Raw genomic sequence first — 140,134 nt, forward strand, 5'->3', positions numbered from 1 at the left:
AAGCGAAAAAGTTTTTTGGTGCTATAATATGAGATCAAAGTGTATGGAATTTATATATTTACAATAAATAAAATATTCTACTAATTTATATATTTACTGTAAATAAAATTGTATATTGCTTACCTAATTATCTTAAAATTGCCAAGAACATGTTCTATTCTAGAATACTCATTTCAAAAATAATCTAATTGTCATAGCATCGCTTTGCATTCAGAGGTCTCCCTGAAAATAAGAAAGGGCACTAATCTTGGTAATTATATCTAGTTAGATTAGTGCCCTTCAAATCATTTAAAAATACACAAATAAATAGGAGAAATAATATATTAACTAAGTCAAAAATATTTTGCAGTATGGCAATCTCAAATTTCTGGTTTCTGCTACTGCAATTGCTTTTCTTAAAATAAAAAAAGAGCATTTTTTCTACTGAATAAAAAGGAGACAACATTTTTACAAAAATAGTGTATTTACCTCGATGAAAGGGGAAGACATTCTTTTAAAATCACTTTGAGAACGCTGTTACATCACATGTTAAGAGATTATTTAATAAATATATGCTAACAGTGGTGTTCGTTTGATCCCCGTAACTCTGAATGTGTATTTTAATGGTTGCCTTGTTTAATATTATCCAAGCATTAATATGAAAGATAAAAAAAATTTCGTTGATTTGCGATCTTCTTTTTTTAAAATATAAGAATGATGCTTCTTCAAATTCACCGTTTCTGAGGTTTCGTCTTTTCTGAAATGTTTTTGAACTCATTGCATAGGTTACACAGTAAATTCATCTCCATATTAAATAATTAGAATTTTTTTTTCTCTTTTGCATTCTGCTTGGTTTTTTTTCACTTCAGTTTAATTTACCTTAAGAACTTAATATTAAAAGTTATTTTTTCTCTTTTTTTTCTTCTTTTGTTTGGCACAGTATAATCACATTTGATACTTATGAAACTCTAAATTCAATCCATCAAGTTCCAAATCTGTCGAATCATTTAATAAAATATGTTATAATACAACGCTCATGTTCTAGAGCGGAGCAGAGTTGGCCGTTGATTACAGTAATCGAATACAACTGTAATTGATTACAGATAATTACAGCTATGTAATCAATTACTTGTAATCACGATTACAAGTAATCAATTACTTGTAATCGTGATTACAACTTTCAAAAAATTTTGATTACAGCTGTAATCATGATACAATTTTGATTACAGTAATCAATCACTTGTAATCACGATTACAAGTAATCAATTACTTGTAATCGTGATTACAACTTTCAAAACATTTTGATTACAGCTGTAATCATGATTACAATTTTGATTACAGTAATCAATTACTTGTAATCATGATTCCAAGTAATTGCGATTACAAGTAATCACAACAAAAGCGATTACGAGTAATTATGATTACAAGTAATCAAAATATATTATTACATGTAATCATGATTACATGTAATTTGATTACTTGTAATCAAACTATACGATTACAAGTTATTACGATTGTATACTATAGTCAAATTTTTTATGTAAGTATTCATGTGTTTACATATTTTTATCTACATAGAATGTACGCACGCATGAACGTACAATTTACGATTCCTACACATACAATGTATGCACAAACGTTGTTTGGACGTACAATATTCATAATTATATTGTAATATACTTAATGCAATGCGCATATGCTTAGTACATATAATTATGCATTTATGACACATGTACGCATGTATGTTAGTTTGTACAAAAAGGCAATGTTTTGTATCTTTGTATACATAGACGTTGTATGTATGAACGTATATGAAAATAATGTTTATGCGTTTGCATGCTTTTATGTACTTAAGTACACATATTGTATACATTTACGATAATAGCGAGTATATACAATGTACGTATGTATATAAAATTATACGTATTTACGTACAATATGTAAGAATGTTATTTAAAGGTGCAATATATGCACATAATTGCGTAAATAAAATGCGTACATGTATACATGCATATTTATATGTACATCGATATATGTGCACGCAAAATATGTACAACTTACGTATGTACTTGTATAACTACATACTTTGTTAATACTTATGCGCATGTAATGCATGGAAGTACAAAAAAATAGTTATATGCACAATGTACGCATGTACATACAACGTATACATGTACATAATTACAAGTAATGTGCAAATACATGCGTACATTTAAATATATGTAATTACCAGAGCCCGGAAGTTCAGGCAAAATGCCATAAATGCCCTTTTCTGCCTTTTTTAAATGTTTTCTACTGAAAATGCCTTTTTCTTTCCTTTTGTTCATAAATGCCTATTTCTGTCAAATTTAAAATTTTTCTGCAAAGCTTTTTGTGCTTTTGACCGAACATAAACGCAAAATGAAGAAATTTTGAAGTACAGAAATGGTTGACTGTCATCCGACGTATCGTAATGCATTTATAGAGATTAGGACTTATTCCTTTGGTCTTATTAATATTTCCTCTCCGTCTCTTCGTGGCGTCACCTTCGTCGTGGCGTCAGAAAACGTGGCGTCACCTTCGCCTGATGCGCTTTGCAAGGAGAGAGAGAAAGGGAGTGAAAAGATTGGAGTTATTTTTACTTACAGTCAATAGGAGTTATTTTTACTTACAACCAATAGAATTTATTCTTACTTACGGCCCATATAGCCTACACCATCGAATAACTCGTATGCTCTCTTATCTACAAAACGAATTCACCAAGCTAGTTGAGCACATTGTAACAGGAGCACGAAAAAGTTTTCTAGTACTAGTTATTTCAAAAATGCCTAAAGTAAAAGCCTGCAAAGAAAAAAACTGGACAGTTTTGTGAAAGAGTTTGGGTCGGATGTGTTTTCTACTGATGGGAGCATTCTATTTTGTAAGGCATGCTAGAAGTCAGTAAATTTTGAGAAGTATTTTATATCTCGGCACTTGGAGACATCTCAGCATAAAACAGCAAAAGATAAAAAAGCTGAGAAAACACCGACTCTGATTCCCACCTGTTTTCAATTATCTTCTCGCAAATCGGAATTTGCAATGTATTTATGCAGATCATTTGTAGATGCCGGCATTCCGCTGTGGAAACTTGAAAATAAAAGCACACGAGCTTTTTTGCAAAAATATACGAATCAAAGTGTGCCCTGTGAATCAACTTTAAGGAAAACTTATTTAGATGACTGTTACACCGAAATTCTTAAAACTATTCAAAATGAAATCGGAACGAAAAACATATGGCTATCTATAGATGAAACGACAGATGTAACTGGACGATATGTTGCGAATGTTATTGTTGGTGTTATGGAGCAATTTGAAAAACATAAAATCTTTTTGTTGACATCTGAACAGTTGCAAAAGACTGACAGTACTACAATTGCACAGTTGTTCACTAATGCACTGGCTTTACTTTGGCCAAATGGTACTGAGCATGAAAGAGTGCTATTATTTCTTACAGATGCAGCCTCCTACATGAAAAAAGCTGGAAATGCCTTAAAATTTGTTTTTCCTAATATGATCCATCTAACGTGCCTTGCTCATGCATTGCACACGATAGCAGAGGAAGTAAGAGGTCTCTATCCTGAGGTAGACTCACTTGTTTCTAGTGTGAAAAAAGTATTTATGAAAGCCCCTTCAAGAGTTAAAGTGCTCAAAGAAATTGCACCAGACATTCAATTACCTCCTAAACCGATCCTTACGAGATGGGGAACATGGATTTCAGCAGTCTCATACTACTGCACAAATTTTGAGGAAGTTACTCGAGTCCTTACCAGCTTTTCGGATGAAGAGGCAATATCCATAAGAAAAAGTAAAAATCTGCTTAGCAGTTCTAAAATAAAAAATGAACTGACTTTTATTTCAACTTATTTTGGGAAGCTCCCTGAAGCTATTGAACACATGGAAAAAAGAAATATCTCTTTGTCCGAGTCACTTCAAAATTTTCGACAATACTATCGAAGAACTAATGTCTGTGCCTGGACCAGCTGGTGACAGAATAAGGAAGAAATGTGAAAACGTCATCTCAGCAAATACAGACTTTGAATGCATCAAGGACATTGCAAAAGTACTTTCTGGTGATACTACAGTTGAACTTACCATATCTCCTACCATGGCAAGTTGTTTTAGGTACGCACCCATAACCTCTGTCGAAGTAGAAGGATCCTTCTCTTTGTTTAAAACTATATTGACTGACAGGAGACAAAATTTCCCTTTTGAAAATTTGAAAAAGCATCTAGTTGTGATGTGCAACAACAACCAATCATCAGAATAAATCTGCATACAATATCAGGGGCTTACGCAAGGGGGGGGGTTAGGGGTTTAAACCCCCCCCCCCCTTGAGCTCAGACAAAGTGAATTTACAAAATAATACAGTCAAAAATAAAAGTTTTAGTAGAAATTATGCGGGTTATTATTTTTTAAGACTATATATTTTTATTTGCCTTATGCCTACTTTTTTTTTCTCACGGTATTTCTCAGAATACTGATAAAACATTTACTATAATAGGGTTGTATTTTTGAAACCAAATTCACGTGATACTGTTACGGGCGAGCCCCGATCACTGGTGCTTTCTGACCTGCCAGTCGCGATAGTTTTCGAGACTGGCTGGCATTCGCGAGGTCTGGAATCCTAGACGTTCTGTCGTCTTTGAGACAATTCGAGAATTTTGTAGATGCGGTTAAAAAAAATTATATGAAGGGGGGTTACATTTATTTTCGATTTTAGTCAGACTAAGAGTTATCTCTGCCGCTTGTCCTTCGGAGCTTGTTTCTAAATCTGTTTTGTTTTGGAGACTCTGTGCTCGTAGAAGTTATTCATTCCAGCTCGAAACTTTGAGATCGTAGCTTAGTGGATATTTCTGTGCCAATATATATGTATATATTTTTGCTGTTCTTGGATCTTTAGGATGTCTAAACGCAAGAATTTAACAATTTTTAATTACTTTGAGAAAAAATCACGACCTGAAATTAGTGAGGTGACAGCATCTAGTACCAATGTAAGTTTTTCTGTTGAACAGAAATGTGATACTTCCGTTGAAGAAAACGTTTCTAGCGTAACAGAATCTGATGAATGTGAAAGCGGCCCTCAAAGTGTTACTTCCCACCCATATGACAGTGGACTTTTTTCAGAAGATAATACATGCGAGGATAAAAAACTGGATATACTTAAAAATGTTTGGGATCCAGCATTTGTTTTTCCTGAAAAAGGAAAAAGAAAATTTAAATTTCAGTACAAATGGCTTTATCGCTGGAAATGGCTTGCATATTCAGAGGTTAAGGGTGGTGCTTTTTGCAAATTTTGTGTACTTTTCGCCCCAAGTGGTGCCGGTTCTGGAAAGCAACCTTTAGGCCAACTGTGCAATGTAAAATTTGACAACTGGAAAAATGCTGTAGAGCGATTTTCTGAACACGAGAAATGTCTTTATCACAAAAAATCGATCGAAACTGCTGGGATATTAAACGATATTTTATTTGGAATGATGTAACCTGTGGATGAACAAGTTGACAGTGCAGCAAGCAGAAGAAAATTAGAAAATAGAAAAAACATTACTCCAATCATTGAAACCATCCTATTTTGTGGAAATCAAGGTCTCGCTCTAAGAGGACATAAGGATTCGGGAATAATTGCTGAACAACCAGGTGAAGAGAACGACGGAAATTTTCGGGCATTGCTTCGTTTCCGGAGTAAGAACGATTCGACTCTTAAGAACATTTTAGAGTCAAGCAAAAAAAATGCTCAGTATACCAGCCCTCGATTTCAGAACGAAGTTATTGAGGTTTGCAATAATTTAATCCTGCAAAAACTAGTCAGCAAGATTAATGATGCAACTTGCTTTTCCATTCTTGCAGATGAAACAACTGATATTGCAGGTATAGAGCAATTATCGTTATACGTTCGATATGTCGATAAAGAAAATTTTAACATCACCGAACAGTTTTTGCAATTCATTCCGGTGCATGACTTAACCGGAAAAGCAATAGCAACAACAATATTAGACCAATTACAGTCTATGGAAGTTGATATAAAAAAGTTACGTGGACAGGGGTACGATGGTGCTGCATCAATGAGTGGAAAAATTAATGGTGTACAAGCCCACGTAAGAAGTATTGTCCCATCAGCACTCTGTGTACATTGCTCTGCTCATAGCCTCAATTTGGCTGTATCAAATGCATGCGAAATAACTGGCATTAGAAATTGCTTAGGGACAATTAAAACATTATACGACTTTTTAAATACGCCAAAAAGACAGTATGTCCTATCTTCAGCAATGGAGGAGATGGAAACCAGCTCTAAGAGAGAGAAAATTAAACAGCTATGTGCAACCCGTTGGATGGAAAGATACGACTCACTAACCGCTGTGGTGGAACTTTTCGAGCCTATCGCCGAAACACTACAAAAAATATCAGAATGGAAGGATAAGGAATCAGCTACCCAGGCTAATTCTTTACTGTGCGCAGTATCTAATTGCCAGTTCGTAATATCTCTTTTGTGCATTTACAAAGTTTTCACCATAACAATCCATCTCTGTAGATACCTACAAAAAACAAGCATAGATTTGATAGAGGCAGTGAGTCTTGCAGAAGATGTCATTAAAGATCTAAAATTAATGCGTGAAAATGCCACTGAAACATTCTCTGAAATATTCAGCTCTTCTTCTCTTATGCTAACAAGCATTAGATCTTCCACTTCCATGCAAATCCCTAGAATAACAGGAAGACAGAAAAATCGCGATAATTTTCCCTCATCGACACCGGAAACATATTTCAGAGTTAGTGTTTTTATTCCATTTATAGAAAATTTTATAACACAATTAAACTTAAGATTTGTATCGCATCGTGATATTTTGAAAGGATTTCAGTGTCTTCTACCTGCCGATCCTTTCATTTGCTAACCTTCAAACATAAAGGCTTATGAAGCATTAGTGGAATTTTACGCTGGAGATTTGGATACCTGTAAATAAAGCCTTAAGTCTGAACTAAAACTCTGGTATAAAAGATTAAAAAGGATTAGTGAAGACGGAGGTAGTGTTCCAAAAACTGCGGCGGATGCTCTTGGAATGTGCAATACAGATATAACACCAAACATTTTCAAACTCCTAGAAATATTGGTCGTTCTACCTGTTTCAACGAGTGCAAACGAAAGATCCTTTTCGACTTTGCGCCGTTTGAAGACTTATTTACGCAACTCAACGGGAAATAATAGAATGAATGGATTGGCGCTCTTAAGCATTCATAGAAAATTTACTCCAGCAGTCGAAGACATTTTAAACGAACTTGCAAAAAAACCCCGTCGTTTGGATATTACAGTATAAATCAATAAATTTTTAGCGTGTTTGTATACTGGTTTAATTCCCTATTTGTTGGTAAGTCATTTTTTAGTTAAATTCATTGGTTTTCTATGGAATATTCACATTTATATGGTTATTATTTAGGTAGCTGTTACAGTATGAGTAGTTTTTTCTGGCTTGATTTATTCCTACTTTTTAATAAAAATAAAATATTTTACCTCTTATTATAAAAAAAATTATATTCTTAAACTTAAAAAATAAAAACAAAATTTAACTAAACAATGTTGTCGAAATAAAAATTCAAAATTGTCTAGCTGTCTATATTAGGGAAGTAGTAGTGCTTTATTACATACTCGAATTTCTTTTAGTAATTTCTGAAAATTATGAACCCTTGAAAAAATTCTGCGTACGCCACTGTACAATATTACTGTAAGTACGAGTTTTCAATTTTTATTTCCCACCTACGCAGTTGAGGTTTTTTTTTTGTGCAATTATGTCCACTTCGTTTGTACGACAGTCGAGTGAAATGAATATGTAGGTATACCGGATACTTCTAGCAACTTTTTTTATACCTTGGATACCCATATGGGCTTTTAGGTATTACCAACTACCATTTTGCTCCAATTTTAAGTGCCTTTTTTAAGTGCCTATTTCAAGCTTTTTAAATGCCTTTTTGCCTGCCTATTTTTGCATTTTTTATTACCTGAAATTCCGGGCTTTAGTAATTACAATATACACATACATTGTGCGTACATTAAAAAAATTTATATGAGCTAAGTTATTAAAATTTGTTTTAAAATTTATTCTAAAGCACATGAAACTCGATCTCATATTTTTTAGAAAGCAAACGATAATTTTATTTTGAATTTCTAAATATTAATTCCACACATAAAATTTACCGTTTTTCTTACCATTTAAAAAATTTCTATGAATCATGCATTATGTTATAAAAAAAATAAATCTGTATTGTCAAACATTTCATGAAAATACCTGAAAATAATTTTTTATTCAGAGAATTTCAAAATGATATAGAACAATTGGGTATAATATAAAAAAAACACAACTACTTCCACTTAGTAGGAATAACATTTACCATGACGCAATGCTAAATTCTAGGCCACTATCCACATAAATGCCACTATCCACATAAATCAATTATTAATCAAAAATCGAATATCAATTACTTTTCTTTATAATGCAATAAAATCTGGCGAGCAGCTATTTAAACGATCAAGCACTTCGTTTGTTTATTTGTGGCTTGAAGTTAGGCTCGCAGAAAATGCCGTTCATGGGTTAAATTTAGTAGGAATAACACAACCTGTGACGTAGGCTATAGTATACCCAATTAAAGCTGAAAACTAAATTTAAATATCGTTTGATTTTGTCATTTAACTTGCTTGAGTCATTAAAAGTTAACTTGCATGCATTTTATTTATTGCATTGTACACATATTTAGACATAAATGTAATGTACATATGTATACGTGTAATGTATGTACGCATGTACAATGTATGTACATACATTCATGTATTGTACGTGCATATATAGTACATATGGATATGCATACATGGAACATACGTGTATTGTACATGTGTGAATACATACATTGCACCATATGCATAGATAGGGATAGCATGCATGTACACATGTAAAATTTGTACGAAAGAATTATGCCCAATATATTTATGCACATATGTACTGTATATGTACACACATATGTACATTATATGAACATTATATGTTCATTTCATCATATGTACATTATATGAATATACATCTGTACGCTATATGTATATACATCTGTACAATATATGCATCTCAAATGTGTGTATGTACGTACGTTATGCATGTCGAATGTTTGTATAAATATATGTAAAATATAAATACGCCCAATGTACGTACAATCGTACACAAATGTATTATGCATATTTGGATACATACATTGAGCATGAACATATTATGTATATGTACATAAATACACTGGACATGCATATCATGTACATGTATACATACATATATTGTACATCCTACAGATATACCTATATTGTACATGCATACATATATTATACTGTTCATAAATAAATTGCACATGCATGCATGGGACATACATTGTACAGACAATGTATGTATGTTCGTACAAACACAAGTACTTGTATATACATGCGTACAAGAACATAGATATACATTTTACATACACAAATATTCATTGTGTATAAATGTACATGTCTACATTGTTTGCACATACATACGTAATTATTATCTATATACATACGTACATATATTTTATACCTACAATATAAGTGTATGTACATGTGTGTGAAACTGAAATGTCTGAACATATGCACTAGATAAAATCATATATACATACATTTTAGTTGCATTCATTTGTACGTATACAAATACGTACAAAATGCAGTACATGTTAATACGTGCAAAATGTATCATTATAAAATACATTCTACTATCTACTGTAAAATATAATCATTTATAAGAATACAATAGTCTTGTAATCGTGTATTTAGATGACATGTAATCATAATTACATGTAATCAAATTACATGTAATCATATATTTTGATTACTTGCAATCATAATTACTCGTAATCGTTTTTGTTGTTATTACTTGTAATCGCAATTATTTGGAATCATGATTACAAGTAATTGATTACTGTAATCAAAATCGTAATCATGATTACAGCTGTAATCAAAATTTTTTGAAAGTTGTAATCATGATTACAAGTAATTGATTACTGTAATCGACTATGTAATCATGATTACAGCTGTAATCAAACTTTGTAATCACGATTACAAGTAATTGATTACTGTAATCAATATTGTAATCATGATTACAGCTGTAATCAAAATTTTTGAAAATTGTAATCATGATTACAAGTAATTGATTACTGTAATCAAAAAATGTAATCGATTACATTTTTGGCCAACTCTGGAGCGGAGGTTCCCGCATGGTGTTCTGCGGAACTTTAGGTTTCCGTAGAAGAGGGAAAGGGGTTCCGTGAATTAGCATTTTTTTTATAACCAGTGATAAGTTTTGAAATCTCTGACTAAAGTATTTAGATCCTATAGTTCATATATTATTTAATCTTACGGTTTCCTTTATGAAATTAGTTAAAGTAAAATACCAATGAAATAGAAATGGCATATTTTAAAGGAAAATATATGACAATGTATTGAACAAATTATGAAAAAACAATCATCTGTAAAATATTCCATTAGTATTTCCTATCGCGCTTTTCAAATCTAAATAGCTAAATTCTTTAATAAACCGGATGCGTAGCGTTTTTAAAAAGTGCTTAAAGGTGTTTATTTTCAACTTTCATAATTTAAAAGCCCTTAAAGGTGCTTTTTTCATTTTTTAAAAGTGCTTAATTTTCCCTTTTCGAAAATGAGATTTTTTTTCTTTACCATGTCGATTTTTGCCAATTACTATGCAAAAGCGTGGTTTTCACATTGTTCTATTCAAAGTTTTCACAATTCATTCAACCGCAATGCATTTCGACTTACCTTTGGTCCGTAGCGTATGAAAGCACCAATCATATGGCATGTTTGATGAAATACTTAGTCCGCATGTGCAACTCTGCTGCATTTTGCAAGCTATTCTCAAGTTCAGGCTTCATTTTTCACCCTCTGACATCGAACCGAAAAACCTCTCTATCTTTTTATAATGGCTAATATAATCAAGAAAAGAGCTCTTTGTCAGAAACTAGTTATTTTATCATGATAACGTAAAGTCTTTAAAAATTATTTTGCATTTTGTTGATGTATATAGTGCTTAAAAATGTTTTTTGAGTGCTTAAAAGGTGCTTATTTTTTGTTGTAAAATTTGGCTACGCACCCTGATAAAGAAATCTGTTTTCATAATAACCATTTTCAACGTTTATAGCAGTTCTTTTAAGTTTTCATTTCGAAGTAAACCATAATTCGGCTTATTTTAATCCTTTTTAGCTTACGTATCTCCACCAGAAACAAATTCATAACTAGACTAGATATAGCACAAGGACTTTAAGTTTTGAAGTCGGACATAAAACCTACTTTAAGAATATTAATGATAAAACGAAACCAATTTTCATTTCTCTAAACATTTTGAATTTAGTCTCTTATAGGTTATAACGATTACAATTACCTTCTATCAACTTTATTTATAAAGTTGTAGTTCCGTCGAAAGAAGGTTAAGCATTTAGGGTTCCGCAGGCGAAAAAAATTGGGAACCTATGTTCTACGAGTGACATTAAAACTGGAGTAGCAATATTTATTTCATATTCAGATCTACCAACAAAAATAAGTAATTAAAAAAAACAGATGATTTTTTTTTCTTCTCAAAAACTTAAAAGTTTATGCTGTAATATTTCATTATGTTGTAATATTTGATTTTGCTCTGTTAGTTTTTTTCCCCTCTATTTCCTTCAAAATAAAATCCTGGTTACGAAACTGTCGGTTATGAAAAGAGAACGCTGAACACCTAAAATAGTTTTTACAAATTATTTTGTGGTGCAGTTGACATCCTTACGTACAAAGACACTTGTTGATTTCATGATGAACTATGTCTTCCGGATAGTAGAAACTGAGCGTAGACAGATGTGAAAAAGATTAAATTTTTTTTTAACAGACACCACGCAAAGTAGGATAGATCATCAAGATGGGACAAGAAAAAAAATACAGTTTACTAGTGGGGGAAACCTCGTAAAAGTGTCGCTCTTTCAGCGTCAACACTTAAAACTGTCTTTCGGTGGCCTTTTTTTAAATCTCCGAATCGTCGCCAACTGTTAAGATTCATCACTTTTAACGAATCCCTTTCCACAAAGTAGTGACAGTAGCTCATCTTAGTGGTTTTCTTGCAGGCAGAAGGCGTCACTGACAGAACAATTTCTAAGATTTCACATTTGGAGTTGCTGTCTTCTTTAGGGAAAGAGTGACAGCCCCGACAAGTGGAATTGTTCTAATTTCACGTCGGTTTAGATTTTCAGTAGTTGTTTTTTTATATACATAAATTCATTAGTAACTTAGATTGAATGACTTTTTCAAATTCGATACATTTTTATTGGTGCTGAGTGATGTTTATTCCAGAAAAATGTCGAAGTTACGGACTATACGCTGCTTTTATCTTTGTGATAATCTTCTGTCTTGTAGATTCAAGAGGACATCTTGTTCAGGATGTCAGTAAGTGAAAATTATTTTTGTAGTTTTAACGATGTTAATTAATTTGCTTACTAAGTATAAGGTTTTATTTTCATGAACGTAGTAATATTTTTTTCCTCTTTTCAATCAATAATTCACATAAAATTAATTGATTCAAAGAATTTGTGGATTTAAAGTGCGTTTATTATCTCAATAGAATAAATAGCTAAATCTAGTTTAAACTAAAACTAGAGCTTATTACCAAAACACATTACAACGGAAATCTGTATTTTCAAACTTAAGTTGAAACTAGAGTTAATTAACATTTAGTTTTACCAAAACATCACAACGGAAACCTTTATGACCCAATTGCTGTAAATTAAAACTATAGCTAATGAGCTTGTAATTTTACCGAGAAATTACAACGGAAACCTTTATAGTCCAACTACTAAGTTAAAACTAGAGCTAATCAGCTTGTAATTTTATCGAAAAATTACAACTGAAACCTTTATGACCCAACTGCTATAAGTTAAAACTAGAGCTAATTAACATTTAATTTTGCCAAAACATTACAACGGAAACCTTTATGACCCACAACTGCTATAAGCTAAAACTAGAGCTGATAAGCATTTAATTTAAACAAAACATTACAGCGGAAACCTTTATGACCCAACTGTTATAAGTTGAAACTAGAGATAATTAGCCTGTAACTTTACCAAAAAGTTACAACGGAAACCTTTATGCTCCAACTACTATAAGTTAACACTAGAGCTGATAAGCATTTAATTTTACAAAAAAAATTACGACCGTAAAATTTAGGGTCCAAGTGATTTAAGTTAAAACTTGAGTATAAAGTAGTCGAACAATAAAGGTTTCAGTTTTAAAGTTTTGGTAAAATTAAATTTTGGTGGAATTCGTTGCATACTTTCAGTTTATTGTTCTCACCGAAATTCACATCAGGCAATCAGAAACTTCAAGATTAAGATCCAAATTTAAATGTTAGGATTACAAAACTCAACTTATTTAAATGTTTTTCTCTAACTTTAAATTTTCTCTTTCTTCAACAAGGATAAATTTTCTCTTTCTTGAACAACATCATGATAAATTTCTAATAAATTCAATCAAAATTTAATATCTCTTAAAATTTGTATACATATTCTTAGCTATTGTATTAAATTCTTAGCTTTACTATTATATCCAATATGGTTCAAATAGTTTCAGCAGAAGAGCGTTCAAAAATTATTCCCCTTATTCCGTCACATATTCTGCATTTCAAAGTCAAATCAAGTTAATTATTTTTAAAATTTAGATAATCGTTCATGTCAATACGTTAAAAAATTGTTCTTACATAAAGTTATAATCTAAATATTTATTTCTTTTACGTGGCACCGAAAACAAGAGTATTTTTCTGGCTAAATTGGCAACACTATCAATGTTATCTACAATTATTCATTTTGTTAGATTGTCTTAAGTAACAATTTGAGTAGGTTATTATGTAAATGATGCGCGTGTTACTATGAATGACCGAAATTGGTGGTTGTTGACTTTCACCGGTGAATGTTGACAATCAAATTAGTCGCTTTGGTGAATGTCCGAAATATTTATTACATCCGATTTGATATTAATTTATTCGTGGATATAATTACATTTATTCGATATTTTAATACTTACTGACGATAGATTAGAACAAACATCAGTGTTTGGAGTATCGGGCAAATATATATCGGGCAATGGCACTTGACTTTAAAAAAACATCAGTGTAGGGTATACCGGGCAGTGGCACTTGACCTTAAAAAAACATCAGTGTAGGGTATACCGGGCAGTGGCACTTGACCTTAAAAAAACATCAGTGTAGGGTATACCGGGCAGTGGCACTTGACCTTAAAAAAAACATCAGTGTAGGATATACCGGGCAATGGCACTTAACCAGACCTAGTATGACTAGACCTTTGGTAAATGTCCGAAATAAATACTAGGCCTAGTGCCACTTTTGCTATAGCTTAAATATTTAAAAAAATTAAGCAAAGCGTTTGAATCAATTTTAAACTGATGACGAAATTATTGCTTTATACAGCGCATGTGCGGAAAAAAATTTTAAAAAAATTATCCACGTGCATCTCTAAAAGTGGATGAATATCCCAAGACACCATACATATATATATATATATATATATATATATATATATATATATATATATATATTATACGACAATCGAGAATGGCGAGAGGAAGACGTACAACGTAATGGAGTAGGATGAGTTTTTCTGAATTTCTACTGAAAAAAACAAGAACCGTACACTCTGCCTTAAGAATTCGTTTGATCCTCAAGCAGGCTTGCTGGTATTGGCAAGTGGTATAAGTAACAACTACCTGTTTTTGAACCTTAAAAAAAATGAAATCCTTCTACTTCGACTTCCAAGAACACTTAACAAATATTTGATAGTCGTAAGTTGTATTAATTGCACTAGTTTTAAAAGCACGTGACTTTTTGCAGAATAAGGAACAATTTGTTTCATTTGAATGTAAAAAATTAAGTTATGCAGTGACTTTGGAGTCCGAAACTAAGTTCTTCTCAGTTAAAGTTGAAAACAAAAATCACAGGTGAAACACACAACTGGTACAACTTAACTGTTTCGTTTTCGATGTAAATGTTTGCCTCGTACTGAAGAGATCACTGAGGCCAGGAACGAAGTTAAGCCGATTCCATTATGTAGTGAGCTATGCTTTTTCCTACGCTTCAGAACCAGTTTTCATTCACATCCAGATCTTACATGAGGCAAGCATTTGCGTTTTAGTTTTAAACTTGGTTAAAAATTAACTTAGCTACGCCAAGAAATGGAGAAGTTGTCCTACGCAAATAGTTTTTGTGATATGTTCAAGCTTAGAACGCATCTATAGTTTTAATATTTCAAGGTAAATGACGTATTTGAGAGACCATCCTTACAAAACTAAGTTGGGTTTTTATCTGCCACGACCTGATACGGAGAATGAAATACTTGTTTAATACGAAACACAAATTCAATAACAACTTCAGATCTCAGAATAGTATATATATATATATATATATATATATATATATATATATATATATATATATATATATATATATATATATATATATATATATATATATATATATATATATATATATATATATATATATATATATATATATAACACCGAAGAGCCATTACATTACGACCACCCTGCTAATAATATGTAGGACCACCTTTAGCCCTCAAAACTGATAGCACCCGCTGTGGCATTGATTCCACAAGGTGCTGATAGGTAGTCTGAGGTATCTGGTACCAAACTCTCACCAACTGGTCCTGCAATTCCCTCATATTGCGAGGGGGTAGCGTGGTAGTACGAATTTGGTTTTCCAAGTAGGACCACAAATGCTCGATTGGATTAAGGTCAGGTGAATTTGGGGGCCAAGACATGACTTGAAAGTCACTAGAATGTTCCTCGACGATTCGACCCTTATGACATGGTGCATTATCCTGTTGGTAAACACCATCTCCCGCAGGAAAAACTGTTGCCATGAATGGGTGAACCTGGTCCGCAACTATGTTCAAGTAGCTTACAGACGTCAGGGATTGTTCTATGAGGATTCGCCAATAGCCCATTGTGCAGCTCTAGTGCGACGTAAATTAGCAACAACAACAATGTTCTATGAGGATTATGGGTCCTAATGTGCCCCATGAAAACATTGTTCCTGGGCAAGAAACCATGAAAACCTGGGCGAGCCATTGTACATAATGTAATGGCTCTTCGGTGTATATATATATACATCAGCCACTAAAAATAAAATTTAATTGCTTCTAAAGACTGGTAGAAAAATAATCTTGTGCTGCTCTATGCACAATTTATTTTATTATGAAAAATTGAAAATGCATTGGTAATTTAAAGGATTAACTCTCAATCAATGGTCGGAAAAACTGCATTATTTTTGCCGTTTACTACAACTATTTTGTTACAAATGTAGTTAACTACAACTACTTAGGGCCCGACTTAGCCTAATTGGGGCCCGGTGCAAAAACTTCTTTGGGGGGACTCTCTGCTTCACTACTTCAGTAATGGGGAACCGAACATTATGCAGGTATTTAAATTTTTCACCTCATTATTGATATATAATAAGAAAATTGACTCGAACCTAAAATAGTTATAAAGCCCCCCCCCCCCCATCAAGAGTCTGACGAAATATCGTTCTGTCCATTTTACTGATATTCTAACAATTCTATGTCCATCATTAGAAGGATATATTACACCTGAAGAGCCAAAATTTGACAAAAATTTAATTTTTTCTTTAAATTAATTGAATTAAAGAAGTATGAAACGGTCAAGAATGGGATAACTGATTATTAACTTTGCCATCTATCTGCGAAAAATTTATATCCTTGCTGACATTACGGCGGAATTCAGCTAAATTTCAGCAATTATGATGGCTCGATTAAGCCAATCAGAAGCCCGTATTTCTGTAAACATATCACATTTTGCGATATGTAAAAATAAAGGCTTTTGTTTGGCCAAATTTGTCCATCGTAACCGAGAAAATCTAGCTGAATTCCGCCCTAGAAAGCCATGGATTTACAAAATATAGATTTTTTTGTGTTCATACGATAGATTAATGAAGAAGCTAACATAAAACGGATTTTACACTGCACTTATATTTCGTTTAAAAAAGGTCATTAAACGTAAAATAAGCTTTCTATTTGATTTAGGGCCCCCCTCTAATGAGGGGGCCCGAGGCAACAACCCCGTATGCCCCGTCAGACTCTGCAACTACTTTTTTTTTTTAATGAAGTGACTACAAACTTCGTTGGAATTGCAAGGAGACAAACTTACATTAATTGTAAGGGAACTATTAAGAAATATTTATTCATGTTTACATGAGCCAATTTATTATTCCAAAACATTTTTTTTTCGAATTTGTAAATTTGATCTTCAACTTTTTCAGCTTTTCTCGACAGCGAATATTTAATTTATTAAAGCGAAATAATTAAATACTTGAAATTTTTTAATAGTACAATAATTTTTTTTTATTTATTTCCTCTAAAAAACTAAGTACTACATCGAAAACACGTGTCACTAGTGTACATTCACATGTGAAAGTGTGACCAATGTGATTAATTTTCGATTTTTCGTAATGGCTAGTTTAAATATTAGTTATGCGTGATTCTTATTATGTAGGGGAGAGGGGGGCACATGTGAACATGGTATGTTTTACCAATATGATTTGAAATAAAAAATCTCGAAAATTTTTCAATTGATGGCAGTACTAGTCCTACCTCTCTGAGAAACTTTCAGAGCAATGAGACATTTTGTTGGTCTATTCTGACAATTTCTTTGTATCAGCTGGTGTTGCATATATTATAATCGCTCGCTTCTCCAAGTGAAAGCATAATATAAATCAACTAATAAACTAAAATTAACTATTGCAGATCATTATATGAACATTCAGGTAAGTTTATGACAATTATTCTTTTTTTTTACTCAATTAAAAGTTCATTATTTTTCAAGTTAGGTTTAAGAAGGATGATGGGGGCACTTGTGAACAAAACATCTGGGGCAGATGTGAACAGTTCACAAGTGCCCCTACATAGTATTAAGATTATTATCCTCATGATATTATAAGTTTAAAAAATATGTATGCATTTAAAATTATCATTATTTAATTTTCCATAATTAATTTATTAATTTTTCCTTAAAAATTTTTTTTTATTTATTAAATGGTTGATCGCGCATCACGCATATTAACTGATACAACTGAGAAAATAGAATTCCTAAAGCTACAAATGAAAAGATAAAAAAAATGAAAAAAAAAGCATGAAAGAGTATTAGAGAAGAAAGAAAAATGCCCATTACAACACCCGTGGAACATGAAGTTGCGAAAAACCCAATTACGGATAAATTATTGTACAGCTGAAAAATTATTTTCTTATTGACAGTACTGTTGTACAATTTAAATTCACATAGTAAGCTACAACCCCCTCAGTATAATGCGTATCTATATCTGTTATATTAAAGATTTTTTTTCTTTGAAATATGATGATTGCTTTGTGTTTTTAATCTTGTTCATATGTGCCCCAGGCCTGTTCACATGTGCCCCCAATAGGGGCACATGTGAACAATTGAAGTCATTTTTCTAAAATATTATAAAGTAAAGAAATATTTTATTGAAAAATCTCAAAAAATTCCACAAGACAAAGAAAATACTATTTAAACATATGGACTTTTTTACTATGAAAAATTGATGTTATTTTTCGAAAAGTGAAGAAATAAAAAAATTTGTTCACATGTGCCCCCCTCTCCCCTAATTCCTTTTAACGCTCAGCTGCTGCCACGGGGTCATTTTCATTGCATCCATTGACGAACCAGCGAAGATTTGTACCCATCAAATTCGAAAAATTAATTGCGTTAGAGTAGTATTTCTTATCTAAACTATCGTTAAAAGTAGTTTCCAGGAATTTCGACGAACTACATTTTTTTATATCGCACTACTCACTGCTTTAGTTTTTTAAAAAAATAGCTCACTACACTACAAATTACGAAAAAAGTAGCGACTGCAGTAATTTCACTACTTGTAGTAAGCTGCTATAGACCAGTGTTCCCCAACCTTTTTATCACCACGGACCTGTCAAGGTTTGATAATTTTATCGCGGCCCGGTGGGGGGACGGACGTTGATTGTTTATATTTAAAATCATTTTGGTTTATTAATTTTAATTTAATTGTATTTAAACATGCCTTCAAAATAAAATACAGTTACACCAAAAAATAAATATAAAGTGATTTAACATTTTAATTTAGTAGAAAGACAAGTCAATGACAACCTTGAGCTTGTTTCTTTGCAATGAGACGGTTCCATCTGGGGGTAATCGGAGACAATGACACCCGAAGTGTGTTGCTTATGTCCAGCTTATTCCGTTGCCTTGCTTTGGTTGCTGTTACATCCGATAACCCCACTTCACACAGATAGGTTGTCGAAAATGGCAATAGGGATTTAAGTGTTGTGGTCGCAATCTCGAGGTATTCTATCTTCGGGGCTACCTTTTTTTCAATAAATAAAAATTTAATAAAGCACAGATATTTTTAATTTGGGGTATAAACCTGGGAATTTAAATTCAGTTTCAATGAAATCGGCTGCCCGGTACCATTTGATCCACGGGCCGGTACCGGTCCGCGGACCGGGGGTTGGGGAACACTGCTATAGACTACTGTTCTCAAGCTTTAGTTTACAGTTAATTCAGTTAGTTTAGTTCTAGTTCATAGAATGCGCAAAAAGGAAAAGCAGTAAAAATCTTAAGGTAACCAATTACCGTTTATAAGCCTATTTTGAATAGAGTTTTTTTTTTCATTTTTATATAAAATAAAACTATGAACCTATCTTTTTTTTAATAAACCGTTTGAGTTTTATTTCTGCGTCAAATCGAACAGAAGTTATGATAATTTTTAAAAAAATCATTTATTTTGATTATTAAATTGATTATCGTGCTTCTGTTGTCCTTTTCCTCAAAACTAATTTTTCGGTTATTTTCCTTCATTTTCAATGCAATACCTCAAAATGTTTTAGTTCGTATTACTTGAAATTTTGCATGAATGTTTTCTATAGATATGTCTAGTGAGTAAACTACGGATTAGTTGATTAAACTACTATTTAGTATTTTACATTTAAATTAAAAATAACTAATTGCGGTTTCTGGCCCTTTTCGCCAAATAAGTTTCTATATTAGTTGTAAAGTATCTAAATAATAATATTACATCTAATGCTTAGCCTATTCCCTTAGTAGAATATTTTAAGGAGTATTATAAAGCAAATTAATAAAATAAATAAGTAAATCTCAACAAAGTCATGTAATTTTGAAAAAAGGTTAATTTTTGGTCTTTCTTTTATTAATTTTTCTCTCATATTTTCAAGAAAACAGTTTTTATATACATATTTTTTTTGTATTCATTACATGTTTTAGTGTATAATACAAGCATAATTCCAAGTAAAACATTTCTAAATTAAAAACTTCAAAATTTTGCCTTCGAAGGAATTTGGGTACATCAATACGTTTTCATCGATTGGTTGGAATTTCACGTACTAGTACTCAATATTTTCAGATCAAGGGGTCAACATTAAATACGCTAATTACTTAGTGCAGACTGTATTTTATGTTACGAAATCAGACATAACAACGCATATTCTTCTGAATAAACATACATTTGTTTTTTCCACGTATATAACATTCTTGGTTCTTAAATTATGGGGGTTGCCACTATCTGGAAAATATGGTCGCAATAGTTTAGGCTTGAGAGCCGTCGAAAAATTCGGTATTCAAACAATTAAAAAAAAAAAAAAAAAAAAAAAAAAAAAAACATCTTGATTCGTATTCACTCTATTTAAATGAAGGGAAAGTTAACTGATCTCTCAAGGATTGGAAATAGTTAAAGCGGAGAAAAAAATGGTGTCCATTGTTTGCTAGGAGACAATAATGAAAGATTAAAGCTAGCCATTTCAAAAAGCGACATGAAGAACATAAAAGTTGCTCAAATGATGATTGATGCTGAGAATAAAAGTAAAATTAATGACTCAAAAAAAAAAGAAAGAAAACTGGCAATGATATAACTAAAAAAAATGAATATTATTTATCCAAGTTTCCATGTTCTAATTTGATTTTTGAAGAAATAAATGTATATAGAAAGAAATAGTTTATCATATTTTAGTTATGATTTTCTTTTCCACTTGTTAATCAAATAATTCTCTTTAAGTAAATGATAGAAAGTTAATTTTAATTTTTTTAATTTTTTTTTAATTATTGGAGAGTATTGATATGTTTGAATATTATAGATATACCTATATATTTAAATCTTTGATTTTCATGCATTTGGCTTATAAGCATGTTGTAAATGCATTTACGGAGAGAATGAACGTACGGCGAGAATGTGGAGAGAATATATATTACTCAATAAATTACTCAAAATCATTTGCCCTTAAACTTAAATTTGCCCTTAAATTTTATATATTTTGCATGTTGCGTATTTCAAAAGCTTACATTTCGTGTTTCTATATTTTCATTTCTCCAAATTTTATTCAACCAATTTCCTTCATATGTTGGAATTCGACAATTTAAATAACGTAGATTAAATTGGCGTAAATTCAAAATTTTTAAAAACCTTTAGTAAATTACTAATAAAAATGATAAAAAAAACTATCTTTTGATTGGAATTATCGTTGAATAAATTAAATTTGTATTTGTAGGTAATTTAATTTTCTTTTTGTTTAGATATATTTTTTTTTCCAAAATTTATTCAACCAACTCCCTTCATATGTTGGATTTCGATAATTAAAATATCGTAGATTAATTTGGCTTAAATTCAAAAATTTTTAAAACCTTCAGTAAATTAACTAATAAAAAAATTATCTTTTGATTGGAATTATCTTTGAATAATTTAAATTTGTATTTGTAGGTAATTTTTTTTATAGATTCGCCTATAAAATTCTTGAGATATGGCAAAAAAAGTTAAAAGTGAAATTAACGTTAAGGGGCTCAAACTTTTTTACTACTCTTGTTTGCTTGAACTACTAAAACCCTATTTTCAAGATGGTGGCGGCACCCCATATTTTGAGGCTCAAAACTCCGAATACATTGAAAAAATGTATGTTTATTCAGATGAAATCCGTTTATGTGTTCGATTTCGCATTTTAAAATTATCGTCTGCACAAATTCTTTTTCGTTTGAAAAGTCATTTGAAATATTAATATCGAGTCTCCCAAGCGTTAAAATCGGATCGTAAGATTAAAAGTAATTAAGAGTGCTCTCCGAAAAATAAATCTGTTAATTTAAATAGTTTATAAAAAGCAGAATTAAAATATTTATTCTATTAATCTTTATGTACAAACAAAATCTAACAGCTAGAAAAAAGGAAATTGATGTTACACTAATTAAAACTGAAAAGTTCGAATTAAAATGGTGAAGGACGAAATAATATATTCTTTGAAAGGGCAATTATTGCCGAACCCCCCCTTTCCCTATGATTTATTAACTGGATACGCTTTTCCTATTTTTATTCCAGTTTTCCTCAGGCTCATTATCTGGAAACATGGAACAAAATCAGGATTAATGACCAAAAAGTACACGCCTCAATTAGTCGAATGTTTGCTAGGAAAAATAATTACGCTTTATATTTATTTGTTTTGCCGAAATTATGTGTGCAAAAAATATGAAGAGGCAGATCTTAGTGATTGCCTTCCGCTTATCACTATTCAATTCTCACATTCATATATTTCGACTGTTTACTCATTAATTTTTTTTGTCATCTGTTCATAAAGAAAATTACTTTTATTGGGAGTAATTTTCTTTGTTTCATGTTTTTAGTAATTAGTTGGTAAATACCTGTCTGTAGCTGTCTTTAACTGAGTAATGAATATTGAGCGATTATGAAATTATTTATAGTTTTTATTTATTCATTTTTTTGTCTGTAGTTATTAAGGAATGGATTTTTTGTGGACTCTATTTTGCAACATCGTCTTGAAAATTTTCCTTGAACAAATATAAAGGTTTTTCATAATTGATGAATCTTTTTGCTGGGAAATTCTACGGCTTTGTGCCGTATGTAATGCATAGTTAATATATTTGTTTAAAAATATTTTGTAAATATAGATATCGATGCCGAAAATAGCTTAGAACCAAATGTGAATAGATAAAGCTAACTTTATTCATATTCATTAAAAGAAACAGGTGTAAAATTATAATTTTTGATCGTCCCTTTGACTTGAAATTACCCAGAAGGACATATTAACTGAAATTTCAGAATAATTGAGAAAATATCTTTCGAAAGTGTTCAAAAATTTTAAGATGCCGCTAACAAAGTATTTATTTTCATTGTATATTATTTGCATCACGTTTTTATTAGTTATTTTTAAGAATACTTGCTTATAATTTTATGTTACTGTTACTGAATAATAAATGGTTATAGTAAATAAATTTCCATTCCTATACGGTTATTGAAATTGTACTTTTCTTTCAAATCCATATACTGAGTTTCCGTCTGAAAACCATTTGTTTCTAACACAATTTACTTCTGCCAAAGCACGTCTGTTCTACAAAATTTCGCGAGAGAATTTTATTATTGCATTGAGGCAAATAAAATCGTCTGACTCAATGCAAAACTCAAATGGCTCCAAACAGTGAATCAAAAATATTGTATGATTCACGCTAAACACTGGAAAAAACCGTGATTTGTTTCGGAGTGCCTTTGCTTTGATTTATTTTATGTCTTTTCTAAAACGAAAATGTATTATTTCAGGAACGACAGCTGATTTGGGAAATGCATTATGCAACAAAAATGCCAGTATTGCCATTTCATTTCGAGAAGTATCCTCGAGGCCAAGGCTCTTCACACATACTATAGTCACTATTGATTTTCTAGTGACAGGTTATCGACTCACATTTAGTGTTGATCCTAATAAAGGAAAAAGTGAGTTATATAGAGATTAGAATTATTTATGCTATCTCAGAAATTATGTAAAAAAATTATCGTCTGTTTTTTGTGAAATGCCTTAATGTTTTTTTTTTAAATTTCAGAATCGATATAAGAAATGAATTATCGTCTGCTTTTATAAAATTCCTTGATGTAATTTTATTTATTTTATCGATGGAAGTTATTATCATCTGCTTTTGTATAGTGCTTTAATTTAATTTTGCTTTCATTGATATTGATCTAAGAAATTTTTTTTTCTTATAATAACTTAATTTTACTAATGCCTTTTTATTAATTCTGATTCTGATTAATACCAAATATTCTGATTGAATTCTACTTTTATTAATAGTTACTTATTATTATATTGAATCGATATGATAACAGTTCCCTTCTACAAAAACTTTTCAAAGTTATTTGGTCAACAGTTAACAGCACACGATACCGGATGTCCCAAAAATGGTTGACGATTCAAAATATTAATTAAAGAAAATTGGAGTGTGATAAAAATATACGATTTGCTGAGTTCTGGTTAGGAAATATAGTTTTTATTTGTATTAAGTTTCAAAATTAGTTTCAAGGTCCATTAACCGATGTCACTGTTAATTGAGAAATACTCTAAAATAATATTTTCAAAATAATCACTATTTCCAAGAAGTACTTATTTTAATCAGAGAGAATTTAAAACATTGTTAATTTTTTTTAAACATTTATTATTTTTGAATTATATACAATTTTTTAATGTTTAATCAATAATTTATCAATTATCAATTGATTCATTTTTCACAGATCTTATCTCAATCAACTGTGATAAAGCAAAGACTTTGTGTTTCTTTTTTAAATCATATTTTATGGTTAAATATTGTTCAATTACCAAAAAATGCTAAACACTGAAAACAATAGCGAAAACGAAAATCAGAATTTTGATCAAAATTCCAAAATGGCTAGGTAAAAGAAATCGTAAGTATGCGACTAAAATATAAATTTAGAATTATTAAATTTAGAATTATTAAATTTACACTTGATGAAGTATAAATTTAGAAAGATGCCATAGACATTCAAAAAGTTAAAAAATATATTTTAGCATCTAATTTTTAATAAATCATTTATTCAAACATTAACGCCTTTAAAGACTCATATTCTTAGTGTTTAATTCAGCAATGGCACATATATATTTTTGGTACATAAATTTTATAAAACAAATCTAGAATTGAAGGAAAATTTGCATTAAGGTTGAAATATGCTTCCTGAAATTAAGCATTAATATTTCATAGCGTGGATATAAAACAATAACTAAACAATTCTAAAACACTATATATATTTTTTTTGAAAAAAAAAATGTTTTGAATCAATGTCAGGTCTTAGCCTTAAGAGTTGTTTAGTTCTAAGATTTACTGTTAGGCTTCACATAGGATTAGTTGTAGGATTTTTAGTATCATAAAAAAGAATACGAAACTCAAAATTTAAAAAAAAAAAATACCAGTTACTCAGCTGACCATTATATATTTTTTTTGGTAAAAATAGTTTTATGTGTCGTAATGAAAGTTTTCTTTTAAACGCGTCATTTCAGGAATAAACGATTCAGTTGTTTCCGGTGATTAAATTGTTTTCATATTTTGCAGTGTTAATGACTCTAAATGGGCCAAATGATCTAGAGCAAAAGTATCAGATTCCGGGAAATTTATCAGCAGGAGAACATATAACAATATTCCTACCCGATCCAAGAAAATCTACATCACCTGCAGTTTTGCAAATTTTTGTGAATTGCTCTTTGCAACAATCTATAGAATTGCCAAAGTCAATGTTCGACATGCTACAACATCACACAGAAGTTGCTGTGGTAAGTTACATGCTATATTTAAAATCATCAATGGTTAACGTGCATTTTTAGAGCCTTTCTCAACTTATGTTAAGAGAGACATATATTGCGACTATTTTACTAAAGCTACATGACTCTAAAACGCCTGCTTTGCTGACATAGACCGCTAGGCTCCACATAGAGTTAGTTTTAAAGTTCTTCTGCAGCCTGTATAGAGTCAGTTTTAAAGTTCTTCTGCCGCCTATATAGGGTTAGTTTTAATTTTTTTCTGCAGCCTATGTTAGAAAAGAAATATATCGGGGTAATAGTAATAAATTTATATCGCTCATGGGCTGCAATAGAGGCACAACTCAAAAAATCATATTTTGAGATAAACGGGTTTAAAGTTTTCATTGCTAATGAAAATGCATAGGAAATGCTTTAGTTTGCTTAAACGAAGATTACCTTCAAGTTGAATTATGAGTTCGCTAGTATTGCTGCTGAAAAGAATGTGTATTTTCATATTTACACATGTTCTTAGCACAAAAAACGTGTTTTTTGAATTGTGCCACTATTGCAGCCCATGAGCGATATAACTAAAACGCTTGTTTTTGCCAATATCTGTTTATAGGTTTCACATAAGTTTTTAAGGGTTTTCTGCCTGCCTATAATTAAAAAGAGGCATATATCCCGGTAATTGTTCTAAAGCTAACTAACTCTAAAACAAACTTTAAACAAACTCTAAAACGTCTGTTTTGCTAATATCTACCTCTAGGTACCTTATCGGGTAAGTTAAAGGTCTTCTGCAGCCTATGTTAGGAAGGACATTCATTGTGAGTATTCGACTTCAGCTAGATGCTCTTAAAAGTCCCTGTTTCGCTAACTTCTATCGATAGGTTCCCCACTAGGTAGATTTTAAAGTGTTCCGCGGCCAATATTAAAAAAAAAGACATGTATCGTGGTAATAGTAACAAAGCTAGATAACTTTAAAACGCTTGTTTTGTTGACATCTTCCGCTGTAGATTCCACATAGAATCAGTTTTAAAGGTCTTCAGCAGCCTACGTTAAGAGAGGGGCATACATTGTGAGTATTCTACTAAAGTTAGATGCTCTACAATACATGTTTTGCAAACATCTACGTCTACCGATATATAGGTAACTTCAACCTATGTAAAAGGCATATACTAGGTAATACATAGTTACTCAAGCTAGATAACTCCAAAACGTCTGTTTTGCTAACATCTATCCCTACGTCCACATTAGCTATCAAGTTATTTGTTTATGGCATTTCTACGCTATAACTAGATAATCTAATCATGAAAACGCATACACATCTTGTAAATATTAATTTACCCCCGATATAATTGCACTTGTTACTGAACAGTTAATAGATTTCATACGCTAATTGACAAATCCGATTCTTTGCAAGCAGTATTATTTTGCAATTAGCCTAGCTAGTTGGATGTGTTAGTAGTATTTTCTAAGCAGCCTGGCACTTTCTTGGCTAAATGCAGTGAGCTCATACCTTCAGGCTGACAAGAAAATATCCGTTGTTCAATTGGTATTTATTTTATAGACCCACTTAAGGGATGAAATGTTGGGTCAACCATGCCCGGTTCGACGATAGAACCCAGAACCTGTGGCACGAACACGCGAAGCGCTTATTTAAGAATGTATTAAATTTAATTTAATTTAATCAATTAAATTTAATCTAAAGATTAAAAAGTAAATAAAAGATATATATTAACTCGGATGAGAAACTAAATTCTTTACAATTCTTACCACTACTTTAATAATTTTTAAAGTAATATATCCTGACAACATCTTCAAAACAAATTCCTTGAAAGTTAAAGACACGCGTATTATAATAATAACACTTAACTTAATAAAGGATAGTTTTAATGATGAGCGTTAATGAAATTTCTGCAATTCCAAATTTTAAGAATCATGTTACATTCAAAGAGAATTGTCATAATATCAGAACAGATTTTAAGTCTTGTCGTTTGAAATAAGATATTCAATCTTTTATGTCAATGCTGTTGTAATCAATGAGAAAATCTGAATATCGTGAAAAGTTTTAAAAACTTAATGTTACATAAAATGAGTTGACAAGTCTATTGAGTAAACGATTTCTGATTCCGCCATTTTAATTTTCAAAAGAGAGATAATCGTTTGAAGAGACCATTAGGAAAAAGAAATATACTGAAATGAAAGCATGATAAAACGACCGGAAAATAATATTTTCAACCATCTGGGATAAAATTGAATCCATATGCAGGAATAACCGCAGACGATTTCTTTCTTTCTGCACCATTGAACAAAAAAAATATTAAGTTCTTTTTGTTCCATTTTGATGCGGCGGATGATGTTCTTCCATCTTGCATCCGGTAGGGAAGAAAAACGCACTCTTTTTGCTAAATTTTGACGTCATTTTTACAACAAGAGAATGTTTTTACATAATTCGGTTACGATTCCTTAGAATTGTTATTGTCATGATTTTATGAGACATTTTGTCGAAGTTCCGGTTAGGAATGGCATCATCTCTAAGAAAAGAAATATTTGAGGAAAAAATAATGAGCTAAATTTTCCCGTCATAGAATTTTAAAATCGTAGCACAAACTGAAAGAGAAATAAGTAAAAGTTAACGACTTACTTGAATGAAAATAGTACTTGAAAGTAAATATACGTTATTCAAAAGCGAGTCGAACGAATAAAAATACATTAGATTTTTGTTTATCATTATTATTGTTTTTTTTTTAATACAAAATTTCCATGCAACTTTTTAGGGTATTTTTACTTGAAAAAGTATTGTATTTTATAAATTGTTTGGTGTTATTTTTTTAGAATTTTTTATGTTAGACCATGGAAAAGTATTTATTCGTCTTACTGCAGAGCCGTCTATTTCAATTTCTTTTCCAATGCCGGCTCATAACTTAATTACAAAGACTATAAAAACAGAAAGTTAGGACTCAAAACGAAACTCAGTTCATTTTATCGCCTCGTTTGAAGGACTTTTATAATCTCTTTTAATAAGTACTAAACATCTGTTTAAAGAGTAGTGTCCGCATTTCCAAATTTGTGCAAACGGTAAGTGGGCGAGAAAATCTGCATAATACAATGAAAATTGCAGATAAGGGGAGGGGGTGTTCTGCCACACTGGATATTAATTACCATAATTGATTACTTGATATTTCAACACGATAATGACTGCTTATTACTCACTTCGGATGCTTTTGCAAATTATCTTAAAGCACTAATTAATTTTATCGCTCCCTCTCTCTCTTTGAGCTTAGCAATTTTTTTTACAAGACCTTGTGTTTTAAGTTGTGATGATTTTTCTTGGAAGGGTAAGTTTGAAATAGTTTTCTATGAAATGGTGTGTTTTGTATAAAAAAATATTTTTAACGCTTGAGTGCATGGCACAATTGTCGATGTTAGTGAACGAAGGCTCTTAGTGACGTTTTAGTAAAGTTGAGTGCGTTAGCTGTAAAATGCATACGTTGCTTTCTTTTGTTGCACCTCTAACTGTTTCGGTTTTTAACATGCTTCAAGAAAATATACTGTAATTCCATGTCAGAAGCAATCAAAAATTATAATTTTGCGCAATTTTTTTATAAATATGAATAAAGCTAATTTTCTATTGCTATTTGGTACAATAATATTTCAGTCATAGGTAATTATTCACAACTATATATATCTAAGTTCAAAATGAAGATAAACAAATAAAAATTACAGACAATGAAACTTATAGTTTTTCGTAATTTTCTTCGCATTTTTTTGTATTTATTTATTTTGCTGTATATATATATATATATATATATATATATATATATATATATATATATATATATATATATATATATATATATATATATATATATATATATATATATATATATATATATATATATCACAATAAATAAATACAAAAAGAAAAAAAAGAGAAAAACGAAGAAAATTAAGAAAATCAATAAGTTTTATTTGCTGTGCATAAGTTGTAAGTATATAGAACTGATAAAATAAGTTCAAAGACATGCAAAGAAATTTTTGAAAAAAATTTATAAAAATCCGGAAGAAAAAGAAGATATAATCTCATTGATTATATATATTTTTAAATTTTTTCCCCGGATTTTTATAAAAATATTTTTTTAAATTTATTTTCTTCTTCAATTTTTTCATTATTCTGTAATTTTTCCATGTTTTCTCTACATTTTGAACTATATATATAAATATTATGTAGATAATGTAGATATATAATTTAAAAATACTTCAGTACGAACGCGACATAAAATGATCCCACTACTCTCTATTAATGCTTCTATTTTCATATTTTGTAATCTAGCAAACATGTTACGAAAATATTTTAAATCATTTTTGAAAGATGCTAGTAAGTGTAAGAGAATTTGAATTCTCTGTGCTTTATATATTACATTGTGTATTTTATTCTGTATTTTCTTGAATTTTTATTTTATATTTTTGCTTAATATGCTTTATTTTGTTTAATTTTTTTTGGCTTTCCTCACACTATTGTATTCATAAATTTTGCATTTGCTATATTTATACAATATGCCGGGTAGGTGGACGAGCGGTTAGCGTGCCTGACTGCGAAGCCAATGACTGCAGGTTCGAATCCCGCTCAGGGCATGGATGTTTCTCTACGTGTGTTGTCCTCTGTTGTGAATGTGGCCCACCCTATGAGCGGGTATCTGAGGAAGTGTGGCGTGGGAAATGGTGCCCACTGGGTAACGTTAAATGAGCAACACTTCCGGCGTCTTCCGAGGTGAAGAACGAGTTCAGTAACTGCCGTTAAAAAATATTAATACAATATTAGAAAGCACTCATTTTCGCGTATATAATCGTGTGAGCTGAAGACGAGATTAGATCTTTATTTTTCTTACATCGAATATCTTTATTTGGTGTACAAGGTAATTTTGAAAGGTGGCTGAGCTGTTTATCAAAAGCGGCAAATACTAATTAATCTCAAGCTTGTCATTCGGTAAACAAAGGTGGAATTGCCTTTTAGCCCTCCAAATTTTGAGGGTATACTGAAAAGCGTATCATTAATCCTTGAAACTTTCAGCTAACATTTTTTGGGGCTGTTTTGGCACAAATCGCATTAAAGAAGTGATGTTGAATCTTTATTCATTACGCTCCTTATGATTTACATTAATCAGGCTGATATGTTAATTTGTTACGAGTTTTAAATCAGACTTTTTTAATGTTAATTCAAGATTCATGTCACCTTAAAGATCAAAATTGTTTATTTTCATTCGAAGTTTATTGAAGACTGTATGAATGCCTGTTATTCGTAGAAATAAGAAAGAGCAAGTAATTAATAAATCGCTACTAATAAACACACTGCAATTCTGCTCAACAACTGATAGGCATATACCAATAATATTAAAGAAATAAAAATAAATCCTATTTTTATTAATATTATTATTGTTGCTCTTCTTTGTGATTTTTGTTATTATATTCATTCCTCGTCGATCTACCAGCAACCGTGTCTTATAATCAGTCTATTGAAGGACGAATAAAGAGTAAATAAACAATATACCTACAAGTATTTCTCTAGAAAATTTAGAATTGTGTGAACTCTTGTGTTTTATTCGATTAAGAGTGCTCAGGTGTTTCACTGACTTTAGGGTTGGTACTCGTGGCATTTTGATGTCAATGTCTGGAATTACTATTAAATAAAATAATAATCACGACTAGTGGTTCACTTAAGCTAAACAATATGCATGCTCTATTAAATGGAAGATGAAAAAACCCGGTTATATTTTAAATGACAAACTTTTATTAAGTTTAGCTTAAATTTTAAAAGTTTCAAATATCTGAACAAATCAATAGAGTAAGTTAAATAATTTTTTATGCTACTTAACAGATTTCTTTGTTTTCGTCTCCTTATTTGCAAACGAAAACCACAAACAGTCACTTTTATTTTTGATTAATGCTAGATGATATGGCGTAAACTGGAATTCCTTTGAACAATTTGAATAGTTAGTTGATTTTTTTTTCATTTTTCATCAGACACCTTTAGACAAAAAAACATTTAAATTAAACTATTCATTGCGAATAGATTTAAATTAAGAAGTAACCTATTTTTTTTTTGAGTGAATTAAAAATTCTTATTAAATGTATGTATTTTATTTTATGTATTTTATTTGAAAAGATCAAAGCGTGTATTGAATCAACATTTTATTTTGCGTAAGAGAGGCTTGTTTAAAAAGCTTTTGAGTTAACTAGTACAATTGCGTATTTCTTATAATTAGTAGAACTTCCAACTTGAAATTTAATTTAGATTTGACTATTTTCAACGAAACCTTAAATAGTTACATTCGAAATAATTGTCGTTTACTTTACTTCGTTTTAATATAAACTTTAAAGTAATTAATCGCATTTAATGAACAATTAAATGCTTAAGCTAAATAAAATAAAATAAAATAGCATTTCTGAATTTTATTTTATTTCAATTGTTAGATACCCATTTCTATTCAAACTTCAAAACACACCATATAATTTTCTTGTATTTATAATTTCTTTTTAAAATAAAATTGGAAGTAATCATTTGCATAATATGTAGGGGAGAGTGGGGTCAATTGTAACATTTTTTACTTAACTATTTTTAACTAACAAAAAATCCAATATATTATTAGTATTAATTGACAGACGAGTAAAGTAGACTATCCTCTACCAGAAAAAATAAATAAATACCTGATTTTAAATATTATCATATTAGTTATTAACAATTTTTGACAGTCATGCACTTGTTACAATTGTCCCCACTTACGGGGCCAATTGTAACAGTTCATAAATTCAACTAAAACATAGTTAATTATACATACTATCATAGTTGTGACATATTTTTTTATTGATCAGAATAGAAGTGATATTTTAGGAGTAAAAATAATAATGAGCAGAGACCTAAAGGGTTAAACTTTTAACTTTAAGGGGTTAAAAATTTTAATTTATGCTGTGAAAGGTGACAAATAAAATAATGCACATGCAACATAATATAAGTGATATAGGAAACTATTGGTGGTTCTTAAAGAGTTAAGTAATGGTTTGTAAACATAAGATTATTTATATTCAGCTGTTACAATCGTCCCTTTACTTATTGTTACAATTGTCCCCAAGACTCCATTTCAGCTTCATTTGTTAAAAACAATGCTAGTTAATTAGCAAAACTAATCTTTTTTTATTGAAATGTTAATTAAGGTGTCCACTTACATATTCGGTCACTAATTTTCATTTGTTTAAACAAAATTACTTTGCTGCAATATAATATTCTAATACCAAAAAAAGTACTTGCGTAGCGTGAAAATATCTTTTGTGATGTACCTCTTTCAAAAGTACATAAAAATGGTTGTCATCAGGGACGTACATGTAGATTTATTAAATACACCTAGTGCGCCACCTAGGAACCAAATCTAGAACCCGACACTCGAAATTTTTGCTCTGTTACAATCGTACCCTGTTACAATTGACCCCACTCTCCCCTACTTAAACTCTAAAAATGAAAAAAAAGCAAAACTGTGTAATTAACATTGACTGCAGGCATTCTTTAAATATCAGAGGTTAGACAATCATTCGTCATCATAAATAATTGAACATTTCAAATATTTCTTTCCCTGAATAGGTATAGCATAATTACTGACTGAATAAGTATAGCATAATTATATATAGCATAATTTTAATGCTCACTTATTAAAAGCATGACTGAATTCGGAACATAAATGCTGAATATTTTAAACATTAATCATTGTTATCACTGATTAAGCATAGCATAATGCTTAACAAAAGCATAACAGCATGTTGAACATTTCAAATATTTGTGAATCTCTATCCTAGATAAAGCATAGCATAATGCTTAACAAGGAAGAACATAATCTTGAACATTTTAAACATTTAAGGTTTTCTTTCACTGAATAATAGTATAATGCTCAATAAAACAGCAGCATAATGTTGAACATTATAAACATTTAAGGTTTTCTTTCACTGAATAATAGTATAATGCGCAATAAAACAACAGCATAATGTTGAACATTTCAAATATCTGTAGCTTTCTTTCCCTGTGCGCAAAACTTTTATTACATCATAGATGAAAAAAATTAATACCAAAAACTGAGTTTATGGTCAAATAAGTATAATAAATTGCACAATAGTAAGTATTGGGCATAATGTGGAATTTTGAAAAATGTTAGAATAAAACATGAATAATTAAAACAAGTGAAAAAAGGTCATGATACTGCGCAGTTGTGAAAATTAAAATTGCAAATAATAAAAAGACTATGTACATTTATATCTGTTATCGCTATGGAAAAAAAAATGAAACATATTTTCGAAAATACGAATTATGATGAACACAGTTATACACAGAAATGTGAAAATAAAATATTAATATTTTAATCTAACGTACTATATAAAATAGAGAGAAAAAAATCGAGAATTTACGTGATCAGCTGTGAAAATGAAGTTTAATTATTTAAATTTGAAATAGTATAAAAAAATTTTAATGAAAAACAAAAAGCTGAACAGCTGATCATTAGCAAAATGGAAAACAAAATACGAACAAATATTATTAACAATCCTGATTAATTAATTATAGGCAATCTTCACTAAAAAACATAAAAAATAAAGAATGATGAATGATAAAGAACTAAAATATACAGTTGAGCAAGAATAAGTAACGAAATTTACACGCAATTATGCATTACAATAAATTAATTTACAACATTTGTGAAAATACAATGAGAAAATATTTATTAGACGGGGAAAAACAATTTTATTATTGCATGCAGTTATTTTAATTGCATACGTTAACTGAACGTAACTTTGCATTAAATTTACTTATAAATGTAGAAAAAAAATTGCTAGAAAATAAATTAACCTCATTTATTACTTAATAAATGTAAGAGTATAATGAAATATCCTAATCATAAAATGGTGACTGAGTTAATATTATACGATTGCTTTAGAATATTATAAGAAAAAATTAATAAAAGACACATTTGTTTTAACGCGTTTAATTAGATAATAAGTAGATTCAATATAATTTAGTTAATTTGTTAAACTAGTGTAAGTGTGTTCTATTACTTATTGTAAAAATGCACACGTCCAAGTTTCAAAAAATGATAAGAGTATTCGAATGGAAAGGAAAGAAAAAATTTTCCAGCTGAACCCTTTTGAAAGCGGAAAAAGAGAGAGAGGGAGAGAGAACAAGAGAGAGAAAGAGAGGGAGAGAGAAAGAGCTAGAGAAAGAGAGGGAGAAAGAAAGAGCTGGAGAGAGAGAAAGAGAAAAAGAAAGAGAAGGAGTGAGAGTAAGAAAGAGAGAAAGAGAGAGAGAAAGAGAGGGAGAGAAAGAGAGGGAGAGAAAGAGAGGGAGGAAGTGAGTGGGAGATCAGAAAGAGGAAGAGAGAATGAAATAAATAAAACCATTTTCAACCTCAAGAGAAGACCCCCAATGTGTTTTAATTCCAAAGCTAATCAGAGAAAGTAAAGAAGCTATCCCCTTTCCCCCTCCCTCCCATGAAAGACATGAACAGTTACGAGGGGCAGAGGCGTAGTTAATGCTCTTTTCGTATTTTTTTAAGTATTTTGTTTTTCATTTTTCTCTGCTAATAACACATTTCATAATAGAAGAAAATAATTACAATTTATTCCTGTTGAAAGCTTGAAATGTATAGATTCCATACTTGAACTTAAAAATAAGGATTTGTTGCAAAAGTTTAGACGAAGAACGGATTTCTAGAAGGTAGCTCCATTTCCGATATTTCACCTCCATTTATAATTTAAAATTTGTAGTAAAGGGGAAAAAATGAGTTCTCAAAAAGTTAAGAGTAAACTATGAAATTTCAAATGCTGAAAGAATTCATTCAAAGTATCAAAATGCAAAATAATTATGAGCAGAGAACTCTCCCATAGAAAAAGTATTAGTTGCTGTCATGGAGAGGGGAAGTATGGCGTCCTCTTAAAAATAGCATATTGCTTAACAAAAGCATAACACGATGTAGAACGTTTTCAACATTTTAGATTTTCTTTTACTAAATAGGTATAGTATAATGCTAAAAAAATCACTATATAATGTTAAACATAAATGTTCAACTTCCTCATCTTCAACTTTAATCTCCCCCCCCCCCTAAGAAATATTTCTAATGTTTTCACTAGAGTCGTGGTGGCTCAAGAGACCGATCATTCGCCTTCCAATGAGGAGAACCGGGTTCGAATCCCATCTGTGACTGATCGATTCGAATTCTGTACCCGGCTCGCACGGACCACTGTGCTGGCGTGAAATATCCTTAGTATATCCTCAGTGGTAGACGGATCATGGGTTAGCGTCCCCTTGCCATCGAGCAAACCATGAAAGGTTTTCGTGGTTTTCCTTTCCATGTAATGCAAATGCGTGTTAGTTCCATCAACAAGACCCCCACGAAGGCAAATTTCTCCCAATACTTGATCCAGGAAGTCCCTTGTCTTTTGGATCGGATTCAAAATTACAAGGCTACTCAGTTGAACATTAGTAGTCGTAAACCCAATAAATTGGGTCGGCTGTTCAACGACTGTTACAAAACAAAATAAAATAATGTTTTCACTAAGAAACTTTTGACTCTCCTTATCGACAAATTCCCATGGCCCGAATTTGTGTCCTGACCTACAGATTTCTTTTCAGTGTTTTTCTCAAAACTAGTTAGAAACTAAATCATTTTTAAGAATTTCCTCTGGTTTATGGACAATTTATTAAACAAATTAAAATATTCTATTAAACAAATTTTAATTCTTGAATTTATGAAATATTGAATGTTACTTTTGTTTTAAAATAAAAGGAATGTCTGTTTTTTTAAAAATTTAATTAGGAAAGAGATAGAAAAATGAATGTCACCATATTGCCTGGCGTATCGTGGCAAAAAGCCTTAGAACTCAGCGGTTGTAACATCAGGCAAGCTCAAAGTACTCAACCTGAATATGAAGTTTTCTTCAACGTAAATGGTGAGTATAACAACTTCCATACTTACTGATTAGCTTTGACTTATGAGACAAACCGAATCCGTAGCATAACTCGCTTATTTATACGTATTTATCACTTTGATGACATAGTTATGGAACCTTTGTTGAAAGTTAATCATAAAAATAAGTATTGTTCATCAGCTGAAAATTAATGTTTAAGTGAGAAAAAAAACTCAATCAAAGTTGGACGAATTATTATCAAGGTCAATCACAATGTGGAAAAAATGTATCAAAATTTTGTTTGTTGAGTTAGTGATAATAGTCATTTATCTAATAATAATCGTTTACTTCTCTTCAAATTTCACCAACAATTAAGTTGATTTTGAAACATTCAAAATACCTTCGTTACTATTGACCTTGTCAGGTTTTACAGTGACTTTTTTGAATGGGAGAGCTATTTTATGAAAATTCCGAAATATCCATGAAATGAGAAACTTATTTAAAAATTAATGGAACAAAACAAAATTTAACCATTATCAAGATCTATTATTTATAGCATCTTATGACATACGAAAATCATTCATTCCATTTTCTGTCATTATTCATAGATATCGATCGATTTCAATTTCCAAGATGCCTGATCTCTCTCTTTCGTCTAAAGCTTAACGTTTCAGAGTGAAAAGGTGATTTCCAGTAAATATATCGAAGTCTGTCTGAAGTTACTGGCACAAGTCAGTGAGCAGGTGGGTAATCACTTCGATTAGCCTGCGGAAGGACCGAGGGTGTGCAGTAATGTTTGAAGTGTTCTACCTAGTTAAAATATTCTATCGTAAACGACTCGAATTCCAGCACAGATCGTTAGACTACCCAAGCAGGGAGCCATCACCTCAGTAAGGGATCAAAATTGTGATGGCACGTAGTCGAAGAATCCACAGGGATGCTTCTCAAACCTTCGCTAATAGTTCATTATTGAACTGTGGTGGATTAGGGGATAGAACAATCGCCTTCCAATGAGGTGAAACGGATTCGAATATGAGCGACGACTGAATTCGAATTCCGCACCCGGCTCGCATCGACCACAGTTCTGACGTAAAATATCCTCAGAGGTAGACGGATCATGGGATAATATGATTCATAGGAAAATATGATCAGTCCCGTTGCCGTGAAACTAACCGTGTGAGGTTTTCGTGGTTTCCCTCTCCATGTGAAGCAAATGCGAGTTAGTTCCATCAAAAAAGTTCACCACGGAGACAAATGTCTCCCAATACGTGATCCAGGAGTAGTTCCCTTGTCATTTGGATTGGGTTTAAAATTACAAGGCTAGGGAGTTGTATATTGGTTGTGGTAAACTCAAAACGGGGTCGGCTGTTCAACGACGGTTTTAGAAAAAAAAATTAAAATGCCCCACGGTGCAGCGTTTTAGCCGACGTGAATAAAGTACTACTATTATTTCAAAACTCATCCCAGCTCTACCCACTTAACCTTTTCTGGTTGGGTGAGTCATAAATGTATTCGTACGGAATCAGAATCAGGATAGTAAAAAAATAAAAAGCGGTAGCTTAAGTTTGGGCATAGTTAACTTTGGCAGACTTATTTTTGCTTTCACATTAAATCTAACACATCCAATCCTTGTGTGTTAAAAGAGTAACTATAAAATTTTTAATACGAACTAAGTAGTGTGTGAATTAAATAAAACAAACTATTATTACCCAGCCCACAAATAAGCTGCAGTAAAAATAGTTTGCCAACCAGTTTTTTTTAAATTTTTTTTACCCTGATTATCGACACCCTGAGAATGCATTAATGACTCGCCCGCTTCGAAGAGGTTAAAAACGCTTCTTTTCGATTTGCTATCTTTCATTTTCCACTTGATTGCTGTTTCTGACCGTTAGAATTGTCCACTCTGAAACAAGTGGACAATTCTAACGGTTAGTTTAGTAATCAGTTTAATTTTAGTAATCGTCAACAGATCTCCTCGGGATTTGATAATGTTTTTTCCCATCAATTCAACACTAATTTTCAACACCAACACATGAGTATTTTGAGTTCACATAACACAAAATTTGAGAAACACCAAAATATTAAGCGAAAAAACAAGAAATAACGCTTCCGAAATTCGAAAATGTCTTATTGCTAAAAATTAATTTTACAAAATATCGGCCGTTTGTAAGAGCAATTGTTAGTAATTTTAGACCAACTCCAAATTTTGAACCATTTTACAAGAAAATAATCAATGGATCAAATTTAGGTTTCCTTTCATTTTTGGATACAGCCTGGCAATCGAGTTAACCTTTATTTTTTAAACATTATTATATAATATATAATGCCATCCACATTAACAAGAATGATAAATGTTGTAATAGTCTAACAATATTCATTTCTAACTTCTTTAGATAGGAAGCAACTCGTGAAAAGAAACCAAATTTTAAGACTGAAATAATTCAAGTGGTCTTTTATACTATAAAATAATCATGTATGAAACGTTTAAAAACTTTTTAACATGAACAATGTTTTCGCAACTTTTTCATCAAAGAAAATAGAGAAGCCTCAGTTTAAATCTCAAGTCCACAGTTTAAATTGCACATATCATTTTACTATGAATAATTATCTTTGCTTCAGAAATTGCAAATGATATAAAAGATTTAGAAGCTAATAAACTTTTTAAAAGTCGCCAATTTGATTAGATTTTTCCACTATGATTATAAAAATCAATGAGTAATTCTGAATTTTTTTAAAATTTTGTGTGACCAGATAATGTGGCGTTAGAGTAACTATTTAAACATTAAAAAAGTGAATAAAAATGCTTTTTGTTTTTACAAAATAGTAGTTTTTTTTTATATTGACGCTTTACACCATTTTATGAATAACTTGACCTAACAGTTATGAATATGAATAATTGTTCTAAATTCACAGCAGTTACGAAAATACAACACTTTATTCGCATAAAAAGCTTTATTTAAGGTGATGACAGAGTAGCTTTAATTGGTCCTTTTAAAATATCTGGAAAATTAGTTCGCTAAAGATTCGTCAATATTTTTTTCGTGATTTTATAATTTAACTTAGATCTATATTTTTCAAAAAAAAAAAAAGCTATCTTTGACAATATACTATTTTACAATCTTACTACCATTATTTACAAAATATACATTTTTATTAAAACTCAAATTACTTTCTAAGAAAAGTTATTCAAATTTCAAAGAAAGTAGGTCAATTATTTTACTTTACAAATTTAAACTCTTTTTCTTAAAAAAAAAACAAAACCTTGTAATTTAAATGCTTCCAAATATATTGCTTCAAATTAAAAGATTTAAAACGAAAAACGCTTTTTTACTTTCTTTTATTGAGTCATGGTCTTTAAAATAGCACTCTCAACTCCAAACTTAAACTCATTGTCCAAATTATTTTTAAGATAATTACTCTGAATCAAGTACCTTGAAATAGTAATTAACTAACTTTAATTATCAACAGAGCTTTCTAAAAAATACTAACGAACAAAAATTAAAATATAAAAACTATCTTTTTCCTCTTTCGCAGAACAAGAACTTTTAATTCGAACTCTAAATGAGCTTACTTTGGCCATTAAAGAACTTCGATCGAATATGGACCATCAAGTAAGTGTACTCTTTATATATATACTTTATATCCTCTTTGAAAAACTCATTAAATACCTCTCATAGTTTATTAACATCAAGAAATTTATGTAACTTTTTTTTCTAATTAGTTGTTTGAATAGATTTATTCAATGTCAAATTAGAGAAATTTAAAGTAATTGACATTTAATTATAGTTTAGTTTAGCTCAAATTTTTTAAGATATTTCCCGACTTGTACAATTATTCTTTTGATATTAATTTCTTTTGTACTAAATTTGCTGATATTATAAAATAAGTTTTGTAACAAATAGCCTAAAAAATAATTGAATGGTTTTTCAGGCCTTACAATTAACACAACCCTTTTGTACAAAATTATTTTAGATTACGAAATATTTCTTTTAAGCAATATAATAGGCCTAAAAATAACTGAAAGTTTATAACATATTTGCTATTAAAAAGCTCTCGAATAAATATGTACGAAAATATTACCCATATTTATTTCCATCATAGAAAACGAACAAGAAAGAAAAAAGAAAAAATACATAATTACGAAAAAAAGGGGGAAAATAAAGCATTAAAACCAAAAGTTTTTTTCTCCTTTTTAAGGAAAAATATTTTTCTGTCCCTCCGAATTCGTATTTCGTATTGACTTCTTAAATGGTTTTAATTCCAAGTCGAATTAGAGAAATTTAAAGTAATTGGTCCTCCAACAGTTAATTTAATAGACTTTTTGAATTTTACTGTAAATTTTAAGATTTTTGGTATTTGGCTTCCTTATTTCATCACCATAGTTTCCATCAAAAATAGCTTTGTAGTATTTAGGTGATAGTTTAAAACTTTTTTACTAAGTTGCTTTAGCTAATAATTTAGTTAATGATTTTCTGCTATCCCCATTTTTTCTATTTTTCGGAAATTTATTTTAATTTCTACATTTTGTGCACCTGGGATTCTCACCTAACTCACACACCTGGTTCCTATCTTTCTTATTTTATTTGATTCTTCAAGCTTGTTCCTTTTGCCCTAATGAGTAAGCATATTTTTTCCTTATTGCAACTTGTTTGTTCCCTGCTTTCTTCTGACACTTTGTGTTACAACACTGAGGAAGGTTCTTTTTTAAACAAGTTGTCAATACTTTAGTGGCTGCCTTATAGAAATAAAATCGTATTTAAAGTTATGCTTTTAAAATAATATTTTTAAATTTTTTTTTACAGTATAAATTTTGTTGTATGAATGGATTGACGTAGATAACTTTTTATCAAATTAGAAATGATAAAACTATCACTAATTCAATTACAAATAATTCTTAATCATTTATTTGGCCAAGAATTCGAAAATAATTTAAATATCTTTATCATTTTTATTTATACACTTTTTTCCTTACGTGTAATTTTTTGCTTTAAATACGATTCAGTAGTCATAAAAAATTTAAGAGCCCATAAAACTGTACTTTGTCCAGGGCTTCGACCTCTCTAAATAGTGCCTGACATTATAAACAAATGTCAGCACTAAATAAACGAAAAAGAAAAAAACTAAAGAACTGCAGAAACGAAAAATATTTGCCAGTTTGAGCTTAAATTAGTTTTTTTTTTAAGATCTCTAGGAATTTTCGTATTAATATAAATGATAAAAACCTCTTTTAATTTTGCAGATTCACTTATTTTAATTTTGAAGAATAGTAACGCAAAAATATCGTTCTCCTATCTATCATATTTTTAAATTATTTCTTTAATTGATAGTTATAACTTTTAAAGTTTTAATATTATACTTCAAAAATTCTTTCAATTTTCATGTCAAGTTTTCAAATAAAATTTTTAAGAAAAGTTCTAGAGAAAATCATGTGCAATTATAACCGCCTCTTGGGTTTTATCGTCATGCTCCTTGGATAATAAAACTTTAGATTATCAAGTCTTTTATCTCAAATTGTAGCTTAGCTACCAAATAATTAAGCACTACACAAATATTACACATTTCCCTTAGCTAAACCATAAATTTAGTTATTATGAAAGAGGGAATTCCCTCGTGGAGTTATTAATTTAGCGAAATCTGTGACAGAGTTAGAAATTTAACGCATATTTGCTAACTCGTCGAGGGAAAATGCGTTCACCTAACTCATAATCTCCAAATCCAGAATGTTTTTCTGAAAATAGCGAAATGCGAGATCGTCTGCAAACGGTTTGGACATTCTAATGAGCGTATTTTGAGATTAGAGAGAGAAAATGGTGAGTAAAATGTTGCAGAGAATTGAAATCGTTTGCGATTTATAGTTCAAGCCATTTGTAATGAGATAATTTACGCAAATGTTTTTAATTTAATGAGATAAAATTTATTGTATTTATTGTAATAAATTCTAAAAAGTAAAAAATAAACTTAATTTATTTTATAAATTTATCATTTGCTCAATTGTTTTTTTGAATTTTAACGAAGTAGTTTTTGAGAACTAAAATATCTAGAAATTATCTTTTGGCACAATGTTGTTACGGATAAGAAAGAATCTAATTAAAGAAACAAGGAACCATGCTTATCATTTGCTGAAAAGATTTTCTTTCTTCCTTGCCTTTCCATTCTTTTCTTCAAAATCTGTACTCATTAACCAGATTCTTCTAAAAATTGAAAGCTTAGTTATGAGGGGGTGGAGTTATCGATCATGCCAACCTTCATCTATCAAAAGGTACCTCATGCATGATTGAATCAAGTTAGCATGTCTTATATACCAGTGAATTGATATTTAATTTTCGTAGTGGTAGTTACACCACAGTTACATTAAGTTCAGCAGAAATTTTGTTAAAATATTTAAATAAATGCAGTTAAAAATATTGTGAATTTTAAATTTATCAAATTTTAAAATATTTTAGGTGCATTAGTTCAAAAAGTTTTAATTTGAAAATTTTTTAAGTTATAATTTATGTATATTAAAAAATTTAATTCATAGAATATTTTTAACATTTTTATATGAAATAAATATTTATCATAGTAATATTAATTTAGTTTTGAAAAGTTCTCCAGATTTAAAAAAAAAAATCACAAAATTTTATTCATTCCGATTATGCGTTTAAGAAATTTGTTTATATTTAAAGTTTATCAAAAACAAATTTCATACCAAAAATTATGTACTCTAGGAACATTTTGAAATATATGAAAAATTAATATTATCTTGGCAGTTAGGAGTCTAACAATAAGTAAGCAAAGTTTGCATGGGTACTTTTTATTTAAAATAAATGATATAAGTAGTAATTTTAAATAATAATAATTTTTAATATGAAATATTAAAACCACCAGCTTTATTTAATTTTTTTTTATTTGAATATTGTTTTAGAAATACTCAGGGATCTCAAGAATCTTAGAAAAATTCAAAAATGATTTAGTAAATTTATGTTCATGTTAGCAGGAATTTTTCTTTTCTTACTGTACCATTGCAGCGTTAGAATTCTGGTACAGCCGAATTTTCTCTCTACAAAATAACGTATAAATGGAGTCACAAATATTTAAATTATCAAGTTAATTTCTTTTGTTTCTTTTTTTCCATTTTCTTTATACTTAAAAAATAAAAATAAAATATCAATTTAATATTATCAAATAAAATCAAATTACCAAGTTGATAAATAGGGGGCTGGTTTGTCCCCCTTTTTCAAATAAATTAAGACCCGTGCGAAACTTTATGCACATTAAATGATATAGCAGTACAAATTATTAAAAAATTACATGCATTTTACAAAAAAAAAAAAAAAAAAAACATTACAAAATCAGTCCCAGATATCCTTAGTTTGTGTCTTACAGTGGCAACACTATATTTTGTTAATAAAAGTGTGCAAGGATTCGATAATCGATATCAACTTAAGTAGGCGACAGATGTTCTAAAATTGAAATCATTAACAAAAGCATCTTATTTTACGGTTGGCTGAACATCAATGGCATTTTTATTCCCCAAGTTTATTCTTGTTCGTCGCAAACTTTAAGCCCCTCCATAAAAGAAGACACATTCTTGCTTTGCATCTTTTAATCCGCACAGACACACACACACCTAAAGATAAATTCTGTCTGTGGCATCAAAGCAGTACTTCTTCGAGGAAATCTTCGAAACGACCTTGGAACGAAATGATGCGAAACAGAAAATTACGAGAAATCATTCCCGCGTCTTAGAAGATTGAGAAATCTCTAGGGGACCATTGGCGAGGAACGAGGGAGCCATCTGGATTTTATATCAGCGACATTTTGATGATTCTGTGACGAGACCCTGTGGATGAGATTTTATAGGACTTTTCAGTTTATTAATTCCACACTCTGCCTACTTTGCTGTAAACGTCCTGCTTAAACCGAAGTTTTTTTACGAGGTTGTTAAAAGCACCTTATTTCGCCAAGTGGTGGCGCAGAAAATAGCTATTTCGCCACACTAAAAATGGCCGTGTAAATAAAATGTTGCGAAGAACTTTTTTTCTCTCTCTGGGTAGTTAAGGTGCGATGTTTACTCAATAGATCCTTCTCTAATGGAGGCAGAGGAAAGTAAGGTAATAAGGGAAGCACCTGTTGCAAATGTTTTACCAGAGAGGAGCAATAAAATGCTCAAAATTGAATTGGCTTCATTGTTGGAATAATCAAGTCAAACATTATTAAGAAATTCTAACAACCACATATTTGAAAAAAAAAAAAAAAAAACCGAAAACCACAATTATTACAGGTTAAATTAGTAATGTTTATATCTAAATTATTGTTTTTATAGTAACTAAAGCATTTGTTGCATCTAAAAATAAAGTCAAAGTTTTTGTGTTTTGGCAGCATTCAAGTTTTTAAGACCCTCCGGCGCAGAATTTTCACTAAACGTATTTTTCATATATTTTTTCATTATTTTGTATCAATTTAGGTCAGAATAAGTGAAAAAAATTATATAGCATTTTAATCGGTCATGAAACACCGGTCTCTTTCTGCGTAAAAAGTGAAATCTCTGAAACACGGTTCATTTCCAAAAAGTAATTTTTCAAACTTCCACTTTGCAGTTTTATATCTAAGCGAAACAATTATTCGTCAATGAAATTTCTTTAATTTACAAAATCAATTAGTAATAAAGTTTTGAATATGAATGAAGAAAAATTTCAAATTACTTTTTTTAGGGGACTTTTTATTTAAAGATAAATATAATTACAATAATCTAACAGATTTATTTAGTAACTATTAGACTATTTTTCATAATTAAAAATATATATATATATAATTTTGCTTGTAATTAGAGGATCAGAAAAAATATATAACATGGACACCGATATCACATCTGCGAGAAAGGATTAACATTCTAAATCCTTCTAAATCCGAATAGAATAAATATTCTCAATCGAGTTGAATACAATTTTTGAATACTACTTTAAACCAAACTTTATTAGGAAATTCTTAACAATAGAATATTTGTAAAGAGAAACAAATAATGCTTATAACTAAATTGCCGTTCGCATTGTATGTAAATAATGCTAAAACTTAAAGTTTTTCAGATTTAAAAATAAAAGCAAAGTTCATTTGTTTTGGTTAGGGCTTGATTTTAAGTTCTTACAAGTTTTATCAATTTCATTTGATTGAAGCTTAAAATTGATCTTATTTTTGTATCGTCATGTGTAAATTTTTTAGACATTATCAATATTATTCTCAATACCTTAAAGTATATGTTCCTTTTCAGAATTCATGACTTTGAAACTGAATGTTAAAATTTAAATGCTTAGATTTGTTTCTATATATATTATAGCAACTCGTTTACATATATTTCAAAGCAATTTAATTATTCTAAAACATAAAACTTGTTTGTATTTATTTTTTAGGCATATTTGCAATTCTTTTTATATCTTATGCAGCAATTAATTTTCAAATATTTTACTGTAATTTATTTAAGGAAATTTCACGGAAGCTCCTTAAGATATATACAGTATTTCAATTCCATCTAAATACAATATCTCACGAACAGATTCATATCCATCAAATTCTTTGGGAGTAGATTATTCAAAAAACCAAAAAAAAAAAAAAAAAAAAAAAATTCGATTTTACTTTTAAAACTGTCGACCATTTTCTCAAGAATACTGCGCAATTTTCAAAGAAACAGAATTTAAAGAAATAAAACTTAATAAAATTAACATTTGAAAAAAGCAAATTATTTTTCCATATTTCACTTCTCAAAATATATACGAAATTAAAACCACTTTATCTTTAATAATGCATAATCAATCAAAAAAAGGATGCCAAACTGAGATTAGAAAAAAAAAATTAATTATACATTTCCAATATGATGTGATTAATGATTGTTTGAGTTATGAATTATCCTGACGGTTTTCACTGTAAAATTGTGTTGTTTTTCAGGTGCGAGAAACGAAACATTTGAGGGAAGCTATTCAAAATTGCGAAATGTGCAGAGGTAAAAAGAGTTTAATTTATTTGAAATTGCATCCTAGAACTTTCTTCAAATTTATATATTTTGTTTGAAATAATTTATTCGCATTTTTTTTTCTGTTTGGATGAAAATCATCTTTAGTTTCAAGTAAGATATTCAAAATAAAATTACAGTTCATTTAAGGAGTTGAAATGTAAGAATAAAAATAATATTTCCTTGCTAATTCGCTGAAATGTGTTTGGAAAGTTGAGAATTATTTTATATCTGTATTTTCGTGCTAAGTGTACCGATGCAAGAAGTTGTTTTAAAAGTAATTTTTTTTAAAGTCTAGTCTAGCAAAAAGAAAAAGATTTACTGTGTCTGCTTTAAGAAAAAACTAGTATTTTTTTTATTTGCAACAATTTTAAAACTAGTTCTTGAGTTAGTTCGGCAAAATTTGGTGTTGCTTACCAAAAAAATGTTCTTTTTATTGTTGTTTTTTCTATTGCAGATTGTTTCGAATTAAACTGCGTACGATTCTGTTTTATTTAAATAATTTAAAACTTAACATTAATGATAACATGACTAATTTGCAGCTCTATCTAACAAAAGCGAGTTTCACTGCGAGTTTATCGCACTACGTAATTTTATTTAGGTAATTTGAAGTAAAATTAGTGCCTGTAGTATGTAAGAGGGATATAATTGAACTAGTGCTTTTAAAATTATCTAAAACAACGTTTTTAAATTTTTTTTTTATAAACGTAAATGATATACAGTCAATGATATTTGAATTGACAAAACATTATGTTCTAAAATGTGGACTGTCATAGATTGATCATGTTTTGTTAGAGTTAATGTTTAGTTCGGGAAGATTTCCGTATCGGTACCCATGCCAAAATAATCGCTAAATCATGACGATTTCCGAGTAGCGATCCTTGATAAATTATCGCGAGTTATTAATAATCGCGACTTTACAGAAATTGTCCAACTTGAATGGTATAACTAGTAGCCACGGGCAAACCCCAGCATTTTTTTAATTTTTACAAATTAAAAGTTTTTTTGGTGCCAGTTGGCGATAGTTTGCGTGAACAGACACCGCTACGAACAATTTTAGGAATTAAATTTCAACAACGGTCTTTTGCTTAGTTTATTTATTTAAAATCACCAGAAAGGATAATAAATAAAAATTGGGTTTATTTAAAACTTTCCTAATTGTTATTCATAGCTGCATCGATATATGCCTTTCAGTTTTTTGCATGATAGTGTAGAGTTGATTAATGCCAATTTATTGATAATTAACTTTTTTTTTACCCCGTACGAAGAGCTGGCATTCGGCTGGTTTATGGAAATAGTGATTCAAAAGCAAATCTTATTTCTCCTCAAAAGGTAGCAGAAGTTGTAGAGATAGGCCATGCTTCCAAGGAGTCACTTGCACCGATATCCCAGGTGGATATCGATGTGGACAATGCCCCAGAGGATATATCGGCGATGGTATCACTTGCCGTCCAGAAACAACCTGCTTGGACAGACCATGCTATGCTGGTAAAGTATTGTTTAACTCTTGTTTCAATGAAAAGAGAAAAAAAATTTGAATTAAAATGTAGATGATTGATTCTCATCGTCATCTGATTAGTTTTGGAATAATCTTGCAAAGACAAATTTAATGATGTTTAGCGCACACCAGGGGTCTGTCTAAGTTTTTTTTTTGAGAGGTTCCTATTTTGTGAAAATTTAGACATAATTTGTGAAAATTGAAAATTATAATAAAAAATGAACACAAAATATGGTAAAGTAAGAAAATATTTTCAAAAATTGTCTCCGCAAATAAAAATTATTTATGACTGGTAAATTTCCATACATATTTTCTGCATATATTCAAAAATAATTTTCTTATTGTAAAATCTTGGGCTTAAAATTGTACCCAAATTTAAAAATCCATAAAAATCGTTGTCGATAGTTAAAATTTCAACTTGAATTTAATAAAAACATGCATTTAACACTGAAACTTATCTTCATTATGAGAACATTTTCGGCTAGGTCATACAAAGAAAGTTTCACAGAGAAAAAATATTTCATAAAAAATAAAGGTATGTTAGAATAAATTTACAATAGTGTTTAAGATAATATTCGAATGTTTAAAATAATGTTCGAATTTTGACTTCCTCTAAAGTTCATAGAGGGCTCGTTGTTTCATTTTAAAAAACTCAGCGGAAAAAAAAAAGCTCGCTTTGTTATGGCGTAAGCGCCCAGTTTGGCTTACCACATTGCACCAACTGACCTGTTCGTATAAGACAGCTGGCAGGAAAGCTCTTTTTCATAGATTGCAACGAGAACGGGGTTTGCACGAGAACTTGCTTTTTTAAAAGTATTTTTTCTTAAAGTTGAATTTGTGAAGGTACCGGTAAACGGTAGTAAATTTCGCCTGGACAGACCTCTGCAATCGATTTTGATAGGTTTTGATTTAAAAAGACTTCAAAATTTCAACTGAAAGAATAATAAAAGTTTCAACTGAAAGAATAATAGAAGTTTCAATTGAAAGAATGTTTCAAGTTTCAGTTGAAAGAGCTATAGCAGCGTTTCTCAACATTTCAGTATTCGCGGCCCAGTTTTCAATCATAATTTTCATTGCGCCCCCCACTTACAGTAAAATGTATACAACAATAATGTATATTGAGTATTTTTAATTGTCTTTAAATTATTTTTAACTAACTACCAAAACAAAAGTAAAGTAAAACTCAGGAGCAATTGAGATTGTAGAAACTATGTTTGGAGTTAATTTTTCAAAACAATTACAGTCCATACCTCTTTCAAATTATACTGTTCCTCGTCGAATTGGTGATACAGCTGAAAATGTAGTGTCAGCTTTTCTCGATGTTGCGTGACAAAATGTTTTCAATAAACTTTGAAGCAAGAGATATTGATAAAGATGCTCATTTCATTGCCAATGTTTGATTTTGTGATAATATGTCAGTGGTAGAACTACTTTTCTGCAAATCAATAGAACTCAAAACAACAGCGCTAGCACTATTTGCTATTTAAAATGATGTTATGAATGATGCAAACGCAGAATGCAAAAATTGCACTAGAATATGCATCGGAATATGCTTGTTCAATATCCGGAAGGTTCGAAAGTATACGAGCACTAGTAAAACAAAAATCGCCTCAATGCGTCTGGACACATTGCATGATCCACAGAGAAGCTTTGGGTTCGAAAGAAATACGTCCTGGTTTAAATATTGCATTAACTGCGAGTGTAACCATTTAAAATTATATAAAAATGAGAACCCTGAGATCGAGAATTTTTTCTGCTCTTTGTAATGGCATGGGTTCAGTACATTCAGAGTTACTATTTAAATGTGAGGCAAGATGTTTATCACGTGAGAAATTTTTGCAACGTGCTCATGAATTAAGAGAAAAAATCATCATTTTCTTTGAAGATAACAGACCGGAAACCGGGAATTTACACTATTGTTTATTTGCGATGAAATTGAGATACTTGGTCGTCATATTCGAGAAATTAAATAACTTGAATCTTAAACTCCAAGGAGCAAATACACATATGTTGGATACGAGTGATGAAGTTAATGCTTTTTGTAGAAAATTAGAATTGTGGGGCAGAAATTTAAAGCAAAAAAACCTAACAATGTTTGCAAATGTGAATAATTGAACTAAAACTTAAAAGGCTGAAGAAGAATATATGAAAGTTACGTTTGTAACCATTGAAAATCATTTAGCCATTCTGGCAAAGAATTTTAAAAAGTATTTTCCTGTTCATGACAAACTGCTAGCAAGTTACGAGTGGGTTAGGAATCCATTTCATAAGACTCCCGAAGGACTCTCAATTGATGAGGAAGAAAAATTCATAGACTTCACGACAAGTGGCGAAACTGAAATGCAATTTAGTAATAAATCACTATTTGAATTTTGGTAGGAGGAGGATTTTTCTGCACTGAAACAAAGGGCATTTCGCATTCTATTACCGTTTTCAATATCCTACCTTTGTGAAACAGGATTTTCTGCTGTGGCATCTTTGAAGACAAAATATAGATCACGGCTAAATATAGAAACAAGACAGAGAGTGGCTATTTCTAATATTAAGCCTCACCTCAAAAAACTTTGCTCTGCAGGACAAACCCAAGGAAGTCACTAAAAATTATTAATTTTTTTTAAAAATTTAGTATGTTTGATTAAGTAAGGTGGGTAAGCCAAAGGTGGCCAGTGCTCCTAACGTAGCCCCCCCCCAAAGTAAAATGAAATTTATTTTGAATCATAAGATGTCCTTTCTGCATTGTAAATCTTGTATCTGAGGTGCACGAGGCTGAATTGGAAGATATTTCCTTGAATGGCCTCCATTGTATGAAGTGATTTAATTATTTGCAGTTGTCGTTCTAATTTCCAGGTGAGAAGATAATGTGTTTAAATTCTTAGAACTTTAAGTTATAATATGTTTTTTGAAAGATTATTCCTTTTTCTTTAACCACATTACTTTAATTCGAATTAATCTATCAGATTAATAGTTTTATGTCGTGCAAATGGTAAGAGAGACCTTAAGTATGTTCCCAAGTGGCGCAACACTCGGGCCACCTGCGGAAGCAAACGTGAAATCTATAAAAGAGTTAATTATAAATCATTACGTAGCATATTATTTCTCAAAAAGGAATGTTTGAATTAAATGCCAATTGATTTATTTCGCTTTAAGCAAATGTGGAACTTTGGTATTTTTTTAATTTTTATAATATTGTGACGTTCTCTGCACTTCAGTAGACTTTGCGATATTTTGTTTCAAGTTTTTTGGTTTTGCTTGCATTTTAAAGTCCTTTTTCAGGTATTTTTTTATTTTCGTGGTAGTTATGAGTGTTTTTGCGGTCGATTCTGGTATTTTCTTGCAAATTTGGGTATTTTTAGATTAGTTATGGGTTTAGTTAGTTAACTCTAGTATGGTTATTTAACTTTTACTTGTTGGCTAATCCTTCTGAAAAAATTAACTCAATAATTCTTGATTAATTCTAATGAGTGAACTCAAAAGAATCGCTAGTGACTTCACACAAGAACTATCAAAGTAAAATCAATAAACAAATTATACACTCCGAAAACAAATATCTTTTTTAAAGTCGGGAAACTTGTTCCTACCAGCAAGACACTTAAAGTGCCTTTTTAAAAGAAGTTTGCCAGTTCAAGTGTTTTTTCTAAAGATAATTTGAGTAAGTGAAAAAGTGATTTCAAAACATGGCTCACCTTTGGAACCTGTGCGAAACCTTAGGTGCAGAAGCTAAAATTTTAAAATTGTACTATAAAATAAATGAAATTTTGTTTTACAATTAAAAGTATACGTGATATATGTTAGAGATAGGTGTAAGATGTTACAGGAAAAATTCAGATGCACAGACTTAATCAGAAAATTATAAAAAAATCCTTAAGGCCACGCCACCATTGGCTCCCCACCTTAAATTTTGATTTAATAAGTTGTTTCACTTTAATAAGTTATTAAATATGTCAAAATGTATTTTGTTTTCTATGTATATGTGCGCTTTCCTTTCATCCAGTTAATCACTTTTTTTAAATAATATTTTCTCTGGAATATTCTCGCGCCACCCCTCTGGCCTGCTCGCGACCCCCTAGGGGGGCGCGCCCCACAGGTTGAGAATCGCTGAGCTATAGAAACTTTCAGTTTAAAGTTAACTTCTACTTGGCAAGCAATTATCTGTAGACTCTAATGTTGGAGATTCAGCGTAGTTAAGTTGAGAAAGATCGTTCTTTATACACAATCTCGCAAAATCTATTTTTGTTGCTTCTATTTTTTAAATTGATTTGGGCTATATTTTAGTTTGCGATTAAAAAAACGAAAATAATTTTTTCTCTGCTAGTTTCAACTGCTTTCTTAACAGAATTACCGAAAATCCACTAATGTTCTTAAATTAGAATGATAAAGAAAACTATTTTCAGTATTTAAAATTATTCAAATCATTTCAAAAGATCAGACAAATATAGTTGTGACTAAATATAGACGAATATAGTTAATACTGAACATAGTCGAATTCAGTTCAAAATATCAGGCAGCAAGAGGGTTTTATTTTCTTTAAAACTGAGATTTCCACATTAATCGCAATTTAGCAATGATGAATTTACAAAGCATAACTGAAATTCTAAAACTTTTTGCTTATTATAAATCAGCATAACGAACAGTCAAAACAGCTTCAGAATTTCCGACACCAAATGCATGAAATTAGTTCAAAATATCAGGTAGCCAGCAGTTTTTATTTATTTGTAAAACTGAAATTTCCCCTTTTTTCGCAATTTAGCTATGGTGAATCTTCAAAGCCTAGCTGAAAATCGAAATTTTTGCATATCAGCATAACAAATAGTCAAAATCAGCTTCAAAATTTCCGACCCCAATTGCTATATTAAAAATTGCGAACCAGTGATATTTATAAATTGAAGAGCAGGGCTCAGTGAAGAATAATAAAAGTCAGACTTTTTGCAAAATTGATATTTTTGCATCAAATTCCACCTTAGTATTATTTCCAGATATGTTATAATTTTCTGAAATTTCCATAAGTATAAGGCACAAAAAAATTGTATAACCGACATAGGTATTGTGGTGTTTTATTTACCAAAATGTCCCTGTAATCATTATGAAAATGTGACCTATCACTAAAGTGTCGTAAACCGTTCAACTGTATCAAGGGCTTTTGTTTTCTGTAGGTGTTCGTTGTTATGATACTGAAACTGGGTATCGTTGTGGTTCTTGTCCTCCTGGTTATACCGGCGATGGGATATCGTGTAAGCCACTAGATCGATGTGCCGAAATGCCATGTAGTGCTAACGTCAGATGCACAAACACAGATGCGCCACCTTATTATCGATGTGGTCCTTGTCCAGAAGGCTTTACGGGTAACGGGACATACTGCGATGACATAGATGAGGTTTGTATTTTTATAGATTGTTAAGGAAACTCTTATATTTTTTGTTTGTTTAGGAAGAAAACATTGAGACACAACTTTTATTTACAAAAATTTTCGTGTCGAAAAACATAATTATTTTTTAGGGATGGATATTATTTAAAGGAAATTGATGTGTTTCGAATATAGAATAATAAATAGAAGAAACTATGCAATAAGTTACGGTTCCCCCTCTAGCGTTAACGTTATTTGAGCTTTAAAGCGCATGCGCGTTAATTTTCCGACAAATCGTAAATTCGTTAAATTCTGTTATTTACAATTTCTTCCAACCTTTTGTTACTCTAGGACAGTGGACGCCTGAACTACCGTACCATTTTTAACTCCTACTGTGAGCTACAAACCAAAAGAATCTACCAACTTTACTTTTTTTTTCTGTTGATGAGTACAATTGGTTTTTAACTCAATTGAGGATCAAAGTTAGTGAACTCGAAGTGTTAAGCCGAACTTCCGTATCTCGAACTTCCGTCCTAAAATATTACCGCGAACTACTAGTAGCTCGAGATCAACGGCTTGGTGGTCTCTGCTCTAGGACCTACTTTAAATCCCACATTATTCCAAAATTTATGTTATTCAATCTCATTAGTCCAGTAAAATCAGGCGTTTCTTTTTGTGAAAAATGGGGATAATTTGAAAGAGAACATTGTATTTCTATTTGTTTGACAACTTAGGCATTATGTTCGATGCATTAACTTACGTTAAATTGAATGAAATCATTTTCTAGACGATCGGACGAATCTTTTAGAAGTTATATGTACATATATGTACAAAAAATACGATTTTTTACTAGTACCTACTTATGCATCTGACATTACTATGTGCAAGCAGGTGAGGCATTGTTTCCTATGTATTGTCTTATGCTGTATCGAATAATAAGAATATACACAAGATAATAAAAGTAGTTCAAAAATTACAATAGTTTTGATTTACAAAAGGTACTTCTTATGACATGTACTTATCTACACTTTTTACATACGTTTTTTATGTACATTTACTACTCTATAAGCTGTTTGAACATGTGAGGCATATTTTACATGAGTAGTTTCATACAATGAAACGTAAAAATATACACAGAAAACAATGCCTTACTTGATTAGATATCAATGTCAGATGCGTAAATCGGTACAAAAACAAAATTGTACCATTTGTACACAAAACCCTTACAACTCTTAAACTTTTAGTCTGGGCTTCTAGAAAGTGTTTTAATTCAATTTAGAGTAAAATCATGAATTGCAAAAGAAATTCAATTATTCCCATTCAAAGCACCCACATCTCCCCTAAAAAAAGGGGTGAATGTACTGAAACTTGTAGGACAGTTTGCAGTTATCAATATAATTTATAATGCATGACAAAGCTCTCTTTCAAAAAATATCTGTGGTATTAATGTTTCCGTAGTAACAAATTATAATACTGGAGCACAAGCAGTCATCTTTTGATTATTCACATAGTTTTTCAAACGTCCCTTCCTGTTACTAAAAAATAATATCAGGGGAATAAAGGGTGGAATTAGAATACGATGTTAGAAAACATAACAAAAAGTATAAAGATTTTTATAACATTACGCATAGCATTTAATGCATAGAATTACGGGGAAATTAATTACTAGTTCCTAAAAGTTCATTTATTTTAATATTAATCATTAAGGAAAGAACTAAGAAAGCTTCAAACTCACACGCATTTAATTAACTATGAAATATATTATAGTGATTATACAAGAAAATCACCATATTCTCAAAGAAACTAAATAAACTAAATCAAACTTAAAGAAAATTCACGCATCACCCAGTTTTCAAAATTCATTAAAAGCTGCTATGAAGTTTTATGCTAAATTCCGTTCTATGTGACGTTATTTATGTTTTTCAAAACTTATATTTAAACCCTAGTCCAATAGTAGTTTTGAATGCATTTTACGAGTACATTACTCAAAAATTAAACTTATATTTGAACCACAGTTCATTAGTAGTTTTAAATGCATTTTACGAATATGCATTTTAGTCAGAGTTTACATAGTCAAAGGCTAACATTTCACATTTACGATTTTATTTAGTCAATATTTACAGTTCCATTATCAAAAATGTACTTTTTTTTCTACAGTGTGATTTAGCCAGTCCATGCTTCCGGGATGTTAACTGTCGGAATACAGCTCCGGGTTATCGTTGTGATCCATGTCCTATAGGATACACTGGTCCAGCAGTTGAAGGAGTTGGAATAGAATATGCCCTCAGAGTTAAGCAGGTGAGTGAAATTCAATTTTAATTCCAGTTTCAACTTGGAAAAGAAATAGCAACTAGGATGTATTTGAAAACTTTAAATGCTTTTTTTTTTATGCAAACGAAATTTATAGATTCAGGCATACAGACCATGAAATTTTAGTTTTATAGATGCTATCCAGGCTAAACTTTACTTCCATGAAAAATGTGAGAATTTTTTAAACAGATGCAGTTGCAGTTGTAGTTTATTTACGTCGCACTTGAGCTGCACAATGGGGTATTGGCGATGGCCTGGGAAACATCTCCGAAGATGATCCGAAGACATACCATCACAATTTTGATCCTCTGCAGAGGTGATGGCACCTTTGCTTCGGCAAACTTTTGACCTACGCGTGAAGTCTAGCCCTTTACGGTAGAACAGTTTAACGAGGACCAGTATCACACATCCTTGGTCCCTTCCTAGACTGATCTCAGTGGTCACCCACCCGCACACTGACCGCAGCCAGTGGTGCTTGACTTCGGTGTTCTATTGGTAAAACAGATATATTTTGAATTACTTTTATTGACCGGAATCACAAGTAAATATTAAAGTGGTTTCAGCTCCTGTCAGTTTTCTCGAGTTATCAGACAGGGTTTGATGTTTTTAATGTTATCTTCCTCAAAAGTGACTCTGCTTTACCTTGCTTAAGTATTAATTTGTAATCACTAATGAGTAGATTTTCAGCTTCATACTTAGTATAAGCTGAATACTGTAACTGAAACCTTATAGTGTAGCTGAGTAGCTATACTATAAGGTTTCTGAATATGTATGAAGTGATTAGAGTAATATAAGTATTTGAATATATGAATATTCGTTTATTAGTATTAATAAACAAATATAACGCTATGTCAATTAATAATAGTATACAATATTTTTTATATTTTTTTATACTTTGTTATAGTTGTTTTAAAATAAAAATTTTAATTAATGATGGCTGAAAAAGAAGTGTGCAAAATTGGAAATTGTTTACGAACACCAATAGGCTTTCTACGCAGAATTATTTATACCCTAAAATGCTTATAAAAATTATTATTTTTTATGCATTACTCTATTTTATTTTTATTTTCTAACCGTCGTTGAACAGCCGACCCAATTTTATGGGTTTACGACTGCTAATGTTCAACTCCCGAGTCTTGTAATTTTGAACCCAATCCAGAAGACAAAGGAACTTCTGGATCGAGCATTAGGAGAAAATTGCCTTCGTGGAGGACTTTTTGATAGAACTAACCCGCATTTGCGTTACATGGAGAGGAAACCACGAAGAGAACCTCCCACGGTTAGCCTGACGACAAGGGAACTCTAACCCATGATTCGTCTACCACTGAGGATATTTCACGTCAGCACGGCGATCAGTGCAAGCCGGATGCGGAATTCGAATCGACTGGGATTCGAACCCAGTTCGCCTCATTGGAAGGCGAACGCTCTATCCCCTGAGCCATCGCTGCTCTGCATTACTCTATTATATAAAATACTGATCATTGACTCTATTATATAAAGATATTGACTCTATTATATAAAGTATTGATATCGTGAGTTTTTGGAATTCTTGTTTGAATTGAAGTGAAGTCTTGAAGATCGCAAATTAATATTTTGTTTAAGAAAAAACCAAAATGTATCGAATATTGATAATTCACATCTGAACAAAATCTCTTTGATCACCAGAGGCAAAACAGAAGAGTTGAAAGAGGATTATTAGAAACAACTTTCAAGTTCATTAGGCAACAAATATGGTTTTTATGATTTTCACACCGCCTTCTTCACTTGATTCGTATTCTTTGGGTCTTGCTTTTATTTCTTCCTAACTTAAATAAAAATCGGCGAACCCGAATGTGAATAATTTTTGACACGGAGGACAAGTTCTCTAGAAATAGATAGATATTTCTACTGTACACCTTGCACTATACACTTTTAGGCAATTTTATTGAATTGTTATGTAAGTTTCTTAAAATGTTAATCGTTAGAAAACTGAATTTTGTATACAATATTAAAAATTTCTCAGAAAAACTGGTTGAATAACAATTTATGTAATTATTACTTAACCATATTGAAGCAAAACAGTCCAATAACCATAAATAAGATGGTATTCAAAGTGTTAACTATCAGAAAAACCGTTTATGAACTGATTTGACCTAATACGGTTAAGCAACCAGAATTTAATCGCCCCAACTAAGACCATCTAATAAAACCACTTAGTTCCCTGCAGCCGGGTACCTAGTCGAGAAAGCTAATCTGTTAGTCTCAGAACCGGCAGAACGGGGGTTCGACACCACCATTCCCTTCAACACATGAAGAGTTTCCAGTGTGTAGGGGAGAATGGTGTCAATTGTAGCATTTTTTACTTAACTATTTTTAACTAACGAAAAATCCAATATATTATTAATATTAATTGACAGACGAGTAAAGTAGACTATCCTCTACTAGAAAAAAAAATAACTACCTAATTTTAAATGTTATTATATTAGTTATTAACAATTTTTGATAGTCGAGCACTTGTTACAATTGTCCCCACTTACGGGGTCAATTGTAACAGTTCATAAATTCAACTAAAACATAGTTAATTATACATAGTATCATAGTTGTGATATATTTCTTTATTGATCAAAATAGTAGTGATATTTTAGGAGTAAAAATAATAATGAGCAGAGACCTAAAGGGTTAAACTTTCAACTTTAAGGGGTTAAAAATTTTAATTTATGCTGTGAAAGGTGACAAATAAAATAATGCACATGCAACATAATATAAATGCTATAGGAAACTATTGGTGGTTCTTAAAGAGTTAAGTAATGGTTTGTAAACATAAGATTATTTATTTTCAGCTGTTGCAATCGTCCCTTTACTTATTGTTACAATTGTCCCCAAGACGCCATTTCAGCTTCATTTGTTAAAAACAATGCTAGTTAATTAGCAAAACTAATCTTTTTTTTATTGAAATGTTAATTAAGGTGTCCACTTACATATTCGGTTACTAATTTTTATTTGTTTAAACAAAATTACTTTGTTACAATAAAATATTCTAATACCAAAAAAAGTACTTGCGTGACGTGAAAATATCTTTTGTGATGTAACTCTTTCAAAAGTACATAAAAATGGTTGCCATCAGGGGTGTACATGTAGATTTGTTAAATACACCTTGTGCACCACCTAGGAACCAAATCTAGAACCCGACACTCGAAATTTTTGCTCTGTTACAATCGTACACTGTTACAATTGACACCACTCTCCCCTACTGTTCATTACCTAGCTTTAATGTCCGATTAAATTTCTTTTTTACGGTTTTGAAACAATGCTAGTTATGAATGGTCGTACAGTTTTGTATTCAAGGTTTTATAACCATACTAGTTGTAAACGGTTTCAAACCAGTAAAGGAAAAGAAATATTTTTTTACCGTAAACTTTATGGTTAGTTGGATGGACAGCCTGTCTGCCGCCTACTTTATCATAATGTTAGAATAAAAATTCCAAATGTGAAGAATTTAAACAACAGTTTTATTATTGAAGATTTCATTTTTTTTGTTTTGTTTTTTTTTTGCAATTTTATAACATTTTTATTTTAACTTTTTTATGATTTTGTCTTGTATTTTCTTAGGCATGTTACGATGTGGATGAATGTAAAACCAACAATGGAAGGTGTGCAACAAATTCTCGCTGCATTAATACAATGGTAACGTATATTTCTTGAAAAAGTAATTTTTAAATTAATGTAAAATATCTCTTTAAAGCTGTTATATTAATTGTTACTAAAAATGCGGCATTGAGTAATTTATAGCATCATTGAATAAATAATACATAATATCAAGTAGCACAAGTATAATTAAATAAAATCGAAAGGAAATAGAAATGTACGGTTACATGTGTTGATCGATGTTGCAATTAAATCGTAACAAATGCCACATTAATTAATCTTTATTTAAGCAGCATTGATTAATTAATACATAATACCAAGTTACGCAAAAATGGCCGACATTTCGAAAAATTGAAGAAAATCGATCGAAGATAGAAGTGTATGGTTATATAAGTAGATCGATGCTGCAATTCACTCGTAACAAATGTCACGTTAATCAATTTTTACTTAATCGTAAATGATTAATTAATGCATGCCAAGTGACATAAAAATGAGCGACATTTTGAAAAATTAAATAAAATCGAAAGCAGGCGTAACATGTACGTTTATAGGACTTAATAGATATTGTAATTCAGTCCGAGGAAATTTTGCATTAACTAATTCTTTCTTGAACGTCATTGATTAATTAATACATTGTTAACATCCTTCCGAAAAGTGACTGAAATTTTTAAAAATCAATTAAAAAAATGAAAAGGATAGAAACGCAAGATTATCAGTGTTAATTGATGCTGAAAATCAATCGCAATAAGTGTCGTAAGATTAATTTTTGCTTGAGCATCGTTGATTAATTCAAAAATAATACAAGGTTCTTAATGATGCTGGACTTTCAGAATAATAAGTTTAAAAAAAATAAAGGATGAAAGAAATGTAAATTTGCTGAGTTCTTCCCAGAGAACAAATTTTTATTCTCGCCAAGCTTTATACGCTTTGAACAGACGTCTGTTAATTTTGTTCTCAAACTGTCTTTATAGGGTTTTAACTAAATTAATTAATATACAATAATTATTTACAATTCTATACAATAATTAAAATAATTAAATGAAATAATTAACATACAATGTGGTCAGTATTGCTCACTGACCATCTTTACATCCCAACAAACTGATTCCCATCGTTATGGTATCTCTCGATTCGCAACCAAATTCCTTCAAAGGTCAAAACAATCTTGAAACATATTAGAATGCTGTTAAAACATATTAGAATACATGCTGTTAACTTATAGGAAAATGTGATAAAAATTATAGAAGTTGTAAAATCCTTGAAAATAAAACCGCATTAAGAAAAATATTTAAGTTTTGCTAATGCATGTAGGAAGCTCATAAATGGAATATTATAATTATTTCTATGAATTTCAGAACGTAATCGTTTGTTCTTTGCAAAGAAAAGACATTTTTTTAACAAACCCCTGTCAAAATCTAGTTCAAGAAAACAGATTTTTTTTCTTCCTCAAATTACAAAGATTAAGAACTTAATTTTAATGCGAAATATAGCATTTTTATTCCATTATGAAAGATTAAATGATGAAGAGAAATTGTTGAAATAATCTTAAGGTGATGTGTTTACGCTTATTTAACTTCACAAAAAACTTCTGTCAACTGAAAAGAAAGTATATTTCGTTAATTTATCTTAAGAAAATTCCACTCCAATAACAAGTTTTCTTTTTAAACTAAGCCATTACACTCTACCGAATAAAAAAGAATCGTTACGTTTCACGCCATATCATTTTTTATAAGTAATTTATCATTTTTTTGTTATTTTATTGGATTAAAAAGTTTAGCACGTAAAAAAAATAACATTTAAAAACGTTAATAGTTTTTTTGTAAATACAAAATATTGCCAGAAATAATTTATTTTCTCATTTGAAGCTTTTGTTAGAAATAACAATGCATAAATGCTAAACGAAGCGATGCAATCTCTCAAATAAAAATGCTGTCCTTTTCAAAATTTTCGGTTCCCAGCGAAAAGTTTACAGCGTTTGAAAGCAACAATAAGATTATCTCAGAAGCAATGCCTTAAAGGGTTTTTAGAAGAAACTTCTATCCCATTATCGCCAAGGAAAAAATATTCATTGTTGTAAAAATTCGCATCCTGCAAGATCCTCCAAGAACAAGAGAATAAAAAAAGAAAAACTCGCCAAATACGGTGTTAGGAGACTTGTATGCTTTGTAATAATAGTTTTTGGTTTTATTTTTGGAAAATTTAATACGTAATGCTTTGTGAAATTTTATATCTCTTTTTTGCTATATTCATCGTATATAAAGTGAATTTAAACTATTTTTGATTTTTAAGAACATGATGTTAGTTTAACAAAGCGTTATTTTCAAATCTCTTTTTCTTTTGCCGGCAATTTAAAATTTTTACGTTAAGTTTTAATCACGCAACTAAAAGTTTTTTTTAAAGCAAATTTAACTATTTTGATTTTTGAGACTATGAGGTTGGGATTTAACAAAGCAATAATATAGACCGAAGTCAACAGAATGTCAACAATCACATAGTCGCTTTGTTGGATGTCTGAAATATTTGTTATATCCGATTTTACATTAATTTATTCATTGATAATATCATATTTGTTCGATATTTTAATATCTGTTCAGAGTACCGGCTAAATGTATACCGGGTAGTGGCCCATAACTAGTCCTAGTATATATTTCGGACATTTACCAAAGCGACTATGTGATTGTCAACATTCACCAATGGAAGTCAACAACCACCTATTTCGATCATTAACAATAACATATATATTACACGGTGACAAAGAAAGTCCAAATCGCTTTTTCGCGTTAGCAACAGAGAAATGAAATGTAAAGCGTATGCTTTTATTGTTTTTTAAAAACATAATTATTGTTTTGTTTCTGCAAGTTTTTTCAATTTAACTTCCTTACAGTTAGGACATTTTACAGCTTTACAGTAACAAAGTTCTTTAAATCATAACTGTGTTTTTAACAAAGTCTTTAATAGTAAATGTGTTTTAAAAGCAAAATTATTGTTTTGTTCCTACAAGTTTTTCAATAACATGTTATTTATTTCAATTTAACTTCTTTATAGTAAAAATAGTAGGCAACTTTATAGTTAAAGCTCAAAGTTCTGAAATTTATAACTGTGTTTTTAATAAAGCAGTGTATCTTTAACGGTAAATGTGTTTTAAAAGCAAAGTTATTGTTTTGTTTCAGCAAGTTTTTCCATAACATGTTATTTATTTCAATTTAACTTCCTTATAGTTAAGACATTTGACAGCTTTGCAGTGACAAAGTTCTTTAAATCATAACTGTTTTCTTTTAACAAAGTAGTGTATCTTTAACGGTAAATGTGTTTTAAAAGCAAAGTTATTGTTTTGTTTCAGCAAGTTTTTCCATAACATGTCATTTATTTCAATTTAACTTCCTTATAGTTAAGACATTTGACAGCTTTACATTGACAAAGTTTTTTAAAACATAAGTGTTTTTTTAACAAAGTAGTGTATCTTTAGTGGTAAATGTTTTTTTCAAAAGCATAATTATTGTTTTGTTTCTGCAAGTTTTTCTATTGCATGTCAGTTATTTCAATTTAAAAATTATTCTTTTTCAATAACTTATTATTGACTATTAATTTTATTAAAGTGGAATTAGTTTTAAGGATTTTAAAAACTGATTTCAATTTAGATTTCTCGATCAAACACATTTTAAATGGGTTTTACTTAGTAAAGAGTGAAGAGAGCTTGGTTAGCGCAACAAAACGTATAAGATTGTTTGGCAATCTTTGTGGGTTGGGAAGCGTCAGAGAACAGTACATGGAACACACAAGGTTTTTTTTAATAAAAATTATTAATATATTTTTATAACAATCTCTAATTCTGCGAAATTAGAAATTTATTAAAATCATTAAAAATTTATGAAATTTTTACAAATTTTTATGATTTCAAACAGTGCATTGGATAAGTAACTTTTTACTTAGATTAGCTCATAGTAAACGAATAGAGAGCAATGGCTAAACACATACAAAACAACTTAACCAAGAATACTTGTTGAAATCTCACAAAAATATATTATGCACACCATAACATTATCTCAATTAGCTACAAAAAACTAATCTAGTGATGATTCATAGTTTAGATGGGAGTAAGAGGCATATCACCCGATCTTTGCCCTCCGCTCCCCAACCTAACTACATTTGTAAAATATCAATCAAACAGTTCTTGAAACAACACATTAAAAATAACTTTAATAAATTACCTCGTTTAAACATCGAAATCATTATTTTAATCCATTTAAATTTCAATATTTATCTCTCCAATTCAACTGTTAAAACTATCAAATATCAGCAATTGTCGATTGAGAATTAAATCTATCCCACGATTACATAACCTTTAAGTATTCTATAAGTATCTACCTCACGAAATTCAATTAAGTTAATTATGTCACGTGCATTTGTGAAACTTGGATGTCATGACGACCCCCGAGGCACCTATTGGCGAAGTATTATAAGATACATGGTGAAATATTCACTCATTTCCTAAAATACGCACCTGAATTGCGTGAACTACGAATATTTTCAGGTCAAACAAATAAGGTCAAACACATATATTTTTAAATTTCTCTTCAGTAAACATTTCGTTCAGAGAACTACAAGAAAACTTTTGTCTTATCTTTTCGGAAACATCAGTTATCATATCAATGATTTCTGTTAAGCTGAAATATTATGACAACTAAACAAATAAAACAACGATGTTAAACAAAAAATAATAAATGAGCAAATTTTCCCAAAACCGATGCTTTATAATTTAGAAAATAAAACATAACGTTATGGATTCTCGTATAACTGAATTTTAAAGTCTATCTATACACATTTCTAAATTATGCACATACATAATGAGTTATAGATTAAAAGGATAAAAAAATATTCCTGTTATTTTCCGATTGGACACCTAATTGGTGTGGTGGTTTCAACTTTCGCTCAAGATTTGATCCCCCTTTCGGGGTGTCTAAGGTTCGGGGTTTGATTCCTCACGTTAAGGGCTGGGTTTGTCTGATTATTCAATGAGAGAAACCCAAAATTTACTCTTATTTCAACGAGCACAAACATTACCATCGTTTTGTGAAGCGCAACCCTCTGCTCTTGTTATTGCGGGTGTGCCTTATGTGAAGTCCTTGATGGTTTGGTAGCATGATGCGGATGTTAGGGGATTATTACTACCATCTGTTCCCCGATATAAATTGTTATATTGAAGTGTACGCATGAGCTAGTACTGTCCTTGAATCGCCATCAAGTAGAATTCCCAAAAGTTTACTTATAGCCTATCATTGTAAAGTGCAGATATAGTGCAAAATTAAACTCCAAACCAATCATTTTGTAATTAATTTTGATGCTTTCACAGAACCATAAACTATTTAATCTGTAATGTGTGCGTGTTCTTAATTTGTAAAGCAACATTAACCCGTGATGTTCGTTCAGCAATTTTTGTCTTTTCAATCGTTCAACAATTTTGTTATATGTATGAAAAAAGTTCCTTTTTTCAGTCCTAAGCTATGTTCCATCTATACATTAGGCGGTGCATTAGATTTTGAAAGGTTGCTAAAAAACTTTCAAAATCCGTGCACAAATATTTTTAATTATAACGTTGTTAAAAGTGCTATGTTATATATATATATATAGATATATAGATAGAGATAGATAGATAGATTTTTTGCGAACACATTATTTAGTTCCTAAAAAAAATTCTATATTACATGCTGTATTTTCACAAATATTTCACTCTAAAATCTAGCAAAAATGTTCTTCGTAAAAATTTTAAAAAATGCAAAAATTCAATCTGTCCACTATTAATTTTGAAAATACAACGATAAATAAATTTACTGATTTTAAAATGATTATTTTACCTGAAAAAAATTGGAACTTTAGGGATTATTTGAATAAAATGAATAATAAGTATGGCACATTATGTTTATGCATAATTATTGTTTAAGTTGGATGTCTAGAATTATAACATAAAGACAAATTTTAGTTGTTTTAATAGTAATAAAACATTTTACATTAAAATAAATGCACAAAATTTCATGATGCACGTAGCTCGAAATTACAGGGAAAACCTAAACGTCGTGAATCAATCTGAGTTGATTAAAAAGCAATATGTTGTCTTTTTTAACTCTAATCATAGTTTCTAATGAAATTTTGCAGATGGAATTTTTATGTTTTACTAGAATTTTTTGTATTATTATTTTAATTTTTATGTTTAACACGAAATAATCTGTAATTTCAGGGATCTTACATCTGCGGTGAATGCAGAGAAGGTTTTGTGGGTAACCAAAGCGTTGGATGCCATCAGCACCCTGGTTCGTGTCCCGACGGTACCATTTGTGATCCTAATGCAGAGTGCGAGCTAAGACGAGGATTTTCCCGATATCAATGCAGAGTAAGTTGTAATTATTTACAAAATATTTATAAAAAAAACCTCAAAAATTTTAGTAGACTTACATGTAAAATGGCAGTTCAATAAATTCGATGAAGCAGCTTATTAATAAGTGAAAACAACAGATAATAAGCTGATTGAATTAATTCTCATCCGATCATAATATGTTCTGACACCTAGGGATTTTCGTTTTATATATATATATATATATATATATATATATATATATATATATATATATCATAAAATCCCAAAAAAGTAAAGTGAATAAAAAGCTCTGAAACTTTTTATATTAATAGAAATATGTAATGGCATTATAAAGAAAGTATATATCCTATAAATTATACTTAATATTTAAATTAAATAATTTTTTTAATAATTAATTTATAATTAATTAATTCAATTTACAGTAATTAATAATTAATTAATTAATTTAATAAATAAATAAATTAATTTAATAAATTAATTTAATAAATTAATTTATTAATTTTTTAATTTATTTTTCAAATTAATTAATAAGTAAATTAATTATTTTCTCTATTTAAAAAGTGAGGGAATGACACTAATAGTGAGGGAATGATATTTTATTTTAATACATGTTTTTTATCTAAGTTACATCTACCTAAAGTTTGAAAATGATAACATACTAAGTATATCTAATATTTATTATAATTTAGTCTTATATATTTAATAGTTTTTACAGGTTTGGGAAATAAAATTGACTGGCACGATTGAACAAAAAAATGTCATAATATACTCATCTTGAATCATTACCTCACTTCAGCGTCATTCCCTCACTTTATACACTAGTGAGGGAATGACGAATTCAATAAAATTTAAAAATAACAGTTAGGCCTAATTAATTTCTGAAGTCAATCACATACAATTATATTCATACAAGAAAGAAACATATAATTATCCACTTTCTCGATGAAGTTGTATTTTATTTTACTCTAAAAAGTGACATGAGGGAATGACAAATGCAAAAAATTTCACCTGGTTTGATTCATTCAAATTTATTCCACAGCAAAGCTTCTTTAAGTTGAAGATGGAAACATACTGCAATTTTGTTCTATGATACTAGTTGTTAACTTCAGAAGTTTTTATTAAAATATTTTTATTCTAAGAAGATTGCAGGTGATAAGAACATTGTTGTGAGGGAATGACGCGAAACACTGGGGACAAAGTTTAAAATAGTGCTGTGTTAATATTTTTATCAGAAATTAAATTTAAAATTGATTTTCTGAATTTTATATTTCAGTATTCTGAAGAAAAAAACACGAATTTGTAAAAAAAAAAATTTTTTTTCAGAAACAATTTTTTTCTTTTTTTAAATCAGCAGTGGGGACAAGTGTGGGAATGACATACTGGTATATTTTAATTACCTAAAATAAATAAAAAATAAAAATTGTAAATAATATATATATATATATATATATATATATATATATATATATATATATATATATATATATATATATATATATATATATATATATATATCGAACTCACTTCTATAAGTAATGGAATTTTTATTGTTTTTATTCTAGTTTGTAAATTCAATTTTTCAGTTTCATCACGTTCAAAGTAAAATTTTTCATTAAAAATTTTTTATTTACTATACTTGGTTTCACATGAAAATATATATTCATTTTTTGCTTTGCTTTGTCAGTGCCGAATCGGTTGGGCCGGTGATGGACATATGTGCGGCCCAGACAGTGATTTAGATGGATGGCCAGATTTTGATCTACGGTGTGATCATCCAAGATGCAAAGCTGTAAGTAACTGATTCATCTGAAATTAATATCTGTCATACAGACAATTAATGGATATTTATATTTTTTATACTTGTATATAATTCATTTATGTATGATTATAACTAACTTGCATGAAATGAACTTATTTTTAAAACATTTTCTTAAAAAACAAACTTTTTAAAAAAAATAATTTTAATTTTTATTTGTTAATGCTATATATTTTTTAAAAAAATCAGATAATTTTTTTTTTTTAAAACTGTGATGGACATATGTGCATCGAAGAAAAATCTCAGTTTTTTAAATTACAGAATTTGTGTCTGCGTCTGTATACCGGAAAGCGTATATACTGAAAATAGGGTACTCAATATGAAGCTAAATGTGTACAATTGTGAAATAATTACGAAAACTAATTGTATATCTTTATATTTTTAATTCATTTGAAAAATAGAATACATTTTAAAAATTGAATTTTTTCATTTGCTTAGCGGAAGACAGCGTCTTAAATTAAATTATAGACGATTCGGTTTTGTTGAAAATTTTAAAACAAACATGAGTGATAAACAAACAAACATGAACTCATGTTTAAAACAAACATGAGTGAACAAACATGAGTTATGCTTGCTTATAGCTCTAAAATTTGCGCGTTCTGTAATATTTAATTACTTTTTATTCGGTATATCAGGTTATCTGAATGGTCAACGCCATCGTGATAGGCCAACTACATCTTAAGTTAAATATTTCTAAGGTTATCTGACCACATTTTATTTTGTTATGCTTTTAAAACGTGGTACTATAAAACTAAATAATTTAAAATTAATGGTAATTGAAATTTTAAAAAAATTGTACTAAAAAGCAAAAGTAGTTGAAAAATACTACCGATTCATTGAAGAAAAAAGTAAGGAAACGCCAATATTTTAATTGACACCAATGATAATTAATTTTTGAACTAGATACTAAATTAAGTAAAATATGAAATATGTGTTAAAAAGCAAAATTAATGGAAATAAGTGGTACTAATTCGTTTAAAAAAGCGTGAAAAATTAGCAAACTTTGTTGACGTCAATGATGCTTAATTGAATGAATTGGTAATAGGTATTAATTGATATAAATATAGCTATGTACTAAAAAGCAAACCGTAAAAAGACGTCTTACTATTATTTATACCAATGAGGCTTGATTTTGGTTATTAGCACCACTTGCATTATGGTAAATGATGCAGTTTCATAATAGGTACTTAATATATTCATAAATATAGGTACAAAATATTTTATAAGCAAATTTTGTGCCTATTAAAGCTGTATCAATACCCGTGCATTTTTATGATAGAGATTGCGGAAATAGATTTTTTACGGCCTCTTGAAAATACAGAGTACAGAGGAAATTTGATTATGGTAAATTTTGAATATCATGAGCAAAAGCGTTATGCCAGATGATACTGAACACATTTAATCTTTGCTTTGATGGGATGAACAACTAAGTACGTGTTTTGTTTAATCTAACAGCATAATACTACCGGTAATATCAAGGCAAAAACTAATAATAAATACAAAAAAACATTGGAATTTATTTGGATCAGATTTATTATTTGTATTTGTCTTTCAGTTTTGTACAGGATTTTGTAGTGTTGCTCAGTACTTTGATTCTTTTTTCTCCAAGTACAAAGTATGGGTATTTAGCTAATGCTTATGTAAAATATATATTCTATTCAAAAATATTATATAAAAAATATTTAATAAAAAAACATTTTATTTCCAATAGATTTTTTATTTGTTCATTTTATATTTATTTTTAAAAATATTCCTCAATTTCGTCGACAAATATTTTTTTAAAAAGTACTTCTTTGGATAAAGAATATTATTTTGAAAAATAAATAAATAAATCTGTGCGAAAGCTATTTTATATATGATTAAAATTATATATATGGAATGAAACTTATTGTATATATGGAATGAAACTTTTTTCCGTCATAAATTAAATTTAAAAAAAAAAAAAACAAATCAAATTTTAGACTTTTATCAATATTACATCACATTTAGCAATATTTGCATCTTTTATCAAGTATTTTGCAAGTTATAAGTATTTAAATCTTAAAAACAGAGTCATGGTTTTCTATTTTTTAAAAAAAATTTTTTTTTGTTTCTACACATACGTTTTTTATCTTTTATTAGAGCTACAAAGCTAAATAATTTCAAATTTTATGAACATAATACTACAGTATAATATTAGCATTGGCTTGAGGGGTTTAAAATAAAAATAATATAATTTTTCTTTAATAAGAACGTGAATACTTTGTTATTAAAATCATAAATATTTCAATCTTATTATTACTGCATTAATAAATTACAGTACTATAAATTTTTTAGCAACATTACTGCAATATATAATTTCATATTCTTATTAAATTAATTTTTAATGTATTATAGGTACATTATCAATACAGTGCTAGTAGCCTTAGAGATTTAAAATGAAAAAAAAAAGTGTTTATAATAATTAGATTCATATTTTATTATATTGAGAAATTCAAGCCTTATTAATATTACTGGGATAATGAATACAACTTTTACAGTGCTAAATTGTAATAATGTTACAGTTCCTTAAACTGAGCTATAGTAGTATTAGTGTGCAATGCATAACACATTCCAAATAGTCGATGGAGTTAGTTAATGCCAGCGTTGGATTGATACAATAAATCGCATGATTATATTCTAAACGCATTAACCTTATATCTGTAGCGAAATCACCATGTAATTGTACGTACATCACTCACATAGTTTAACGAAAATTATCTGCGAACTAACACCTCCGGTTATCTTAGCAAATTAAAGAGAATCACTAGGTAATTAGGGACGGAAATAGCTGCGCTCTCAATACAATTGAAACAAAGTGTCAAAATAAATTATCATAAAGCATAACGTTTATTTCAATTCATTCGTGTTAACGTTAATTACTATTATTATTATAATTTGAGTTTCAAAGTTAGTGAGATTAATTGTAGAAATGGTAAAATGCATTAATTGGGAATTCTACTATAGTGTTTTTAAAACGAAGTCTCGCTACAGCAAAAGTTTTCCCTGTAACGAAATAATCGGGACGTTAGATTACCCATTCAAAATATTCTCTAGAGGATTGGAAAGCTTGGTTGGTTTGGCGTTGGGCCCATGAGGTCGTGAGTTCGATCCCTTCCTGATGCAAAATGGTGACTGCCAAGTTGAGGTGACAAAGTCTTCTGAGTACCCATAACAAGTCAATACCTGCGTCGAATTCTTGACCATAGATGGCACCACTGGAAAACACGAAGGAACTCACCCCTCTGCCTTAAAATAGGTATAGTATTGACAAGAAGCATGAGACAACAACAACGACAATATTCTCAAGATAACGAAATGATTGTCTTCCTATAACGAATTTTTCAGACAATTATCTATTCAAATTTAGTCATTTTTAGAATTTTTTAGACATTTATCTCCTCTACTTTAGTAATTTTAGGAATTTTTCAGACGTCTATATTTCTATTTACGTCTTTTTAGGAGATTATCAGACAATTATCTTTTCTAATTTTGCTATTTTAAGAATATTTCTGAATTCATTTTTTATACTTCCGTTATTTTTGGAACGCTTTAATCATTCATTTTTCTTTATTATTTTCATCATTTTACAGAATATTTTACACGTTTATCTTTTCAATTTTTCGCTATATTTCGAAATTTTTCCGTTGTTTATTTTTTTAATTTTCGGCTTTTTTTCCGAGTTGTTCTGTCGTTTATTTTTAAAATTTCAATATTTTCAACCTTGTGAAATTGAAAACAATCTTTGCAAACAATTCACTCTCAGTTGTGCCCGTTTCTAGAACCACTCGCCCATTGCTTTCAATAATAATGGATAGTTTTAAAATAAACTATTAGAAGAAAAATAATTCATGTCAAATACTCTTTTATTCTGTGTGCACTGAGAACATGGAAGCTCTCCTCTAAAATGTGATTTTATTAAAATTTAGCATCACAAAATGCAAAACAATGTAAAATCATGTAATTTTTTTTAGCATAATAAAAGTGCATACTTAAACGCATTCTCTAAGTTAATGAATTTTGTTCTTTTTCGGTCATTTTAATCATGGCAATGTGCCCTAATTTTCATAAAAGTTGGTCGCATCAATTAAGCAACCCTCTGCTTATATAACGGTTTTATGATTGTACATTTCGTCAATTACTGGAATTAAAATGTCATTTTAAAAAATATTTATCTTTATGAGCAAAATTTATTTCAGATTCGGGATCCCCACACCCGAATTAGGTAGCATTAAGTATTTGTATAAAGGAAACAAAAAATTTGTTCCTCAGTGTAGTTTGTATTATTCATTTTAATTTAAAAAGCATAATTATGCACTTTTGAACTTAAAGAACAGGCTGAAATTCTGTGGTATTTACTTTTATAAATGTAAAAGCACACTTTCCTAGGCATAAAAATTTTTTCTTTATAGCGAATTTTTCAATTAGAACTAATCAATTTCGTTATAGATTGACTTCACTGTATTTACGTATAATTAAGGTTTTACTTATTTGTACCACGATTTTAAGAATAAAATCTAAAAGTTAAGCACTTTATAAAAAAAGCATTCAAAATTGTTCTAGAAAAAATATTTAAATAAAAGATTACTTTAAATAAATTTAAGCTATTAATTACTTAATATTAACAATGCTTGTCCTATTTTTATCTAAATCGCTATTTGTTATTAACTGCTGTTACTAAAACAAAAATATATATTTTAAATTGTAGGTAGCTAGGTATTTTATTTACGTCGATCTAGAACTGCACACAATGGGGTATTGGCGACGATCTGGGGAACATCCCCGAGGATGGTTCAAAGACATGCCATCACAATTTTGATCCTCTCCGGAAGGGATGACTCCTCCGTTTTGGTAGCCTTACAACCTAAGCACGAAGTCGAGCACTTTACGGTAGAGCAGTCTAACGAGGACAGATACTGCGTACCCTCCGCCGCTACGGAGACTGATCAAAGTGGTCGCCCACCCGCTTACTGACCACAGCCATTGATGCTTGACTTCGGTATTTTACTAGGATCGATCTTTACGGTCTTTACGATCAGTCCACTGCCGGGCATTTTAAATTGTAAAGAAAATTGTAAAGCTCAAATATAAAATACGCACATTAAGGGAAGGGGTTTATTATTTGCTAAATTTTAAGGCAAAAATTGAAGAGGGGATGTCAGCAATGCTTGCGTAAAGTACTAAAATCCCCTAATTTTATTTTTTTTTCTTTCTAAAATGCAAAATGAATCTAAGGAAATAAAATGATTAAAAAAATTATATTCGGAAAATGAAAAAACTTTTTTAACGTAAATTTTGTTTTATACAAAGTTACATCTCTTGTTTGAATTTTATCTTAAAATTCTTCAAACAAGTTTATTACAGTTAAAGTCAAATTTAAAGCAAAAAGTAAAGAGATTGTTGCAATTTTCTTACGTAAGCACAAGAGGGGTTAGGAATATTAAAAAAATTTTTTTTGGCAAAAGGGTAGTCCAAAAGTGCCAAAAATATGCATACGTAATACTTGTACACCCCTTAATAAAATCTAAAGGTGGAGATTGCTCTGACTGATTTTGATCAAAGCTTTAGTAACAATAGCTATAAAAAAAAAGAGTGCGTACGCATGTAATGGCTCATAACGTTTTAACATAACGATTATAGTTTCCAACATTAGAATTGAAATAAATGCAAAGTTTGGCACATTAAAGAAAATTTCTAGATTACGATATTAATAGGAAGTGATAATCTATACTTAACAAAAATTACTTAAGCTAACAGTTAAATTGCGTAAATATATGTTAACAAGTTTAAGAATTTTATTTGTTCTTTACGAGTATTAAAACTTTGCGTCGCTGTTAATGAATAGAAAAGAACCATTCGATTTCCCATTTTCCATACAAAAATACAAGTTCACGAACGAAAACATGCACAACTGAATGAGCCGTTTCTCTAATCATTTAAGTAGTGTTTACTTTGCATCGAAAGAAATGGTTTAGAATGTGTTTAAAACTTGTAGCATTAATAGTTAAATATAATGATCTTTATGCTTAAAGGAAAATGGATGTAAATTTAGTAATTGTTCTCTGAGTTTAGTTTTCCTGTTACAAATAATATCCGAAAAATTAATATGCTTAGAAAGGGTGAAAGTAATTGATAAATCTTGTCGATGTCGCATAATACTTTCATGAGTTATTATACACAAATAGGGTAGGCGTCTCAAAACTACGTGATTTCTCCTCTTTCTGAATTTTCCTTTGTGTCACCTTGGTTTCTGTACATCTAGGTTTTCTCCCACTGTAGTCAGTTTATTTAGGAAGTTGAATAACAGAAAGCAAGATTTGTCGAAACCATGGTAATGGAAAAGGAGGAAGTGTGGTGAGTGGGGAAATGGTGTAGCCTTAATAAGTCTATTCTATAAACGAAAAATATAGATTAGTCCTGTAGCCGTTTCAAGTAGATAGTAAACGGCAGCGAGAATTTCAATGTTTATTTTTGAGATTTCTCAGTCAACTGTTTCTGTGCTGAAAATATTAAAAAGATTATATTTGAAAATGAAATATAATATTCCAAAAGAGAAATATTTCACACACTATCGATGTCACATTTCCAAGTGCTCACATTGGAGTCATTTTTGAAGAACTGAATATAAAAAATATTTGAATATAAAAATATTTTTTGAAACATTAACACCATAACATTGTTCAGATTTTCAGAAAATGTAATACGGTGTCGAGTTGAATCAGAATAGAGAGATTTTGCATTACATTGTGAATCTTCAGAAACCTTCTATTAGCATCCCGAACCTGTAAACGCTAAGCAAAATATCTCTATTATGGTGCAAATCATTCTCAAACCTGATTATACTATTCCACGGCTCAATTACAAACAAAGTTAGTTTAATATCTTATTAGGATAGAACATATTACGTTTCAAGTTACCAATGTTACACTTGGAAACAATTGTAAACAATTGATGATACGAAATACTAATACACGACTACGAGAAATACACTGCTATCTAATAGATATTACTTTGGATTGAGAGCACTTTAAACCGAACTACTCAAGTAGGAGAAAAAATTAAAACCATATCAGACCTTAATAAAACCATTAAGACCTAATGAAAGCGAGTGTTGGATAATGCAAAGTTGAAAGGAAAATGGATTACTTATACAGATCTGAGGAAGAATTTTCAGAGCTAAAACAAAAAGTAATGTATGGATGATACGAGACAACTTTGAATCATACTGTGGGTAAAGGCTAACGACAATGTCAACCGTCATCTATCAAAAGATACCTCAACATAGAATTGGGTTTACATGCATTATATACTAGTGAATGGAAATTGCATTGTTGTAGCGACGCTACATTACTCATCTGCCAGACTTTTAACTGTGATAGATTTCGAGGAATGGATACCACTAGTTGATTCATTGTCATTTTGCGAGAGGCTAAGAGAGCTGTATTAAGATCAACAGACTTTGAGTGCTGATTGTTAGAGCTGTATTAAGATCATGTTTGTGGGCGGGGTCTTTTCGGTGCTGCTATTAGCACTCGAGTGTAACAGGCCCCCGATGCATGTGATCGAGACTGCGAAGCAACAGCGTGAGGAGGACAACGTCGCAGTCACAAACAACAAATCAACTGTTCACTGTTGACCATGTTGTAGGTGTGTTCAAATCTAAGTGGTAGTTCCAGTCGAGGTTATACGTGTTCAGATTACATCCGAAATGTGGGTGAATGCAATCGACAGTGTCAATTGTTATCTATCAAAAGGTCCCTCAAGATCGAATCGAGTTAACACGTCTTATATATTTGTGAATGGGAATTGAATAGTTGTAGTGGTAGCGAAACTACACTTTCACTGATTCTGAGATTCAAATAGTGTGAAGTTTATTTTTAAAATCAAGCAGAGGAGATGGTTTGATCGCACCTATAGGACATGGCAACGAGAATCCATTTTTAAAAAATGACCATACGTGAGCTTAAAGAGAAGAGGAGAGGCAGATCCCCTACTAAATGGACAAATTGTGGGAAAAGGGGCTGGCGTACGATAGACAATAGATTTAAGAGCTCAAAAAGGCCTTTACACTCGTAATCTTGGATTCTTTATTTTCGCTTTCTTGATGTTTTTTGCGCTTAACAAACTTTTGCACTTCTATGGATTTTTCCTCAAAACTTTGAAGCAATAAAAAAAAACGAGTTATGGTTTTGAATAAGTAATTTCAAACTACAAATTTGTCAAGTTTTAGATACATTTAAAATTTGATTTTATTACAGTTTAAACTGAGAGAAATTCATTTGGATTATTTTTAAAAAAAAATTCTTATACAGCAAATTGTTCAAACACATAATCTGTTACCGTTGTATACTGGTGGGACAACATGTGCCCCTCTAAAAAAACTAATGTAACATTATTGTCCCAGGATTTAATTGCGAGAAGTGAATCCAGATTTTAAAGAAACTTATTTTTAATATTATCAATGGTAAAAAAATTTTTCTCGAAAGAAAAGGTTTTAGAAATAAGTCTTGAAAGAGTTAAGATACTGTCATACCTGGAAATTGGCTATAGTGCTGGTAGAAGGAGAGAAGAAGGTATCGATATAGTTTAATAATAACGAAATAAAATTTTCTGAGATTATATGAATTAGTTTTTGAAAAGAAAGCAATCGGGAAGTTTGTTGATGGTACCTTTTACTGGATTCTACCTCTTGAAAACTGTTGAGGTAATTTAGTTAAAAATGCCTTTATATATATGCTAATTTGTTTTATAGAATTCTTTACGATCTCAAAAAAAAATGATTCTCCTAAAATATTAAACTTTAAATTTTTAAAGTAATGCAAACTTAGTTGGTGAATATACTAGTACTTTAAGTTAACATGACAATATTCAAAATAAATATTTTAATTCAATAAATTTGGATTAAAATATCGCTCAAAATGCTAACAAACGCTATTTATTTGTCGAAGCTATATTAAAATTCCTTTGAACTTGAGTATTTGGTGATTGAATAAATATTATAGTAATAGTTAACTATTTCAATTTACTTTTTCCAATTTAAAAAATTATTTTAATATTTTAGTAAGTTTCATATTTTACTGATGGCGCAGCTCCGTTAAAATTAAAGTTTTTCTACTGCTCAGTTTTGCTCAGAAAGTTTTTCATTATTACAATTTCTTATTACTTTAAAAATGAATTTAGAAAATCAAAAACAACGGTTCACTTATTTTAAAAAAAATTTCGTTTTAGTATAATTTGTAATCTTGCTTATTATGTTGGTTTTCGTAATGATTTTTTCAAAATTCTAGATTAGAAAAACATAAGAGACTAGGAGGCTCCGCCTCGCCTCATTTACCTACCCCTATAATTGCTTTTTTTATTTTTGTTAAACGTCAATATTTTCCATTAAACACATCATTTTACCATTAGAATATACAAGTATTGTAGGTTATTTTTTAATAGGTTAATTGTTACGAAATAGACGAAAGAAATTTTAAAAATTTCGAGATTTTTAAAATAATTATCTGTACTTGAGAAAACTTTTAACCTAAGAAACGCAGATTGTATGCCTCAATAAGTATAAATAAGTAAGATGTTATTATATTCATTGACGAGATTTAATAGCTCAAATAGGCAACGTTTTTGATTTCTCTTTATTAAGTATTTTTATGTCTAAAAATTTTAATATAAATTTTAAGATCGTATCCGACAACATGCAACCTCTCTCATCTCATTTTTTCAACAATTTTTGATTGAAATAAACTCGAAAGCGAGCATATACAATAAAGTAATAAAGATCTCGTGAGAGAAAATAAATTTTCTGCAACAATGGATAAATAATCAATTTTAAAGCTAAAAAGTTGAAAAAATAATGAAAAATTCGTGATAATTTCGAGCGAATTAATAATTTTTTTTAACAAAATTTGCGTTTGGTTTATACATAAAAAGGGCTCCTTCAGCAAGTTCAATTTCAATTCTGTAGTTGTGTTTCAACAGGCTAGATATCGACAAAACATGGTATTTTTTTCCCCACGCTTTTGGCAGTAAATAATTCGCAGACTAGCTGTCGAATTTTTTTTTGTCATTCTGTCGTATTCCCAAAAACATTTTCTACCTTTGAAATTTAAAGTTTATAAATGTGATAGATTTTTTGTGCATGTGATGCCACAATAGGCATTACATATTTCCTAACTTTTAATTTTTTTTTTAATTTCTTACACATATTTTTTTAGTCATTCTTAACCGAATTTTAATTAAATAAAATCAATTATTTAGTTTTTATTGAAATTTATAAAAAGCGAATATAAAATATGTCATTCTTTTCTTATCTATCAATGCAACGGCTAACTTTTTATTACAATACTAATGTAAGACTCATTAATTCACTGTCGCGACTAATCGAAAACAAAAATCTATTTATAACTCTTTATTCCTCATTTCTTACCACATATATGTTTCAGTTACATACTAATTCTCTCAGTTTTTTTGGCGATTCGTGATCGCCAAGGTATTTTTAAATGTAATATTGATTAAGGGGGTTGGCTTTATTTTTGGCTACGTTCTATTTCAATAAATCGCCAACTATGGATCTCTTCCTATGCTCCTAACTGTCAGTTGGGAACAATTCATTCACTTTCCATTTTTTGGAGACTGGGTTGGGCCTCCCTGTCCCAACTGTTGAATATCAATCTTAACAGGAATTCTCGATATGAAGAGAATGATTTTTCTTGATCCCTTTAAGAGTTTTTTCTTCATATTTTGAATTATGGCCATGTTCTATACTTAATAAATCAATTTTTCTTAAGCAATTTTATTCATTTCTCTGAGATAATTATCATTGCATTGCATCCAAATTAAGATGAATCTGTAACGGCCAAGAGTCAATGATGATACCTGAACTACCACTAAATATTTGGAATGATGATCACCGCCTCCATAGTGTAGAAACGCAAAATGTTCCGTAAAACAAACAAAAAACTGAAAAAAAATCACCAAAAATTGTATTAACTTTCGAAGAGATTGGAATTATGAAAAAAAAAAACTATGTGTTAAGTTCATAAATAAATATGGTTCTTCCATCATGCCGAATTTAAACGTTGTAAGTTGCATTCCTGCGGCCTGTACATCGGCCCGCATGATATTTCCCCCTATAACGGTTAATAATTCTGGAATTAATTATGAAATGTTTAATTTTTTATCCCATTATGTATTATAATTTGCAATTATTAAATAAAGGATGATAGTAATAAGTAATAAATTGATGATTTCAATAAAGTTAACATGAAGGTACTGTGTTGCATAACACCATTCACTGTTTAGTCTTTAAAACTGAAGTATTCATAATTTAGGACAACTGCCCGATGACTCCCAACAGTGGACAGGAGGACGCTGACAGCGACGGATTGGGAGATGCATGTGATGACGACGCTGACAACGATGGTGTGCCCAATAACCCGGTAAGAGTCCTATTTTAGAAACCTATTACTATACATTTCATATGTAAGGTAATGTATAACCAAATGTAACCTAGAACTATCTTTTAAGATTCTTATTCATAAATCGTAGTTTTATCATTCGATTTGTGCACAAAGTGGATGAATAGAAGCATTAAAACAATTTTAATTTTATCAACAGGAGTTCTATTTTGAACTCGTGGTTTGAAAACTTTCTTCTAACAACATTATATCCAACCGTGTACAAATAAATATTTTTAAATAATTTATTACTTAAAAAATTAATTAAGTAATATTTTAAAAATTCAAGTAAATAATTTTTGAGTAATATTTGAGTTTTTCTTTTGCGCAAAACTGCATAAACGAACATCAAAGGAAATATCTGTTTTAACTTTAGTACGGTGCAGTACACTTTATTCTCATTGTAAATGAAATAGGCGTCTATAGGTTGCGGGATATCCCTTGCCATTGTAAAAAGAATAGGCTTCTAAAAGTTTCGAGATATCCCTTCCCATTTTAAATGGAATAGGCGTCTAAAGGTTGACATATCCCTTCCCATTGTAAAATAGGAGTCTAAATGTTATGCGATGTCCTTTCTGAAACATACTGCTGATGGGAAAAAGTGAAATTAGTCGAAACCATGGTAACGGAGATTGGAAGAATGGGGAGAGTGAGGAAACCACGTGAACTTGGGAAACCTTTTCTTATTATTAAGAGTATAGCATTTCTAAAGAGAATTATAATAAATGATTTTTTTTCAGTCATTGGATAATTGTCCATTAACCCACAACCCAAAGCAAGAAGATACAGACGTGGACGGACCAGACAGGAGAGGGGATGCCTGCGACAATTGTCCAAAGATTCCAAATCCGGATCAAACAGATTCTGATGGCGACGGTATTGGAGATGCATGCGATCCAGATTCTGATCAAGATGGTAAATTTATATATCCTGAGGGATAACTGAATAATTCGGCTCTTTGCAAACAGCCTCTGTCATTCTAATTAGTCAACCAAGCTAATTTTAAAATTTTCTAATCAACTTGAAATTCCTTACGCTTATTACAAAGAGTCGTTCATACCTCTATGTAAATTACAAAATACATCATTGCTTACTCAATTAGCTTGATCAGGTAGTTTGCAATAAGCTCAGAATCTTGAAGGCTTATTGTGAATATCTTTATTAAACGTGTAAATAATGAAAGACTGTAAACCAAAGCAAGTTCAGTCTAATTGAGAAATTCATAATACATTTCCTAATTAGCTTAAATACAGATAGGCTGATTCTAGTTAGTCTAAAACAAAAGACTGATTAGAAAATACTACAACTTTTCCAACTACCCTGACGTCGTGCAATACAGCTAGCGTTATTTGCAACGCTCCGGATTTTACAATAAGCTAACAGCATATAGATCAATTGTAAAGTCTCATACACTGCAAATGTTATTGAAAAGATTCCAATGAGCTTGTCAATGAGTCTAGACTTATTAAAAAACCTCCAAATAGAAATATTTAATAAATTTAGACACTAAAGTAATATTTCACTTCACTTTTCTTTATTTAACATCAGCTTAAAAGGTTTTCGTAGCTTCAATATTGGTTGTGGATATTTTTACCCATTGGCAAAATGGTTCTTGTTTTGAGTTTGATGGCGTCATCACACTTTTCAACTGTGTTCAAGAGTAATAGTAAGCAGTGCTCATGGGTTGCTATGGCAACCGCTGCTGTTTGATAATTTTTTAGAATTCTTTTTTTCACTTTTAATTTTGTTATGCATTAAGTTGCTGAGTTTATTTATGAGATATGGGACCAGAGAGATCCCATGAAGCTTCTTGAGCTGTGAATAAAAGAGAATTTCATCATTTTAGTAATATATTTGTTTTTATTGTTTTAATTAAGAATCAGAAATTCTAACCTACAGTTTAAACTGGATCGTTTTCAATACTAATTCAGGTGAATATCAGACACAAAACGAGGTTTCCAAACTGATTGACACGGTCCCAAAGGTTAGAGTTGAAGCAGGAAAAAAAGTGAAGCCAAGGCCTAAACTTACCGAGGCTGAAAAAGCTAAAGCCAAAGAACGTAGACGGGAGAAAATGAAAAAATTAGACAACAATCATTGTGCCAATGGGTAACCTGTGATCTACTTTTGGCGATCACATTTTTTTAGATATCTTTTCAGTCGGAATATATTCTTAAGCTCCCATAGTTGACTTATAATGATATACACTTAAATTATTACATTTGAAATTTAAAAAAAAACTGATTTGAACATAAAGCCTCATAGCACAAGTGCTAAAATCAACAAAACTGTCTCAAATTTAAATGACATTACGCCCGTAAAAAGCAAAATGAAACAATGAAAAAGCAACTGCCTCACATAATAATATGAGACCCTTAAAAAGCAAAATGATACAATAAAATTTGCCTCAAATTTAAATGATATTACGCCCTTAAGAAACGAAATGAAACAATGAAAAACTGCCTCAAATTTAAATTAATTTAAATGATATTTTTTTAATTATGTGCAATTAATTCAAATGAATCTGACAACATGCGTTCTGAAATTATTTCCTTAAATTGGTACAGCATAAATATTAGGCATAAAAATATAATAAATATGTATATTCAATCAAATTTACTCTTTTTCATTTTCCATTGCTTTATTAATAAAAATAATGCACGTACTTTTCTTTATCTAGATTTATTTACTCGTTAATTTTTATGGACTAGTTAATTTAATCCTCTTAAAATCTACTTGAGTTAGTTGCACATTAAGTTTTCTGCTAAATATAATTTGATTAATACATTCTATAGAAAAAAATCCAATATTCTTTAATACCTTTAAAAACTTGATATATAATGTGATTGGTGATAAATTTTATAATATTAACAAACAGAACACAACTTCCTAATAAACAAGTTCCCCTTAAAAATCATAATTTACACTTTTTTTACTTCTTTTTGAAATCATTTTGCAAATTCTTATAATTTCGAAATTTAATTACTATTGAATCTTAAACTATATGCGAGAAAATATGTTTTATATTGCATTTATTCCTACGCTGTATTTGGGGTAGAAAAAAGGAAAATTAAAAATCAGTTTTAATATAACTTCATCCTTTTAAAACAGTGGCATTAGTTTTTAGCTCCTTAATTTCATTAGTGAACTGAAAACTGAAATAACATCTCTGCTTTAAAAGAGCAAAGTTGACTTCTGGCTAATTTTTTACAATCATAGAATTTATAATCAATATTCAGCAACCAGACATAGTAACGTCATCAAATCAAACTTAATAAGTGTCTTCAGCACTATTTAGATCAGAGAATAATAAATCCCCTAATTTATTAACCTTCAACAAATCAAGTAGCATTGAAAACCGATAATTTTTAAGTTTCTTGGCGTACATTCTTCCTTCTTTTTTTTTAGTCAGACATAGTTTATAGCAGTTTTTATCAAATTATGAGGAGAAAAAATGTCCGTTTTGCTTCCTGCTGCCTCAAACAAACTCAGAGCAAAACTCAGAGTCGTGACGGCTTAGTAGGAAAGACAATGAACTATCGTTTTGAAGATCTGGGTTTTGATCACCGGCCGCTTGAAAACTACAAGCTTCAGACCAATGAATACCATCTTATACGGGCAGGAATGTCAGTCAGCGCGCAATACTGATCACATTGCCACATCATGCCATTGGACACGAAACTATGACCTCCACGACCCCTTGACCCTTAATAGGCTGTTGCAGGGAAGTTTTTCTTTCTTTTGCATTAAACGCTACATATTTTATTAAATTGATTTTAGTTTTACTTTGGACTTCTAGAGTGAGACCAAATTAAAATGTGTATGCGCGCACTATTACATAAATTAGATATCTTATTACTAGTAAAATATCTGTGATCTGAAGCAGTACAAAGAGCTGTTAGAAATCTACAATTTCCATTGGTATATTATAATATTTCCGATTTTATGCAACAAATCATACATCAAATTGAAAGTTAAGCAATCCAATTTCAGTTACAAATTTTCACCATAAGCAACCACGTGGCCCACATACCATAAAACAACAACTGGTAAATTCTAATAATATTGATTAATAATAATTGGTTAATTAGTTAGTACTTTTGATAACAATTCCAAGAGTCATGGACAATTTGATAACAATTCCATCAAAAAACAACAACTGGTAAATTCTAATAATATTGATTAATAATAATTGGTTAATTAGTTAATACTTTTGATACCAATTCCAAGAGTCATGGACGCAATAGTATATTCAATTTTGTGTTTCAACTTTGTCAAACTATTAGGTAGTGCAGTAACAACAATTTGAGGGTTTTAAATTGAATATATCATCAGCGGATGTTTTACCTCATAGGAATCGCTATTAAGCTTTATTGTGTACGAGGCACTGCAAGCTAAGAAATAACACAGAGCTCGCGCATAGTTCCTAACAGGAGGGCCGGGATAGTCTGGTTGGTAGGGCACTGGGCCCATGTCCCAGAAGGCGTGTGTTCAATCCCCGTCGACCGAAGACTCAATAAATTTCATAACTGGAACATGAGGACGCCAATTGAACCATTTTCATGTAATCATTTTCAATGGAATTTCATGTATACTTCTTGGGATATCAATTACAGATGTCTTTAAATCTTTTATCAACTAGTTTTTTGGAGCAACAATACAGCTTAATTAAATATCTAGGTTTTCCGGATCCTAAGGACAATTGTCCTCGTGTGACCAATCCAGATCAGAGAGATAGTGATGGTGATGGACTAGGTGACGTGTGTGACAACTGTCCTTACGTTTCCAACCCTAGTCAAGTAAGTACATCTAATGAAACTTTATTTATCTACTATTTATTTATTTCGTTTATTAATGGAATATAGTTTCAGTTTCGATTTAATAAATTCGATTTTTTAAAAGTAATTGATATTAATTTCTTTCAGACTGATTTGGATCGAGATTTAGTTGGTGACGCATGTGATAATAATCTTGATAAGTGAGTATTATAACTTCTAGTTTTTTATGAAGCAAACTGCAGAAACCTTTAGAATTCATCAATATTTCTATGTTTGCATATTATCCAATGTTTATTTGTAGGTTCAAATAATTGCATTTGAAATGATGTGTAGAATCTATAAATAATACAGACATTTCCATGCAACAGAATATAAAATTTTTCTTCAAATAATTGTTTTTATTATAGAAAAACCGATACATGTTTACACATAGTTAAAGAATTAATTTTGAGTCTACATGGTAAGGTACTATGAACTATTCAAAGTTGTTCAAATATTTTTTTAATAGCTATAATGACTCTGTAAAAAAAAATCATCAGATCTCAGAATCTCAGATCTAAAAATACTCAGATCTTAAACCTAAAAAGCTAGCTTCGTAATCGTTGAATGCGGAAATAATTCGAGGAAAATATGCTTCTTTTTAAAAAAAAAGTTGTGGTTTCGGTCTAGAATGAATACAGACACATGATTGCTGAAAGAAGAAATAATCTGAAATTTCTTTTTTAGCGCTTAGTTTTCTATTTTTAATTTTTCCTCCTCTTGCACATCGAAGATATAAAAAAAACTGTCATTTTTAGCCATAAAAATAACATTTACAAAATTTAACGATAGAATTTTTTTTATCCAATAATAAGACCGAAACACGGATTTACGATCGTACTGAGTGCGTTGAAAAGTGATTACGAAAACGCATGATTCGAGATTTCCATGAAATATCATACTAACTGAAATACTAAATTTACTAAATGAAAATGTAAAGATAGAAAGAAATTTTTTCTCTCTAATAATAAGATCGAAGCACGGATTTACGATGATATTGAGTGCGTTGAAAAGTGATTACGAAAATATGTGATTCGAGATTTCCATGTAATATCATATTAACTAAAATACTAAATTTACTAAATGTAAAGAGAGAAATTTTTTCTTTCCAATTATGAGATCGAAACACGGATTTATGATGGTATTGAGTGCGTTAAAAAGTGATTACAAAAATGAGTGTTTCGAGAAAAATATCATACTAAAAATTAATTCGATCTAATTGTAACCAAATAAAAAAGAGGACAAATAAATGGCATTGATTAAATAATTCTTAGTGATAGTTAAATATTACTCTCTTATGTGAATAATTTTGTTCTCTGAATTTGCATACACTGAATCGAATGTGATAGAATATGAATCAGTAAAACTAATAATTTCCCAGTTAAAAGGATTTCATTCACAGATTAGTTCAAGAAAATATTTATACTCATTTTACACAGAATCTTTATAACTTCGAAATTATTAGATATATCGATGAGTTTTTTCAGTCTCCTTCGATTCAGCGTAAAAAAATGATTACGATACAATACCTCACTTGTCTAGATAACAATGTATAAGTTTAGAATAAATTTTAAGACCTTATGACCTATTGAAATGCATTGTTGTTAAAGTCTAATTCAAAAATAATTATATTTCATGGTTTTTCATTTATCAGTGATTTCGATGGTATCCAGAATAATGTAGATAACTGTCCAGACATTCCAAATAGTGACCAACTTGACACAGATGGCGATGGAAAAGGTTAGTTTTTAGTATTACGTTGTTTCAACGGTTATTTAAAGGATAAAAAAAACTTTAAATATTCCAAAACAGTATTGAAATAAAAAATTTTATTACCTTTATAATTAATTATATGTTAATAAACACAAGACACTTAACTTTTTAAGGTGATGTTTGTGATAATGATAAAGACAACGATGGTTGGCCAGATAGCGATGATAACTGTCCATTGGTACCAAACCCTGATCAAAAGGATACAAATCGTAAGTATTACAATTTGTATGAATATCGAGGGGGAAGGACTGTTTATGTCCATAAAAACTGATTTTAAGGGGAAAAGAAGAATGCGAACGTGGACTGGAAACACGGTCCATCATCACTGTGTAATAACTCTCGGGGAGACCCTATTTCACTTGCTACTTATTTTTTAATACTTAGAATCCTTTAAGTGCAACAGATGGCGATCCAGTCGTAATTTTTGTAAAAATTGAATATAAACTGCTCTTTTCAATTGAATTTTGTATTTAATGGATAAATCTTCCCACTTTTCTAGATTAGAGATATTAATTAAATTATGATAAATTATTCTTAAATCTCTACACATCTGTAGAAAGGAAAATCAGTATAATCAATTTTAGCCATAAAAATTTACTCAAATTACATTTCATTGATATATATCTTCACAACTAAATGTATGTTAGAATATTTAATTATATAGTGAATTAGACGACTTAACTATGTAATATCTTCTAAATTCTAATTTTGTAGGTAAATAAATTAAGTAACAATGCCATTAAGACCTTATTGATAAGGTATATAAATGAAGGGGATGAAAATTTAAAAATTAAATAAATGGTCATATTTACAGGGTGTTAGAAAACGGTCAAGTATCTCATTAAATATACATCCGATCAAAAAAGCGAAGACAAACGCATTCAATATTTTTTTAAAAAGTTATCCAATGATACTAAATTCGTGGAAGACCGAGAAATCATAAATATGAATTCCTCTTTTTTTCATTGCAGATTGGGATTCTCCAGAAAAAAGTTACCCTATGTGATAATAGGTTTATACGTTTTGCTTCGTAGATGGCACTGTAATCGAGAAAACTAAAATAGGGTACAAATTGTTTCAAATGGTGGTATCTCAAAACCTATCAGATTGAAAATAAAACAAAAATATTTCGGTATTTTTCTCGAAAAGAAAATTTTAAAAAAAACTGTAAACATTTTTAATTACATAGTAATTCTTTTCGATAAAAAAATTTGTAACATATCTACTTTTATGTTCTAAATATGGTTCACGAGAAACAGCGATTTTAAGAAGTTTATATTCTATTTTAAATTTTTGAGTATAGTACCGCTTTGAAGCAAAATGCAAAAAACTACGTGTTAAATAGGGTTGCTGTTTTCTGGGCAATCCGAATCTGCAATACAAAATTGGAATTCGTATTTAAAATTTCAGTGTTGTCCCACCCCTTCCCCATGGGGGGGGGATATTGACTGCGTCTACTTTCACGTTTTCGATCCGATTTGCATTTCATTACATACTTGGCCGTTTCCAACGTTTTTTAAGCCCTATATGTTATCAGAAAGCATCTCTGTAATAGCTTCTAAGACACCCAAAAATATTTATGAAATTTTTTAGGTACATAAATGAAGGGATTTAAAAGCTGCTATAACAAAACAGGAATTTTAAATTTAAAAACCCAAAATCATTCCTGAAAAGTTTTGAATGCCTCATAATTATCGCCTTTAATATATGTCTTCATAATAATTGTGTAAAATAAAAACGTAAAAAGGGGTACATATACTGAACTAATACTTAATATTATTTTGATAAATATTTACATATTAAATTGATATTTAAGCAAAAAAAATACTTTATTAAAACTTAAACAATTACAACTAGGGTGACGAGACTCCAAGCGTGAGAGCCTGCTTCATTTCTGGAGGAAACAATCATCAGTTTAAGGGTGGTTATTAGAAATACCTCTAAGATGTATAGAGGATTAAAACTAATTCCGATGTTCTTCATCCTGTCTTTGTCGCTACTGATTCGACATAATTCAATAACGTCTTCATTTCTTTGCTTAAATAATAAGTTTAGGATTTATTTTTGACAAGGAATAAAAAAAAATGTATATTAAAGACTATGATTACGGATTAGCCTGTAAATTTAAAAAAGTGTTTCACTTAATACGTTTCTGAGATATTTTGTGTAGTTAAGTTTCAGCATGAAAAAAGTACAGTAGAACGCAGATTATCCGAGCACTGATTTACCGGATTGTCCAATTATCCGGATTGTTCAATGATCCTGAGTTTTCATCCGACCATCTTCAAAATAAAATCGAGAAAAGGATTTTTTTTTTTAATTTTAACTTTCAGACTATTTGAGAGGGATTTAAAAATGGCTTCAATTATCCCTCTGGCGACTTTAAAAGGAACCTCGCGTTCTTTCCGCCTAGTCTCAAGGTGGATGGCAAGTAATTTCTAATAAAGGGAAGGTTTCTAATCAATTTTTAAAAAAAACTAAACCTTTTAAACACGCTATTTGCAATATGCAATAATAGGCATTACTACAATTGCCAATTATAAGAAAAGTTTGTTAAAAATATTTTCATAGCCGTTTTTTAAAAGTTGTCAATCTATCAGGATTTTTCGTTATTCGGATTGAGGTTGATTTGTTTCTCTGGATAATCGAAGCTATATTGTTTTAATATTTTACTCAGGAACGGAGTAGGTGACGCTGGTAGGTTTGCCATTTTCAATATGCAATAATAGGCACTACTACAATCGCCAATTATAATACTGGAAAAAGTGAGAAGAAAAGTTTGTTAAAAACATTCTCATAGCCATTTTTTAAAGTTGTCGAACCATCCGGATTTGTTGTTATCCGGATCGGGTTTGATCTCTATCTCTCCGGGTTATGGAAGCTCTACCGTATAACCTTGTTTTAATATTTTATTCAGGAACGGGAGTGGGTGACGCTTGTAGGTTTGATTTTGATGGTGATGGAAAAAACGATGACGAAGATGTGTGTCCAGACAACAGAATGGTCTATGCTACAGATTTCAGAGCGTATCAGACTGTTGTTTTAGATCCTGAAGGTGACTCTCAGATTGATCCACACTGGGTCATCTATAACCAGGTGAGAATTAAATTTCACTTTTGATTTCATAGAAACTCCTTTTTTAATTCATTAGTTGAACTACCTTTCTTGTTCTTTAGGGTGCAGAAATTGTACAGACCATGAATAGTGATCCTGGATTGGCCGTTGGTAAGCGCATTATAACGTTTTTAATTACATTTACTGTGTAAAAAGTAAATTTAACACTGGTAAAAAATCCTTATCCATTATTAGAAAAACATAAACCATTGTTAAAAAATTCCTAGTCCACTGTAAAAAAATCCTAATCCATTGTTAAAAAAATCTGCTCTGTTCCTTCATTGGATTTTCATCTCAAATAGCAATCCAGACGAGTAGAAGGCTATTCAAACAAAGGAAAAAATTTTGCATGTAATCCAACTCTTAAGAGAACGTTACATACCTTCATGGCAAATTCTCCTTTAATGACATTAGTAATTTTAAATTTTAAAGTGTTAAAAAAGTGAGTAAAGCACTGTAAAAAATTTGAGATCAAATTACGGTATAAAGTACCGGCAGTTTGGATGCATCATCTGCGAAATTAATTTTTACCGTAAAATTATACCATATTTTTCACGGTAACAATTATTTAATTAAGATGAAGCAGTGATTTACGGAAATTTAATTGTTATTATAGAAGTTACGGAATATCAGATTTTTCGTTCCGTAACATTATTTTTGGAAAATGGATTTTAGCCAGTTCTTTATACCATAAGTGCAGGTAAACCTAGACATTGCAGTGCAGGTAAATCTAGTAAGCCATGAAGTTTCAGAGGATGGGAAAATGTTTCCAAATACTAAAATGCCAACAAATTACGACAGGATTACTTCCCAACTGCGTAATTATGAGTAATTTTGCCTTATTTTTTTCTTTATTTTATTTTTATATAAGTACACCGACCAGCCTGCGTAGGGATTAGGGAACTGCCCTTGCATCAGAAAGGTTCTGGGTTCGAATCCCGGGCAAGGCATGGATGTTCTTTCCTTCTCTGTACTATCTGTTCTAACTGTGGGAGCAACGTTGGCCCACCTAATATGGTGCCCCTGAAAGAGGGACCAAAAAAACAGCCCTGTAAATGCCTGAACTGACGAAAAAATTTTAACACAGGTGGGCATTGGAAAAATTTTTTTTCATATAAGTACAATATAATACTGCATTTAGTCTCAATTTCAAAACTATTTTAATTATCTAAACCAAGCAAAACAAATAATTAATAAAAAGAATCGATAATTAATTATAAAAAATTACTTAATTCTAGGCGATAAAGTTTCAAAATTATAGAGAGAAAAAATACGAAAAGTTTAAGTTATTAAATGTTCGCATGTACCTTAATATAAAACAATTAATTAAAATACGCATAAAAATATTACTAAATATCAAATTTGATACTCATAATACTATGAGATTTCACTTGACTACTACGCTGTCATAAATTTCGCCTTTCAAACCCAAGGTACATTGAACCTGCTTGTTCTTCACTTTATTATTTTTAAATATTAAGTAAATATAACTTTAAAAGCTTTACATAGTTCGCAGAACTACTAAGTCGAAAGGAAAAAAATATTTTCAGAATAACTCAAGAATATAATATTTAAAATTACTTCAGTTTCGACCACGTGGATTTAGCGTCATTTTTCCAAAACCATTTCAGTTTAATGTTCTGTTAAGAATTCTACCCAAATAATTTAGATGTTCTGTATTTATAAGAATCCCCAGAAAGCTTATACGTCCACGAATGTTTCAGTGAAGGTAAAACTATAAATTTTCTTATAGCGTGTTTTTAGAAACCATTATTAAGAAAAGAAGGCCCACATATGTGGATCGAAGTAATGAAGAGGTTAGATAAAGGTTTTATTTGTCTCTTGTAATGGAGTTTTGGTAGATATCGACACTAATGATGCCTCAAATGTAGCGGAAAATTTAAAATATATATGTTTCTAGAATAATTATACTTAACTAACAATCTAGAACAAAATTCATTTCTAATTATCGTTTTACAATTCTTTTCAGTTTCATCAAACATTCAAATTAGATCATAGGAATTTAATCCAATGTCGAATACAATTGAGTACTTGAGAGGAAGTGAAGTTAACTCGAGAAGAAGTGAAGTTATCATGCTTACACATGCGATTTAAATCAGATTTAATTGGATACTTGTAAACGACGTCACGCGTGTATGTCGAACTTGGTTGGTCTTAGAATGAACAAATGGTAAGATTTATCAACGATGACGTCACTTGCAAGTATCCAACTGATAAAACCTTTTCGATAGTCAGAGAAAACGAAGAGATATTGAAAGGCAATTATTAGAAATTTTAGAAAAAGTTTCTATCTACTATCAAATTGATTTTGATGATTTTTTACCTCGCCATCCCCATAAGTGATTTAACAGATTTCAATTGCGTTTTTGTTTCTTCCTCGCTTAAATGTTTGGTTTATGACTCCCTATATGCATACTTTTCAGCTTCATATTTAACAATTACCGCATATTAAGAGCTGTGATAAAGTAACACACTTTCCACACCTATTTTTTCCATTTTTACTTAATTATCTGAATCGTTTTGAAACACCATTCTCTTACTGAGTGTTCAAGTTCATAAATATAACGTGAATCAAGTTCATAAATATAACGTAACGTAGATTTAAGCATTTTCATCAAATTTCTTTTTTTCATTTGTAGGATTTCATGCTTTTGGTGGAGTAGATTTTGAAGGTACTTTCTTCGTGGATACAGAAATTGACGACGATTACGTAGGATTTGTTTTCAGGCAAGTTTGAAATTTCAGAAATCTATATCTCATGGATATCTACAGTGGAACGCCGATTTTACGTTTATCGTCATGCTACCTTAAAAAAAACGTAGGATACGGGATAACGTAAATTCGGGGTTTAAAAAAATCTAAGTTTATTTTTTAAAAGTTAACATTCACGAGGGGAACTACTAGAAAAAATGTGCAATCTGTACATGTTTTTTACTTTTAGATGCAATGTCAATAATATCATCCCTCTCAATATTTGGTACTGTTTGCAAGTTTGCTTTGGTTTACATTCGCGATGTTTTTATGCTTTCAAACTCTTGACCAGATGTAGGTATATCCTCCGACATTTTTTGCTCATCTTCCATCATTTTTATCGCTATCATCGGAAGTAAGCATTAAATCAGATATTGAAAGAATTAAGAAGTAATGGGATGTGCGATGCAGTCTATAAACGTGTCATCGAAAATCTTCAGACATGCAATAATATTCCAAAGAGCCAATGTTCCCGTTGGATACCGAGTAGCTTCATTAAACCCTAATAAACAATTATCCTTTTAAAATAAAAAAAAATAAAACTCAGAAAAGTTTGTGCGAGCTCTGTAGAGAAAAATTGATTTTAATCTGTTAAAAAAACGTCTAGAGTGGGATCATTTTTTAAAAGGAAAACGTATAATCAGACAAAATTTAACATTATCGGTATGGGCAATTTTCACCGACCAGCAGAAAATGACGTAGGAAGCGGGATAACGTTCGAAACGAACAACATTAAACCGGGGTTATAGTGTATTTAAAGAAAAATAATTATCAAAATAATCAATAATCAAATCAGTCAATCAAAATATCAAAATCGTATTGCTAAATTTGAATTAATAATATGTGAAATACCATTAAATTAATAATTAAAAAATAAATGGTGTTTTATTGAATTAATATTACAATAATAGGATATGAATTATTTAATTAATATTCTAATAATTAGTGTATCATTAAACTAATATTACATAATTAATGTAAGTGTTGTCCAAAAAGTTCACTTATCTAGAAAAATACGTATAGAATAAAAAAAATTAAGAGGAAATATATCTATAATTACCAGCATAAAATATTCTAAAATTTTATATAAAACTCAATTCCCCACCAAATTGATTTATCTCCTGGGGGTACTTCTATATCTCAAATAGAATATTTGATTTTTTATTACACTGATTCGGATTTTCAAGTAATCACCAGTTGCATTTTAGTTATGACACTAAGCTAAAACTAAGCCTGAAACTTAAGTATAGTTTGGTGGGGGCTGAATTTAATGCTATTAGATAGTTTAAAAAAATATCACACATGTTTATTTTAATTTTTTGATCTAATATGAATACCTCGATATTTATGGTTTATACCCCTTATTCATTTTGTGGATTACAGCTCCATCTGTGAATTAAAGACATAAAAATCTGTCTGCCAAATTGATGAACATATTCTTGGTTTGTCCAAATCTACACTGAAAAATTTAGTTCCTATTTATAATTTTATTTTATTACAAACTTTAAACAGCCGACCCGTTTTTGGGTTTATGGCTATCAATGTTTCGTAGCCTAGTAATTTTGAACCCAAACCAGAAGACAAAAGAACTTCTGGATCAAAGAAGCCTCTGCGAAGGACTTTTTGATCAACTTACCCACATCTGCATTACACAGAAAGGAAAGCCATAAAATCCTATTATAGTCAGCCAGACAGAAAGAGGATTTTAATCCATGATCCTTCTTCTACTGAGGTATTATCGACCAGTCATCGCTGGGACATAAAACTGGGTCACCTTGTTTGAAGCGGACCGTACCTCTGTTAAAGATTTTGTTTTATTTTATTTTATTATATATATCTTTGTCTTATTTTACTTTATTTATTTTATTATAAACAGTCAACACATTAATGAGATTAGAAATTTTAAAAAATTTGCAGTTTCCTTAGGGGATGAGGTTTGGGGTTTGCGTTTGGTATTATGTAATGCATCGTTCGAATTCACACGTGTATTTTCAGAATTTTGAACCCGTGTTTGATTTTGAACATATTTTATAGTTTCCATACTTTTTTGGTATTGTTATATGACGTATTAGACACGCTCTCAACCCTGAAAAATTACAACTGAAACAAGTTGAGATAAACATAAAATAAGAGCATTCTTTGTAAAATACGTTAAAATTAATGATATTTATCAAATTTATTGCCTTACGTAATGCAGAGTAATTAATTAACGTAATAAATCATTAAAATCCGATATTTGTAATTTAAATCCCTTAATTAGAATTTCGGATAGAATACACTTGAAAAGATAAAAATAATAAAACTGATTATTTATTTATTCACAGCTCATTACAGAAGCGATTTTTAAACTTTTCACGCTTTTATTTAATAAATTATTCCTAAAAGAACGTTAAGACAAGTATGGAAATGAATACATGAATATTTAACAACATCAATTTTTGAAAAGAAATAAAAAATTAAACTATTATTTCCCCCATTTTTATAAATTTAACATTTAGGCTAATTTGTTTTGATTTATTTTCACTAAATAATTTTTTGTGCTTTTAAACTTAAGGCAAAAAGCATTGTAAAATGAAATTTATTGCGCTATTAATGCATATTCAATTAATATTTTTTTGGAAAATGAAAGTGTTTTAACGCTTTTCTTAATTAATATTATCATATTAATTTTATTAGGAAATTTATTGTTTTCGAAAATGTTCGAAATAATCTTTTAAATTATATCTACCTAATTTTCATTGATCGAATATTAAATTAGTGCATATATTTATGGTTATTGCTATCTACTTTATAGCACTAATTCTTTTTTAGTTATAAAGAAATTTATTTCATTGCATAGGTAGCTATAGAAATTTTAAAACTCAATTATTTCTACTAGTTGTATGTTTAAATTACAGTTTATCTTTTATAACTGTTGTTAACTATTACCGAAAACTGCCAGACTGCATTTTTGTTTTATTCATAAACTAATTTTTGGTCCAAATTTTTAAATCCATAAAATTTAATATATTCTGATTTATATAATATCTAGCGAATCAGTACCTACAAGTTTAGGAATAATTTTTAACTAGATTTAATAAAAATTAGTATTTGTAAAGAACTTTATTTTTTTTAAAGTGCCATTTAGCATTACATATTCTAAACTTTTAAATTTATGAATTACGATTTATAAGTTAGTGACTTTGATCTTTTGTAAAATGACATACTAAATTCAAAGTTAAAAGAACAAAACCAAACACATCTGACGAAAAAAAAAAGAAAAAAGGAATGTATACTAAAGCACCTTGAGTCAGTCGTAAGAACTGTAATTGTTTAAAGATAAATCTTTTCAGGGTCTATTTTTGGAATAGTTTCTTTTACTTGTTTTAATTCCCTTACTTTTAAATAACACAGTAATATGAAAATTAGTAATATAAAAATAAATAATATGAAAATTAATAATATGAAAATTACTTTTTTGAAGAAAAGGGATATTTTATTTACGGGTATTATAATATGTATCGTAATTCTTTTGTTAGCTACCATCTTATTTTCAAAAAGTTACTACTTCATATGGTTTTACATTATCATTGCTGTTTATAAGATTAACATGCAATATCCGATGTTAAGTGGTTTATTTCACTATAATAATTGTTAATAAAAAAGCATTATACAGTGTATATACATATATTTACTAAAAAAATAAAGTTAAAAATATCGAAGAAGACTTGGAAAAAATATATAAATTTTTTAAAGAAAAGAAAAATTATTAATACATAAACCATTTTTTAAAAAATTTAAAAAACCAGAAAACAAAATAAGGAAAGATATAATCTCGTCATCGGCAAAAAGACTGCTTTCTAACCTTGTATTAATGTAGGCAAAGCAAAATATATCAAGACAATAGTGTGAGGAGCGCCCAAAAAATCTATGCGAAAATTGTACATATTAAGCAAAAAATGCAAAATAAAACGTATTAAGCAAAAAAATAGATAATAAAACATATTAAAAAAATGTGAAATAAAACTTATCAAGCAAAAAATAGATATTAAAAAAATATATATAGTCAAACCCCGCTATAGTGAACCTTCAAAGGATCGAAATTTTTGTTCACTATAACCGGGAGTTCACTATATCCGTTACGTAGGTAATTTAACTAATGGTTCCCAAACTACTCCCTTTTATTACACATTATTCAAATAAATGACTGAAAAATATTATGTAGTAGCAAAAAATGTGTTATTTTTCATTATTCTTCGTCTTGCGTGCAAAGAAAATTTATAATTATTATAAATTTATAATTATAATTTGTAGTTTTTAGCTGATGAGCAATCCTCAACATCAGATATGGAAACACTTCCTGACTCTCAGATAATTTTTCCTGAATTTCTGTTATTCCGCTTTTTAAACCTGTCTAACCTGCCATTCGAGCACATAATATTAGTTTCATGAAATCGCTTAATACATTTATCGTCATTTGTCCAGATAGTGGAAGATTGCGGCTTCTTCGAATGGTGAAATACTTCAGCAATGCTTCTTCAACATCCTTGAGATCTGATTTTTTTCAACTTTTTTCTGCCTTCTAGATTTTTTTTTATGAACAGAAATTATTAATTGTCTATTTTTCCATATGTTACAAACTCAAGATTTGAATAATTTATATTCCCTTCAAATATCAATTTGATTGCATCCATTTTCAATTTTTCTGACTATACCCATTTTATCATAAATGGAGAACCTTTTGCGTTTACTGGTCTCCATAGTTAAATTTGAGACACTTGTTTGCAGACTTTTTTTTAACTGAACTGAGAGCAAAAAGGAGTTGAAATGAGGGCCTTATCAACACATATTAGTGTCCAAAACTTTGACCAATAACGAATAATTACTCATTCCCTCTGACAGAAAATGCAGATTGATCTCACTGACACCTTACAGGTGGATCATCTGCCAGGCATCTGCTTGGTTTGTTTATGGATTGGAAAGTGAGATAAAAGAAGCAAACAGGAAAAAATGCTTATCACTACATTCCCCTCTGTAGAAGGTTTTAAACATTGGTATATGTATTTTATTTATTTTGAAGTAGAAATTTCAAAATTATTACAAAAAAAAAATAAAGAAAAAAATCAGTCGAAGACAGAAAAAAGTTCATTATATCCAACTTCCTCACTTTTTTGGTTCACTATATCCACAAAAAATAACATTATACGTGCATCGCAAGGCACGGGACAGAATATTTCGTCTACTATATCCTGAGTTCACTATAGCGGGGTTTGACTGTATATATTCTTTTAATTTTATATATATATATATATATATATATATACTGTCATAAAAGAAGTGCTATATTTTAAATAAATTGTATCATATTTTATTAAAATAGATAGTAAAGATGGTAGATTGCAATTAGTGCCTTCACATTTCGCAGAAGGTCATTTTTAGATAAGATGAAATCATATTATATGCTCGTTTTAGTTAAGTTGATGGTTTTTCTTGAATTATTAACAATGCAGATTATCTATACCAGAGTTCATAAACCACAATTATGTTAATGCACGTCTGTCCCACTGTTATTAATGGTTAACGATTATAAATGAAAAAGATGTTTAACTTTTGGCCATTGACTGGAATGCATTTGTATGAAATGAGTAGAATATATCTCTCTTGTGCATTTGATCTGTTAGTTTTGCTAGAGATAAGGGAGATGATTTCCTTTTATGAAAATGATACTACTTACCAAAATGACCGTAAAGTTCGTGGCTAAAAACATAACTCATAAAACATAAATGCGGCTGCATATACTACGACTATATACGACTACATTAACTAAATATTTCGGTATAGTAAAAAACTAATTCAAGTATAGTCTAGCTATAAGCATATTTTATTATAGTAACCATATAATGAAGAATTAATAATTAACGTTAATTTCGAATAATTATTCATACGTTAAAAAGTATAACTATGAATGATAAAGGTAATATGTCGTGCTCAGATATTTATATACAGCTACTTTTATTTTATTTACTTCATTTTTATTTTATTTTTTAAATTTATTTTTATTCATTTATTTTTATTTATTTATGTATTTTTTATTATTTATTTTTTTTTCATTCATTTTATTTGAAAAAAACTCTTTCTCGTATAACTCCAGAGCCGTTTGTTCTATCATTAAATTTAGATAGAGGCTGCTAGGGGAAAATTTAGTACCCATTTCTAAAATCCGTTCGAAATTTTCAATTAGTTCCTTCGGAAGAGCAGTATGAAAGTTCTTTCCCTTCTAAGAACGCCATTGATAAAAATGCAACTGCAGACGATTTTCGGGTCTTTAAAATATTTTAAAGATAACAGTGATATTTGCTAGCTTATAGCTCTCATTAAAAAAGTGTTTTTTGCACGTTCTATTATTTCTATTTCATTATGTCAGATAAAATCGACGATCAGTATTAGTCTGATAACATTGGCGGATTACGTCACCAAATTAGTATTCCTAAAGTCATTAGAAACTGAGTGTTTATTTTGTTATAGTTGTGTCTAGTTTGTTCTTATCTATGCTTTAAAAACGTGAATCTATAAAACTGAATAATTTAAAATCAACAAATAGAAATAAATATATTATAAAAAAAATGTTCTGAAAGACAAAACTAATAGAGAAATAGTACTAACTCATATAAGAGAAACGTAAAAGATCGGCAAACTCTTATTGATGCCAATGATGCTTGATTAAATTTGTTATTACGTAATGATTTAATTTAAAAAAGAATTATGTGTCAAAGATCACCATATTATTATTGGCTTATGAGGTTTAATTCATTTTGGTAATATGTACACATTGAAATAAAAAATCTAGCTATGCGTTAAAAAGAAATTGGAAAATGGTGTTAATTTGTTTAAGAGAAACGTAAAAATTCGTCTCAATATTAGTGACACCAACTATGCCCCATTAATTTTGGTAATAAGTTTCAACTGAAATTTTTTAAAAAAAACTATGTCCTCCAAAGTTCTATATTGTGCGCGTGGACTGTGTATAAACAACATCTCCTAAAAATGAGAAGGCCTTCTCGCAGGTGTTTTCAGTTGTCAAGTAGCAAACATAAACTGCGCAGAGGAGAAGAAATTTAAAAAAAAAAGCCAAAACCCTCGGAGTACTAAAAGATTGAATTTATCGTTTATGATAACCCGTGCGAAGGTAGTCTCTCTGTTCTGGACGGTGTTAGTATACATAACTGTAGAGGTTATAACACACAAAAAAAGTAATAATAATAATAATAATCAAGATAGAAAGCGCAGAATCGCTTGCTCTATTAATAATACTTTTCTCAAGAAATGATTTTTTTTCTCAGGAAAATTTGACTTTTTCTCAGGAAAATTTAATACACAGAATGTTTTTTTTTTAACAGAAAGTTAAATTATATCTAAACCTCTCCTCTTTACGATTCTCCCTTTTATTGAGGGAAAGGGGAGGGATTTGAGGAGGAGGATTGAATTCCTTCCATGAATTCCGTGAGGCATGTTTTCTAATGAATTTTTTTTTTACGCTGAATTGAATAAAACAGATTCTCCTTCTCTAATCACCCTTATTTCTCTTAAAAAAGGGGGAAGAGTTCAGATTAGAGTTAGGGAGTTTTCGGGTATCATTCATAATATAACAAAACTTTTTGTCAAGAAATACCTTGAGCATTATTTTTTCAGTGGAAACACCCTCTTTTTGCTGTAGTAACTGTACTGCAAACAAGAGAAAACTCCGAAACCAAAGAGTTAATCATAGTTTTTAAGAATAAAAATTTAACAGCTATAACATGACAATAAACTCTTTATCTATTTTTAACTGGTAACACTAGACTGAAAATACCCCTTCTTAAATCAATACCTCCTGGAAGAGAGAAGGCCTCCGCACGGGTTACAATAAACAAGAAATTTGATTCTTTAGTAGTCCAAACATAATCATATCTTTCATATTTCCCTTTCTGCGCAGCTTCGTAGACTGAAAGTATTGAAATTTTTTTAATTATTCCCCACTGCGCAGTTTACGTTCGTTATGTCAGATTACAAAATCGATCCGTGCTAAGGCCTTCTCTCGCCTAAGAGGTGTTGCTTAAACCCCTTCTAGAAGGTAATAACATTTATGAAATCTAAACATTTTTATGTATGTTTCTCTTTGACATTTTCTTTTTCTTTTTCAGCTATCAAGACAACTCCAATTTTTACTCTGTAATGTGGAAGAAAAAAACTCAAACTTACTGGCAGGCCATGCCTTTCCGTGCTGTGGCTGAACCCGGTATCCAACTCAAACTAGTCACTTCTGCAACAGGACCCGGACAAATGATGAGGAATGCTTTATGGCACACGGGTGATACACCAAATCAGGTACACATTGTACCATCAGTAAAAATGTCATTGAATATCATTCCTGTACTATTTATAAATCTAATATCATTTTCAAGGTTACGCGATTTCCGCGTACTTTCCTACTATCCGTTAACCCCTTCCTTCTCGCTCCCGTGAAAATGACGGAATGAGGTTTCACTCTCTATTTCTCGCTCCCGTGATATTTCCGGGCTGGAATGCTCAGTGAATTCAACGCGCCAATAAGAATATAACTAATTCCCTTCCCATCCCTTTTGCCCGGAAAACATTTTATTTCTCATTTTACACACCAGATGGCAGCACATGACATTAAGGTAATTGTAGATAGTTTATTTTAAACTAGATGTCAGCACTAATCAATTTTCAGGGATAAAAAATAGGCACTTTTATGACCGTTTTCTTGAAAATTAACCGATCGTTAAAGGGTTAATGTGGTTTTGATAAATATTACTTTTTTCTCCGCACCACTTTTTACTGAAATGTACTGCCATAAAGAAAAAGGCAAGATTTGCCGAAACCATGGCAATGGAGAAAGGAAAAGTGTGGAAATCGCATAATCTTGAAACACCTATCCTTTTTATAAAAAGTATTAAATTGTATTCAAGGATGTTTTAAATTCTAAATATATAGGATGACCAGAACAAATATACATTGAAGTCAATTATTGTTTTTTTATCTTTTACTGAAGTTTGAAATTGTTTTGAATTAAGTTTTTATCCAAGCACGCCTGCAAACATGTGCACGAGATTTAGTTCTGTTATTCAGAGTACTGCTCCAACACACAGAGCTAAAAGGACTCAAGAATAGTGTAAGGTGAAATTTTTCTGATTTTTTATATCCACCTAATCCACTATATTTGAATCCAATAGTTTCTCTGTTTGGTCCAGCTTAAAAATAAGGATTTGAGCTAAACTTCATAAGAGTTATGCATTCCTAAAGGAATACAAGACAAAAAATCGGACAAAATTTCAAGAGGGGGATAGTGGCCTATAGCAGAAAATTTTGTGACACATTTGAAGTCTGCATTAACCTTGTCTTTATGAGAGCCGTTATTCCTCAAGAGAGAATCGCTAAAGCAAAAAACTGCGACTTTTCTCAGGACCTCTCTGATAGATGGCAGCACCATCTACTTGTAAGGCCAATTTCACAAGTTAGACATAGATCAGAGGGGAAAGAAAATTTTCTCCAGATTTCAGTATCCATGGTATCATTTAAGAGTAAATTAAAACTAAATCATATAAGAGAAAATTGTAGGTTTTCTTTCCCTTCACTAATTGAATTTGATATATTTTGTAAGTATATATAAGATTTTAATTATAATTTTTAATCGACCGCATTTAGTTTTATTTAAATGATTTTAATTACGTATATTTTTAAGAAATATTTATTAATTTCCAGTTTATTTTATTAATTTTTTTCCAATGAGCTGCACAATCGGTCTTGCCGATGAGCAGACCTAGTGCGTTTTCCAGAGGTGGTATCCACTCTTTCAGGACCACCACAATGGGTGAGATACCGTTGGTCATGTTAATTTGGGCGTCTAGTTTCTGCCACACTAGATGGCAGCACCGAGACTCTATTTGGATGCTAAAGTGCACTAGGAATTTAATTTTGCCGGAAATGCCAAGAGCCAATAAGGCACTCTAGGGATCTTTTACATGCCGCATAATCATACGACATGGCCGCTGAGGATTTTCTGCATCCCGAAAATCCGGTGTCTGGGCAGGGGGTCGAACCCGCAGACATTTCCAGTATATTATAAATATAATAAAATTTTTAAAGAAAATTATTCAAATAAAAAATATTTAAATAAAAAAAAACATTCAAATAAAATAAATCTATTTTTTCCTAAAATAATATATTAAATCAGTAACCCTGATGCTGTGATGCTGTACGTACATCTATCTAAAGGTGGCTATTATTTCTTATGAATCTGTTAGCCAGTGGCTACTATTCTAAATTTCTAGTCTAGAGCTCTAGTAACGGATGGCTGTTCGAAAAAAGTTATTTTTATCTTTAATTTTATGTTTTCTTTTGATTATTTTTAAAATTATCATTCAAATAGTTTTAAAAATTACTATTTTATCAAATTTTAGTCAAATAGCAACTAAATTAGCGAGCTTCTTAAATTTCATAAAAAATGATAAAACACTTAAATCTTAATGCAAATTTGGACAATAGTTTTTAAACTAAAATAAACCAATATACAGGTATTTTGATAATTAAAAGCATCAGCTTAAATGCGCACGAACAGCCAGTTCATAATAGGAAAGCTACCCTAGTGGCGTACAATGACATTACAATGAGAATTACATAGCAAGAGGTGCTATGTAATACCTACTTCCTCTCAAAGCTTGCAACCGATATACTGAATTATTCTCTATGCTTAAATTACTAAAGTTGATGTAGCTTTTTTCCGAAAATACCAAATAAATTTTCACAAGTTTTTATTTATTTTCCTCTTCTTACTCTGTAGCCTGATTTATTTGAGGGGCTCTTTGAAATTTATATTTATTTACTTTTAAAATTTAGTGCCGGAGAATTTTTTAATTGTTAAGTTTCGTAAATATCGTTGCTAAAAATTCTAGAAAAATCAGAGCAAAGAAAAGTTTTCGAAAATTTACGCAGTATTTTCTGTGAAAATAAGTTACCCATGGGCTGATGATAATTGTGATAATAATCGCCAGTGAGCAATCTGTATTTCTTCCTTTTTATAACGGATATAGCAAGAATATCATTTTTTGGCTTATTAATATGATAGAACATTCATCAAATGTTCTTACAGCTGTTAGAGTACCATTCAGAACATTCATCAAATATTCTTACTGCTGTTAGATTACCAATTAGAACATTTATTAAATGTTCTTACTGCTGTTACATTACTATTTAGAACATTCATCAAATGTTCTTACTGCTGTTAGACTACCATTTAGAACATTCATCAAATGTTCTTACTGCTGTTAGACTACCATTTAGAACATTCATCAAATGTTCTTACTGCTGTTAGACTACCATTCAGAGCATTCATCAAATGTTCTTACTGCTGTTAGACTACCATTTAGAACATTCATCAAATGTTCTTACTGCTGTTAGACTACCATTTAAATTGTAATCGTTTTTTTTTTTAACTATTTATTTTTCTTGATTCCATTTTAGGTTCGACTACTTTGGCGAGATCCAAAGAATGCAGGTTGGCGTGAAAAAGTGGCGTATAGATGGCTACTCCTCCACAGACCGAAAATTGGTCTCATAAGGTAACATTTTTATTGGAATACAGTACGAGTTTGATATCGTATCACAGTAAATTTAAGATCACACAAATTCAGGTATAATTCTTTAGTATCAATAACTTAAATACCCAAATTATACTGTGCTAGGAACTACATCTGGCTCAAAATAATGAGCGTAAGAAACGGTTGAAAATTTTACTAGGGAGTGGATGAGTTTTCTTCACAACAAAGATGGATGGAAATACTTCCTCTTATTTCTCTTTAATACTTCTGTTTTCTTTTTTGCCAAAATGTCCGGAACTCATAGTGGTCTGCGTGTAGATACATAGATGGCAGCACTTTTTTAGAAATTTTACTCATTGTTTTTTTGCTTTATTTTTCAAAAGGGTCCAGCACTTGATTTATTTCTAAAGTTTTTTTTTTAATGATATAGCAATTTATATTTTATTTTGATTTGGTTATTCTAACTGTAACTTTATCTTTATTTTTCTAATACGTGAGTGTTTCATTATTAGTTCTTACTCTGTGTACTTTTAAATTGTGTTCGTCTGTCATTAATTTGTCTTTGCATTCACATTTAAATTTTTCTGATTGCTTTTTCTTATTTGTTTATTCATTATGGGGCCTAGGGGCATTGTCAGTTTTTGGTATTACCACTGACGACAGAAAGGCTTCTGTGTGTTGGCAGACAGTGTGTCCCCTGATGCAGTGCTATCTAGCTAACACACATATCTTTAAAAAAAATCATTTATTTTCTGCTGGAATAGTATTTCTGATTTCTAAATTTAAACAAAATAAATTTGGTTTTAGCTGCTTTAAGCACTTTTCCATTTTGATTTATTATTTTAAATGTTATTTACTTATTTTGTCTTTTTCTGAATTTGTTTAAATCAGTTTCATTCTTTGATTAGATGGTCTGCGTGATTTAATAGCTGCCGGATAGTTTTTAATTATTTCAAAAATTCAATTCATAGGAAGCTTTGACAATACCGCAAATATTTGAAATTGAAAGGCACTAACTTCTGCTCGGGCAAAGTTGTTTTTTTTTTAAATATTTCTTCCTATATTAAATATTATTATGAGTCATTGTTCCCGCTGCTTTGGGTGTTCATCGTAACAGGCACATTTCGTTTATCTGCGCAAAAACTATTAAAATTTGGAAACTTGAAATTATGAAGATGTGTAGAAAATTGGGCAAGGCGTGCAATGGGGGAAAAACTAACTTTTTGTGAATAATTTGAGAATTATTGGTTGTCAAACTATAGTAAAAAAAATACCGTATGGGTCGCTTTGCCCATCTTGGGAATGCAACTATAGAGTGGAAAAATTTCGTGCTGAAAGGGCCATTTTTATTTATGAGCTGAACACGCTTTTTTTTTTGAATTCGAATTTGTTTGACAGTTATTTCAATTACTTTCTTTGTGAATTGGATAATCTTCAATGGATAATTATCGAATACGGTATTATTGTTAATGTGCTAGGGGTATATTTATTGTTTTTCAAAAATGATTATTCAAGCGTGTTCATTATCGGATAATTGTTATTCTATAATTATTTAATAATGAACACTCTTTTTTTCCCGAATTCTAATTTGTTCGACAGTTACTGCAGTTTTAATTATATTCTTTGTGAATTGGATAATCTTCAATGCATAGTCATCGATCACGCTATTATTGTTCAGGTGATAGGGGTATGTTTATTGTTATTCAAAAATGATTATTCAAGCGTGTTCATGGTTGTATAATTGTTACTCAATAATTATTTAATAATGAACACGCTTTTTTCCCCGAATTCCAATTTGTTCGACAGTTACTGCAGTTTTAATTGCATTCTTTGTGAATTGGATAATCTTCAATGCATAGTCATCGATCACGCTATTATTGTTCAGGTGATAGGGGTATGTTTATTGTTATTCAAAAATGATTATTCAAGCGTGTTCATGGTTGTATAATTGTTACTCAATAATTATTTAATAATGAACACGCTTTTTTCCCTGAATTCCAATTTGTTCGACAGTTACTGCAGTTTTAATTGCATTCTTTGTGAATTGGATAATCTTCAATGCATAGTCATCGATCACGCTATTATTGTTCAGGTGATACGGGTATGTTTATTGTTATTCAAAAATGATTATTCAAGCGTGTTCATGGTTGGATAATTGTTACTCAATAATTATTTAATAATGAACTCGTTTTTTTTCCCGAATTCCAATTTGTTCAACAGTTACTGCTATTTTAATTACTTTCTCTGTGAATTGGATAATCTTCAATGGATAATTATCGAATACGATATTATAGTTAATGTTCTAGGGGTATATTTAATATTTATTGTTATTCAATAATAATTATGGACAAGAAAAATAATATAAATTGCAAAAATAATATATTTTATTTTACCTGGAAAAGATGGCGATGCACAGTTAAAAATAAAAATCTATAATGACGATACATCTATAAATAAAAATCTATACGACTGACTATAATGACGACTGCTATATTTATATTTTAACATCATCTAGCGCTAGCGTTGACAATTAAATAACTTCTTTAAATTTGCCAATTTTAATGAGTAATTTTTGTTTAGCATTAGTATTAAATTAAGCTATTTTTGTTTAGCATTAGTATTAAATTAATTTCAATTTTATTTGATAACATAATTATTTTTATACGATAGAAACTGAATTACAAAATAAATATTTACGTATTAATTATATTATTAGTTATAACTTCCTCAAACTTAGTCATAGTTAGCAAAGCATAGTTTGCTTTAGACTTTTTAATGTCTCTAATTTAAATTAAAATTATCTAACTTTCAAAATAGAAGCTAAAACAAGAAAACTGGATAACTAAGTTTAGAATAGTGTCTCTCTGCATTATTCCAAACACATTTCTCCTTTCTCTCAAAAATGTTCTCGCCTATCAATTAAAATACAATTTGCATATTATAAACTATTACCGAAAAGTATAATTAGTTTTCTTCGTAGAATATTTTATTCTCGATTTTATTTCCTTTTAAAAATAAATACTTGCAGTATTTTTATCTTCATTTTCATAATAAGCTTTATTTCGGAGAAATGATATTTTTTTTGCAAAACTTTCCGAACAATAAAGCTTTTATTTGAAACAGGAATTTAAATTTACATATAATTAATATAAATAAACATATGTAAAGTTTATAAAATATAATTATTAAAATTTTGTTGATTGGTCCTTTTTTTTGTCTTGCATCCTTAGAATTAAAAAAAATTTTTTTTTGCCCTTCAGGAAAATGAATTCGCCCCGAATTAATCAAAAATAAAAATAATCGCCCTGAATTCAATTCATTTGTTTCGTACAAAAGAAATAATCATCGCCTGAAACGGTAGTTTTCGTAAATACTGAGAAAACTTAATGAAATTTAATTTTTTTTTTTTTTTAATTCAATTGAATCATTACTTTTTTTCTTCGTTTTGTGGATTAAACCCAAGATCGAACTTATTTTAATCAAGATATAAATGAGTGGAGGAAAATAAAAAGGAGAAGGGAAACTTTTTCCTCGGGGGTTGATACTTTCCAGAAATTGTGTCTAGCAGAGGTATTGATTGACTGCTAAATAGCCAAGTAAGGAATTGCTATGTACGTATCGAATTAAATTTATTCCAAATCAAGTAAATATTTCATCAAAAAATTTTCTTACACCTTTATTCTATCAATTCCTAAACTTTATGTTATTCTATAAATATATTACCAGCAGCGTTTTTAGAATAAAAGATGAAGTCGAATTTACATTCAGGGTGTTCCTTAAAGACCACTCTTAATACACAGTTTTCGAATCCTTGTCAAAGATGAAGTCAGACTTACAGGGTGTACCATAAAGACCACTTTTAATATACATTTTTAGAACCCATGTCAAAGAGAAAATAGAACTTACACCCTGAGTGTAGGGCAACCTGTCATACATATTTTTAGATTCCTTCTCAAAGATTTAATCGAACCTACATACAAAATATACATTTTTGGAATTTTTATCAAAGTTGAAATTTAAGGGGCATAAGTTGGGCATGTACCAATTATGCTAAAACTGACTCTTTTCAATGTACCTTTTTTCAGCATTTAGAAAAGATATTGTTATCTTTAAAAAAAGATATAATTTTTTTTCACAGTATATTTACACATGCTTGGTTGCACCATAATAACTGTTAGTACATATCCTTGGCAGAATTTTTTTAAAAAAAATATGAACTGTGAAATTTAATTTTCTTGAAAGTTTCATCAAAAATCTTTCATAACTCAAAAAGTATTCCTGTGAACGCTAAAACATTATCACAGCATACAACTGATCGAATTTCAAATATCCCAAAAAATTTCAAAACCAGTAGTTCCTTAGAAAAACTACATCGAAAAGGTCATTTTTCGCATTATTGATATATGCCCTTCCGACTCCCCGTAACTTACATTCAGGGTGCTCCGTAAAGGCCAATCTTAATATACATTTTCAGAATTCTTGTCAAAGATGAAGTCGAACTCACATACAGGGTGTACCATAAAGACCTCTCTTAATATAAAATTTAAGAATCTTTGTCAAAGACAAAATCGATCTTACTAACAGAGTGTACCGCAAAGACCACCCTTAATATGCATTTTTAAGATTCCTTGTCAAAGATGAAGTCGAACTTGCATACAGGGTGTACCATATATATATTTATAGATTCTATTTCTAAAATGATAAGAAAAAAAGTTATCACATTAGGGGTTGTAAAGAAATGCTAATATAAAGTTAAAAGAAACAAAAAGTTACATAAATCTGAATCACGGTACAGGAGAGAGCATGTAATAAACAACGTAACAAATTTGATTGTGATAGGAAACTGAGAGGAGTTAAAAGACGACTGCTAGAGACACCTGCAAGTTTCAATCTTCTATTAAACCTGTTTTAATGCTTAGTTCATCCCCATTCCGCTACTGCAATTTGTCAGAGTTCGAATAGTTCACGTCCCCAATGTCTATCGTTTTTGGTTTTCACACTTGATAAAAAAATTTAAAAAGGCATATTAAGGGAATATCCTGTTTACAAAGGTGCTTAACAAAAGTTGTTTATTAGGGGAGACAAATAGATATTTAAGCTAGTAAAATACAAAAAAACAGTCGAAATACGGTTAATCACTATTGAGTAAGGCATGTTTAATAACATCAAAGACAGTAAAATTGCTGTTATAAATTTAAAATTGTTTATGATAATCGGCTTTCAACTACTGTTTCTCCGAGAAATTCAAAAGTTTTCCATGTTTTTTACTATGGCTTTCCTCCATTCATAGGATTTAGATGGAGCTTTGTTTCACCTCTTGAGTTTCCTTGATAAATATTTGAATTTAGCTTGATTTCAGGCACTGATTCTAAAAATATGCAGTTAAAAGCGGTGATTACAAAACATCTTTTATGTAATTTGATTAAGAATCTAAGTGACAGAAAGCACTAAATGATATCTTGTAAACTTTCTAAATTTTATGTTTTGATGCGAAAAAATTTTTGTAAATAACTTTTGAATACGTTGCTACATATTTCACGAGCAGATGTTCCTAAATCCATCAAAATATCCCTTAATTTTAACCACTTCAACTTCAATTGAAATAATAGAAACAGTTTTGGTTACAAAAATCTTTCCCAAAAATAACATTTTGGCAAAAATGAATCAAAATTTCGGGTAAAAATTAATTATATTCAATTGTTTTATAGTCACTGAGCAAGAATTTATATATCAAAATTCAAGAAAGAACCCCAAAAAAATTTTAAAGCAAATTGAACATTGACTAAATACACCAAAATGGTTTGAATCAATGGGAAAGAGTCAAACTTGTAATTTTAGGGGGGCACAAATCAACATCGCGCAAATAGCGCATGCGAGGTAAACACCACCACCGACGCGCAATACAGCACATATGCCCCAAAGCGAGATGAATATTTCAGTTAAAAAAATCAGATGGAAATATTATTTTTTTCTTTGAGTCAAGTGGATCTCTTATTTAGTAATTCCATGTTGATAAGCAACACAGATAGATAATTAAAGCGTGCAATAAAGTAATTAAAACAATGACGGAAAACAATGACGTAAACAATGCCGGAAAAAAAGAGTAAAAGGAAATCCATGTAAACTTTTTACTTATTTTTTTTAACACTTAATGTTAAAAAAAAAATCTAATCATAGCTTGTAATGAGTGTTAGGTTAAAAAAAAAGGAGAGTTTTAAGATAAATAAAACATTATGAGAAATTCTGAGTCTAAATAAGTTATTTACAAATTAAAATAATTAAAAAAATATTTTAAAAACATGTAGTCCGAGAAAAAAAAATAAAACAAAAGTTAAGGAAAAAACTTAAGACCTAGAGGATTAAAAAACCATCTTTCTTACAGGCGGTGTTGCTATTTTTAACTTTCATTAAAAAGATTGTAAGTAGTTAATCTTATTTTTTCTTGAAAATGGGGAAAAATAAATTCCTTTCACTAATATCTCAAAGAATATTCTTTTTAATCAATTTCGATGTTAGTTTTTATATATCTTACGTGTATGAAGACAATTTTTTTTAAAGTATAAACATTTGAAACTACAGTTTAAACAACCTCTAAGTATTTTTATTAAAAATTAAATAATATATATATATATATATATATATATATATATATATATATATTCTTTTTTTGTCCAATGTTTGGTGTTTTTTTATTTGAAAACTTATCTGATTAAAATGATAGTTAAATAACGCTTTTTTCATGAAAAAAAAATTATTTTAACATTACTTGGGTTCAGTTATTTGAAAGAAATACTTATTTCTATGTTTCATCAGGCTCCTAACTCAATAAAAGTTTTATTTTTCCATGCAAATCAAACCAAATGTACTTAAGTAAGCCTTCTTATTAATAATTTTTTTAACATTTTAAAATGCAAAAATTGGTTATTAAAACAAATCAAGTTACATATTTTGGCGAGTTTTTTAGCCTATACTTTCAATGGAAAAGTTATGTGTGACAGAGCTTCATATGATTATCCGACATGCCTTTTTAAAATTTAAAAATGTAAAATTTTTTTATTAAATTAAAAAGGACAAGGATTCACATTTTAAAATATAAATTAGGTTAATTAATCAAATTAATTGACATTTTTTAATTGGTTTTTTAGCCTACTTTCAGTGTGGATGATGTTTGTGACACAACTTAATACTTTTATAGAACATTAACTCTTTCAATAGAAATGTTATTTGTGACAAAACTTCATATGTCTTGCCGACGTGCCAGTTTTAAAAATTAAAAATGTAAATTTTTGCATAAAATTAAAAATTTAAAAAGGCAAGGATTCACATTTTAAATTATAAATCAGGTTAATTAGTCAAATTAGGTTAATTAGTCAAATTAGGTTAATTAATCAGATTAATTGAAATTTTTTTGTTGGTTTTTTAGCCTACTTTCAGTGTGGATGCTATTTGTGACCAAACTTATAACTTTTTGATGTCATGACTGTGGTATTGATACTGATTACCATAGAAGCAAAGAGCTAAAAAAAGCAAAACTTAAATGCATACAAAAGAATAAGATCTCTGGTAAACTTAATATATAGCATCTTTTTCAGAGAATCACAGACATGACTAGGACTGGGTTATAAATCGATGTATCGAGACACATCGATTTAACGCATATATCGGCAAGACGATACAGCGACTTTCATTCAAGGCGATGCATCAGAAATCTGATTTAGGCCGTCGAGTAAAGACAATGAGTGCAAAACGATGTAGCGATATAAGACACGCAAGGATATAAGAAAACGATATAGCGATATAAGACTCTTCTCTTACGTTCCGATGTCGACTCGCGCTGTGGAAGACGATGTTCGTTTCGTAATGTTGAAATGGCCTTGATTGGTGAGCTGTAGAATCAGAATCAGAGTTTTGAGAACACATCGTTATATCGCATGTTCCTTTTCGCACCTCTTAGCTTTTTTTTTCATTGTCGCGACTTTTCTTGTAGATGATTTTTAGTTGGACTAACTTCATGATCGCCGATGTTACCTTGTTCTGAAGGCAATATATTATTGAAAAGAATATATAAAGAAGAGTTTCTTCATTAATTAGATAAGTTTTTTTTAAAAAAAACTTCTTTTTATTTTTAAATGTGAAAATTATCGGCAATCTAATTTAGGCGCCCATAAAGAATTGAATTTGTTAGGTTATTTTTTTACTTTCTTTTAATTTATTAAAAACTTTTTGGATGAAACTTCTACTAATTTAATGAGTTTTTGTTACTGATTTTAAATTTATAAATCTTGTTGTTTTTATTTTTAGAAATAAAGTTTAAACAAAATTTATTATTGTCATTTGAATTTGGACATAAGTCAATCAACTTTGTTTATACAAAAAAATTTGAAAGGTTTGCGTATTTTATTCATTTTTTTAAAATCATTTAGCACTTTGTTTTATTAGAGAGTATAATAATTTTTTAAAGAATATTCTTTGCATATTATTTGTTAATCAGCTAAATATATTATCGAACTTCACATTTTTTTTATTTTTAAGAAATTAAATCTTACTTTGTTTTTTGTTCATAATTCAGTCATTATTTAATTTAATATAATTATTTATCTGAAATGGTAAGGTCCTGCAGTGGACTGATCGTTAAGACACGGTTCCCTGCAGATCACCAAATTCAAGCATCACTGACTGCGGTCAGTGTGCGGGTGAGTGACCACTTGGATCAGTCTGCGTAGGGACCGAGGGTGTGCGGTATTGGTCCTCGTTAAACTGTTCTACCGTAAAGTGCTCGACTTCGCGTGCAGGTCGTCGAGCTACCGAAGCGGGGGTACCATCCCATCTGCAGAGGATCAAAATTGTGATGGCATGTCTTCGAATCATCCTCAGGGATGTTTCCCAGACCGTCGCCAATAGTCCATTGTGCAGCTGTAGTGTGACGTAAATGAACTATAATAGAACTATAATAACTGAAATGATAATAATAAAAAATAGTGTTTTAAAAGCGTTTTTTTTTCTAAAATTTATTTAGCACTTTGTTTTAAACATACAAATAATTTTTAACGTTTCATTTAGAAATTTAACATCACGATCGAACTTAATAATTATGTAATTATTTATGCATAATAGTACAAGAAAATATTAATTTGTAAAAAACGCTTTGAAAAAAGTTTTTAACACTTTGTTTTACGCGTATTATGAATTTTTAAACAAACATTTCAATAAATATTTTAAGTAAGATTTGAACATTGTAGTCAATTTATTTAATATCTTTCTTTAGCAAAACATATATATCTTCAAATTTATAAATTGATTTAAATCAATCTGAGTATGAAGTTTTGATAGAAATCTGACTTTCTGTGCCTTACAAGTAAATGAAATTCAAAAATACTATATCGCGATACATCGCTATATCGCGATGCAAAACTGACGATGCATCACGATATATAATTTCTAATATCGTCCAGTCCTAGACATGATATAAAAAAAAGTCTAAAAAGCTGAAAATAATATAATAATAATGATATATAACATAATGATATATAACATAATAATATATAATATGAAAATAATAAATATTTATCGATCATAAGCAACACACTGCCAATAAATAAACATGGGTATGCAGTATTCACCGGGTTTTAACCATTTTCTCCATGGCTTTTACTAGTAAAAAACCTATTTTTTACCATACTCTGGTGAAAACTACTCTTTTCTGAGTGAAACTGCCTTGTATGAATATCAGAAATTTATCCTCCCCTACCATATGAACCTTACCCGCCATCTTGAATTTATTCTGGAAGAAGAAGCCAATTATTAATGGTCAAATTATTCCTCCTAAGAATTTTTTCCATGCTAAATAGAATGAGATAAAAATTAAGTCTATAGTATAAATAGTTTAAAATGGTTTTATGTATTTAAAGATTTAATATTAATTATAATTATTATAATTATAATTATTATTAATATTGAATTATACTTATTTACACAAAAAAACATTTCAATTTGAAAGTAAAAAAAGAATTACACAGGAAACATTTATCTAGATAAAAACTTTTAGCAATCCCTCTTTTTGGCCCCTTAATAAATTCAATATAGTGGCTACAGCTCACATCTGAGGCTAACACAAACTTAAACTTTTAACTCAATTTTAAGTTTTCCCCTGATTATTTCCGAACGAGAACTGGCCTAACCCTAATTATTCCGAACAATAATTAGATGTCGGGAGATTTGACTAATAAAAACGCCCTGACAGTAGTTGTTTAAAGTTATATCTAAATTAACTTCCATTGTAAAGTAATATCTGTTTTTCGAACTCGTTCCTAAAGCCCTTCATTGAATTTGAATAAATTATTGTCAGTTTATAAGGCTTTTGAAACGACAATGCTTTAATTAAACGAACTTCTGCTCATTTCTAAACAGTTTTATTACTGGTAACTGCAACTGTGGTATCAATTTTAAATAATTATTTCGAACGACGATGCAGCTGGGTTTATGTAAATTAAGTCCTATGAGAATCCTTACTAATGACATATTGAATGGAATAACTGATTTTAATGATGAAGAAAATTGTTAATAAATTGAATTTTAAGTCATTTAAAACCGGAAGGAATATCTACGATATTTTTGTGTTACATTATATTTCGGTGACTTGGTTAGAATGTTATTTGTTTTAGTCATTCCCTGTATAATGAGGATATTATGATAAGAGATAATGGAGATATTATGTTTGATTTGAAAATTATTTCTAATTGAATTAAACATGACTTTTGATTTCTTCTTATTTTCTTCTGATGGGTGTATTGTAATTGGGTTTCATTATAAAATTACCTCAATTTATTTTTAGATATTTTACGAGAGATAAAGAGATTTGCGATCAACAAACAAATTAAATAGATTTAAAATTTGGAACTTTCAAGAAATTATACCCCTAATTTCAACTTCAAAAAATTTAAAAAAAATACGAATCTACAGTATAAAACCAAAATAATCAAACTGATATCATTAGCTCCATGAAATCCCATTGGGGATATTTTTTTGAGAAAAAATGCACTTTAAAAAAATTGCAATTAACTAATAATTTGGACTATTACGCCTACTAAGACTTTTGAGCTTCCTGATACTAAATTTTTTTAAAAATAATGCAGTGAATAAATTTTTTTTATTGCACTAGCCTTAGGTCATGCAATAAAACTTTTTTTATTAATATTGGAATTCACTAATGATATATAAAAAAAAGGCAGAGTTTCCAAACTTCATGCAAATAATCTCGATTAAAAATTACTTGAATGAAGTTTGACTTATTCTTTTAGTTAAAAATTTTAATTTTTAATTTAATAATATAGTTATTTAACCTCGAGACGTAGCGTCTACTACATTGAACAATATTCGGTTCAGTTTTATTACTTAAAAAATTATATTTTAAACATTTTTATGTTTTAGAAATTGTCTACTTGGAAATATAATTCGATTAACCCCGATTGATCGAATTTCTTAATTACGAAAACAATATTAAAAATAGGTTTGAAATTCGATTTGAGTAACCTTTTGTACAGTTTTTGGCAGATAAATATCTTAATACTTGAGTCTTGTAAATATTGTTTCATGAACAAAATGTCGAGAACTGCACTATCAAAATATTATTTAAAATAAGCGTAAAAAATTGAAATAACCGCTTGGACAATTTTATGGCACATAAATAGCTTAATATTTGAGTAGCAGATTTTGTTTCATGAACAAAATGTTGAGAACTGCTCTATAAAAATATCCTTAACGATGCACACAAAATACAAAATTTAAGCAACCTTTTTGGACAGTTTTATGGCACATAAATAGCCTAATATTTGAGTCTAGTAGATGTTATTGCTTCATGAACAAAATGTTGAAAACTGCTCTATGAAATTATCCTAAACTGTACAAAAAAAATGCTAAAATATCATGTTTTTTGTAATTTTATGTATTTAAGTTTTCATTAACTGAATTTTTAAAAAAAGAAATATTATCTCATTTGTGAGTTTACTTTCTTATATAAACTACATATTTATTAGTGAAAATCTTTTTTCTGTTATTAATTTCAAACTAGAATCTCAGATGGTTATAAAATGGCCTAACGAATGAGTGAACCAGAAAGTTCGTTTTTTTTTCCTTCGAGAATTTGCAAAGACCATTTTGGATAGTTGTCACTGAATTTCGTTTATACATCACTCAATTTCCTCTCTCAAGACTCTGCGTAGTTTTCGCGTGTAACATTCCATTTTTATTGATGCTGATTTGCCCGTTATCGTATTCTTTTGCTACACAAACGAATATCAAATTAAAATCTTATGTGAGAATTTCGGTCCATCTTGTACTATCATATTAGATTTAGCATAATTTTTCTATAAGATTCAGTGTAATTTTTCTTCGTGAATCTGATGTTATTTCGATTCTATTCATTCACTTGAGAGCATAAGTCATGTTGTTACTACTAATATAATAATTCATTAGTACTCTGTTCCGTGATCCTTTAAAAGTTTCTCATGGATGTTACTTCCTAAAGTATCAAGATTTGAACTAAAGTATGTTTATTTTACAATACATTTTGTACTCAAATGCTTTCAATTTTCTGCAACTAAATTATGGAAATTACAATTTTAGGCTGCGCATATTCGAAGGAGAAAATATGGTGGCAGATTCAGGAAACATTTTTGACAGCAAGCTGAAGGGCGGAAGACTTGGCGTATTCTGCTTTTCACAAGAGGCCATTATCTGGTCTGATTTAGTATATAGATGCAACGGTAAGTCAACAGTTTATATATCACTTTTAACTTGATCGCCAAAAAGGCGATGATGTTGGCATGGAATAAACGGACCGTTAAATACATAACACGCGCCAAACTCCATTTCGGCATTTCTTCAAGCAGTCGCTTCGCCAAATTTGCATTTTATTAGTTCCTTACAGAATAATCGATTGAGAGTTAATCAGCTGGTCAAATATTTAACTTTTAAAAGATGTCGGGAAATAGGGAGCACTTTAAGAGCTGTGAACAAAATGCTGAATTTTCACTGTTTCGTAGGATAGCGTAAGAAATTAATCGATGGCGTAATACTTCATGTGGAATTTTCTCCCGCATCAATGATTTAGGTTTAACTAGATGAAATTAAGCAATTAATCTATTTCGACTGGCATATTTGTAACTATTTAAATATTTTTAATGAAATGGATATCTAACAGTGAATACTAACATTAATTTTAAAATACAGGTTCGAAAATTGTAAAAATTAGGGCATCTCACCATCATGAAGTTCAAAAAAAAAAATGCAGGTTTAGACCCCCCGTTAATGCATCGTCTTATAATCCTTGTTAAGAGTAAAGTCAAATAAATACACAAAGAGCTCACAAATTAGTAACGAAAAAAAATCACTAATAAGGAAGGCGGAACGAAAGATATTAAAACGAGTTAGGTAGTTTGATGAAACTTGGAGGCGTTTCTAATTTTCGCCTCTCAATACTTCGAACCTCGAGATCAATTAGGTCTTGAATTTTTGGTCCCACTTTCCTTAATTGTGATTCGTTAGCTTTCGTTAGCTCTTTCCTTTTCTTTTTTAAAATATTAATTTATGACCTTTAATTTAAGTTTTTTATAAATACGTTTCCAGTTCTTGTGGTTGCGTTTTTTTAATTTATTTTGATTTACTAAAATTCAAGTCAAAATAACGAGAAAAAAAAATACATTCGATATATTTTAAGCACTCAAAAATAGGCACCCACTTTCAAAACTTGCCTGACAATGAATGAGAAGAAACAAAAGTGATTTGAAATGAAAAACGTAAAGTGGTCAAAGAAAAATCGAAAAATAAAAATGGGAAATAAAACTAGAAGAACCACAGTAACCGAGAGAGACAAAAAATGAAAACTGATTTCACTTTTATTTCCTCTCATTCACGTCTGGCAAGGTTTAAAAATGGACGCCGGTTTTTGAATCCTTGAAACATGTCGATTGATATTTTCAATTTCTATATTTTTAAAACGAATGAAGTTTTAAATCGAGTAATATCTTACAGCTTCAGTTTCATGGGATTATTAATTTCATTACGTAATCCCCTACGCAAGTAAAATTTACTGGACATAGCTTTAAAGCAAATAAATATATTCAGATATTTTGTTGATAGATTATAATTTTTACAAATGAGGTATTTTTATATCAAATCATTCCTTAGTATTTTTTCCTGATAGGTCCTTTATGAATTTCCGGAATTATCACGTGATAACACATTGCAAGTAATTCTCTTATTGCATGCACGGAAATTAATGTTTTTTTCTCACTAAAACAACTCTTGAAAATGTGGCTGAACATTATATTACCCAAAGTACTTTAATTATAAAAAAATACTTTACCATTAATCCCGGATTACTGTATTTCAGCATGTAATCAGCTTTTCCTATCATTTTTCGTGTCATTTTTTCCTATACTTCTTAAGGTTTGTAAATGATTTAACGTTCTTTTTCATCGCTCATTGTATTTCATAATAAAATTTTTTGCAAAAAGAAAAAAAAAGAAGAAATTTTATGAATTATTTTGTGAGAGAATTTAAAAAAATGCTGCCCAATATTTCAAAACAGTTTTTACCATTAAAAATCAATAAACCTGACTTTCACAAAAACTAAACTCATCAAAAAGAGATAAACTGTTATCTAAACACTCAGTAGTTTTGTTTTGTATAAAAAAAACATTTCGACGAAACCTAACCCAAGGCACTTTAGCGCCTCTTTTGGCCTTGCACAACCTAAATGCAGCCGAAGACATTAAGATAGGAAGTTGGGACGAAAAGGAGCCATAACTCATTCTTACTTGCTATATATTCCTGCTATATACATTTTTTCCCCCTTCTTCTCCCTTACAGAGGCTGTACCTTCTGCTATTTATCAAGAACTTCCTCGGCAACTACAGAGTATGACGGAAATCGACACTACCCGCTCCAACGAGATAATCCAGGTAGGCAGGAGGAGGGTGGGTGATTTCCCTCAAGGTACACCCCCGCAAATGCTTGCAGATCAACCACCCCCAAGCAATCGGACGGGCAAATCTTAATGGTGGGAGAGGCACGATAAATAAACTGGAATTTGTGTGTACATTAGGGTTGAAAAAAAATGCTGTGGTTTGCTTATATGTTTGTTTGGATGCATTTGTGTATGTGGCTTTTATTTGCATTTCATTGGTTTCCATAAATTATTTCGAATAAATACTTCATTTTGAATGGTTAATCGTTGTTTTGTTTTTTTGCGTCTGTTTTAAGATTTAATTTTGATTGCTCGTTAAGTCTTTAGGGACAATTTAAATTTTACGTAAGCCTGTTTTTACTACTTGTGAACACTCCCTTGTCAGAAAAAATTTGTGAATTGCTTCCGTACTCCCCCCATGCTTACGTAAAAAAGTACCCTTTAGTTTTTTGCTCAACTTTTTCCGTAGGAATTTTAAGATTAAGTTCAAATAAAAAATGTCAATTTGTCCCGTTTTAATTAATTTAATTTAATTTTGTATCTCCTTGAACTTTTTTCTAATTTTTACTTACACTAAATTTAATTTTTATTTTAAATTTTTAAAATTATCATTTTTTAAAACATTTTGGCTTTTTTTTAAAAAAAAATTAAAAGGGGATTTTAGAAACTTATGTAAGCATCGCTCTTAACTTTCCTATCTTTTTTCATCAAAAAAGAAAGAAAGAAAGCATCCGATTTTTTTTCTCTCTTCCTTTAAATGCTTACGTAATATCTAAATGAACGCTTACCGTTCTTTGTAATATCTGAAAGCATTAAAACAAAGAATAAACTAAACAGCGTGAAAAAAACACAAATTATAACGCAGTTAAAACAGAAAATTCCCAGTTTTTGACTGAGCTTGTGTATAACATGCGTGCGGGAAAGTTCTGAATATTTCTAAGATTTTCAAAACATTTTTCAAATTTAAGATAATAATTTTCAAGAATTAAAAGAAAATCTAACATATTGCTTTCTTCTTCAGCATTATATGGTAGTATTTCGTATTTGTTGATTTTTACATAAATAAAAAAACAAAATTATATTTTAAGATATTAATTATTTTACGAGATTAGAATTCTAAACCAACAAGTGATTTTCAGTTCTTCCTATCCATAAATTCTACAGATTACAAGAACAGACGAAATAAAACAAAAATAGAAATAAAATGAACAAATAATGTGTATTTCTAGCTAAGAACGAACAATCGGAAAATGTTTCACCTGCAGTAGTTTGTTAACCTGAGCTTTAACTGTTAAAAAGGTGAAAACATATTTACAGAAAAAGGTTTTTCTTATCTCGTACACGTGGCGTTCAATTGCACATGACGTCACATAATTGTAAAAGCGCATGCTCGCGCTCCCATAGTTACTGCAGAACACGCATACGGGAAACGTGAACAGCAAAAGAGTAATAAAATAAAAAAATTATTGTTGTGTTTTTTTATTTAACAATTTCTTAGAAATCAGGAATAAAAATATGCTTCATATAATTATATCTATCCGTTTTCCTTGTTTTAAAATCTATTTAATTAAATAATTTTCCGCATAATACCAAACAGTTAAAATTTGATTTAATTTTTCCGCATTAAAATCGATTTAATCCATTCATTTTCCGCATTATTCCAAAACATCAAATTATCACTACCATGGATTATTTTATGCGTGGATCATATTCTACCTAATTGAATTTCTTTAATAAAAATATTAAAAAAAGGACACAGAAATGAAAAACAAAGTAAGGTCCTAATGGCCATCTATTTTTTCCAACCCAGCTGCAAACTCATCTCCGTTTCCAACCACGAACCAGCCATCAACTCGTTCTTTTATCCATTTCATACCCTTTAAAAGGAAAAGAGGTATCAAAATACCCAGTCGTAAATTTCTGTTGGGAAAGAGTTTTTCTCTAACTCTTTTTCTTACGATTCTTACCTCCAGAGATAAACAATTGGCGAAATTCTCCTACTTCATGTAATCATAGTTAACTGCTTCAAATTGTAGGGTAACAAACTATAGTGGCTCCCTCGAGTGGAAGTACACACAACTATTTTCCCCGCACGTCATTTGAAGTATCAAACAAAACTTCGGATCTAACTTGATTGAAGGAGAATATTTGAAGAATCACGTAAACACTTAACAAGTTAACAAGATCTTTTTTTTTCTGATTTTATAATTTAATGCTGGTATCACACATAGGATTTTCAATTTTGCTAAGTGTTTTGGTGTATGGCGTTCTAGAAATCAAAAAATAATATTTTTTATTACTGACATTAGAGAAACAGATTTTAGAGGGGATTTTGCACGGCGTTAACCGTAACAATAACCTTACAATCTATTTAGCGAAATCGTGATTCGCACGGAAAATTTCGCGCATGCTCTGTAAAACTCAAGTAGCTTTAACGTTAGACTTAAAGTTAACTATAGTTCTACGCTGATTCAGTATATTATCATATTGTATACATATTAATATATCAATATATCTTAAGCGTTTGAAGTTATGGCACTGCAGTGCATTTACATAAGTTTAATGAGATTCGCATATACACGGCAGTTAGTCTTACATGTTGTTTCTAAACATTAGCATGTGCGTAAAGTTTATCGCATGTAGTGTGAATACTCCCTTAGACTTTGCAAAATATGTTTTGCTTAGGATTTATCTTACGTTAGACATGGGGTTGCCAAACTTTTTTGATCATCGACCCCTACATAATTTTTCGAAATCTCCATCGACTCCCATAAAAGTAATTTTCTGTTAATTAAAATAAAACTCTATTAGATACTGTGTTTGTACATTTATTTTATGATTTTGAACATTTATTAAAGCAATAGTACATAGTGTAACAATAGTTTTATGAAAAATATATTAATGTTGAAATATAAATATCTTAATATTTATGAAATAATAAGTAATTATAAGTAAGTAGAAATAATAAGTAAAGTAACTACGGATTTATTGCTTCTTAATCAATGACATAAGTGTGCCTGGTGTTTTTTTTTTTTTTTTTTTTTTTTTTTTTTTTTTTTTTTTTGCAAGGTTTGTTATATTGGGTTCAAAATTGGTCAATTTTAATCTTAAATTCCCTCGAAACTCCGCATTTAATTTATATCTGTTCTTAGCGAAGATTGAATTTACGTGACTGTAACCGGCTTCAACCATATAGGAACTTGAAAATGCTATCATAAATGGCTGAGCTATTTCGTAAAGTCTTACATATTTTTGCATTATATTTATGTTTGTCCAAAATTTGCTTATTGCTAAATTTTTAAAAAGCGTCTTTGCTTCAAATCCCCATAATAATTCAGCAAGCTCATCTTGCAGGTTGATGCCCACGTTTTCAGTTTGAGCAGAAAATGACACAATAATCCAATCAGGGATGTCAATGTTTTCCAAATCAACAAAACGCAGTTTAAAATCGTCGCTCAATTTTTGAAGATTACCTGTATATATTTCCAAGTCTTCTTCTCAAATTGTCAAATATCTGATAATACTGATAATCCTTCGACCAATCGATCCTTCCGGTTCGGATCGACCCCCATTCGACCTCCTGGCTCAGATCGACCCCCGCTTATGTTAAATAGACCCCTGGGGGTCTATATAGACCACTTTGGCGACCTCTGCGTTAGACAGACCCTTTACGATTCATCAATTTGTAGACAAATAGTCGCGCATGCGCTGTAAAACTCAAATTTTGATGGCGTTCGAATTGCAGGAAACCATAACGCTCCCCGTTATGGTTTCGTTATGGTTTATGGTGGAAAACCGTTACGCTTTGCAAGATATCTATTATATCAACTAGAAGTTGCGTTAACCCCATTTTTAATGTATATTTGTGTCCTTTATTTAAAAAATTTCTTTAAAAAAAAAAATCACAGATGTGTGAAACTTTTTTGCCCTTTGAATAATGTCTATGTTACTGTGAATGACCGATATTGGTTGGTTGTTGACCTCCATCGGTGAATGTTGACAATCACACAGTTCCTTTGGTAAATGTCCAAAATATATACTAGGACTAGTCAAATGCCACAGCCCGGTATACATTAAACCGGTAGTCCGAACACTGATGTTTCTCCTAATCTATCCTCAGCAGTTAGTAAAATATCGAATAAATATAATAATATCAACGAATAAATTAATATCAAATCGGATATAACAAATATTTCTGACATTCTCGGTAACTTCTATTTTACATTGAATACTTTGTTTTATAGCTGAAAATACTCGTGAATGAATGAAAAAATGTGAAAGACTTCCTTGCAGAATTGATCGAGATAGAGAGCAGAGAATCGAAGAATAACATAAAGTGGCATCCTCTAACGAAATAAGCAGTTTCATAGGGGATGTTCGTTTTCAAATAATTGTTTGTGGTCAACTAGTAATGATAAATGGAAAGTCATACTACAGGGATAACGAAAACTGGATGAGAGAATTTTTTCCGTTTTGATACCACGTGGAAATAATATTAGTGAGACTTAAAAGCCCCGTTGGTACACATCTTTCTCTAAATTGAAGATCAAGAACTATACACATTAAAAGTCCAACGTATTATTTAACAGAGGCAAAGCCTTATCTAAAGCTGTAGAACCACGAGTAAAGAGTTAGGTATTAGAAACATCGGAACCAATTTGGTTAGTTGAAGGTGTTTTCAATAATCACATTTTATCTTCTGTTTTCACCGACAATTAGATAGGTTTTATTGTTTTTATTCTCCCTTTTCTTATAATTCGTTAAATTTCGATAAAGATGGATCTAATTTCTAACTAGGATTCTAAAGATATATACATATAGTTGTGATTGTGAAACACCCTGCATTTTCACATGAATAGTATCATTTTAATGTAGAGTTTGTTGACACCAGAACCAAATTCCTTTTTATTGTATTAAACTGAGGAAAACTGACATTACGCAATGGAGATGTTAAAATTAAATGGTGCTCGAAACTATGTCTGAAAAAAAAGTGAAAAAAGAGAGAACAACGAAATCTCCTATCATAGTTAACAAGGGAGTGTATAGAATTTTAAATGAAGATCCCTATAACACTTCGAACAACAAGTTAACAAGATTTATATCAGGATCCAAACTCTTTTATTGCGTAATCGTATCGACTTGCGGATGAGATTTAAAAAGTTCCTAAAGAGTCGACTTATTTTTCTTTTTTTAATGAAGCCTAAGAATGAGGAAATGCTTAACTGTATGTCATTTACATTTAAACGCATATTTTTACATTTTATTATAAAAAAAAAGCTAGACTGTCCATTTAATATCTCCCCTTTCTTTGCAATTTCAGATTCAAATTACCCTAAAAAAATTAACTGTTAGAAAATACAAACTTCAACCAAAATTCGCATAAAACCACACAATGCCTAGATTTTAAAAAAGAAAATTATTGATAACGTTCAATATAGATGAGGCTTTAATAAAATACTATTAGTGATTTGCAGATTTAATCATTAATCGATTCCTTGATTCATTAATTTGTCAATTATCTTCTTTTATTTACTGGTTGGGTGAAAAAAAACCATTTATAATAACTGTTGTCATGGCAACGAATTTGTTGAAATATGTTGTTAAAGGCAAACTATCTTAATTCTAATTCGAAAACAAATTTATTTATTTGTTTATGCCTAGCTTTCTTTTGTAAAGTCGGTTCCTATTCACAAAAAAGGAAATATATTCCTTTCATTATAAGGATTCCTTTTGAATAAACAAGATAATTGTATCTACCATAATTTATTAAATATATAAATATTCACATTATAATTTTAAGTCATAGTGTAGTGACTTTTTAAAGATTAAATGATGGAAAACAGAAAGAAATCTTCACTTGATTTATTAAAATATATATTTTCCTAAATGCAAACATTTTTTCATGGAGCCGGAATGGTCTGGTTGATGGGACGTTGGGCTAGTGTTCGCGAGAACGTGAGCTCGAAATCCGCTGACCAAAGAATCCCGGGTGTTTAAGGATGACTGGTGCATGTTAAAGCTGTCGGGATTACAAAGTCCTCCAAATTCCCATAGCAAATCGATACCTCTAAGGGAATCTAAGTGGAGATTGGTCGTTCTCTGTTTCAGATCAAAACTATGATCTGTGGATGAATGGAGGATCCTCCTTATAAAACATACTATGATGTGTGTGTGGCTGAAGTCGCGTTCTTGTCTATAAATGGCGCCAACAAAAAACGAAGAAACACCCCCTCTGTCTACAAAATTCGCTTGATTTCAAGTAGTCTTGCTGATATCAAGCGAATTTCGTAGACAGATGGGTGTTTCTTCGTTTTTTTTTTTTTCCTTCTTTTTTTTTTTTTTTTTTTTTCAAGTAGTCTTGCTGATATATTTCTTGTCATCTTTATTGTCATCTGTATGATCTGTATTGTGCAGTTATGAGCTTTGTGCGAGCTAGACAGTAGTCCGGACGTGGACTATACGGTTAAGGGTTTTGCAAACCTAGGTACGTGTCCACGTCTGGAAGAAAAGAAAAAAAAAAGTCTTGCTGATATTGGTTAGTAGCATAAGTAACACTAGGTTCTTTCAACAAGGATTATTCATAAACAGACCATTTTTTTTATGACTGGTCATTAAGGAGTTAAGATTTGAAAAAAAAAATGTAACTAATTCACCGATACACCGATTTACTTATTTCATACCTTCATTCTTTATTCATTCATACCTTCATTCTCTCGCTATGTAAAGAATCTAATATAATAACAGTTGTAAACCTGTAAATGGGTAAGATATGTAAACCTATGAATATGGTTTTAAAATTAAAGGCAAGCCTAAAAAATAATCATTAGGAAAAAATAAATTAAATATAACTTAAAAATGTACAAAAAAATAACCTCGTATGGAATAGGTTAACCTAAAAGGAAAAAGCAAGGCCGTCATAGTAAATATTAAACAAATTGTGCTATTAAATGGTATTTTAACATTAGTTTTTGCTCAGAGCATGTGCTAATTTTAGTATTTTTTATTCAATGGTAGAATTCGTTCAACAAGTAGTTGGATATTTCTGAAGTCAATTTATTCAAAAATGTATTATAATAATCTCTTTTTTTTAAAATTTAATATGCTTAAGCACGTTCTTTGAAACAATAGTAAAAAGCATCTTCGACAAATTGTAACAATTTTCAAGTTTAGTAGCATTTTTAAAAGTCGTGGAAGATGTCACGTCGACTGCAATAAAAAAAAAAAATTCCAACCATTTTCAGAAAAGTTTTTGGAACAAATTCTATTCCAGAAAGTATGAAAGGATTTGAAAAAAAAATCTAAACAAAAAAGAAAACTTCGAATGATCTATCGATTTAGTTTTATCTTACGTCACTTTTCTTCCAATCCTCCAAAAAATCACCTTTTTTGAATAAAACAGTCCCGGTTCCGCATCACTTTTTAAAAAATCAGCTTTAGATAGGTAAGGAAAAAAAATATCGTGGAAGAAAATGAGAAGCAAATCCTCTTTTACCAGAAAAAAAAAGAAAGAAAGAAAAAAAAATATATACTTCTGAATTTCTAATGCAGAAATAGTACCTTTTCTTCCTTCCCAATTTTAACAACAAAAACATAGCAAAATCAAGAGACAAACCTAAAAACTTCAAAATATCATTTTGTAACAGAAGCTACGGACCGACCATTACGCTGATGATAGCGAAACTGTCTCTATCCCCCTCCCCCTTAGTCCTTCTCCATCCCTCTTCACAAACTTCACGCAATCGAGGTATGTATGTACGCGTTCGTGCTTGCGTTCAAGCGTGAACGCTTGTATAGGGTATATATCCCGAGGGTGCCATCAGAGATTGTTGCTCTAGAGCATCCGGTAGGGAGGATGGGGAGGAGGGATTGTAAGAGGTAGACTGGTCACGTGGAGAAGGACCGAGAGCGATTCACCTGTGCTGATAAGGGAGCGGGTGCACATTGAAGGGGAGAGATATCAATGATTTTCGAGTTTCCAATGGATAGAACTATTTATTTTGACTTTCGTATTTGTATTGTTACCATAAATCTAATGCTCCATTGATGAGGAATGCAATGGTGTGGTAAAAGGAGCTGATAAGCTGTATTCCTTGTTAAAGTAAGGCTGATAAACCGTGCCCATTGTCATTTAGGACTGATGAGCTGTATTCATAGAAATGTCTTTAATTATTATTATTCAAACAATAAACCGTGTTTCTTGTTATTTAGGACTGATAAGCTGTATTCATTAAAATGTCTTTAATTATTATTATTCAAACAATAAACCATGTTCGTTGTCATTTAAAACTGATAAGCTGCATTCATTGAAATGTTTAATTATTATTATTCAAACAATAAACCGTGTTTCTTGTTATTTAGGACTGATAAGCTGTATTCATTGAAATGTCTTTAATTATTATTATTCAAGCAATAAACCATGTTTGTTGTCATTTAAAACTGATAAGCTGTATTCATTGAGATGTCTTTAAATCTTTGAAGTGTTTTTATTATTTAAAATACATAGTTTCTATCACGCGCAATCCCATATAACCCTTCGACGCTAAAATTTTATTAAACATATTTTTCATATTTTTTTGGTCAAAATATGTGAAAAATATTGTATATAGCACAATATGGTTAAGAAATGCAACACAAGATAACTGGTGTCTTTTTCTGCTTTAAAAATAAAATCTTCCAAACAATAAATTTTCATATTTGCACTTATTTCAAGTTATTTAGATCTAAGAGAAACAGTTATTCATCATTAAAATAAGAAATAAATTGCTGATAGATTTTTAAATATGAATGAAAAAAAAAGTCAAACTATTTTTTTACTCTAACAGAGTGATTATTAAACTGTTCTTTATAATTAAAAAATACCAATATATATATAAATAATACATAAATAAATACAAGAAAACACGAAGAAAGTTAAGGAAAACAATAAGTTTCATTTATTGCGCTTAAGCTGCAAGTAAACAGAACTCATTAGATAAGTTCAAAATGAAGAATAAATTACTTATTATTCCCCCCCCTTTTTTTCTTCATATGTCTGTAATTTTTCTTTGTTTTATTCTTCATTTTGAACTTGACTTTCGTGACTTATCATTTTCTTACCCCAAAGTTATTCAATGGTATTTTATTCTTTTTTAGAAGTGTACCCCTAAAAGTATGTCATCCTTTTGCTTCAATATGCATTATAATTTTAACCATATAAAATTATACACGACAAAGCGTTTAAAACAATTCTTATTTCAAATTAACTAAACGTGTCTGATGGGAGAAACCCCATAAAATTACCCCTAGAAATTAGTTTTGTGAAATCACTTTATTTAAATTATAGGCACCATTCATCACGAACAATCGACAATTAAACTTATTCAAGCAAATCTTAAAATACAACAGCCAATTGAAATTTTGAAAACAATCAAATCCCCGCTTTTGAATTTTCCGTTGATTTAATGCGGGACTTAAAGCTTCTGTAACGAAACAAATCACTTCCTGAATTCTTATCATAAAATTGGCAACAACTTCGCTTAAACATTTAAATCGGTCATTACCAGCATAGTATATATAAATATATTTCCTTGCAATTCCAATTACGGACCGTGCTAGATTAAAAGCGAGAATAATTTCATTTTCCCGTTTCATATTTCTACTAGAACGAAGAAGAATCCAAAATATTTAAACACATATCTTTATTGCAGTTTCCGACATTAAAATGCTTGCTTTTAATGTCATCTTTAATTGAGAAAATCCCTGACTTTTATAAGAGAGAAAATTCCTGACGCCAAAGCTATCATCATTATCTTTAGAGTTCTTGGCGTAATTTTTATAGTTTTTCTTTCTTAGAGTACAGGTAAATAAAAATATACGAAGCAGGGGCACGTAACTACTTTGGAAACAGTAAAGAAAAAACGGCAGGATTTTTCATGTGTTACGTGACGCCATTTAAAGTATTTCTTCGCGGACGAATATTTACTATAAAAAATGAAGAAGAATTATGAGTTGTGATTTCAACGTGGAAGAATTTGGGGAGATTTGCTGGCGATTTGAAGGATTGTAGGATGAGCTGCATTACACGTTTTCAAATAATCATAAGGTTTCATGTAAAGAATATTGTACACGAGCAGGTGTCTGATGCGCTGTTGTATAGGACATGTAATTACCGATTTATGAAATGCTGTAATTTATCTTATCCTTCTACTAAAACTTATATTTGTGGTAATCTCATACAAATGAATAAATGTTATCTTTGGTAAATAGTTGAAATATTTCATTGTTTTATTTCTATGTTTTGGGATTTCAATAAATACAAAACAATATGTAAATTTTGTATCTGTTAAACGGTATCTGCATTTGAACTTTATAAATTTGTTGACTTAAAAGTCAATCAGAAAAAAATTTAGAAGATATATTTCAAAACTTTATTTAACTTCATTTTCCTTGTATAATATATATATATATATATATATATATATATATATATATATATATATATATATACGACGAAAATAAGGTTAAATAAATAAAGCTTTGAACAAAACCTGATGTAACCACCAGAATTTGGAATGCAGGCATGCAAACTGGTATGCATTGTGTCATACAGGTGCCATATGTCATTTTTTTGGATGGAGTTCCATTCCTGTTGCACTTGGTCAATCAATACGAGGATAGTTAATGCTGCTTAGGGATGACGCTAAAGTTGTCGTCCAATTATGTCTCATAAGAGGTCGATTGGTGAAAGATCTGATGAACTACCAGGCCAAGGTAACATGTCGACATTCTGTAGAGCATGTTGGGTTACAACAGCAGTATGAGGACGAGCGTTATCATGTTGGAAAATAACCCCTTGAATGCTGATCATGAATGGCAACAAAACAGGTTGAATCACCTGGTTGACGCACAAATTTGCTGTCAAGATGCGTGTAATAAGCACAAGAGTGCTTCTGCTGTCACCGGAAATGGTTGCCTAAACCATTTCCGGTGACACCTCCTCCTTAACCTCCAGGTGTAGGCTAATTGTGTCTAGACCGGTAAAAGTTCGGTGGCCGGCGCTCACCTGGCCTCCTCCTAGCCAAAACACGGCTATCATTGGCACCAAGTCAGAACAGATTTTCATAAGAAAAACAATATATCCACTCTGTTTTCCAGTAAGCTCTAACACAACACCACTCACGTCGTAAAAGGCAGTGGTTTGGAGTGAGTGGAACGTAGACTACTGGGCGTCTCGCTCGGAGCTGTAGTTGAAGTAGACGATTTGTAACATTTCCTTGTGTCACAGCAGTGCCAACTGCAGCTCGAATTTCTGATGCAGACGCACTACGATGCTTCACAGCTATACGCTGAATGCGGCGGTCTTCCCTCTGAGTACGGCAGCGTAGCTGTCCAGAACCTGAACTTCTTGAAGCAGTACATTCCCATAACCGCTGCTGCCAACAATCATGCACAGTGAGCCATGATGGCTCAAGGAATAGAGCTTTCGCCTTCCAATCCTGGCTCGAATCTTGGCTATGGCTAGTCAATATGAATTCCGCATCCGTCTTGCACCAACCACAGTGCTGACGCGAAATATCCTCAGTGGGTTAGAGTCCCCTTACTGTCAGGCTAACCGTGGGAGGTTCTCGCGGTCTTCCTCTCCATGTAACGCTAATGTGGGTTAGCTCCATCAAAAAGTCATCACGAAGGCAAATTTCTCCTTATACTTGATCCCTTTGTCTTCTGGATCATGTTCAAAATTACAAGGCTACGGAGTTGAACATTTGTTGTCGTAAACTCAAAATTTGGTCGGCTGTTAAACGACGGTTAAAAAATAATTGAGCCTCCGTGGTTTTCCTCTTCATGAAACACACGCGGATGATTTCCATAAAAAATTTTCTCCACGAAAGCTAGTTTTCCCCAATGCTTGAACAAGGATGCGGAACAATTACGAGGTTACGGAGTTGAAGTTTAATAATAGCAGATGGGATCGGCTGTTCTACCCTAGCTTATTTAAATCACTTAAAAAGGTTACATATTACACTTAAACGGTTTACAGAATTATGTGACAAATCTCATATAAGGATTGTCAGCCTCTAGTGTTGGTTTGCCAATCGTTTTTATAGTATTGCACTGTCCTTAGCTTGACATTATTCTTTATATGACTTTTTTCAAGGTATGTTGTTGTATCTATCTGTCAAAGCCTTAAACTGCTCGATCCAAATCCTCGTTGCCATCAGTACCACTATGGGCCTTGACCCATTTTAATTGAGCATCTGTTTTCCATAATTCTTTAATGCCTTCAATTTCTGACAGTTTGAATCTTGGGTTTGAACCAAGACTTTACAACGAGAAGTGCGAATCGGAGTAGACTTTAACATTAATTAAGTTGTAAACATTTGCATATTTAAGAGCATGTCTTATTGCCAGGAGAGCCTCCAGAAAGATACTAGAGTGATTACTCAGTCTCATTGAGATGGTATCAATTGGTACTCAGCCATTTTTGACAATCTCGTCTGACTCAGCTTGTTCTCATATCTGTGACCCATTTGTGAATATTTCAAAGTTTTTATTCGTGGGAGGTATCTTTACTCCAAGGCACAGGGAGTGATTTTACTGTATGGATGTTGGGGTTGGTACCAAGTTAGTGTTGTATCTGTAGTCATCTAATCGCCCCTTATAATCATTTATAATAGATATCATCAACTATTTTATAATGAAGAAGTTTAATGCCCGCCAGTATCTGTAAAGCGTCCGTACTAGTTGTTTTGTACACTTTAGTGATTGTCAGCAATGGGACCTTTTGTGATTTTTCAAGCATTTTGACGTCATCGCTGAACCAAGCACTGGCTGCATAGATAATCATTCCCTCGCTGGCCTGTGATTATATCCGTTTAAGAACGGTTGGTTTTAACCTCCATGTAGATCTTGTCACTCTTTTACTATTCTCATTAAAGGTTGTGATTCTATCCTTAATATAATTCAAGTCAGGCATCCAGCTCAAAATTGTATCCAATGTCACATCCAGGTTTTTAAGTGTTCGAACCTTTTTCACGTTTTTTGTGGTTCTGGGCTATAATTTTAATACATGGAAATCGAGCGATTTTCTTTTCTTCTTTGGAAACGTTGTAACTCATGTTTTTTTTTTCTTGACAGAAGTAAGCTGTATTTTCACTCCATTCAACTAATATACCTAGCATGGGCATTAACAAAAAGTCAAATCTATAAAATATGGAATGGCTGACCACGCAAAGGCAACCAAACTAAAATCTTAAAAGTCAAAATCACTAAAATTGTTAAAATTATCTGTCGTGTAGATCCTAAAAACAGTATCAATAATCAACAACTGTAAAATTGGTCCCTAGGAAAACCCCTGGGGAACCTCAATGTTAAAAAATTTTGTAAAATTGTAAAATTTTGCTAGTCCGTAAAAACTATGAATCTATTATCAAGAAAGCTATAAAATGAAACTCTAATAGAATCCAGCTCAATGGCGCATTACATCAAGGTTATACGAAGGATGAGAAAAATTGTAACAGATTTACGTAATTGATTTTGCTCAAAAACTCTCAATAGAAACCTGCTGAAAGGTACTTTATATCAAGCCTATATGAAAGATCAGAATTGTTTTATAACACTTTTACGTAATTGATTTCGTTTAAAAACTATCAATAGAAACCTGCTCAATGGTACTTTATATCAAACATATATGAGGATCAGAATTGCTTTGTAACAGATTTACGTAATTGATTTCACTTAAAAACTATCAATAGAAACCTGCTCAATGGTACTTTATATCAAACATATATGAGGATCAGAATTGCTTTGTAACAGATTTACGTAATTGATTTCACTTAAAAACTATCAATAGAAAACTGCTCAATGGTACTTTATATCAAACATATATGAGGATCAGAATTGCTTTGTAACAGATTTACGTAATTGATTTCACTTAAAAACTATCAATAGAAACCTGCTCAATGGTACTTTATATCAAACATATATGAGGATCAGAATTGCTTTGTAACAGATTTACGTAATTGATTTCACTTAAAAACTATCAATAGAAACCTGCTCAATGGTACTTTATATCAAACATATATGAGGATCAGAATTGCTTTGTAACAGATTTACGTAATTGATTTCACTTAAAAACTATCAATAGAAACCTGCTCAATGGTACTTTATAACAAACCTATATGAAGGATCAGACTTGTTTTATAACAGAGTTACGTAAATGATTTCGCTTAATCTCGTAATACGAAACTGATTGACTTGCACCACTTTGCGTGGAGAGCAAGAGGACACAATTCTAGCGTTCCGTATGTCTCGTGTTTCAAGTAAATCTTCTTTATGTCATTAAACGCAACAGTAAGCGATGCATTAGATAATTTGCTTCCTTCCTCTTTCCTGTTCCTGACTTCCAAAATGCAGGAGAGTCATCCCAGGATGAGTATTTTGAGGCATCGGGAAAAACAAGAAGATTTTTATGGGTTTTTGGAGGGTTGTTTGTTGCTGCTTCTGAACTTTCTTCGTACGTGACACCGAACTCTTCACGATTAGCTCCTTTAAAAGGGGGATGTATACTGCTATTTAAGTTATCGTTTAAGGTCTGAAATCGAATCTCAAAATTTAGAATATGAAATAGATATATGCTTTCAGAATCACCGAGATTATCAGAATAAATTGATGTTATTATTATTGCATTTTGAATTGTATAATGCTGTTTTCGAAGGTTCAGTAATAGCGTGTAGTGATGCAAAGAAATCGCATGAAGTTATTTCTTTGTGAATAATATGCCATTTTCACAACTAATGTGAGTTTTTAGCAGTTATTCATTACTGTTAGGCCAAGTTTAGCATATCTTTACCCAGCTGAATTAAAATTATAAAATGATGAATCATGATGAATAATTCATGAAATCATAATTATTACCATAAATCATAAATTATAAAAATGATGAATAATTCATATAAAATGAAAATGATGAATAATTCATATAATCCTTACAATATGGTTGAGTTTCCATTCGCTTATATTTACTTGGTAGATAATTTTATGATCATGAATTTGTATTTTAGAAAGAATAAAATGGAATAATAGAGATTCATATGATGTTTCAAGAAAAAGTAGAACATGCTAAAAGCTTATTGATTTATTATTAAAATAATTCCAATTTCTAAAAGTGATAAATTAACTTACTTATGAAATGTACAAGGTTGCTTTTTCATAAATTTTTCTGCACAAGCAAACGAAGTACAAATTTTTAGATGTTTTCGGTTTATTCTGAAAATGACGCAAAATGTCAATATGGGAAATACAGCATTGATTTTGATAATTTCCAGTTAGGTGGAAAAATGTCGACTAATTGGCAATTTTTAGAAAAGTTTACTAACTTTTAAAATATTTTAGTCATTTGTCCTAAGGCTCAGATAATTCTTTGCAGTAATATGGCATATACAGTCTAAAATTATATCTTTGCTTCTAGTGTGGTTGTTTTTTTATTTTCCTCGACGAAAGAGCTTCGAAAAACCGTGTTAAGACACAGATGTGGACGATGTTTCGTTCAATTTTACATTTAAGAATATTATTTTAAATTTGCCTTTACAAAGTGATTTTACGTAATTGGATTGAAATATAACTGGGTTTAGCTTCCGCAGTTTGTAATTACAATGAAAAAAACCTACAGTTCTTCGAGAAAGTTTTTTTCCTGCTGTTTACAATGATTTATATAATAATCTAAAATATTCCCTAGTATACGTTACACGATGAATTAGGCGAGACTGGCGATGTTTAGGGGGCGATAATTTAATTTGTGAGTGTAGATTTGACGATTTTAGGTAGGTTATTGCTTTTTTTTTCATGGTAGGTTTATGTGTTTTCCAATTTTAGGTTACGATTTTCCACTTTAGGTTGACTCCATTTTTTTGGCTGCTATCGTGAAAGCGACATTTCGGCTTTTGCAACAGTTAAGTGACAAATGTCAACGCGTTATTTCATCGCAGGCGACATTTTTCAAAATCGCGTAACGAGCCACGATGGCTCAGGGGATAGAGTGTTCGCCATCCAATGAGGCGAACCGGGTTCGAATCCCTGTCGATACGAATTCCGCACCCGGCTTGCACCGACCACAGTGCTGACATGAAGTATCCTCAGTGGTAGACGGATCACGGGTTACAGTCCCCTTGCCGTCAGGCTAACCATGGAAGGTTCTCGTGGTCTTCCTCTCCATGTAACGCAAAAGCGGGTTAGCTCCATCAAAAAGTCCTCCACGAAGGCAAATTTCTCCCAATACTCAATCCAGGAGTTCCCTTGTCTTCTGGATTGGGTTCAAAATTACAAGGCTACGGAGTTGAACATTAGTAGTCGTAAACCCATAAAATTGGGTCGGCTGTTCAACGACGGTAATAAAGTAATAAAATAATACTAGGATTTTACCCACACAGCAGATTGCAGGCTGGCAATAAAAATAAGGCATTTAGCATGAAGCGAAATGACAATACAGTTGTAAACAAAATTTGACAAGTTACAAATATTTGTTTACGAATGACCAGTACAACTGCAAACAAGAAAAAAAAGCTTTTTATTAAAACCAGCTGGTGACCGAGCTCCGCTCGGAGAAAACATGTATCGAAGCTAACTCAAAGATTTAAATTTTCAATTGTGATTTATCAAAACAATACATGCCATAAGAAAATTTGTGAAACCATTGGTGAAAAGATAACCGGTTAAAGTGCACCATTGTAAACTATCTAAACAAAGTTTGGAAAGGGAACTATTCTATACAAAGGTGAAGTTTGAAAAGTCATAGGAAATAAAATGTAACTGATAACAAAAAATTATACAATTAAGGAAATGGTACAAAGTGAGCAGTGTAAAGATTGAAGTGTGTTGAAGTTCAATATTTTTGACAAATTTATTTAGAAAAACCAAACATATATACATACATAAGAAACATATTATAAACCTATAACAGCATAAACATAATAAACATTAATCATCGATTGTGAAGTCTTCCATGTTGTCCAGGTAGTTTCTTGTCGGAGAGGCAGGTGCGGCTGGTGAGTTTCTCTTGTTCAGGACTTCCTTCAATACGACGTTTCGGGTGTGGGTTGGATTCTCAGGAGGCAGCAGGACCTTCAACGCACTTTGACGCTTGACTCTTGAAAACGCGACGTAGAGCATTCCGTGCACGAAGACCGTCGTGAGGAGAAGCACGCCGACGAATTCAAATGTTTGGCCTTGTGACTTGTGTATCGTAATGGCGAATGCTGGAGTAACTGGGAATTGGTGCCGTTGCATAGTTGCGCCAAGCTGTGATTTGCTGGAGTCGAGCGTGATCCTTGGAAGGTGTACTTGTCGGCCTGCGTGTTCACCGGTGATGATCTTAGCCTTGATGATGTTGTTGCAAAGTTCGGTGACAATCAATCGTGTTCCGTTGCACAGTCCTTCAGAGACGTCCAAGTTTCGGAGAAGCATGATGATGGCGTTCTTCTTGAGCTTCAGATTATGTGGAGGCAAGTCGGCGATGTTGATCGAGTTCAGGAATTCAGGCGCGAATTGAATTCCCCCTTCATGTTGATCCTTTACCGAGTCGGAAGTGCATTAAACTCGACCAATCGTTGATCTATTCCTGCATTTGTGCAATCGATCGGGAGTGGCTTGGCATAATTCGGACGGTAGGCGAGTCGGTAACAGGCTAATTCTGCGCGTGTAACATGATTTCTTGATGGATAAGGCGTGTGCAGCGGCATTCCAACATAGAATCCAAAAGTTCCTCTCGGGTAGAAAAGCGGGTAGGTAAAAGGCTCGACGCGACCATCGATGTTGCTTAGCTGCGTGATTTTTTTCCGCGTTCTCGCATGACCATTTCATTCTCTGGGATGCTTTGATCGGCGTTGAGAGTCAAGACTGCGGCTATTTCGTTTACAACTGGTGCGTTGTATCGTCGAGAATCGTCGCCTTCACGGTTTGTAAAGACGAGGTGGACATTGGGCGGTTGTACTCCGGCTGTGATTGCGCGTTGGTTGGTCTCTTCGATCACTTCTCTCATCATCATAAACGATTGGGCGAACGGGTTGTTAAAGCGCATGATCTCCTCGAGTAGTTGCAATAGTTCTTGGCTTAACTCTCGGTTGAGCTCAGATCGCGCAGCTGTAGCCTCGTCCGGGTCCCATGAAGTACAAAAACAACTTTGGGCAGACTTCGGCTGTTCAAATCCACCTTGCGGGTCTTGAGTCGGGCGCGTTGCCAGGTTGATCTTGTGATGGACTTGACCGCCGGCGATAAACGCGTAGATTCCATGTTGTTTGACGGTTCTGTCGTCATCGACTTTGAATGAGGCAAGTGCAAAGCAGGCGTCGATGTTGCGGATCCTTCTGTGGAATTCTTCCGATAGGCGGTGTTGTCATGCAAATAGAAGCGCTAATTCGTTTGGAAATTCGGGCATTGGTAGTTTGATTCTTCCATGTAAGCAGCAGTCGCCGAATGAATCTACGTGTATTTTGTTCTTCACTCTTTCTTCTGGGAAATGCAAAGCGCCATCGTGGATGCAAGCGACGTTAAATGGACCAAGACTTTGATATTCCACGTCGGAAGTTGCAGCATTTTTGTAGGTTGACGCAGGCCGAGATTTCGCAGCTCTACGGAGTCTTTCATTACGGTGGCATTGTTCCTCTGGGCGAATGTTGCGGCCCCTCATTGTTTCGTTTTTTAATCTGCGTCTTTCATAATCGCGGTATTTTTCTCGTTGAGATGCATTAAGTTCCATCAATATATCCGAGATTCGTTCCCTTGCTAGACTGCTCTTGTCGGGCGCAACGGCGTTATCATCGGGGCTTGGATATTCAAAGCGTGCATATTGGTCGAATATGTGAAAGATGCGGCTTCAGATGGTCCCGACATGTTCAATTGGTCCACTGTTCACAACGAATTCGTAAATTTGCTTCCGTCCATCCGCTTTTTGAAAATTCTTGTCCAGGAAAAGGCGTCGATGAGGGAGGTATTGTCGAGCGTAAAAGACGATGAAAACTCCGCAGGAAGACGCGTCATCTTGGTGGTTGTAAGCGTTGCGAGGTTTCACGATGCATCCTTTCAGCTTTTCATTCGTAACAACGGTATTCAAAACGTGTCGCAGTATTTTTCTCAAAACAGCATCGATGGGCAGCGGGTTGTCGACTGGATCGCAGACTAATAGTTGACGTTCTCCATAGCTTGCTTCGTAAATTCCTAGCATCCAGTGCTCGCCTCTATCCATTTGAGCTCTCTTGTGAATGGGGACTGAGTAGCACGTCGAATCCTTGTTGAACGCCGTATAGATAGTTGGAAGCCTTGTTCTGGTCGCTGATATCGTTGAGAAGAGCCATTCCTTCATAAGCGCCATCCGCTGTTGTAACGTAGAAGCGTGCGACAAATTCAGGGTGAAGTACGGCAACTTTGACGGTCGGGTAAGCTTGTTCGGCGTAATGGAGAAGCATTCTGACAATGACGGTATCTTCTAGTTGTCCATTTGCGGGTAGAATTGAGTTGATCGCTTGTTGTTCCAAAATTCCGGCTCCTTGAAGAATTTCATGTAGAGGTGCGTTCTGCATGTTGAAAATGTAGCTTGAAATCTGATGAATGTTGAAATGGCGGACTTTGTTGACGGTGATTTGGTGAACTAATTTCCCTTAATAAAAAGCAGTGGAATTAGAATCGTACTTTTTCAAAAGAAAATTTAGTAAAAATATCAAAGTTATCCTTATTTTTTTCTTTTATATTTGTTTTACCTTAATTTTGTGATTTAAAAATAATCGTGTGGTCATCAAACTTTATTAGTTCGCCATATTGGCTATAGATGGCAGCACGTTACCGCTTGAAACTTATGAGGCAATAGACAAAGAAAATTTAAGTGCTGCCATCTATAGCCATTATGGCAAACTAATAAAGTTTGAAAATATTCTGTCTGTAGCTCCGAACTGCTCGACCGTAGCGCTTCAAAACCGGCGCCAATCGATTCCTCGTGGCCAAAAACCCCAGACCCCCAAGTTTACCGGAGTTTATTAATTCTGGGGCGATTTTCGACTTGGCAACCATTCCTCGTTTTATACTATAAGATATAAAAAAAAGCTAATGGAGAAAGGGCAGTAATTCATGAAGAAGAAGCGCCAAAATTGTTATTGACACCAATGATGCATAATTAATTTCAGTAAAAGTTACTGATTGAAGAAAAAAAACCAAGTTGCAAAATTAATGGAGAAATGGTACTAATTCGTTTAAAAGATTATAAGAAATCGGCAAACTATTATTGACATCAATGGTGCTTTAATAGTTTTGGCAATAGATACTAATGAAATAAGAAAATACGATTCGTACTCAATAGCAAAATTAATGGGAAAATGCACTTATATTGTCGTTATGGGGTATTGTATTAAGTCGCCGTACTATTATTAACACCAAAGATGCTTAATTTTGATAAAAAGCACTACTGGCATTATGGAAATTGATGCAGTTTCAATGGGAATCGAATATAATCTTAATCTTATATATATAGGTACAAGAAAACTTATTTCGGTCTTTTATAATTATCGGGAAAATTAAAGGTAATCAGCGAAATTGACAGTGATGCTAGACAACACTTTTTAACCAAGACAGAAACCTCAAATTTGAACAATTAGTTTTTTATGAGATAAAAAGAAAAAACTATGAAAAGTTCAATTTCGATATTTTCGTTTTCCTTATATCCTGCGTTTTAAAAGCCGATCCAATTCTGAGTTTACAACTATCAGTATTCTACTCCATAGCCTTGTAATTTTGAACCCAACCAAGAAGACAAGGGAACTCTTGAATCAAACATTAGGGCAAACTAGCCTGCGTGCAGAACTTTTCAATGGAAATAACAACATTTGCAATGCATGAAGAGAAAAGCCAAGAAATCCACCCTCAGTTGGCCCGATGGCTGGAGGATTCTAACCCATGATCCGTCTACCTCTGAGAATATTTTAAGCCAGCACTGTGGTTTCTGTCAGCTGGAAGTAGGACTCATATCGACCATCCGTCGCTGGGATGCGGACCTGGGTCACCTCACTGGAGACAAACGCTCTATCCCCTGAGCCACCATGGGCCCATTTCGATATTTCTTATTGTTTTCTATAATAGGAGTTGAAAAGCCGACCAGATTCTGAGTTTACGACTTCCAAAGCTCAACTGTACTTTTAAGCCTAATTCAGAAGACAAGGGAACTTCCAGATCAAGTAGTGGGAGATATTTGATTTCGTTGATGACTTTTTGATGGAACTAACCTGCATTAGAGTCACGTGGAGAGAAAAACCACAAAAACCTCCCATGAGTAGCAAGGAGACTCTAACCAATTATCCGTTTATCACTGAGGTTATTTGCTTTTACGTCAGCTCTTTGATCTGTGCGAACCGGGTGCGTGTCAGCCAGTCATCACTGGGATCGAACCCAAATCACCTTATTGAGAAGCGAGTGCTCTATCCCCTGAGCCACCCTGGCTCTATTTGGATATTTTGTGATTAACAGGATAGTTAGTCTAATTGACAGTAATACTAAATCCCAAGTTTTTGCGAAGCTTGCAGTCGCAATTTTGGATCATGCGGTAAGTAAGAAATTAATAGAACTAACAACAAAAAAAAGAATCGAAGATAATGTTTTAACACGTTTTTACCAGGAGAGAAGTTTCAAAATTGAACCATGCTCTTTTTATCTGATCTAAAGTAAAATTTTAAAAAAATTATCTCTTCGATATTTTCTTATTATCGGAGTAATTAATTAGGGTGATGGAACATATCATGAAATACGTAGCTTGCAGTCGCAATTTTGGATCATGCGGTATGAACGAAATTAGTGGAACTAACAACAAAATAAAGAATCGACGATAATGTCTTAACATGTTTTTACCAGGAGAAAAGTTTCAAAATTGAACCATGCACTTTTTATCTAATATAAAGTAAAATTTAAAAAAAAAATATCGCTTCAATATTCCCTTTTTATCTGAGTAATTAGGCTGATAAAACATATCATTAAACAAAACAATGCATTTTCACTAAAATAGAAGTCTCAAATTTTCTCCAGTCATTCTTTATGGAATAATAAGCAAGCAAAATATTACTATAGATATTTGGTAATTATC

The 140,134-nt window shown here is 30.7% G+C and overlaps 2 protein-coding genes across 2 annotated transcripts; one reads left to right on the forward strand and one right to left on the reverse strand.

Annotated features, from left to right (window-relative positions):
• The first annotated feature begins 11,954 nt into the window (after positions 1–11,954).
• Positions 11,955–118,311, forward strand: LOC107456330 (cartilage oligomeric matrix protein). Its single transcript, XM_087168317.1, has 25 exons — positions 11,955–12,454; positions 23,706–23,876; positions 25,499–25,716; positions 36,528–36,660; positions 40,153–40,229; positions 46,537–46,591; positions 47,933–48,088; positions 53,249–53,469; positions 55,597–55,737; positions 59,338–59,412; positions 65,606–65,758; positions 67,428–67,532; positions 78,905–79,012; positions 79,771–79,945; positions 83,711–83,829; positions 83,956–84,008; positions 85,502–85,587; positions 85,734–85,829; positions 88,538–88,716; positions 88,797–88,845; positions 91,395–91,482; positions 99,666–99,849; positions 103,006–103,103; positions 115,704–115,843; positions 117,951–118,311. The coding sequence occupies exons 1-25, from the start codon at positions 12,349–12,351 to the stop codon at positions 118,136–118,138; spliced, it is 3,174 nt and encodes a 1,057-aa protein (XP_087024443.1). The 5' UTR covers positions 11,955–12,348; the 3' UTR covers positions 118,139–118,311.
• A 16,686-nt stretch (positions 118,312–134,997) lies between these two features.
• LOC147807343 (ATP-dependent DNA helicase PIF1-like) lies at positions 134,998–135,483 on the reverse strand. Its single transcript, XM_087168897.1, has one exon. It carries the CDS (start codon positions 135,481–135,483, stop codon positions 134,998–135,000), a length of 486 nt encoding a protein of 161 aa, XP_087025023.1.
• Positions 135,484–140,134: the final 4,651 nt, after the last annotated feature.

The sequence above is a fragment of the Parasteatoda tepidariorum genome, chromosome 7 (genome assembly GCF_982258835.1).
Source record: "Parasteatoda tepidariorum strain Cologne lab strain chromosome 7, Ptep-v5.0, whole genome shotgun sequence".
In the NCBI taxonomy this organism is placed as follows: Eukaryota; Metazoa; Arthropoda; class Arachnida; order Araneae; family Theridiidae; genus Parasteatoda; species Parasteatoda tepidariorum.

What these genes read in the sequence shown, in the direction of transcription:
- LOC107456330 (XM_087168317.1), top strand. Translation starts at nt 12,349, where the DNA reads ATGTTTATTCCAGAAAAATGTCGAAGTTACGGACTATACGCTGCTTTT. An exon ending in ATCATCCAAGATGCAAAGCT is followed by an intron (nt 67,533 to 78,904) that starts GTAAGTAACTGA and finishes TTCATAATTTAG; the next exon opens with GACAACTGCCCGATGACTCC. An exon ending in TTTAGTATATAGATGCAACG is followed by an intron (nt 115,844 to 117,950) that starts GTAAGTCAACAG and finishes TCTCCCTTACAG; the next exon opens with AGGCTGTACCTTCTGCTATT.
- LOC147807343 (XM_087168897.1), bottom strand. Translation starts at nt 135,483, where the DNA reads ATGCTTCTCCGAAACTTGGACGTCTCTGAAGGACTGTGCAACGGAACA.